Below are 144,179 nucleotides of genomic sequence, written 5' to 3'. Positions count from 1 at the left end.
TTGTGTTTCATGTGTCAACTATCTCAGGTTTAGTAAAGTCTTCAAACTAGTTCACCTCTCTTTCATATGACAACTTTCTACTGTTTAGTAAAGTCTCAGAGATTGTGCAGTTATATCTCATGTGTCAACTTTCTAATGTTTAGTAAAGTCTCCGAACTAGTACTGTGGTATCTCATGTGTCAACTATCTCATGTTTAGTAAAGTCTTCGAACTAGTTCACTTCTCTTTCATATGACAACTTTCTACTGTTTAGTAAAATCTCAGAGATTGTGCAGTTATATTTCATGTGTCAACTTTCTAATGTTTAGTAAAGTCTCCGAACTAGTACTGTGGTATCTCATGTGTCAACTTTCTTATGTTTCGTACAGTCTCCGAACTAGTACACTTCTGTTTCATGTGTCAACTTTCTCATGTTTCGTACTGTCTCCGAACTAGTACACTTCTGTTTCATGTGTCAACTTTCTTATGTTTAGTAAAGTCTCCGAACTAGTACACTTCTGTTCCATATGTCAACTTTCTTATGTTTAGTAAAGTCTCCGAACTAGTACAGTTCTGTTTCATGTGTCAACTTTCTTATGTTTAGTAAAGTCTCCGAACTAGTACAGTTCTGTTTCATGTGCCAACTTTCTTATGTTTCGTACAGTCTCCGAACTAGTACACTTCTGTTCCATGTGCCAACTTTCTTATGTTTAGTAAAGTCTCCGAACTAGTACAGTTCTGTTTCATGTGTCAACTTTCTTATGTTTAGTAAAGTCTCCGAGCTAGTACACTTCTGCTTCATGTGCCAACTTTCTTATGTTTAGTAAAGTCTACGAACCAGTACTCTAGTGTTTCATGTGTCAACTTTCTTACGTTTAGTAAAGTCTCCGAACTAGTACACTTCTGTTTCATGTGTCAACTTTCTTATGTTTAGTAAAGTCTCCGAACTAGTACACTTCTGTTCCATGTGCCAACTTTCTTATGTTTAGTAAAGTCTCCGAACTAGTACACTTCTGTTTCATGTGTCAACTTTCTTATGTTTAGTACAGTCTCCGAGCTAGTACACTCCTGCTTCATGTGCCAACTTTCTTATGTTTAGTAAAGTCTACGAACCAGTACTCTAGTGTTTCATGTGTCAACTTTCTTACGTTTAGTAAAGTCTCCGAACTAGTACACTTCTGTTCCATGTGCCAATTTTCTTATGTTTAGTAAAGTCTCCGAACTGTACTCTAGTGTTTAATGTGTCAACTTTCTCATGTTTCGTACAGTCTCCGAACCAGTACTGTAGTGTTCCATGTGTCAACTTTCTCATGTTTCGTACAGTCTACGAACCAGTAGTGTAGTGTTTCATGTGCCAACTTTCTCATGTTTCGTACAGTCTACGAACCAGTACTGTAGTGTTTCATGTGCCAACTTTTTCATGTTTCGTACAGTCTCCGAACCAGTACTGTAGTGTTCCATGTGTCAACTTTCTCATGTTTTGTACAGTCTCCGAACCAGTACTGTAGTGTTCCATGTGTCAACTTTCTCATGTTTCGTACAGTCTCCGAACCAGTACTGTAGTGTTTCATGTGTCAACTTTCTCATGTTTCGTACATTCTACGAACCAGTACTGTAGTGTTTCATGTGCCAACTTTCTCATGTTTCGTACAGTCCCCTAACAAGTACTGTAGTGTTTCATGTGCCAACTTTCTCATGTTTCGCACAGTCTCCTAAAAAGTACTGTAGTGTTTCATGTGTCAATGTCCCAGCGGCCTGTAGATAACCGAGTACGTAACAGGCAAACTAATGCGTGAGAGCATGAGCAGCGATCTACGTCTGACTGGAATGTCGTTCATGCTGATCCAGGTCACTCATTGTTACCACATGATAATCATTTATTGTCCCACATCAGATAAACATCGAGTAATTTGCCAAGCGCTTCAACAGGGCTCAAGTGGACAGAATGAATCAACATGGAGCGAAACTAGACATTTACACACACGCGCGCGCGATTAGTAGTAGTAGTAGTAGTGGTAGTAGTAGTAGTAGTAGTAGTAGTAGTAGTAGTAGTAGTAGTAGTAGTAGTGGTAGTAGTAGTAGTAGTAGTAGTAGTAGTAGTGGTAGTAGTAGTTGTAGTAGTAGTAGTAGTAGTAGTGAATATCGAGAACATCTCTTGAAAAAATATATATTTGAAAGCAACTTTGACACCTATTCAAGTGAACCCATACGTTTGGACAAAACGTGAATAGGTAAATACACGTAAGATGATTAGCTTGGCCATGGCGTACGTGTTCCGATACGGAAGGTCGATCTTGCCTACGTTGACTTTGCCTTCGCCGACCTTGATACATGTACATTGATATTGTTATACCTTATACTGTTAACATGGACTTGCAGGCCGTATTGATGTGATGCCGTGTTTGCAGTAACATATTGCAAATAGTTGATTTAGAAAATATCTCAAAGATGTTGGCGTTACTCAAATGAACAGACTGAAACATAGCTTAATGTGAATTCAACAATGATGACATCGTCCATTTGAATACCTTTATTGACCGAGGTTTTGATTGGTATTTTTGGATAGTCTGACCCTTGAGGTTTCTGACACCTGCCTCCTTTTCAAAGAAACTCAGTAAAGATTAAGAAAACCTTTAAACATTTCCGCTGTGCTAAAAGTGAAATATGTTCCACTTTAAAGTTGCATAAATATATCCTGTTAATAAATTCTAAATATTTGATTTCTGGTAAATACTTCAAAATGTGTGGTTTCTGTATGATTTGATGTTTAAAAGTGCAGAACAAACCTATCCTGTAAATTCCTCAAAATATGTGTTTTCTGGTCCGTTCCATTTTCCATGAAAGGTAAACAGGTAACTATTGCTTGACTAACCAACCTTGACTAATCCTGGTATGTGAGGTGCGTGAAATATAAGTAAGTTAAAGGGTGCTTTGAAATTGTTTTTTAATTAATTACCCAAATATGTCATCAGTGCGAGTAACAAGGTAATTTCCAGGTAATTGGATTATTCTATCAAATGGTCGTTCCTTATATTACAAAACGTATTTGTGGCAAGGGTAATCCAGGAAACAACATACAATGATTCATGCATCCTGCTGGGTTTTTTCTAATACATACCATGGTGAATCGTATTTCGGTATTAGTGGAGACGAAGAAACACAAGATTATATTCCAAAAGGCCCCCATGTTGATAAGGTTGAAACAAATTAGGACATCAGATGGGATTAGCCCGAGCGTTCGTTTAGTGAAGGTTTTTAAACGGTTTACTATAATATAGACTTCAGTGGTTAACACGCTTTATATATATAATATGAGGCCTTTAGTCCTTTAACTAACATAAGGGTGGAGGGGGTGGGTGGGGTCACGGGTGGTCCAGTCGACTTAGACGCCATTCGCTGTAAAGAGTTACATCACTTAGGCACGCACCAAATCTATGATAGTGGGTTCGAATCCCGGTTCGCCACGATGATGTTTCTTGTTTTGTTAGCACCATCCCCGTGCCCGTGAGTTTCACCAAAGTGGTAAACGTTGGGCTTTCCTCTCAGACAGTGATGGAACTGGTATACAGTTCAAATCGGCGTAAAACCCATCTTACTTAGTCACTTAAGACGTAATGTGTGTAAACATCACACTCGTTTGGTTTCACCAAAGTGGTACCAATCCAAGAACATCACTTCAGGCTTTCTCCCACATGAGGATGCCATGCCCTGCTATACCTGAAATACTTTTCAAAGCGGCGTTAAACCCAACTCACTCACTCACTCACTATGAACTTCACTTCAGGCTTTCTCCCACATGAGGATGCCATGCCCTGCTATACCTGAAATACTTTTCAAAGCGGCGTTAAACCCAACTCACTCACTCACTCACTATGAACTTCACTTCAGGCTTTCTCCCACATGAGGATGCCATGCCCTGCTATACCTGAAATACTTTTCAAAGCGGCGTTAAACCCAACTCACTCACTCACTCACTATGAACTTCACTTCAGGCTTTCTCCCACATGAGGATGCCATGCCCTGCTATACCTGAAATACTTTTCAAAGCGGCGTTAAACCCAACTCACTCACTCACTCACTATGAACTTCACTTCAGGCTTTCTCCCACATGAGGATGCCATGCCCTGCTATACCTGAAATACTTTTCAAAGCGGCGTTAAACCCAACTCACTCACTCACTATGAACTTCACTTCAGGCTTTCTCCCACATGAGGATGCCATGCCCTGCTATACCTGAAATACTTTTCAAAGCGGCGTTAAACCCAACTCACTCACTCACTCACTATGAACTTCACTTCAGGCTTTCCCCCACATGAAGATGACATGCCCTGCTATACCTGAAATACTTTTCAAAGTGGCGTTAAAACAAACTCACTCACTCACACAAGGTGACTGTATAAGATTGAGGCTAGTTTCCTCAGTCCGAATAGGTACCCAGGACGTCATACCCGTCAAGTACAATGGGTGAGTGAATATGGTTTTACGCCGCTTTTAGCAATATTCCAGCAATATCACGGCGGGGGACACCAGAAATGGGCTTCACACAAAGCATATTAAGACACACAGTCACGGTTATCCACCGATAAAAGGTAATAGTTGTGGAAATTATATGAATGGATCACTAAACAAATATAATAGGTTATTCGCTAAGACACGTCTTCAACGATGTTTGCTGCAAAGTGTGTGATGCACTTATTTCAATAGCAACTTCTTTTGTTCTTTATCACGACGTTTCAGAGCTACTTCTTGACGCATTCACCCGAGAGAGGAGCCAGAAGTAGCTCTGAAACGTCGTGACAAAGAACAAAAGAAGTTGCTATCCATACAAGTGTCATGTATTCAAGTTCTAAATCAAAGCCTTGATGCATTTATTTGTTTTCGCATGGGACAACACCAGCAGAGATAGGCGTTCTCTAAACGTGATAGTAATTGGCGACAGCTTACAGGAGATATTTAGGGAATAAATAAAAAATGATTGAAAACAACAAGACATGCGAACATGGTAGGTGAAGATTGATTGAGAAGTTCTGAGACTCACATGCTTAGGAATTGCGTAATAACGAAATCATTTGCGTAGACATTACATGATGTCGAAGAGGTATACCCACAAAACGCTTCAGTCAGTTGGCTCCTAATTGTTTCGCTGTGGCAGTATAATAAGACGCTATGGAAAATGGATAAACTTGAGGGACATGCAGTGGTAAAGTACTTGCAGAAAAAGGGCTTAACACCAAAAGCCATCCATGAAGCTAAGAGTATAACACTAGGGCAGGATGCCCCTTCCTATGCCACTGGTCGGCCGGGTAGCCTAGTGGTTAAAGCGTTCGCTCGTCACGCCGAAGACCCGGGCTCGATTCCCGACATGGGTAAAATGTGTGAGGCCCATTTCTGGTGTCCCCCGCCCCGATTATGTTTTTAGGTTTGTCAGCACCTACCCGTGCTCGTGGGTTTCACCGAAGTGGTAAACGTCTTAGGCCTGCATCACTTCGGGCTTTCCTCCCACATTAAGCTGACACGCCGTGATATAACTGGAATACTGTTAAAAGCGGCGTAAAACCACACTCACTCACTCCTATGCCACTATAAAGAAATGAGCAGCAGCGTTTAGTGAGTGAGTGAGTTGGGTTTAACGCCGCTTTTAACATTATTCCAGTTATATCACGGCGTGTCAGCTTAATGTGGGAGGAAAGCCCGAAGTGATGCAGGTCTCAGACGTGAAACCCACGAGCACAGGTACGGTGCTGACAAACCTAAAAACATAATCGGGGCGAACCGGGATTCGAACCCACAATCATAGGTTTCTGGCGTGCCCAAGGGACGCAACTGTGCACTGCGAATCGCGGCGCCTTAGACGACTGGGCCACCCGTGCCTCCTGCAGCAGCGTTTAAGCATGGTAGGTAGAGTCTTGAAGACGACCCCTGTCCTGGAAGGCCTGTGACGTCAGCAACACCAGGAATGATCCAGGAATGATCCACAGAATCCTGATATGGTGATGACCGGCCAGCGATTGAATGAGCGTTATACTGTTCAGTAGGCATTTCCCTGGAGAGAGCACATTCCATTATCACAGAAACGTGATGAAAGTATCAGCTCGCTGGGTTCCAAAACTTCTGACATCTGATCAAATACTCACCAGGCCCAACATGTCACTGGTTATTTTTAGCTCAGTTAGAAGCTGATCCAGGAATATTTTTGCAACGATTTCTGATTGTCGATGAACCTGGATTCACAACTTCCAGCTTGAGTCCAAACAACAATCAAAATAGTGGAAACATTTGACCTCATCGACACCTTAAAGGGCAAAGACATTTCCGGAAAGGTTGTGGCCTCCGTGTTCTGGGATGTTAAGGGATCATTATGGGGAACTATCTTCCAGTGTTAAGACGGAGCATATTATGCTGCACTTTTGAGCCTATCATGAGATGAAATTGAGACTAAGGGACGTGGAAAGCTGAGAAAAGATGTGCTCTTCCATCAGGACAATGTGCGAGTACAAAATCAGTCATTGCCATGGCTACGGTCCACTCTTTAAATGTCTTTGGCACCAACCTAATTCTCCTGATATGGTTCTGTCAGACACCGTTCCCAGACATGAGTGAGTGAATATGGTTTTACGCCGCTTTTAGCAATATTCCAGCAATATCACTGCGGGGGACACCAGAAATGGGCTTCACACATTGTACCCATGTCGGGAATCGAACCCGGGTCTTCGGCGTGACGAGCGAACGCTTTAACCACTAGGCCACCCGACCGCCCCTCCCAGACATGAAGAACGCTCTCGCCGGAACCCATTTTAAATCGAACGATAACGTCATGGCAGCTTTGGAGAAATCTTGGACAGCCAAGAGGAGGACTTTTTGAAACAGCGTTGGCAAAAGTGTATCAATATGGAAGGGGATTATGTTGAAATGTGAATCCTTTTAAAGGGGAAGTGTACACGCAAAAATCACTTTCTTTCTTTTTCTAAACAAAACGCAATTTTAGAATTAATTAGTTTCTGTGTTTGAAAATATACACTCATTTTTTTCACAGTGAACGTAGGAAGCTCACAATAGTGTGAAAATGATATGCCGTTATGAGGCCTTCGTTTTTCGAGCTAAACAGGCCTGAGTTATCCCCCTTAGATTATGACGTAATTGGTGCCAATTCAACTGGGTCCCTGTCTATTCTTAACGCAAAAGATATCAAGTACCAGTTTGCGGTAAAACAACATGGCCTACGACACACTCCGGCGCAGGGGTGACTCAGCATAACACTATGCTGGCTGGCATCTGAGACGCTAGAATCACACACCTGGACCTACACCACGTGAGGCGGCTCTAACAAAGCATGATGACGTCATAATGTTTATCAATTGGCACCAATGACGTCATATTGCAAGGGGCATAAGCCATGGTGTTTTTGTTGTGGAAATAGAACACTTGGTAAATGTGAAAAATATAAATCGTTTTAATGCGAAAAATATGTTAATTAATTGAGATATTTTTATATTTTTGTCTATGACACTTCTATGTTAACACTTTTAATGTTGAAAAAGTACAAGAAAAATAGGTTCATTTCCGTGTGAACTTGCCCTTTAATGTCTTTCAATCCTTTCGACGTGAGACTCAGAACATACCAATGACCCCTCGTACTCACACATATCGACAGAACACTTTCGAAATGGAGGTTAGTGGCTCAGCATCCTCATCCTCGAGTAACCAGGGTGCCTTATACCTTGGACCCGTTCGCCATCATTGCTTCATTTCGAAACTAAGGTCAGGATCTCTATCTAGCCTATCAGCACAGATTTTCTCTCGCTCATGGACGTTACTTGATTGGACGGAGGTTTTAGCCTTGCATCATTCAAAAGACTTTGGTAGCGAATCGGTCCCGATTATTTATCAGAATAGCCCGGCAACCCACGTCTGTTCAGGAACTGATGCCCAAATGATATGTCAAGAAATATTTCATGCGATCGAAACGTTAAAGGATAGCAATTATTGGCAGAAAATCGGATAATTTTCAATTTCCATATGTTCCAATATCACAAAAGGAAGATAGTTCTAATCAGCAGTTGCCTATTATGGTTGGGGGCTTAAACAAGTTTTATGTCAAATCATATTTAAAGAATATATCCACTCAGAAATATTTTTTGAGTGGTGACTAAGTGCCAGTACAGTTCAGATTTTAGAAATGATACCGTTAATGATTCTCCCAAATTATGTTTCTAGGTTTGTCAGCACCCTACCCATGATTGTGGGTTTCACCAAAGTGGTAAATATCCAAGACCTGCATCACTTTCCTCTTACATCAATCTGAAACGATGTGATAACTTAAATAATGTTCAAAGCGGCGTTATTTTAAACTCACTATTGACAGAGACATCATTTATGCATTGATTTGACAAATGCCATTTATGAGAAAAAAGTAGGTTTTGGAGAAGATGTGGATGAGTAATGGCAAAATATGATTGTCTATAAGGGACCAATCTTATTTTAAATCGGTGCCTCAAGACATAGTTATTTATTACTCTCGCGTGATTCTTATTCGTAAATATCCTATTTTTTGGAATAAAAATTGTTATTGCTAATTTACGATATTTACCATACAGAAGCACACGAGGGTGATAATAACTTTATAATTTAATGTCTTTTTCAGAATAATTGATGTTTACGACGTTATTTCACTCACAGAAGTAGAAATAGAAGCCGCGCATGAATACCATTTTGGAGTGAACCGCGCTATTTATCACATAATGTCAAATGTCTTTCAGCCATGTTTCTCTCTATGTTTGGGCGAGGCATTGTGAAACCCCTACCTCACCAAATTGCATTCTTATTAAAATCAGATTTAAGTTCTTGCTACCGGGAGCAAAAGTTCTGACGAAATCGGCGGGTTAGGAAATGGCGTTCTGGTGTGACCCTCAATAGGATGTCCTCAGATCTTTGTTTCAGTAGTCATAGACGAAACACGCATACTTTGTTATAATATCGAACTATGGATCAAAGGCCTCTCAGTTTGCCATGAACAAACAATTTGAACAATGTAGCAACATTATATCTTTTTGTTTCACGTTTCAGATACCACGATGTCTAACATCACCGACTCGACGGGTCCCTTCCTGTTGGGAACTCCCGCTGCCATCACCATAGCAACGTTCACGAGCATCATGGGTGTCCTGACGACGGCAGAGAACCTGATGGTGTTCCTGGCATTTGCCACTAACAGTTCCTTGAGGAAGTTCTCCGACTACTTCATCCTGAACCTGGCCGTGGCAGACTTTCTGATTGGTTGTGTCTGCATCCCTCCCTATATTCCCTACCTGCTGACAGGAGTATGGGAGCCCGGCAGGGCCTTCTGCAAGATATGGCTTCTATTTGACTATATATGCCCTGCTGCATCCACCATCAACATCTGCATTATCAGCATTGACCGCTACTTGCAGGTAGCTTTCCCTTTCAAGTACAGAGCCAGACAAACCACGACGATGCGGATGGTGATGATGTTGATCCCGTGGATCATCGCAGGGCTGACGTACCTGCCTTCCATCCTGTTCTGGGAGCTGTGGACTGGGCTCGATACCATTCCCCACAAAGTGTGTTTCGTGCCATACTACTACACCTTTGAGTACGCCATATTTGCGTCCATGGTCGAGTTCGTCATGCCATTCACTGTTGTGGGGGCCTTCAACATCCTGATCTTCATCCTCATCCGTAAACGCTCCAGGGGGATATTAGGACAGAGCAAAGTCGAGCCCATGAAGCAGGTTCAGGGAGAAGCGACAAAGAATACACAGACGTCAGGGCCAGCGAAACCGTCCCTAGCGAAGGACAAGAAAGCAGCACGTTCCTTATTTATCCTTGTGTTGGTCTTTGGCATCTGCTGGATGCCCTACGAGGTGTGTGCGCTCATCTCCAGCGTCTGTGCCGACTGCATCAACCCCGTCTTCTTCGAGTTCACTTTCTGGATGCTGTGGGTAAACTCCACCATCAATCCCATCCTCTACCCACTGCTGCACAAGCGCTTCAGGGATGCGTTCTTTAAGCTAATTGGGCTCCAAGCCAGAAATTCAGCCAGGGTCGCAACAGTGGCCACAGTGCAGTAAGTGAACGACATCGTCGACGGTGGCCCAGGACATACCACCTCATGATATTATATAACTATGGTTGTGTTCATCAACAGTGGCCACAGTGCAGGTGTGAACGACAGCGTCGACGGTGGCCCAGGACATACCACAGCATGATATCATATAACTATGATTGTGTTCATCAGCAGTGGCCACAGTGCAGGTGGTGGACGACGGCGTCGACGGTGGCCCAGGACATACCACAGCATGATATTATATAACTATGATTGTGTTCATCAACAGTGGCCACAGTGCAGGTGTGAACGACAGCGTCGACGGTAGCCCAGGACATACTACCATGATATTACTTCGTGCTCAGCAGAAAACCTCTGAAATGTTCGGCCATACTTGACTCACAATCTGTACTTGCTGTTATATATTCGTTCAATTTCACATTCAGTGAGACCAGTGCTTGAAGCTGTGACTCCTTACGCACAGCACCCGGGTTCGATTCCCCGCAGGGGTACAATGTGTGAAGCCCATTCCTTGCATCCACCCGCCATGATACGGCGTTCAGAGCGAGGCAACTTCTTCACATATCGGGGCGGCGGGGTGGCCTTGTGGTTAAAGCGTTCGCGCGTCACGCCGAACTCCCGGGTTCGATTCCCCTCATGGTACAATGTGTGAAGCTCATTTCTGGTGTCCCTCCGCCGTACTATTGCTGGAATGTTGCTAAAAGCGGCGCAAAAATACAACTCACTTTCACATATCAAACTGTGTCTGTGTACATGTGTGCCTGTATTTGCATCTGTTATTAAACCAGTGTCGTCGTACATAAAATAATGGTCATTGATTGGATGGTTGTGGGTTCTTCACTTTATTCAGTACTTCCAGGCCACGGGCCTTTTTGTACAAACGAAATACAATTTAGGTGCAAACAGTATAAAAATACAACACATGTCTTTGCTTTTTTTTAACAAAAGCAGTTTTAACATAAATCCATATTATCAAAGAGTATTTGTGTTTTTACAGCTTTGGCATAAAACAAGTACTTTGCTGTATTCATATTGATAATAGGGTCTTGCGATGACAGTAGTGTATTAAACTTCAGAATTTTTTAAAGATATAAAATTAAGAGTTTATGTAACTTTGCCTCAGATGGCTATAAGTTGGATAAATTAACAAAAAGTGATATTCATTTTCGATATGGTTTAAGTTTGAAACGTGTTTTCTCACACATTACAAGGGGGCGGTCGGGTAGCCTAGTGGTTAAAGCGTTCGCTCGTCAGGCCGAAGATCCGGGTTCGTTTCCCGACATGGGTACAATGTGTGAAGCCCATTTCTGGTGTCCCCCGCCGTGATGTTGCTGGAATATTGCTAAAAGCGGCGTAAAACCATACTCACTCACACATTTCAAGACTTACAAGTAAGTTGATGATCATAGACAGTATACGGATTATTATTTATTTTTAAATGAAAACAAAAACACAAACCACATGTCGATGCAATGTAAGAAGAAAGTATGATCATTTGGTGAGATATAAACTCTGATAAACAACTATTGATCAATATCACAGATCGCACACAGCACTGGGGCTAAACTAGGCGATTTCAAAGATTACACTGAGGACATGCGAGTAAAGATGATCATTACTGTCACTAAATGAATGTCAATTCATACGGTCATGGGTTGTGTTGCACCCCGGGTATATGCACGGGACACCCGGGGTACGTTCATGGGTTGTGTCACACCTCGGGTATATGCACGTGACACCAAGGATAAGTTCACAGGCTGTTGTCGCAACCCGGGTATATGCACGAGACACCAAGGATAAGTTCACAGGCTGTTGTCGCAAGCCGAGTATATGCACGAGACACCAAGGATAAGTTCACAGGCTGTTGTCGCAACCCGGGTATATGCACGTGACACCCAGGATAAGTTCACAGGCTGTTGTCGCAACCCGGGTATATGCACGAGACACCCAGGATAGGTACATGGGTTGTTGTCGCAACCCGGGTATATGCACGTGACACCCAGGATAAGCTCACAGGCTGTTGTCGCACCCCGGGTATATGCACGAGACACCCAGGATAGGTGCATGGGTTGTGTCGCACCCCGGGCATATGCACGTGACACGAGACACCCAGGACATATATGAACCAGATCCGATACCGCATCCAACCGTCACAACTTGACGATGAGTGAAGTATGGAATCCTAGTGGGGGCATTGTCGCGTTGTCGCTTTGCCGCCCTTAAAAAGCAAAATGTGTCAACATTAACCAAAGCGCGACAATGTTACAATGCAACAACGCGACATTTTGCCATTTGTCGCATTGTCGCGCTTTGGTTATGTCCCTTCTATGATACCATAGGGAAGAGAATGAAGCGGTCATAAAATATAGAGGTATCGCAGGAAATAAGCACTTTCACTTGATGTATCCAAACATTTCCCTTTTTGTATATTGTATGGGTATATTTTATTTTCATAAAACCAATGTAAAGTATGCTATGATGTGGTTCATATTTTTTTGTATCTCATATTGCCATCAGTCTTCACATCGGATTTGAATATGATGCAAAACGCTTTAATTTGTTTGTTTTTTGTTTTACACCGATATCAACAAAGTTTCCACATGATGGCGGCCTGTAAATAACCATGGAACGGAATCAAATCGTACAGTGTACGCAGGGCAGGATCCGGGAATTTCAAAAGTCTTAAAATGTACCATGGTTGGTTTGTTTGTTGTTTTACGCCGCACTCAGCAATATTCCAGCTATATGACGGCGGTCTGTAAATAATCGAGTCTGGACCAGACAACCCAGTGATTGATATCATGAGCATCGATCCACGCAATTGTGATCGATGATATGCTTCAACCAAGTCAGTGAGCCTGACCACCCCATCCCGTTAGTCGCCTCTTACGACAAGCATAGTCTCCTTTTACGGCAAGCATGGGTTGCCAAAGAACTATTCTCTGCATCAACCAAAGAACGCCTTTCTTGAACACCACGGCAGCAGGAACACATTGTTTTAGGTTAGACCACAATGAAATTATCTGAATTTCATTAATTTTATTTATAATACGGTTGGCTCAAGGTCATTAATTATATATTTTTTTAAACAAACTTCAAGACATATGTTTAAGAAAACAGTCGATGGGTGCGATTCATATGAAGCTTGAATTTTGGGCAGGACGACGCATTTTGTGTTTGTTTATCAGTGAGTTAGTGAGCTTTAACGCCGCTTTTAACAGTATTCCAGTTATATCACGGCATATCAGCTTAATGTGGGAGGAAAGACCGAAGTGTTGTAGGTCTCAGACGTTTACCACCTCCGTGAAACCCACGAGCACGGGTATGGTGTTGACAAACCTAGAAACATAATCGGGGCGAACCGGGATTTGGACCCACAATCATAGGTTTCGGGCGTGCCCAAGGGACGTAACTCTGCACAGCGAATCGCGGCGCCTTAGACTACTGGGCCACCCGTGCCTGTTTCAATCCTTAGAATACTGTAAACTATGTTTATAACTAACTGATGGGGACGAACTGGGTTTTTTTGTCCCGGCTATTTCCTGACTGTGCTGTGTATGTGCTTATAACGAATTCTGATCATAACGAACTAAAATTAGCAGTCCCTTTGAGTTCGTTATAACCATAGTGTACTGTATTCCAATACAAATCAGTCACACAGGAATTATTGTACGCGAATATGATAATGCATTATGACAAAAACAACACAAATACTGCAAATAGTAAAATCATTTTATTCATCAATAAGCAAATATATAATGTTTTGCCTGCTTAACATATAATCTCATATAAATTAAAGATACATATTTTGTTGGTTTAAATAGCATGACAGAGCTCTGGTAAACGATAAGAAAAAAAGCACATGAGACAGGCATTACAGAGGAGGGAATAGTGACGCAGCACTCCATCAGTGAGACAAGAGACGTCAGTACTTCACTGCTGTGTTCCTCGTCACCGTGAATACAAACAGATGCTCAGAAATGTATTTGACATTTTCAACAAAAAATAAAGACATGGCCTGATTCCAGCAAGAGGGAAACAACTGACTACGCAGACCGATGGACAGCCATACATCTCACAAACAGCAGTATTTCTCCTGCATCTGCCATTGTCTGCATCTATGCTACTCAAGAGAGTGAATAGGTTGGGTTTACACCCCTTTGAACAGTGTCAGCTTGAAGTGGGAGGAAAGCCCAAAGTGGTGCAGGTCAAAGACATGGACCTGTTCCGTGAAACCCACAAGTATGGTGCTGACAAACCTAGAAATATAATCGTGCGACTAAGGATTCGAACCCCATTCACAGGTTTCTGGCATGCCCAAGGGACGCAACTCTGCAAATCGAATTGCGGGACTTCAGACGAGGTGAATTTCATAAACAGCCTTACTTAATTAGTTGCCTAAAAATATACATCACAACTTCTTCTACACCATAAGGCAGCCATATATAGTCATATGTATCCACTGTGATGAGGAACATGGTCATACAAACCTCTGAAATATTGACAAGGGACTCACAACCAGACATGCTCCTTGTTAAAATAACTCACACTACAGCAATAAGTCAACACAAAATAGCAGACCTGATACATATCACCACAAAGCAGGAACAATTGGACTAAATCTAATGATGAACAGACTACACAGGAGATCAAGTGATGAGGACCACCATGACAAACATCCAACAAGACTCCATTCCACAAATGATCTTAGAGCTAGGACTGTTGTCAATGTTGTAGTAAGGAGTCATTAGGCTGGGACGGGTAACTCTGATACTCAGGTCGAGTGGGTAGAGGGTCCTGATGGGTTTTAATGCTTAACGTAAAACACCTTTCAAACAATATCGTAAACGTTAAATTCATCCTTTTTTTTTATCGTAAATGCTTATCGTAAAATACCAAAACATAACTGCTTTACTTAAATAAATAATTTACTGCTTATCGTAAAATGATTAAAATGATCAAAAACAGTCTGTCTTCAAGACCCAAATGCTTCGCCACAAAAAGCAGGCTGCGCAACTGACGCAGGGGACCAGTCTAGAATGTTGAGCGATTTGAGATTTTACCAGGTTTTAAAAATATGAATTGTCAGGATGAAACGAAAGCAGAATTAAAAGTCCCATGTCCCTCCATGGCCGATTTAGGAATTTTTCGCGACGATTTTATTGAAAAAGAAGAAAAATTACAGCTTAATGAAAAAGTACCCTAAATTTTACTGCTTACTGCTTATGGGACCCACCCATCAGGACCCTCTACTAAGAATGACCCAAGTACCCACAGAACTACCTGGACCCGTGGTTGGTCATGTGATATATTGTTTAATGACAAATGATCTAGAACTATATGGTTACACTACAAGTCACTAATGTTCGCATTTCTTTCTGACTATGCATCCATACTTTTATATGTGTGAATAAAGATATAACTTCAGTCAACTTCAGTGTATGCATGACCAGATCGATTTGTACTTGTATCAAAATACATTTTGTCCAGGGCTTGTCGAACTATTCCCAATCTGACATTTTGTACCTATCTCTTGGGACCTACAGTGGGTACCCGGGCAGGGGCAGGTAATAGGTGGGTGGGTACCCGGGTAGTAAATTTGGACTCGTCCCAGCCCTAGAAGTCATGATACTCAGCTTTAAGGATGCTTTGTAGATGGGTGTTTGCTACAGGTGGATGAATAGTGGGGTAGACAGGAGAATGCTGGGTAGACACTAGAATACTTGGTAGACACTGGAATGCTGGGTAGATAGACTCTGCCATCAAGTAAGGAGTCATTAAAATAATGCTACAACCTACCCCAACATGTGGCAGGGAATTATATAGTGGAGCCATTTCTTAGAAGTTCGGAAGCAATACTGGGGTCAACGGAAATAGTTGATAGTAGATAGACTCTGCCATCAAGTAAGGAGTCATTAAAATAATGCTACAACCTACCCCAACATGTGGCAGGGAATTATATAGTGGAGCCATTTCTTAGAAGTTCGGAAGCAATACTGGGGTCAACGGAAATACTGGGGTAGACAGCAGGAAACCTGGGTAGATAGTGGCATACTCGGGTAGACATTTGATTACTGGGGTAGACACTTGAATACAAGGCTAGACAGTAGATTACTGGGGTAGACAGTTCAATACTGGGGTGGTTGCCTGGCAACATGAGACAAAGGGGAAACAAGCATCTGCATCAACAACAAAATAAAGTAAAGCATAAAGTAAGCATGTCTGGGTAACAATAGTAACAAGATACAAGTGATTATATCTGTATGTAGTAGTGTTACAATAGGCTTACATCAAATGAAGGCATCACGAGTCTTGAGGTACAGAAACACAGTTTCAGCCACCTGCACCACAGGGCCACGTTCCACAAAGCGATCTTAGCACTAAGGTGATCGTAACTTTGATCCCATACTTTAACAGAGGCTTACAATCATCGAATCGCTGAGATCGATTTGTGGAACGGGGCCCAGTGCTAAGTTTATTTTTACCATCACACACCCCTCTCAATATAAAATAACATGAGGAGAGGTATTTGATCATAGAAACCCATACAATCATCAGCACAATCAGAATTGGAATCCTGTGGCAGTGCCTGTAAATTAATCATGTAATAATAAGGCATGAAAATAATGCTTCAACCTGGCTTTTGTGTCTGGGAATTATCAGTAGGAGCCATTTCTAATTTCTCAAAAGTTTTATAATGACAAAGATATACAGTTAATTGAATGTTTTATCCATAGTTTACCTACACAAGGCATCAATGTTGCAAAGCCCCATCCACAAGTAAGTATTAGGCATTGGACAATGTTTAATGCTGCAAGCTCCAGATGTCTATACATGGAGGTGATATATACATAAAGATATGTCTTCTTTAAAATAAATTACAAAATATATCCAACAGTAAGTATAAACATGTATCTATGTATCAAACAATAACTGGTAAGACTAACGAATTGGAATGTCTCGAAAACATCTAAAATGTCAAGTCAACATAGTGTCAACACTCCATAAACAAGTTGTCAACATGGTGTCAACACTTCATCTACAAGTTGTCAACATAGTGTCAACACTTCATCAACAAGTTGTCGACATAGTGTCAACACTTCATCAACAAGTTGTCAACATTATCAGCATTCCGTCAGCAAGTTGTCAACACTTCATCAACAAATTGTCAACATGGTGTCAACACTTCATCAACAAGTTGTCGACATAGTGTCAACACTTCATCAACAAGTTGTCAACATTATCAGCATTCCGTCAGCAAGTTGTCAACACTTCATCAACAAGTTGTCAACATGGTGTCAACACTTCATCAATAAGTTGTCAACATTGTCAACACTTCATCAACAAGTTGTCAACATTGTGTCAACACTTCATCGACAAGTTGTCAACATGGTGTCAAAACTTCATCAACAAGTTGTCAACATGGTGTCAACACTTCAACAAGTTGTCAACATGGTGTCAACACTTCATCAACAAGTTGTCAACATGGTGTCAACACTTCATCTACAAGTTGTCAACATAGTGTCAACACTTCATTGACAAGTTGTCAACATGGTGTCAACACTTCATCAACAAGTTGTCAACATAGTGTCAACACTTCATCTACAAGTTGTCAACATGGTGTCAACACTTCATCAACAAGTTGTCAACATTGTGTCCACATATTATCAGCAAGTTGTCAGCAACGTGTCAACTTGCACAACAAAGCTTCTTATATTCCAATGTCACAACTCGGAAACAGAAACTAATTTGAATATCTCACAGTGATTCTTCTGTAACTATTGGAGAGTTCCGGTACGTCGACCTTGCCCAAATCAACATTTGATAGGTTTGTTCTCACTTTGCCATGGGGCTCAGTAAGTGTTCACCTGTTATATCATAAATTGATCATTTATCAGTAATCTATGTATTTCACTTAAAAACAAAGGGACCACAGTATTCAAATTTCATATAAATATTGTATCTTTCCCAGTAAGTGTCAAAAACTGCATTCTGTAAATGTATTGTCCATATTACATAAGATAATACATATAATAACGCTTTAATAAAACTGAAATAATATTTCATTTTGTGAGCAAAATGAAGTAAATAATGAAAAATACTTTATTTATGTTACAGATACAATATGTCCACACAATTACACTCCCTGTGCCTGCAGCAGTCTTCACTAGAGTCTGGAATATGCTACAGTCTTAATCCCCATTGTTCTAGGGATTATCTGGGTCTGGGGATTTTCATATGAGAACAATACTTGCCGGCAAAGTGAGAACACACCAGAGAGACGGGCTGATATAGGCCAACAAAGTAAGCTCAAAATGATCAATTTGAGCAAAGACATAATAAAACACAAAAACCCTGAAACAATGACTTCATAGCATCACAGACAAGGGAATAGTAAACTCACACAATCATAACAATCAGTTTGTAATCATCGACTAGAATCATTTTGATATATTCCCTAAATTTCATAATGAAATGCTCCACACAAAAGTGTGGACAGGTCCATATGGTAGATGAAGGGGAGGTGGGTGGGTATATAGTTCAATGATAACACAATGCCACAACAACAAAAACAACAAAACCTTCAAGCCAAAATCACAACAACAAAACACAAAGTATGTAAATGACAGCAGCGAAAGGGCAAATAATTGTACAGCGCTGTGATAAGTTCGAATAATCTTGGGTAAATGTTATACATCACTGCTGAAAAGATGGACAACACATTTTTCAATAAGTGTATTCAGACACACAAAATTAAAATCAGACCTTTTACTCCATTGTGATAACTTTCTGCTTGAACATCTCACAAACCCTTCATGCCACTCCAAAACAAAAAGGTGTATAAAATATCCCAAACATAATTCAGCTTTATTATTTTCATTCAGAACTGTCCATTTGTGTTATATACCTAAACGCTTTGTTCGATTGGCTGATTAGAAAGCTCACCAAAAGGGATCTCCTACAGTCATGTCAGATCTTCATGCAGAAGGGGATCACATCGGAAGTAAGAGATTCCATGTTTAAGTGGTTTTTCCCCACATATCTTATCCTTGCCGGCCATTTCACCTTCACCTTAAGAAGAGTGTCACCATGCACAAAGAGTGGATGAGGGTGAAATCACCACCCGACCTGAGGGTGTAATGACACATTGAAACTCTAATGCACAGCAATACATGGCCTTCAATACCTTACCAGATACATACGGACATGTATCGCGATATACAACTATACAAATAACGCCTTTTTAACTTTCATAACAAAACATTATAACCTTAATTAATAAGGTTAATGAGCTTTAAAATCAGGTGTTTGGTGTCAATTTGGCTTCCCTATAACTATTTCTGATGGACTTGGAACAGTTCACAAGAATAAATAGTCTATTGCCATTTTCTCACTAATCTGAAACATATTTCATTTTATGGCCTTTGTGTTATCTGGCATATAGAGATACGTATGGTATCGTGGCCTTCCGTATTGCTGCACCCCTGGTTTAAATGCTGCCTCAAACAGTACTTCTGCCAGATCAAGGTGGACAGTTTTTGATTTGATAAAAACCGAAAGTGATCATGACTAAGACTAGATGGTTGTCACTTTGGTGGGCCCACATGCATGGGTAGGACACTGGACTACCACCTAACAGGGCTCTGCATCCAGCTTACTGCACCTCGGCATCTGGAATACCACCTAACAGGGCTCGGCATCCGACATAATGAAAGAAGGTTTGCACCCTCAACAGTGGCAGCTTATCAGTTCTGTGTCGCACATATCCATGATTAATCTCAGATGGCCACAAACGCAATGAAGGAGGAAGTTTGGTATTTTGTATCAAAATATCACAACCGTAATAATAAAACTATCCTTTGAGTTGCATTAAAGGTTTAATAATTATTATCATGATTATCAATGATTACCATTTACATTGCATATTGATTCCTTCCTCAACTACCAGAATGCCACTCAAAGACATGAACCTGCTGTTTTGGCGCCTTGACCACCAGACCATCATGGATGTCTGAAATCTCTAAACCAAAATGTATACTTGAGTTTAACAAATCCCAATAAGTCAAACAACAGTAAGGAAATAGTGGGGCCACAGTGCTTTCATTCTCGGATTTTCATATCCAATCAAATTATATATCATGATATATTGTATCTGTTTCATTTGCAAACAAACAAAATAGTTATAAAAGTAGTATACAAATATATAACATGTATAATGCACAGCTCAAAATGCTGACAACAAAGATAAACCATGCTATATTATTTACAGGCTAGCACAAGCACTTGTGTGTAAGAGTTATCTCCCCTACCATGCACACAAACTGTTCAAACCACATTAACAGAAGGTAGTGACAAGTCTTGGCAAATTATTTCTGAAGTAGGCATACTTCTTATGGGATCAAGCATGCCAGAGTTTCAACAGGGTCAGGATCACAGCTGGTAATTTGTAATTACCTACAACAAGGATGGTTACCATTTACAGAGCTCCAGATAGGCTTTTGGTGTTGTGGGTATTTTACCCATGCATTTTAAAACATTGGGTATCAGTAATTCTATCTGGGTATTCAAATTTCTGTTACCCACTAGTTTTTACACATGTGGGTATTTAAGTTAAATATTTAAAAACACTATTCATCTAGTCCCTGCAAACTGGTGTCGTGTAGGTTCGAGAGCTTTATAGGACTCAAAAATACCACGATACTTCCACAAGAAAGTGTGATGGCAAATGATCATGATGTAACTGTCATCGTGGAATTTGGCAAGGTTGATGGAATGCCCGTTTATAATTTCAAAATAAGTTGCTGATTTGCTAATCGAATACGCAGGGTTACTTCACAATATTTCGATGATATGCACAAGTTTTATTTTTGTAGCGTATCTGTAATGTTCGTTGCGTATTTGATATGCTTGGATTTGATTTTACTGCGTATTTCTGCATTTCAGATGCGTATTTTACGCAGATACGCAGCTTATCTGGAGCTCTGCATTTATCATCATGATCATAATACTACAGCTTCAAGGTGAAATCACCCCAATTTACAAGTTAAAGGAATGTACATGTAAAAATGTCCTTTTGTATAAATAGTATATTTGTAGACATTCTAAACAATGACTGTTGATAAGCCAGATTAATGGGTCTAACTGTACAACCAAGACGAGAATCCTGGTGCACATAAATAACAACCCTGACTGCTGTTTGATTATAGATGTTGTTGGCTTCTCATGCTGAGAAGGGACATACTTCTGACTAACTGTGTATGAGACTAGAGTTGGGACTGACATCAATGAATACAGTCTTGGTGAGGATGTTGTGTATAAACACATATACATGGGTTCTTATCGTGAACATGATATAACAAGGCATACTGTTTGCACCAAGCATTTGATATTTACAGTGTATATGTGTGTACAGTGTGTTTGTGTGTGTAAGTCTGTGTATTAACAGTGTGTGTGTGCATGTATATACAGTGTGTGTGTGTGTGTGTGTGTGTGTGTGTGTGTGTGTTTGTCTCTGTGTTAGTGATTCTTCAGCTGCATTGGGAAGCATGGCAGTAGTCTCACAAGATACCAGGAGTCAGGGAGTCATCCCCTCCTCCCAAAATAAAAGACACACTAGGTCCCTCCAGTCACACTAGGTTCCAGGAGTCACACTAGGTCCCTCCAGTCACACTAGGTTCCAGGAGTCACACTAGGTTCCAGGAGTCACACTAGGTCCCTCCAGTCACACTAGGTTCCAGCAGTCACACTAGGTCCCTCCAGTCACACTAGGTTCCAGGAGTCACACTAGGTCCCAGGAGACACACTAGGTCCCTCCAGTCACACTAGGTTCCAGGAGTCACACTAGGTTCCAGGAGTCACACTAAGTCCCAGGAGTCACACTAGGTTCCAGGAGACACACTAGGTTCCTCGAGTCACACTAGGTTCCAGGAGTCACACTAGGTTCCGGGAGTCACACTAGGTCCCTCCAGTCACACTAGGTTCCAGGAGACACACTAGGTTCCTCGAGTCACACTAGGTTCCAGGAGTCACACTAGGTTCCAGGAGTCACACTAGGTCCCAGGAGTCACACTAGGTTCCAGGAGTCACACTAGGTCCCAGGTGTCACACTAGGTCCCAGGAGTCACACTAGATCCCAGGAGTCACACTAGGTTCCAGGAGTCACACTAGGTCCCAGGAGTCACACTAGGTCCCAGGTGTCACACTAGGTCCCAGGAGTCACACTAGGTCCCAGGAGTCACACTAGGTCCCTCCAGTCACACTAGGTTCCAGGAGTCACACTAGGTCCCAGGTGTCACACTAGGTCCCAGGAGTCACACTAGGTCCCAGGAGTCACACTAGGTTCCAGAAGTCACACTAGGTTCCAGGTGTCACACTAGGTCCCAGGAGTCACACTAGGTTCCAGGAGTCACACTAGGTTCCAGGAGTCACACTAGGTTCCAGGAGTCACACTAGGTCCCAGGAGTCACACTAGGTCCCAGGTGTCACACTAGGTTCCAGGAGTCACACTAGGTTCCAGGAGTCACACTAGGTTCCAGGAGTCACACTAGGTCCCAGGAGTCACACTAGGTCCCAGGTGTCACACTAGGTTCCAGGAGTCACACTAGGTCCCAGGAGTCACACTAGGTTCCAGGAGTCACACTAGGTTCCAGGAGACACACTAGGTCCCTCCAGTCACACTAGGTTCCAGGAGTCACACTAGGTTCCAGGAGTCACACTAGGTTCCAGGAGTCACACTAGGTTCCAGGAGTCACACTAGGTCCCAGGAGTCACACTAGGTTCCAGGAGTCACACTAGGTCCCAGGAGTCACACTAGGTTCCAGGAGTCACACTAGGTTCCAGGTGTCACACTTGGTCCCAGGAGTCACACTAGGTTCCAGGAGTCACACTAGGTTTGAGGAGTCACACTAGGTCCCTCCAGTCACACTAGGTCCCAGGAGTCACACTAGGGTCCAGGAGTCACACTTGGGTCCAGGAGTCACACTAGGTAGCTTTAGTCCCACTTGACTGACCACTGCCATGCTGTGAGTCCTGCTGTAGATGAATACAATTAGTAGAGGATCATGCCATTGTCCAGCTCCTTCTCCCCCGCCCGTTTGTAGCTGCAGGACAACTTCTGGCCGGACACCAACAGGATGACGTTACTGGCAATGAAGGACAAGACTGCTCCGACCACAAAATAGAACGAGTAGTCCAAACTTGTGCGGTCTTTCGAAACCCAGCCAACTTCCACATCATCTTTAGGTAACACATTAGAGGACAAATCTTTGGTGAACAAACCGACGAAGAGAAGTGCCCCTAGTAATGAGAAGGTGCCTGCAACAGAAAGGAACAGTTATTAATATCTACATCAGTATCGCCAACAGAAAGGACCAGCAGAGCTCCAGATAAGCTTGTGGTGTTGTGGGTATTTTACCCATGCATTTTAAAATCATTGGGTATCAGTAATTCTATCTGGGTATTCAAATTTCTGTTACCCACTAGTTTTTACACATGTGGGTATTTAAGTTAAATATTTAAAAACACTATTCATCTAGTCCCTGCAAACTGGTGTCGTGTAGGTTCGAGAGCTTTATAGGACTCAAAAACACCCCGATACTTCCACAAGAAAGTGTGATGGCAAATGATCATGATGTAACTGTCATCGTGGAGTTTGGCAAGGTTGACGGGATGCCTGTTTATAATTTCAAAATATGTTCCTCATTTGCTAATCGAATACGCAGGGTTACTTCACAATATTTTGATGATACGCACAAGTTTTATTTTTGTAGCGTATCTGTAATGTTCGTTGCGTATTTGATACACTTGGATTTTATTTTACTGAGTATTTCTGCATTTCTGATGCGTATTTTACACAGATACGCAGCTTATCTGGAGCTCTGGACCAGTTATTAATATCTACATCAATATCGCCAACAGAAAGGACCAATCATTGATATCTACATCAGTATCACCAACAGAAAGGACCAGTTATTAATATCTACATCAATATCGCCAACAGAAAGGACCAATCATTGATATCTACATCAGTATCACCAACAGAAAGGACCAGTTATTAATATCTACATCAATATCGCCAACAGAAAGGACCAATCATTGATATCTACATCAGTATCACCAACAGAAAGGACCAGTTATTAATATCTACATCAATATCGCCAACAGAAAGGACCAATCATTGATATCTACATCAGTATCACCAACAGAAAGGACCAGTTATTAATATCTACATCAATATCGCCAACAGAAAGGACCAATCATTGATATCTACATCAGTATCACCAACAGAAAGGACCAGTTATTAATATCTACATCAATATCGCCAACAGAAAGGACCAATCATCTACATCAGGTTCTTTAACTGTATGGACCAATCATTATCATCACCATCAGCATCGAATGTGTGGACAAGAGGTGTGTCATATTAGTGGTGTACCACAATATTAAATGCTAATAAACATGATAAATATGTATCGCAATGCGTTTGGAAAATACTGGTATCTTGCAATTTTCAAAATCCTGCATATTTTCATCTTGTTGGCAAAATTTATATAAGTGACAAGTCGAAATGAAATTATGAAATCCACAAGTTAGCCACTTGATTCCTGCGATTGAAAAATGAAACTCTTCACGACCAGCTTCCTGTATATGATAATGTTTACATTGCAAAGAAATATTCATTTGAGAGACCTGAAGCATGTTAGACCCGTGAAGATTCCGGGGTAGAATAGGTCTTCAGCAACCCATGCTTGCCGTAAAAGGTGACTATGCTTGTCGTAAAAGGCGACTAACGGGATCGGGTGGTCAGGCTCGCTGACTTGGTTGATGCATGTCATCGATCCCAATTGCGTGGATCGATGCTCATGATATTAATCACTGGATTTTCTGGTCCAGACTCGATTATTTTACAGACAGCCGTCATATAGCTGGAATATTGCTGAGTGCGGCGTTAAACAACAAACCAACAAACCAAGCATGTTAAGTGGTCCAAAAGCAAATGTCAGACCAAGTCAAACTCTTAAATACTGACAAAAATAGGAACTGGCACTGAATCTCACTACTATCTGAACAAACACAAAATTTTATTCAACTTTGAACAAAAGTGGTTGAGTTGTGTGGCCAGGATTTACCAGACACAAATTCCTATAAAAACTGAAAGCATCCACTGGGTTGCAGAAAATTGGTGTCCATGTTTCGGGATGAATGCTACTATTTCATAATTTGGTACCACTTAAAATTAATTTCCATACAAAGCATTTAAAATACACCCTACATAGTGAAATGTTTGATGATCTTCTATTAGGTCTAGCGCTAGAAGTTATGGATTCACTTCACTGGGGAATTCCATATCTATTGTTAAACAATGCCTCAATGATCTATTAGGTCTGGCGCTAGAAGTTATGGATTCACTTCGGTGGGGAGTTCCATATCTATTGTTAAACAATGCCTCAATGATCTTCTGTTAGGTCTGGCGCTAGAAGTTATGGATTCACTTCGGTGGGGAGTTCCATATCTATTGTTAAACAATGCCTCAATGATCTTCTGTTAGGTCTGGCGCTAGAAGTTATGGATTCACTTCGGTGGGGAGTTCCATATCTATTGTTAAACAATGCCTCAATGATCTTCTGTTAGGTCTGGCGCTAGAAGTTATGGATTCACTTCGGTGGGGAGTTCCATATCTATTGTTAAACAATGCCTCAATGATCTTCTGTTAGGTCTGGCGCTAGAAGTTATGGATTCACTTCGGTGGGGAGTTCCATATCTATTGTTAAACAATGCCTCAATGATCTTCTGTTAGGTCTGGCGCTAGAAGTTATGGATTCACTTCGGTGGGGAGATCCATATCTATTGTTAAACAATGCCTCAATGATCTTCTGTTAGGTCTAGCGCTAGAAGTTATGGATTCACTTCGGTGGGGAGTTCCATATCTATTGTTAAACAATGCCCCAATGATCTTCTGTTAGGTCTGGCGCTAGAAGTTATGGATTCACTTCGGTGGGGAGTTCCATATCTATTGTTAAACAATGCCTCAATGATCTTCTGTTAGGTCTGGCGCTAGAAGTTATGGATTCACTTCGGTGGGGAGTTCCATATCTATTGTTAAACAATGCCTCAATGATCTATTAGGTCTGGCGCTAGAAGTTATGGATTCACTTCGGTGGGGAGTTCCATATCTATTGTTAAACAATGCCTCAATGATCTATTAGGTCTGGCGCTAGAAGTTATGGATTCACTTCGGCGGGGAGTTCCATATCTATTGTTAAACAATGCCTCAATGATCTTCTGTTAGGTCTGGCGCTAGAAGTTATGGATTCACTTCGGTGGGGAGTTCCATATCTATTGTTAAACAATGCCTCAATGATCTATTAGGTCTGGCGCTAGAAGTTATGGATTCACTTCGGTGGGGAGTTCCATATCTATTGTTAAACAATGCCTCAATGATCTTCTGTTAGGTCTGGCGCTAGAAGTTATGGATTCACTTCGGTGGGGAGTTCCATATCTATTGTTAAACAATGCCTCAATGATCTATTAGGTCTAGCGCTAGAAGTTATGGATTCACTTCGGTGGGGAGTTCCATATCTATTGTTAAACAATGCCTCAATGATCTTCTGTTAGGTCTGGCGCTAGAAGTTATGGATTCACTTCGGTGGGGAGTTCCATATCTATTGTTAAACAATGCCTCAATGATCTTCTGTTAGGTCTGGCGCTAGAAGTTATGGATTCACTTCGGTGGGGAGTTCCATATCTATTGTTAAACAATGCCTCAATGATCTTCTGTTAGGTCTGGCGCTAGAAGTTATGGATTCACTTCGGTGGGGAGTTCCATATCTATTGTTAAACAATGCCTCAATGATCTATTAGGTCTGGCGCTAGAAGTTATGGATTCACTTCGGTGGGGAGTTCCATATCTATTGTTAAACAATGCCTCAATGATCTTCTGTTAGGTCTGGCGCTAGAAGTTATGGATTCACTTCGGTGGGGAGTTCCATATCTATTGTTAAACAATGCCTCAATGATCTTCTGTTAGGTCTGGCGCTAGAAGTTATGGATTCACTTCGGTGGGGAGTTCCATATCTATTGTTAAACAATGCCTCAATGATCTATTAGGTCTGGCGCTAGAAGTTATGGATTCACTTCGGTGGGGAGTTCCATATCTATTGTTAAACAATGCCTCAATGATCTTCTGTTAGGTCTGGCGCTAGAAGTTATGGATTCACTTCGGTGGGGAGTTCCATATCTATTGTTAAACAATGCCTCAATGATCTTCTGTTAGGTCTGGCGCTAGAAGTTATGGATTCACTTCGGTGGGGAGTTCCATATCTATTGTTAAACAATGCCTCAATGATCTTCTGTTAGGTCTAGCGCTAGAAGTTATGGATTCACTTCGGTGGGGAGTTCCATATCTATTGTTAAACAATGCCTCTGAACGAAATCTTACATGACAAATTAATGTTTCTGAAAAATATGTACAAACATGACAAAGGAGAAAATTGCTGTGAAAAAAAGGCTAATTTGGACTTCGTTTCATCATTTCTCTCCAAATTTGACCCCATATTTTTTTCTTTCTAACTTTTTTTCAAGTAATTTGTTTACTGGTGTATTTATCAATAACTAACTAAAGTTTTATTATTTTAATAAATAACACAAGTACGCATTATGGGGGACCCATCTAGCATACATCATGTACATGTTACGTCCTCTGCTGGTCACTGGTGGAGTACTGTAGTTAATCTTGGATATCTCTGGCTTCGAGTCCCCTGGGCCTCCCAAAGTAAATAACCCATGTTAATCCCTGGTATAGTGACAAGGCCTGTTGTTACTGGCCCTAAACATGCTAGGCTGATTGGAATTAGCGTGACCTGCCTCCTTAAACATTGATCAAGTGTGAGCCACGCCCTCACTGGCTTCAACAGGACTGCTATCAGTTACTCACATGCCTGAGATAGGGGTTCAGAGAAGGTAATCTCATACGTTCCTTGTTCCTTATGTTGACCACGCCAGACACTAAGCTTGGTGTTACTTCGAGATTGTCCTACTTCCCGGTGGCTACTGACACAGCTTTATCTTGCAACCACCCACTCTACCTCTCTACAGCAGGCTCACCTACGTTACACCTCACTTTCATCTTTACATCACACAGTTTCACCTACATAACATCACAGTTTATATGTACATAAGTTCCACCAATCTAACATCACAATTTCACCTTTATAACATAATTTTCACCCATATAACATCACAGTTTCACCTACAAAACATCATTTTCACCTATACAACATCACAGTTTTGCCTACATAACATTACAGTTTCACCTACATAACATCATTTTCACCTACATAACATCAGTTTCACTTACATAACATCACAGTTTCACTTACATAACATCACAGTTTCACCTCCATAACATCAGTTTCACTTATAAAACATCATAGATTCACCTATATAACATCAGTTTCACCTATATAACATTAGTTTCACCTATATATACATAACATCACAATTTCACCAATATAACATCAGTTTCACCTACCGTTTCATAAGCATATCTGATACAGCATCAGTTTCACCTACTATACGGGGCGGTCATGTACCCTAGTGGTTAAAACGTTAGCTCGTCACGCCGAAGACTCGGGTTCGATTCCTGACATGGGTACAATATGTGAAGTCCATTCTGTTGTCCCCCGCCGTGTTATTGCTGTAATATTGCTAAAAGCAGCGTAAAACCATACTCACTCACCTACTATACAGCATCAGTTTCTTGTGAGGGAGGGAGTGAGTTGGGTTTAACGCCGCTTTTAACAGTATTCCAGTTATATCGTGGCATGTCAGCTTAATGTGGGAGGAAAGCCCAAAGTGATGCAGGTCTCAGACGTTTACCACTTCGGTGAAACCCATGAACACTGGTATTGTGCTGACATACCTAGAAACATAATCAGGGCGAACCGTGATTCGAACCCACAATCATAGGTTTCTGGCGTGCCCAAGGGACATAATTCTGCACAGCGAATCGCGGCGCCTTAGACAACCAGTCTCTAGTAGTCATTATTGTAAGGTTTTCATGAAAATACATCGCCTGCTGCATTTTATTACAAAGAAAATGAAATCGGTAAACCTTCCCATCGCAAGCAAAAAAAAGCACTAACAAGGCGAATAGTGAGCAGGGCTTGACTTCAATTCCAACATATTTAAAAAACATAAAAAAATATATATATATTTTTTCAGAAAATACACACACTAAAATACCACTCTGCACGGCATCTCTCCTATTAGTACAGAAAGTGTCCCTTAGGTTTGAAAATCTGAATCCATGATGTAGACCTCAAGTTATAGGTCACACAAACGTTGCAGTAAAACGAACATTGTAAGCATGGTAAGTTCAAAACATGTAAATTTCATATTTTCTAACACAAAATCCACATATCAAAATCAAACTTTGCACTACACCTCTTCTGTTAGTATGGAAAATGTTCTCTAACTTTGAAAAGAATCCATGTAATAGTTTTTAAGTTACAGGTCACACTAATCTTTAAGTAAATAGATTCTATTGCGAAATAAAAAAATGATAAAAAGCTGTATTTTTTCTGAAAAATTCAAATATTAAAATCAAACTTTGCACTGCACCTCTCCTATTGTTATAAAAAGTGTTCAACAAGTTTGAAAAGAATCTACGCAGTTTTCAAGTGATAGGTCGCACACAAAAAATGTTCTCAGAAGGACAGTTGGTATATATTCCATGGTATAAGTATATATCCCCGGCCTATAATTGCCGTAATCTGACAGTCAGCTTTATCTGACAATAACGATGGGAACCAATTAAATCAGTGCTATTTAGACCCGTTAATCCAGCCAAAATTACTCATTAATCAGTCTCATTTATCCGACACAGTGATCAGCTTATTCCGTGGTCATCTTCTCGCAAGTACACAGCCCCGTTTTGATGCGAGACGAGTAGGCAAGTGGCTGCATATTGCAATGGCTGCAGAGATAAACTTGCTTTACAATAAACACTGTGCTTGCTACCGCTACACAAAGATCTGAGGTCATCCCAAAATAGGTCATGTCAGAATGACCTTTCGCAAACTCTGTTCGACCGATGAAATGACTAACATGACTAACAGGAAGTCGACATTAGCCAATAAGAAAACAGCTTTCTCAAGCTTCATGGCACTATTTTGAAACTGACGACTCCCGACTACGCTTTGAAAAGTATTTTTAATCGTACAACCCCAAAATGTTGTACGGAATATCCTGTGTTAACTTTTTTGAGCTCACATGATTAGAAAACACATTCCGCTAACAATATAATATGAACATTTTCATTCTAATTCCTTTATAACCACATACATATATAGTTGTTAAATATCGTGCAGTTGTGTCATTTTTTATCACAAATGTTTATAATACTAATTTGTTTATCCGACATACTCGTTAATTGACATAATCTTATCCAACCAACCAAGGAAATCAGCAAGCATTTGGAGTGAGTGAGTTTAATCTAATACAGATTTGAACAGTATTTGAGTCATATCGCGGCGTGTCCACTTGATGTGGGAGAAAGCCTGAAGTGATGCAGGTCTCAGACCTTTACCACTTTGATGAAAACCTGAGGATGGGTCTGGCCCTGACAAACTTAGAAACATAATCAGTGACAATGTTTTTTGTTTAACACCGCACTCAGCAATATTCCAGCTATATGACGGCGGTCTGTAAATAATCAATCTGGACCACAATCCAATGATTGACATCATGAGCATTGATCTATGCAATTGAGATATGATGACATGCATCAACCAAGTCAGCGAGCCTGACCACCCGATCCTGTTAGTCGCCTCTTACAACAAGCTTAGTCGCCTTTTACAGCAAGCATGGGTTGCTGAAGACCTATTCTAACATTGTCACACCATGCCCACTAGAGATGAACATCATCATCAATCTTGCGATACGATATGTGTCACGATAAAGACTGATGATACCACTGGTATCGAGATACACCACAACAAATAGTAAGAAATGATGAAATCGCTGAAATCATACTTCATAACCTCTGGCTTCTACATAACTGCTCGACACAATCTGTATACAACCTTCTTCTGAGGAGTTTTCCACCATGTTTACAGGAGGCGATGCTAATGTCGCTGTAAGGGCGGTAACTCCCATCAGTTCCTGTGCTATATATGGCACATCGCGATCTCACAAACTGATGATTCAAGTATTATCTGTACCTAAGTATCGATGGCATCATAGGTATCAGTGAATCATTACAGCCCTGATGCCCACTGTTAACAATGGTAAACATCTGGATACAATCGGCATGAACAAGGCACAGGAAACGGCAGCCGGTACTTAAACAATGTTAAAGACTGGTGACCTTGGACAGTGAGCTAATAATTTACATTTATGATAAAACATAATAAAACTGAAACAAACTAAACATATTTGGCTGCATGATTTGTTTCTGAAGAAATGTTTTATTTTACTTAAATTGTCTGAGTCACTTACATGCCAGTCCATTCCAAAGATACAGTCCTGCTGGGCCGGTGATGGTCTCGATGGGTTTGCCGACAACGTTGAAAGCGGTGAAGCCGAGGGATACCAAACCCCAGACTATGCCCAAGGCAAGCATAACGATGGTGGACACCCACAGACCAAAGTTAAATAAACCATATTCGATGAGATCCTTCACTGAAACCAAGAGAACCAGGTGAGCTACAAACATTGTGGAAGGTGAGCTTCAGATGATCACAATCTTACTGGCATCACAAACATCTTAAACATCTTCAGTCAGTCATTGCTAATTCTCAGAAGCCAAACAACTATTTTGATAAGCAGGGGCTTTTTAGAACCACATTTCTTTGAACATATTAACACAACAGATGCCAATTCAATCTTATACATTATACATATATATAATAATTTATACATACATATGTTAAAAGTTAATGAATCCGAACACAGCTTGTGGTCATTAATTAAGAAATTATGCAAGAGTCTTATGTCATGAATTTGGGGGGGACGGGACTGAATACACATTTGTGTTACAGGGAGAGGGGTGGGGGAGGGGGGGAAGAGATGGAGTGGGGAGGTTCCTCAAGCCCCATCGTAGATTGCTTTGGTATACAAATTTACAGTAGCGTCATCTCCATCAGAGCATAAATGTAAAGTTTTATTTACCACCAGTAATGCTTTCACAATCAATAATCTTGCCAAGTTTACATTCTTTGCTCTTAAAATGAGGAGCAAGCAGTTGTCCATTATATAAACTACTAATTCTACCATCATATGTATATGGTCTCAGATACCCTTGTACTGATTAGTATCGATATTACTACATGCACTTGTGGTGCAACATGTTTGAATGCTTGAATATATATTGTAAAATGGGCCTGTGGCCTGATTGACTGAAATAAACCACTACTACTACTACTAGTAGCGTCAATGACATGTTAATGTTATGTACAAATTATGTAGAAATTTCTATCTATTGCATTCCTGAAATAGAAAGAGGTACTTGGTCAGTTGTAGACAAGCCATGTCCTTGAGAAATAATCCTGCAGCTGCTACAGCAAGTCAAAGAGTCTCTGGTGTGTGCTATGCAGGAAATATGCTGCAGCATAGTCTGATATTGACATGACCTCTCTGTCTGTGGCACGGTCTCCTGATTGTTGACTGTGTATATTTGCTCAGAGGCTTTCATATGGTGATATCTCAAATAATATTTAATCAATCCCTAACATATTAAATCCTGAAACGACATTTTTCCTCACACCATTTAATCCAAACATTAATCGGAAAAGATTTAGATCAAGTCAGGTTCTTATTGTTTAACTGACATCAGAGTTGTGGCAACAATTGAATTTTCCCCTGTATACAGGCTGTTGTCTGTGGTCAGGTGGTATGTCGACTCACCCTGTTGTCTGTGGTCAGGTGGTATGTCGACTCACCCTGTTGTCTGTGGTCAGGTGGTATGTCGACTCACCCTGTTGTCTGTAGTCAGGTGGTATATCGACTCACCCTGTTGTCTGTGGTCAGGTGGTATGTCGACTCACCCTGTTGTCTGTAGTCAGGTGGTATGTCCACTCACCCTGTTGTCTGTGGTCAGGTGGTATGTCGACTCACCATGTTGTCTGTGGTCAGGTGGTATGTCGACTCACCATGTTGTCTGTGGTCAGGTGGTATGTCGACTCACCATGTTGTCTGTGGTCAGGTGGTATGTCGACTCACCATGTTGTCTGTGGTCAGGTGGTATGTCGACTCACCATGTTGTCTGTGGTCAGGTGGTATGTCGACTCACCATGTTGTCTGTGGTCAGGTGGTATGTCGACTCACCATGTTGTCTGTGGTCAGGTGGTATGTCGACTCACCCTGTTGTCTGTGGTCAGGTGGTGTGTCAACTCACCCTGTTGTCTGTGGTCAGGTGGTATATCAACTCACCCTTGTTGACTGTAGTCAGGTGGTATGTCGACTCACCATGTTGTCTGTAGTCAGGTAGTATGTCAACTCACCCTGTTGTCTGTAGTCAGGTGGTATGTCAACTCACCCTGTTGTCTGTAGTCAGGTGGTATGTCAACTCACCCTGTTGTCTGTAGTCAGGTGGTGTGTCAACTCACCATGTTGTCTGTAGTCAGGTGGTATATCGACTCACCATGTTGTCTGTAGTCAGGTGGTATATTGACTCACCCTGCTGACTGTAGTCAGGTGGTATGTCAACTCACCCTGCTGACTGTAGTCAGATGGTCAAGTCAAGTATATTCATTAGAGACAGTTAAATCAGGTACGGCCGTTACAGGTGGGTATGTCAAGTAGGGCTGTCATGAAAAGGTATGTCAGGTAGGGTCATTATATTTATAGGTAGGAATGTCAGGTAGATTCATTATATTAATAGGTATTGTCAGGCAGGGTAATCATATTCATAGGTAGGAATGTCAGGCAGGGTAATCATATTCATAGGTAGGAATGTCAGGCAGGGTAATCATATTCATAGGTAGGAATGTCAGGCAGGGTAATCATATTCATAGGTAGGAATGTCAGGCAGGGTAATCATATTCATAGGTAGGAATGTCAGGCAGGGTAATCATATTCATAGGTAGGAATGTCAGGCAGGGTAATCATATTCATAGGTAGGAATGTCAGGCAGGGTAATTATATTCATAGGTAGGAATGTCAGGCAGGGTAATCATATTCATAGGTAGGAATGTCAGGCAGGGTAATTATATTCATAGGTAGGAATGTCAGGCAGGGTTATCATATTCATAGGTAGGAATGTCAGGCAGGGTAATCATATTCATAGGTAGGAATGTCAGGCAGGGTAATCATATTCATAGGTAGGAATGTCAGGCAGGGTAATCATACTTATAGGTAGGAATGTCAGGCAGGGTCATTATATTAATAGTAGGAATGTCAGGCAGGGTAATCATATTCATAGGTAGGAATGTCAGGTAGATTCATTATATTAATAGGTAGGAATGTCAGGCAGGGTAATCATATTCATAGGTAGGAATGTCAGGCAGGGTAACCATATTCATAGGTAGGAATGTCAGGCAGGGTAATCATATTCATAGGTAGGAATGTCAGGCAGGGTAATCATATTCATAGGTAGGAATGTCAGGCAGGGTAATCATATTCATAGGTAGGAATGTCAGGCAGGGTAATCATATTCATAGGTAGGAATGTCAGGCAGGGTTGTTAAAGTTGATATGTAAGGAGAAGGTGTTGCAGGTAGGTATATTGGGTAGTAGGTATTTGGAGTGGGTTGAGAAAATATTACCAGTGCCATTAGTCTTGTTGATGTTGACAAATTTGACAACACGCTTGATATAATCTGCTCGCTTCGCTGAGTCAGAACTGTTTGACCAGGCGCACACCCCATCTGACCCACTACACACAACTGAGAAAAACAAACAACATGCAGACACAATGCTATCTTCTCCTGTCTCGGGATCAACTGAACATGCCCAACACTGGCATCACTCCCCTCCATCCTACTCTACCTTACCACCACACTCCTACCATATCAGCACCCCTTCCTACTCTACCTTACCACCACACTCCTACCATATCAGCACCCCTTCCTACTCTACCTTACCACCACACTCCTACCATATCAGCACCCCTTCCTACTCTACCTTACCACCACACTCCTACCATATCAGCACCTCTTCCTACTCTACCTTACCACCACACTCCTACCATATCAGCACCCCTTCCTACTCTACCACCATATCTCCCCACCCCCTCCCACCATATCACAACCCCCTCTTACTCTACCATATCACCAGCACTCTTACTCTACCATATGGCCACCCCTCTTACTCTACCACCCTAGGACCCTACAATAGATGTCGATAATTGAAGTAAAACATCTGATTCATTGAAATAGGAGAAAACAGCATTGTGTTGAAAAATCACACAGAAGAGAGTTGATACTGTAGTCAAGAAAAGGCAAAGACTCATGAAGATTTTTGTACAGCTGCATAAGCCACTGTTACACTGAATGTGTTGGATGAACACAGTATCATTGAGGATCGTACTTTGACAGTGAGCATGATCTACCACACTGGATGTGCACCAAACCCATGAAACAGTGTTGACTCAGGATGGAATTGATCTTCAGCAACCCATGCTTGCCGTAAAAGGCAACTGTGCTTATGCTAAAAGGTGACTAATGGGATCGGCTGGTCAGGCTCGCTGACTTGGTTGATGCATGTCATCATATCCCATTTGCATGGATCGATGCTCATGCTGTCAATCACTGGACTACCTGGTCCAGATTTGATTATTTACAGACCGCTGTCATATAGCTGGAATATTGCTGAGTGTGGCGCCAAATGCCAAACAAAAGTGGATGTGTACAAATTGTTGCACTGCTGCAGTATGCTTGTTCTACCACACTGGAATGTACTGTGTTGAACAGTGTCATATACAGTGATGCAGAGTGTCGCATACAGTGATGCACAGTGTTGCATATAGTGTTGAACAGTGTCACGTATAGTGTTGAACAGTGTTGCATACAGTGTTGCACAGTGTCGCGTACAGTGCTGAACAGTGTTGTATACAGTGTTGCACAGTGTCGCGTACAGTGTTGAACAGTGTTGCATACAGTGTTGCACAGTGTCGCGTACAGTGCTGAACAGTGTTGTATACAGTGTTGAACAGTGTCACGTATAGTGTTGAACAGTGTTGCATATGGTGTTGATCAGTGTTGTATACAGTGTTGAAAAGTGTCACATATAGTGTTGAACAGTGTCGCATATAGTGTTGAACAGTGTTGCATATAGAGTTGATCAGTGTTGTATACAGTGTTGAAAAGTGTCACATATAGTGTTGAACAGTGTCGCATACAGTGCTGAACAGTGTTGTATACAGTGTTGAACAGTGTCGCATATAGTGTTGATCAGTGTTGTATACAGTGTTGAAAAGTGTCACATATAGTGTTGAACAGTGTCGCATATAGTGTTGAACAGTGTCACATATAGTGTTGAACAGTATTGTATACAGTGTTGCACAGTGTCGCATACAGTGCTGAACAGTGTTGTATACAGTGTTGAACAGTGTTGTATATAGTGTTGAACAGTGTCGCAAATAGTGTTGAACAGTGTCACATATAGTGTTGAACAGTATTGTATACAGTGTTGAACAGTGTCGCATATAGTGTTGAACAGTGTCGCATATAGAGTTGAACAGTGTCACGTATAGTGTTGAACAGTGTCACGTATAGTGTTGAACAGTGTCGCATATAGTGTTGAACAGTATTGTATACAGTGTTGAACAGTGTCGCATATAGTGTTGAACAGTGTCGCATATAGTGTTAAACAGTGTCACGCATAGTGTTGAACAGTGTCGCATATAGTGTTGAACAGTGTCGTATACAGTGATGCACAGTGTCGTACACAGTGTTGAACAGTATTGTATACAGTGTTGAACAGTGTCGCATATAGTCTTGAACAGTGTCGCATATAGTGTTGAACAGTGTCGCATAGTGTTGAACAGTGTCACGTATAGTGTTGAACAGTGTCGCATATTGTGTTGAACAGTGTCGCATATTGTTGAACAGTGTCGCATATAGTGTTGAACAGTGTCACGTATAGTGTTGAACAGTGTTGCATATAGTGTTGAACAGTGTCACGTATAGTGTTGTACAGTGTCGCATATAGTGTTGAACAGTGTTGTATACAGTGTTGAACAGTTGCGTAAGAGCTGTCAACCTCTTCGTATGTGATTTTTCCAGTATTAAACAAAACAAATATCATAGAGAATGAAATCAATACACACACAAATACTATCAACATAAACAAACAAAATATATAGAAGCAAGTTGAGAGCAAGAATTTACAAGAAAGAAAGTTTAGATCAAATGCACCATATAGACATTATAGTAGTAGCATACACAACATGCAAAGAGCCTAAATACTAAAGATACTATAAACAGACAGTAAGAAATCAAAGATGCTGATTAGTATTATTTAGTGTTATTGACCATGCTTTTGTAGCATGGAGGGGTTAATAACAGAGAAAGCTATCAAGACTAAAATTATATATATATATATATATATATATATATATATATATATATATATGAGGCTTAAGAGGCTTAATTAGACGTCAATTATGGGCTCATTAAGACATCTAGCAAGTCAACCTGTGTCTGTCACAGGCTTAGACATTGAAGGTCATATATATAAGTAGGTGCTTTCATTACCATCGAGGTATGTCACCTCCTATATGTGCCTTTTGTTCACGTTCTAAGAGACGACAGTGTATATAGTTGCCCGCACGTACCTCCTCCCCTTTTCAAACCTCCGATTCCACTAAGACTTAAAATTACCCTTATTCACTACAAGAAACATTCTCTATGGTGCTTTTGACATGTTGAATATCTGCAAGACGAAATCTGGAACTATGATCACACAAAACCAGGTGTTGCCTCGAATGAAATTACCATTTATATCCTGAGGCCTCGGGCCAATTCCGTAATCCAGGACACGGTGTCCACGAAAAAGTCCGAATGTGATATTGCCTGTGTACTTTGTAGCACTTCCATCAGTATCATTTCCAGGAGTTTGAGTGGATCGCTTAAGTACCGGTGACGATGTCACCCAGTTGTCGGTCGCAAATGAAGCGATGAGAAGGGAAACACCCAAAATTCCTAAAACCAAAGTCACAGCCATCGCGTTTTTCTTTTTCGGCTCCATTCTCGTATCAATTCCGCCAACACGTATATTCCAACGACTAGAAATATTTCACAAAAGTATTATCTCGTAATCCTTTCAAGGAAGAAGTTGTTATCTTTGGCGATATTCACCTGGATGAACAGGTGCATGAACTCAGTTTGAACCAATCACGCAAATCGACACAGAAATATGTCCGTTAAAATGGTCATGATTGGCTGTCAGGAAAAGTGTCAACAAACTCAGGTATTGTGCTATTTTCCAACCGACAACTTTCGGAGATTGTGTTTACAGAAAGCAGTCGAGGAATAGTGTATGTAATTATTAAATGTAAATAATGCCACAATGGTGAAATGATGCTAAGCCATGGTATCCACACCTCGGTACAGGCCAAGGAATGATATTATAATACCCTCTTTGGACACCAGAATCTACACAATTTGCAAATTTGTTAGCAATTGTTATGAAAGTTGTCCGCATTGTTTACAAGCATGAAAACTGTGGACATTGTCCATTTCAACATTTGCATTTTATTATTTAAAACATCTAACATTACAAAAGGTATGGTTAAAAAGAAGACTAATAAATTAGTGTACGCAGGATGAATTTGTAGGTTTTCGGGAAGAATTTAATTCCTACTCTTGTAAATCTCCCTCGATCATGTATGTAATTGTTGTTACTGTTAATCCTCCACCTACTATATATATTCTGTGTCATGTTCATCATTCAGTCTTGCTTGACAACGTATAAGGATCTTTACCAAAATGCGACTTTTACGTAATTAAAGAAGTTGTTTTCCTTAAAATGTGTCTACTTTGTCATCCGTCAACCTTTAAGTAATGCCTATCAAACAATTCAACAATTTAATTATTATTTGAATATGAGCAATTTGTGTCCAAAGCTATTTTAATTAGAAGGATATAGAAAAATATATATATCCAATTCATCTTGGGTGACGGACATGTTTGCATTACGACTACGAGTGTGATAGAAGTAGAAGATTATGTATTTGTAACTACGACACTCTGTATCTTAAACATTCACAAAATATCATAGTTAATTAGGCCATTTTAAGAAAATCGTCAAATATTTCTGATATGTTACAAACATTGTTCATATACATCAGAAACATGATACGAATGTGTTTGTTAAGAAGACTGAAGATGAGGCCAGTAGGCCGAGGAGATGACAAATCCAGTTTACGCAGACACTGGGCTAGGATCCTGAGTAAACCTCTCTTGCGTTAACAGATAAATAAACCCACAGATTATGGGTTCACCTAATAATCCGATTAACTCATAATCTGAGACAGGTTTTTTTATTAGCGTTTCACGTCACAAAATAATAAAATGATGTAAAATGTTGTTGATTGTTGTTTAACGCCGCACCCAGCAATATTCAGCTGTATGACGGTGGTCTGCAAATATTCGAGTCTGGACCAGACAATCATGTGATTGACATCATGAGCATCGATCTACGCAATTGGGAAACGATGACATGCATCAATCAAGTCAGCGAGCCTGACCACCCGATCCCGTTAGTCGCCTCTTATGACAATCATAGTATCCTTTTACAGCAAGCATGGTAAGCATTATAACCCGGATCTTCACAGGTCTGTAAAATGTACATACACGCCATCCGTTTACGTGTGGCAAAGTGGTTAACGCCTCCTTCAAGATTATTGCATTTATATAGGGACGTGAATGTACATGTTGGTGTCTCTGTGTGGCTGCTTGTTCTCAATTCAATTCAATTCTTTATTTGCTGTACTTGAGGCCAGTGGCCTATATGATATAATATAATGAGAGACTATAGCTGCTTGTATCGGTCAGGGCCAATTATAGTGACAGCCCATTGAGATACCTTTACCCAGTAAATGTATACTGACTCCGAGCCGGACCCGTGAAGATCCGGGGTAGAATAGTGAGTGAGTTGGGTTTAACGCCGCTTTTAACAGTATTCCATTTATATGCGGCGTGACAGCTTAATGTGGGAGGAAAGCCCGAAGCGATGCAGGTCTCAGACGTTTACCACTTCGGTGAAACCGACGAGCACGGGTATGGTGCTGACAAACCTAGAAACATAATCGAGGCGAACCGGGATTCGAACCCACGCGGCACCTTAGACGAATGGGTCACCCCGCCCAACAACCAAACCCAAACCCCCGAACAATAAGATCACATCAATGGATATTTCTGTAGTGTTTGAGGACACTGTTGGCCCAGTCGTCTAAGGCGCCGCGATTCGCTGTGCAGAGTTGCGTCCCTTGGACACGCCAGAAACCAATGATCGTGGGTTCGAATCCCGGTTCGCCCCGATTATGTTTCTAGGTTTGTCAGCACCATACCCGTGCTCTTGGATTTCACCGAAGTGGTATACCCAAGCGGTGTTAAACCCCACCCACTCACTCACTCACAACACGTCTTCCGTTCTTAACTTTCTCTCTTTAAATGACAAAGATATCAATAGAATAACCTACTCGAAACAGATTAGGGTTGACACTATTCATTCATTCTCGACAGATTATCCGTCATTCCGCGTACATAGTTTGTTAATTCTTTAATCCCACTAAGACATTTCTGTCTGTTTACAATTCGTAATACGTTCTTCAAAGGTTCAAAGAAGAAGTTTATTCACCTGAAATTTGTTATTTTATCAACACATGAGATAATAAGAACGAAAACAATGCTATAGACAACGAATCTAGTCATCATTTAAAGATGCCAATACAACAATATTTATGCACGTGTCTGGTACTTAAACGACAAAACAAACGACAACACAAGTCCCCGGGCCTCAGTGAAGGGGAGGGGAGGAGAGGGGGGGGGGGGGGGGGGGGGGTGCCACTAACCATGCTAACTATAGCATTTCCTAATATACTATCATCTGGAGGTGAGGCGAGGTGAAATGGTTATTGCACTTATGTAGCAACGTGCATGCTTGCATGGTGTGTGTGTGCGTGCGTGCGTGCGTGCGTGCGTGCGTGCGTGTGTGTGTGCGTGGCTGCTTGTACTAGTCCAGATTAATGCCGATCTTTCAGTTCAAGCCACTGAGATCCCATGCCGGAGTTTAACATGAATACCCCACTCAGACACAGTGTACTGACTCCGAGCAGACAAGTTCTTGTCTTAGCCTCATAATGCCGAGCGCCAGGCAGGGTAACAACAAGCATCATCTTTTAACATCTTTTGGTATGACGCAGCGGGGAATCAAACCCCGAGACCTTCCGCTCTCCGGGCACTATCACAAGGCGGTCACTATCATCTCGATACTATATTAAAGCATACATAGTTCATCCACCTGTTCCTGAGTAATTGATGTGTCTAAATATTTTTGCTGAATATATACAAATTAGTGAAGAAAGTTGTTTTACTGATAGTATTTCCCCTCCATATGGCTACGTTTATCTGTTTGAATTTATACATTTATCATATCGGGTCGTTTTTCACCAACCCTTGCGGCCGTCTTCGTAAATCTTAATTTTAGGGCCGTTCTCTGCTATATCTTTGGACTGCTTTCGACATTTCGCGGGACAAACGTGACTAAAACTGAGGCAGTTTTATATCACCATAAGTATGTTTTTACGCCCCTTTAGCAATATTCCAGCAATATCACGTCGGGGAACACCAGAAATGATCTTCACACATTGTCCCCATGTGGAAAATCGAACCCGGGTCTTCATCTTGACGAGCGATCGCTTAACCACTTGGCTACCCCACGCCCCCTGACAAGATGAGCAATAGGGGACAGTACCAGATAGCAGGACAAAAGCCGGGTCTAACAATGCTCCTTTTACAGGTTTAATGGCAAACAAGTTCCGAAATGGAAACAGTGTCTTTTCAATGTTATTCATATACAACAATAATATATGGTCTCTGGTTGACTAATATCGTGATATGTTGGCGTATTGCTAAATCAGAATAATCATTGTTTTGATAAACTGTTTGTTCTTATTTCGTGAGATATATAACCTACAAACTGTTAAATACAACGTGGCTGTGTTTAACCATGTGCCATTCTGATAAACACTTACAGATTCTATTTTAAGACATGTTTCACGCGACATTGATTTTGAAGGAATATGTCATTTTTGAAAACTTTATAAAATAAATATACAATAAAACAAAGTTTGTATGTTTAGGACGTAGTCTTGTTAATAGACTCTTCCCTGATTATCATACAATGATGCCTTTTTAAGTTTGAAATTAAAAATAGATTGTATGGTTTCCCATTTAAATGACTGGACTTAAAAATTGCTTGAATATTTTTCTATTCTGTTAAATATTTTCTTTGCCCTTCATTAAAATGCTACTATGCTCTACATTCTGGAGTCTAACTAAGTACCATTGATGCCTGCATTACTTGACCTGTGTTTACTGAAAAATGGCGGTATATAAAAGAGGGAATATATGGATGTCAGCTTCTTTATTATGAGCAACACAACTTTTCGGAGTATATGCTTACTCCTTCATCATAAGCATATACTCCGAAACGTTGTGTTCCTCATAATAAATTTTCTCTCTTAGGCTATGTGTATCACTTCTAAATGAATCCAAATACTTATAACGGAATGTGTTTCAAATGTGCACCACATTCGCCACACACAAAACAAATGTTTTTCAGAAATTGTAATTTGTAAGATCTCAATAAGCTCAATACATTTGCAAAGAATCTGTGGAATTTAGCCATACTTGTATGCACGAAGATGTCTACATTTCATTTCAATTCATTTGTTTGACTTAGGTCATCAGTCAGCACATTTACTACAATTAGTTGTGTTGAAACTAGTAGCAGTGAGTTCTCAATGGAAAGTAGCGAACATGGCATTGTACGACATGCGGTTGTTTAGAACAAATTCTGTACAAATATTAATTCATAGTATTTCATTATTTGGTAATTGCCGTGGTCTCTCTTCATATATATTTAGTAAATTCTAGAGTGACAATTTCTGCGACGCTACATTTCAGTATTCTGCGCAACTATCGTAAGAAACTCAATGCAGCGCTGTGATAATCTACTGTAACGTTTAAGCGATCCCTACAACAATGAGTAGAAAATGTAACAATGGCGGCAAGCTTGACGTGCTTTTGTAGAGAGCATCATCTATTGCTTTGCTTTGCGTTTTAATTGAAGATTGAAATGTACATGGAAGACTTGCCACGCCCATTTACCTTTTAGGATACCTTCTCAACACATCTGAATGTTGGAACTTTTTGCCTTCTCATACGCTGGGAATCCGCGGAGAATCAACATTTCAGCCATTTGATCGAATTTTGCTGGACACTTTCGAAGTGACAACAAACACAAGGTAAATGTGTGCGCAGGTGGGATGTGTGTGTGTGTGTGTGTGTGTGTGTGTGTGTGTGTGTGTGTGTGTGTTTTGCGTGAATGGTATTCTTGTTGTGGTCCATTGATAATGCGGCTTCAATCGAAAATCAACCTGTCAGCTTACTGTCAGTGCAAACACCGCATTTCAGTTCATTTGAGCTCGGATTTTGTGCCTGGGTTAATATGAAATAGGTGAAGTCTAAACATGCTAAAGAGAGCGCAGTATGCTGTGGCTAAAGAGAGAGCGCAGTATGCTGTGGCTAAAGAGAGAGCGCAGTATGCTGTGGCTAAAGAGAGAGCGCAGTATGCTGTGGCAAATTGGTCATGTCACTTGTGTATCGAACTTGCCTGTTATCATGGTTATGGCCGTCATAACATTGGTCTGAATTTACTTTCAAACAATGAACATATTATCAGCTTTACCCTGGTTGACAACACAAGCATGTGTGTGGATTTTCCAATCCCCGGGATGCTCTATTGATATTAACCATTAATACAAATATGATAAAATCGTACTTTCTTATCCCAAAAGAACTTTGATTGTGTCAGTTTCAGTTTTGATAACAAGTGGTTCTCCGATGCCACTCCCACACACTGTCCCCAGCTTCACTAGCCGGCAATCTGTATTCAGAGGAATATCTTGCTTCTTCTCTGAGGAATATTATTTTGATAGAAATTAGTAACTATATACAACAATGTCATTATGAAAAGACACAACAGAGAGATATAAACAACATCTACATTGGGATACACTAGAGTCATCATTAATAAAACAGTCTACATGATCTATAATATCCTAACACCATAATATTAAGGTTCAAATGACACTTGACAGGCATATTTGGTGGTCATTTCCTTGGGGTGTGAACAGTGCTTGCTTCTGAATATCACCTTGTCTGGCCAAGTGCTTAATCTGTGGAAAATCTTGTCTTATTTTATTTGTCGCTATTGAATAACAGTTACGGTTGGAGTGAAGGGGAACTAATAGGAACTATTTTAAATAATAATTTCTTAAGAGACTTGCAGTGTCCAAAAGACCTGCCCATGGCATGTAGATCTACTTACGTATTCACTTTTATTATCTGATCTGTTGGTGATTTTTAAATATTTATTATGACTGAATGGGGGAAGGTAACTTTGAAGATGGGCAGGCAACACTTATGGGTCACCTGCCTGACAGTTTTGTTGGACAAGGTAGACACAATTTTATGGATAACAACTTCTTTAATACTGTAAAAAGCAACATTTTGGTATAGATCCTTATAGCGTTGTCAAGCAAGACTGAATGAGGGACATAGTTCAGAATATATATAGTAGGTGGAGGATTAACAGTATAGGGTTAACACGATTAACAGTAACAACAATTGCATACATGAGTAGGATGACTGCTACTGTGGACAATCTTACGTAGGGGGGGGGGGGGGGATTTATGAGGTATTATATTACGGTTCATTGTAATCAGCTTGGTAATGTGAAGAGGCGGCACATGGAATTTAGAAAACTTGTTTTAGACTGTCCCACCTGTTGGAAGCTTTAGAGTAACTGTTCCATACGTAAAATATATCCGTGAGCGTGGTTAAATACATTTTGCAAAAGCTGCAACTAATACAACCTGATATTGGAACATCTTTTTTCTGTAGAATAATAGTTTCAGATACAATGTCTTCCTGATCATTGCAATAGAATACTTTTATGTTATATAAGTGGGTGTTTTTTTACTACATTACCAATTACCAGTAGATCTGTGAGAGAATGTATGGCCAGTCAGCTGATTGCTATTTTCGGCTCAGTTTATGAGACAGTCATCTTTACTGCTTAATCTCTGAATATAAAACAATACCTAGCCGAACATCAAATACAAATGGACCGCCTCCGTGGTCTAGTGGTAGAGCGTCCGCCCGGAGAGCGGAAGGTCCGGGGTTCGATCCCGGGCCGCGTCATACAAAAAGACGTTAAAAGATTGTACTTGTTATTACCCTGTCTGGCGCTCGGCATTAAGGGGCTAAAACAAGGACTGGTCGGCTCGGAGTCAGTATACTGTGTCTGAGTGGGGTATTCATGTTAAACTGCGGTATGGTATCTCAGTGAGCTAGCACTATAAATCGGCATCAGTCCGGACTAGTACAAGCAGCCACACACACACATACACGTGCATGCGCGTCGCTATATAAGTGCAATAATCTTGGACGCGAGGTTAAAGGGGCACTGATCTAACGCAATTCCCCGGACTGGTTGTTGCCTTTGTTATTGTTTTTTCCCCCGTGAGTACCCGGATGATACGCAACGCAACTGAGCGTGACCAGAGACTGGGCTACCGTCTGCAAGGACAGCTAAATAAACTTGGAGGCTGGAGGCAATATTTGTTTTACGCATTTTTGCATAAACACTGATTGGTTAACCGTGATCTAAAAAGATTTGGACAAAGGGCGCACGTTAATTAATTTCTTCAGCCTAAACTAACAGACAAAAAGAACGGCGGAGCTCATCGGATGTCGTCATTTGGAAATACCCCAGATGGTTATAGTTAACACTAAAAAAAGTATTCATGCAGTGAAAGCATTTTCGGTTTTCGGATTCCGTCGATAATACGATAACTACTTCCTTGTTGTCATCCAGGTTTTCTCGCATAACCCTACACTTGTGTATTTGTCGTCATTCACTTGATGCTCAGTTAATGAATTTATTACAGGTACAATTAGTGGTAGCACCACATAGATTACCTGACAAAGGTTCCCATTTGGCATTTATTGTGTCTGGGGTAATTATTCAATCTAAATCCAGGGTTGAAGTGAGGTGAAATGTGTGTTATGTAATATGCACGTGGCAGACCAGCAAGAGGTGAATGATCAGTTGATTTACTTTTTTTTGTAAATCAACAGATCGTTCCTGGTCATCAAAGGATTAACAGAAAATACGTTGATTGATTAATCACTGTTATCTTGCACAGTGGATATGTCAAAAGTGAGTGTTTACATGTCTAGGTTTACTAAAACAAAGGGAATACACACATATCCTTGCGTGAAGTGCCGATGTAAAAACAACATACTTTGTTCAAAGGGTTAACTGATAATACGTTGATTGATTGATCATTGTTATCTATCACTCAATGGATTTTTTAGGAACCGTGGACGTTATGAAAATAGTTGTCACGTGGGCTTTCTCAGCTGACCCTTGAGACTTGACACCTATGTAAAACACCTGAAACAATCCAAGTGATCAGTTGAGAAACGAACACGGGTTATAATATCCCGAAACGATATATATCTTTTAAAATATGTGATTGTTACCATGGTTACAGAGACACGTGACATCGAATAGGTTTCTTTGTACAGCTGCAGACGAGTGGGATATTGTTCCTTTGTGTGGATATTCACAGATACATTCCTCGAAAAAGGAAGCTGCCTAAAATTTATACACATAAATTTGGTAGGTTGTAATTATGGTATTTGCATTTTGTTTTCCTTCATTTGCTGTAGCATTTAACCGATTCGTCCTTGTTTCTCTACGTCTTGGTTGGGAAATTCTTCAATGCGCGATAGACATTGTTTTCACAGGCCTTTTCCCTTGTAAGCGTGTATATAAAATGTAATTCCCTCAGGCAATTTATAAAATGTGTAAATATTTCAGTCATTTTGACTAAAAAATCTGTCCAGATTGATTAAGGCTATCAAAAGGGCCTACAAACAGCTAAACAGATTATTATGTAGGATTAGAAGCCAAACAACATAGAAATGTACTTTTCAACGTAACATTTTCAGTCTCTTGGTGATGACATTAAACATCAAAATGTTTGGAATTCGTTATCATAATAATACAGATGGAAATGTTTTTCAGTCACTTTGTTAAATAACTGAATATTTAGGCGTTGAATATATTTGAAAATGTTACACATTTTGACAGTAAAAAATATACACACTATCAAAAAGCAATGCTCAGGTGAAATATTTACTTTGTGTTGCAAGTCAAAATAGTGTAAACGAGAATCACAAAATTACCAAGCAAGTGACTTATCAAAACTTCGTCACCATTACCGATGCTAACCACAAAGATACCTACATTTCCTTTTTATCTCCAAAACTGTATTTCATTTTGTTGATCAATGTGACCATACGCCCTCTATATTACTACCCATACAAGTGACTAATGCGCTTACGAATGGCGCAGCAGAGGTCGCGAACTAGTCTAGATTTTCTGCTATACATCCGGGTACTCACTTGGAAAAAACAATAACAAAGGCAACAACCAGTCCCGGGGAATTGCGTTAGATCAGTGCCCCTTTAAACCCAATTTCACCTCACCTCAAATACAAATGAAACAAGATGTTTCAATTGGTGATGAATTAAGCGTGACAAAGACTCCAAATAAATTGGGCATAGGCAGGGATTTTCGAGAAAGTCGGTCGGAGATGATGTAATAAAATCTGGTATTAATTTATTCTAAATGGAGAATTATTTACATCTGACTTTGACTTCATAATCATATTTGCATACATACTCACAAATATAAATATATGAAGAGGTCACAAGCATAATACAGTGATAAACCTTGGATTTTTTAACATGATTAGAACCTTTTGTTGTCTAGAGATGAAGCTGCACCAGGGACCGGTGGACACGTGGTCGACGAGGGAGAAGCTGGCTCTGGCCTGCTCTGTCATGAAGAGTGGGGACCAGAACTGGTAAGAGCTTGGATCCCTCTTCACTTCTCTCTATTGTCTGTGTATTGTAACAGTTGTCTGGAAACCATGACATTTTTTCACCTGTCTCCCGGTAATGATTATGCTCCCGTATTCCTGATGCCTACAATGTGTGTAATGTATGTAGTAAGCAGTGCTCCCGTTTACCTGTAATTACCATTTTTTACCGGTACAATTAGACTTGGACTGGTAATTCATGTGACTGCCAGTCCCTGTGGACCGACAAATAATGTAAATGTTAAATCTTTGTTGTTGAACAAAACATCTACAATGTTCATATACATGATATAAGTATATTTGCCAACAAATCAGCTTGTCTGTTACCATCAGGGTTTCCCCTTGTCTATTTTTAGTGCAAGGAAAAAAGATATTGCTTTGCTTCAAGGTTAAATATATGTTTGTTGGGAACTAGTCTCGAAATATTTAAAAAGCCCAGAGACAATTGTGACTGAACTTTGTGTGAATGACATGTAGATCTAGCTACGTTACTTCAGAGATGACGTCATTGCATTGAACATGATGTTTAAAGAATTAAAACCAGGTTATTTTCATATGTTTTTATATTTGTTGAAAGTTGGGACTGACAAGAATTAGGTGAACTGGTCATTTTTAGAGTTGCCAGTCCACAAGAACTGGCAGTTTCAAAATCCAGTCGGAACACTGTAGTTAGACTATCCACTTTATTCTGCAGGGTGTCATTAAGCAGGGATATCGAGCCGTATGTGGAAAGCCAGTCGGAACACTGTAGTTAGACTATCCACTTTATTCTGCAGGGTGTCATTAAGCAGGGCTATCAAGCCGTATGTTGAAAGCCAGTCGGAACACTGTAGTTAGACTATCCACTTAATTCTGCAGGGTGTCAGTAAGCAGGGCTATCAAGCCATATGTGGAAACCCAGCGACCAGCAAACTGGTTCTCCCAGAAGGTAAGGAAATATCACTCCTTTAAAAAGTTCACGGCATCGTCAAAGTGAGCCCATGTCATGGACCTTTGTCTTTCAATCCATCAGTCCATCTTCGATTCTGTTTTCATAAATGCCATAAAGCTAAGAATAGCTGACCAATCAAATAACTTAAATGAGCTCTAATATCTCCAATGATAGACACTAACGTGATTAAGATATTGACGTCACTTCCGCTATGTAGAAAGTGACCAGGGTACTTATCAGGATAGAAATAAGACATACAGGTGCATGTTGACATGAAAACTTAGTTGCCCCAGACAAAACCAGGTGGGACCCCAATCTCATTAAAATCAGGTCTTAGTTCTCGCTATCGCTAAACAAAGATCTGAGGACATCCCATTACGGGTCACGTCAGAACGACCTTTCATCCGACCAATCAAAGCGTCACTTACCAGATCATGAAAGTGACAGTCGGAATGTGTTTTCTAATCATGCAACCTCGAAAACGTTAACACGTGGTATTCCGAACGACAGTTACGGCCTGTACGACTGATTCCGTCAAAATTATCGTCTATGACTTGCTTCTGTGGGATAAACATTTGAAAGGAGGAGGTGTTGAACAGTATGTGGGAAGAGCTGCCATACAATCTCAACCATATATTAGACATTCCGGAATGTTCGTTTGTTCGGTTTTCAAAATTTTAATCGAGAACTGTGTCAACATATTTTTCAAGCTTAGTCTGAAATGGAATTCGCCAGGTTGAAACGTGTGCCGTAAAGCTCGGGAAAGCTGCTTTCTAAGTAGCTGATGTCGACTTCTTGTTGGTAATTTCAGTGGTCGGTCAAAGTTCGCGAAAGGTCGTTCTGACGTGACCTGTAATGGGATGTCCTCAGATCTTTGTTTAGCGGCAGCGAGAACTTAGATCTTATTTTAATGAGATTGGGTGGGACCCTGGTCCCAAAATTTTATTAAAGTTAAAACATAGATGCAAAAACTAGTCTAAAAATATGTACAATCTCAGAACTCGGATGATTGTGCCATGTGTCATGAATTACATATAACATTTTTTTTTTTTTTTTTCTTGTTTAACGCCGCACTCAGCAATATTCGAGCTATATGACAGCGGTCTGTAAATAATCGAGGCTGGACTAGAAAATCCTGTGATTGACATTATGAGCATTGATCCACGCAATTGGATTGCATCAACCAAGTCAGCGAGCCTGACCACCCAATCCCGTTTGTCGCCTCTTACCACAAGCATAGTCACCTCTTACCACAAGCATAGTCTCTTTTTACAGCAAACACATGCTGAAGACTTCATAGAACAAAGGGATTAGTGATATAGTAGGTACATAAAGGTTACAGGTACTGAGTGTGTTAGAACATCGGACAAGTTAGGGTTGGTCAGACAAAAATGTGAATTTTTTCCATGCAATTGGTGCTTAGAAGATAAATTTAAATAATTCGAGTTATTGAGGTCCGACACAACAGAAAATGATGAATAAAGAAGGAATATGCAATTGTTTTCGCAATGAGGGGAGGGTGCAAATACGTGGGTATCTTTGCTCAACCAGCCAAAATATGAGTACCTGAATATAAGCATGTGACTGTTGCCCTACAGTAACTGTATCCTCTGTCTTCAGAACTGTGCCTTGCAGTACTCCGATCTCCTGGAGAAGGTGGAGACACCCAAGTGAGTCAGTTACATTTGTAGACACATGTGATGGTGCCTGGGATAATATTTTGCGACTTCTAGCCCGACCTCTGCCTGGATATCATTTTCAGTACATCTTATTTTTAGTGTTAATGTATGGATTTTTATTTGCATAGCTTACTAGACGGACCAAATTTTTACTAAACTTGGATTTGACTAGTGGCTGAAGTCACGGACTGTGTTTGTAGTTGACAGAGAAACTTGCATCACATTACCAGGAATTTGTCTAGGATTTCAAACTATGTTAAGTGCCTTTGGCAGGCAAATTTGGATTTTTTTTGGATTTTATTCAAAATTGGAATCGTTTTTGAACTTTCAGCATTACATTCAATGTAATAATGTAAAACTGAACATTGGAGACTTGTTTTTATTAGTAGACCTGTTTTCAATTTTATCATGAATTGGAACAATTATATTTCCAATTTAGGAAATTTTCTTGAAATTTTCTGAAAATCATGGGAAAAATCTGTTTGTTTTCAAATTAGGATAAATGATTAAGATGGAGGTACAATAAATGTTTTGTAGGCTTATCCAATGAGGAATACTGCTTGATGTACCTTCTCATCGGGGTACACAGGGTACACAGAGGGTACATCAAACCATATTCTCCTCATGAGAATGGCATTATCATGTGTTTGATTCCCTCAGACGGAAGCGGGGCGATGGAGGAGAGACTGACACACCTGCAGACCAAATCTTCCGTAAGCTGATGACAGAGAGAATTGAGGAACTTCGTAAGATCGCCTTGGGGGAACAGCAGAGATACAAGTAGGTTGGGCTAGCTGCAGTGCATGAAACTGCTTGTTGTGATGCTGCCTAAATTTCTGTTTACTACCTGAATTTTCTGATCACAAGAAACAAATATGGTATCCTTTTGTGATTTGTCCAATCTGAAAATTAGAATGGAGGAGCTTAAAGTATATCATCATCATCATCATCATCATCCACAGCAGCAGCAGCATCTGACATTTCTTGGATTATTTTGCTCAAATTACTGGTTTTTATCTAATTGTAAAACTCATGCCCATTTAAAATAAAGAATTGTATTCTATTAAACATAGTTTGCATGGAAATGAAAATACTACTGGAAAAGTCAATGGTAGCCAAGTTGTTAGCCTTTGAACATGTTTGTATAAGTGAATTTCTGTGAGTTGTGTAGTTGAGAAAAGTGTGTGCATAAAGTGTAAATGTTCATGCACATTAATAACATGCTATGGAAATATGTCAGTTTATGCAGGAATTTATGCATGTTCTGTTTATTTCAGAAAATTGAAGAAAGATGTGGAGTGTATCAAGTCCGGACAATATGATGACCGCCTGACGGAGATGTGGGAACAGATGCAGGTGTACGTACTTGTAGCTGGGATCAGGACTGTATGTGTGATGTGTGCTGAGTGCCTTATGGAGGTGTGATGTGTAGGATGTTGTCTTGTGTGTGATTGGGAAGCAATGTTGTCAGCTGGTAGATGTTCATGATGTCAGAGAGCCGCCTCCGTGGTCTTGTGGTAGAGCGTCCACCCGGAGAGCGGAAGGTCCGGGGTTCGATCCCCGGCCGCGTCATACCAAAAGACGTTAAAAGATGGTACTTGTTGTTATCCTGTCTGGCACTCGGCATTAAGGGGCTTAAACAAGGACTGGTTGGCTCGGAGTCAGTATACTGTGTCTGAGTGGGATATTCATGTTAAACTGCGACATGGTATCTCAGTGAGCTAGCACTATAAATTGGCATCAGTCCTGACTAGTACAAGCAGCCACACACACACACACATGCACGCATGTGGCTATATAAGTGCAATAATCTTGGACGCGACGTTAAACCTAATTTCACCTCACTTCATGATGTTGTCAGGTGTGTGACTGGGAAGTGATGTTATTGTCAGCTGGTTGACGTTCATGATGTCTTGTGTGTGACTGGGAAGCGATGTTGTTGTCAGCTGGTTGACGTTCATGATGTCTTGTGTGTGATTGGGAAGCGATGTTGTTGTCAGCTGGTTGACGTTCATGATGTCAGGTGTGTGATTGGGAAGCGATGTTGTTGTCAGCTGGTTGATGTTCATGATGTCTTGTGTGTGATTGGGAAGTGATGTTGTTGTCAGCTGGTTGATGTTCATGATGTCTTGTGTGTGATTGGGAAGCGATGTTGTTATCAGCTGATTGATGTTCATGATGTCTTGTGTGTGATTGGGAAGCGATGTTGTTGTCAGCTGGTTGACGTTCATGATGTTGTCAGGTGTGTGACTGGGAAGTGATGTTGTTGTCAGCTGGTTGATGTTCATGATGTCTTGTGTGTGATTGGGAAGTGATGTTGTTGTCAGCTGGTTGATGTTCATGATGTCTTGTGTGTGATTGGGAAGCGATGTTGTTGTCAGCTGGTTGATGTTCATGATGTCTTGTGTGTGATTGGGAAGCGATGTTGTTGTCAGCTGGTTGACGTTCATGATGTTGTCAGGTGTGTGACTGGGAAGTGATGTTGTTGTCAGCTAGTTGATGTTCATGATGTTGTCTCGCCAAGGACTGGGAAGCGAAGTTATCAGGTTTTTAACTTTTGGAAGTGATGTAGCGATGTTGTTGTCAGCTGGTTGATGTTGATGGTGTTGCAGAGAGAAGGCCGCAGAGGATGCCACAAAGGAGGCAGAGAAGAAAGCAATGGAGGATGCCCGGGCTCAGGCCCAAGGTAAGGGGGACAGAATGTGTTGTTACCAACGAGGACTAAATATGTTTTTACTACTAACCGTGACAGAATATGTTGTTACTACCCAGGACAGGATATGTTGTTACTACCCAGGACAGAATATGTTACCAACCAGGACAGAATATGTTTTTACTACCCAGGACTGAATGTGTTGTTATCAACCAGGACAGAATATGTTGTTACTACCCAGGACAGAATATGTTATTCCCAACCAGGACAGAATGTGTTGTTACTACCCAGGACAGAATATGTTGTTACTACCCAGGACAGAATATGTTGTTACTACCCAGGACAGAATATGTTACTACCCAGGACATAATATGTTACCAACCAGGACAGAATATGTTTTTACTACCCAGGACTGAATGTGTTGTTATCAACCAGGACAGAATATGTTGTTACTACCCAGGACAGAATATGTTATTCCCAACCAGGACAGAATATGTTGTTACTACCCAGGACAGAATATGTTATTCCCAACCAGGACAGAATATGTTGTTACTACCCAGGACAGAATATGTTATTCCCAACCAGGACAGAATGTGTTGTTACTACCCAGGACAGAATATGTTATTCCCAACAAGGACAGAATATGTTGTTACTACCCAGGACAGAATATGTTATTCCCAACCAAGGACAGAATGTGTTGTTACTACCCAGGACAGAAGATGTTGTTACTACCCAGGACAGAATATGTTGTTACTACCCAGGACAGAATATGTTACTACCCAGGACATAATATGTTACCAACCAGGACAGAATATGTTTTAACTACCCAGGACTGAATGTGTTGTTATCAACCAGGACAGAATATGTTGTTACTACCCAGGACAGAATATGTTATTCCCAACCAGGACAGAATATGTTGTTACTACCCAGGACAGAATATGTTATTCCCAACCAGGACAGAATATGTTGTTACTACCCAGGACAGAATATGTTATTCCCAACCAGGACAGAATGTGTTGTTACTACCCAGGACAGAATATGTTATTCCCAACAAGGACAGAATATGTTGTTACTACCCAGGACAGAATATGTTATTCCCAACCAAGGACAGAATGTGTTGTTACTACCCAGGACAGAAGATGTTGTTACTACCCAGGACAGAATATGTTGTTACTACCCAGGACAGAATATGTTACTACCCAGGACAGAATATTTTACCAACCAGGACAGAATATGTTGTTACTACCCAGGACAGAATATGTTATTCCCAACCAGGACAGAATGTGTTGTTACTACCCAGGACAGAATATGTTGTTACTACCCAGGACAGAATGTGTTGTTACTAACCAGGACAGAATATGTTGTTACCACCAAGGACAGAATATGTTGTTACTACCAAGGACAGAATATGTTGTTACTACCCAGGACAGAATATGTTATAGCCAACCAGGACAGAATGTGTTGTTACTACCCAGGACAGAATATGTTGTTACCACCAAGGACAGAATATGTTGTTACTACCAAGGACAGAATATGTTGTTACTACCCAGGACAGAATATGTTGTTACTACCCAGGACAGAATGTGTTGTTACCAACCAGGACAGAATGTGTTGTTACCAACCAGGACAGAATCTGTTGTTACTACCCAGGACAGAATATGTTGTTACCAACCAGGACAGAATATGTTGTTACCACCCAGGACAGAATATGTTGTTACTACCCAGGACAGAATGTGTTGTTATCAACCAGGACAGAATATGTTGTTAGACCCCAGGACAGAAGATGTTTTTTTCCTTTTCTCATGTTGACTAGATTTGGAAATTGATCATAAAGTCATGATTGAAGATTGGATCATCGAAATTACTGTTTACTGTTTTAGTGGTCAGTCAAACTAGATCACGTTTAACCACAAAAATCAGAAATTCTTTTGAAGTTTAGTTTTGTTATCAGAAGGCACTGGCATACTTTTTCTAAAAGTGCCAAGTAGTAAGAAGTGAATTAACCTTTTCAGGAAAAAATACCGTCTTGGTTCTGTTTGAAATTAAACTAAAAATATATAACCTTTCCTCTGGCACTTTGACCCATAACAAGACAGGGGTGACATTGTTTGTGTTCGATTATGGAAATGGCCTTGCTTGCCTGGTCATGTAGTTATGTATATACATCTTTGTCAGTCTATATCATACCCGTGAAGATCCAGGGTAGAATAGGTCTTCAGCAACTGATGCTTGCCGTAAAAGGCGACTTTGCATGTCGTAAAAGGCGACTAACGGGATCGGTTGGTCAGGCTCACTGACTTGGTTGATGCATGTCATTGTATCCCAATTGCGTGGATCGATGCGCATGACGTCAATCACTGGATTGTCTGGTCCAGACTCAATTATATACAGACCACCGTCACATAGCTGGAATATTGCTGAGTGCGGCGTTAAACAACAAATCAACCAAAACCAACCATCAGTCTATATCAAGGTGCATGAGCTGATGTTCATGTCTGTGTTGTTCACAGCCCAGCAGTGCAAGCGTGTGTTGGGCCCCAAGCGTCCATCTGTCACGTCACAGAGCAGTATGTCAGAACAGGAAGACACGCAGGAGTCTTACCCAGAATTCCCTCTGCTTGAGGTTCCAAAGGTAAGAGGTCACGGATGTGTTTCAACTGGATTATTTTAAAAGTGATGATTTTTTTAATATTATTTGGAATGTAACCATGGTAAAATTATTGTCGGTATGTTGATTCCAAGTTTGATGGTGTGTTTCAGATGAGTGATGACGACCCACCTCTACATCTGTCCACAACACCGTTGGGGGTGTCAGCACAACAGCCTGAACCTCGTACTAAGGCTGTTCCTCCAACCTCCCCACTTCTGTCATCTCTATTACAGAGTAAACTGAAGTCTGCCAACAGCCTGCAACAGCTGAAGAATGTGAGATGTCACATTTGTTTCTTTAACACATTCTTTCATCACACATGTTAATCTGTAGCATGGTATCATAGAGTGCTAGTACTACAGGTCCGGTAATAGAACTTTCAGCCACACATACACATGCATTCACCTCGTTGAGCTTCCGGCCAATCGAAATGCTTTCTTTCTTGTGATAATATGCTATAAACATGGCTGTCTAAGAAAGTTCTTTTCTTCATTTTATCCAAGGCATTTCAAAATGTTTTGAAATTCCAGTCTGCCTTTCTAAGTGAGTGAGTGAGTAAGGTTTTACGCCACTTTTAGCAATATTCCAGCAATATCATGGCAGGGGACATCTGAAATGGGCTTCACACATTGTACCCATGTCGGGAATCGAACCCGGGTCTTCGGCGTGATGAGCGAACGCTTTAACCACTAGGCTACCCGACCGCCCCCTTTCGAAATAAGAAAATGTCTTTCCGACCAACCACGGAAACCATATACCCCTGTAAATCAGTGGCAAGATTGTTGAGAGTGTTTGGAGGGGGAGAGGGTTCTGTCAGCCCTTCATATTTCTTAAGGGGCGGTCAGGTAGCCTAGTGGTTAAAGCATTCGCTCGTCACGCCGAAGACCCGGGTTCGATTCCCGACATGGGTACAATGTGTGAAGCCAATTTCTGGTGTCCCCCGCCGTGATATTGATGGAATATTGCTAAAAGCGGCGTAAAACCACACTCACTCACTCACTAACTAATATTTCTTAAATATAACAAACAAACCGATACTCAGTTTGTTCGGCACTGACTTGGTCCAGTTGGGGAATTGGCCACTTTCCTCCTTACTCACCTTCTCAATACCAGGCATTGCACTTTTCACTATGTTTCTGTGTCCTGTCAGTCAGTGCTGTTAGAAACAATGGTGCACACACTCATTCACTCACTCTCTGCTTGTCGTAAGAGGTGACTAATGGGATCGGGTGGTCAGGCTTGCTGACTTGGTTAATACATGTCATTGTATCCCAGTTGCGTGGATTGATGCTCATGATGTCAATCACTGGATTGTCTGGTATCATATAGCTGGAATATTGCTGATTGTGGCGTTAACCAACAAGCAAACACTCAAACTGTTTCAGGAGGCTGAGCAGGCCGAGGCTCTCACACAGGCCCAGCAGGTCCAGCAGCTGGCACTACAGCTGCAGCAGTCGGCTGAATCAGCTGTGAGCCAGGCGAGGGAGGCAGCTGTCAATCAAGCCAGGGAAGCACAGCAGCAACTCCAGCAACAACAGCAACTCCAGCAACAACTGAAAATCGCAGCTAGTGTTGTGCAGAATATCCCCCTCACAGAATCCCTGCCAACGTCCCCATCATGTGGTCAGTGGTCAAGCAACTCCCTCACCTGTAAATTCATGCTTAAGGTTGAAGAAATTTCTAAAATGGTGGAAATGTGTGCTGCAATTTTATAGGCTTAAGCTCAGGGTTCTAAATAATATTTCACTTCCACCGATCTGAAAACATGTAATCTTTGTCTCAGTATTGTGAAATACATTACACTGCAGACATATAGCTGTGTGGTACACACTCCCCTTCATTCATTCTTCAGCTGCCCCGACACTGTCCAAGCTGTTGTTCACAAGGGCACAGCCAAAGCTAGTGTCTGACACCACCCTGTCGTCCCACACCGTCCCCAGCGCCCCCCTCATCACCGTGACCGAAGTACCATCGCCCCTTGATATCCTAGAGTCTGGTGAACCCAAGTCCACGGAACCCCTGGATCAAGGTGGGTAGCATCAAATGGCACCTTATTTCCCCTAACAGGAACCTTGTCTCTATCTAGACACATACTCTATAAAGTGAGTGAGTGAGTGAGTTGGGTTTAACGCCGCTTTTAACAGTATTCCAGTTATATCACGGCGTGCCAGCTTAATGTGGGAGGAAAGCCCAAAGTGATGCAGGTCTCAGACGTTTACCACTTCGGTGAAACCCACGAGCACGGGTATGGTGCTGACAAACCTAGAAACATAATCGGGGCGAACCGGGATTCGAACCCACAATCATAGGTTTCAGGCGTGTCCAAGGGACGCAACTCTGCACAGCGAATCGCAGCGCCTTAGACGACTGGGCCACCCGTGCCCCCTACTCTATAAAGGGCTAGGTTTCAGAGTAAGATTTTCAAAGCATTTGAATACCATAATAAGGCTGCAGATTGACCCCAAAATTGTATTGCAATATATTGGGTACAGAGATCCGTATTGCAATACATATTGCCACATATTGGAACCTGAGGGGTTTGACAGTGATTGACACTGATTGTACATGCAGATCCTATTTACAACATGCTATTGGGGGCACAGGTGGCCCAGTCATCTAAGGCCCTGCGATTCGCTGTGCAGAGTTGCGTCCCTTGGGCACGCCAGAAACCTATGATTGTGGGTTCGAATCCCGGTTCGCCCCGATTATGTTTCTAGGTTTGTCAGCACCATACCTGTGCTCGTGGGTTTCACCGAAGTGGTAAACGTCAGAGACCTGCATCCCTTCGGGCTTTCCTCCCACATTATGCTGACATGCCGTGATATAACTGGAATACTGTTAAAAGCGGCGTTAAACCCAACTCACTCACTCACTCACTCACTACAACATGCTATTAAAAGTAAATATTAAGATGACAAAGTCAGCATGGTCAGTTGCCGCCATTTTGTTGTCATGGATACAGGAGATAACACTGTGAGAGAAAAATCAATTCCATGTTTCCGCTTTATGGCAATTAATTTTGTAGGGCAATCATTTGTAAATTAATTTGGTGTAGATTTCAGGTTTTAAAGTGCAAATACTATCAAAACTTTATTTTTTTACCCATTATACAAGGGGACATGGATGGCCCAGTAGTCTAATGTGCCGCAATTCGCTGTGCAGAGTTGCGTCCTATGGGCACGCCTGAAACCTATGATCATGGGTTCGAATCCCGGGTTCACCCCGATTATGTTTCTAGGTTTGTCAGCACCATACCCGTGCTCGTGGGTTTCACTGAAGTGGTAAATGTCAGAGACCTGAATCACTTCGGGCTTTCCTCCCACATTAAGCTGACACGCCGTGATATAACTGGAATACCGTTAAAAGTGGCGTTAAACCCAACTCACTCACTCACTCACCCATTATACAAGGACGAGGAAAAACATATTTCAATACATAACGTTCAAAAAGCATATTGAGGTATACCAGTATCCCATTAATACTGTGCAGTTCTAACCATAAAGTCGTCTAAGCCAACCCTTCACAGATACAACAGCAATAATGGCTGCACTTATGACAAATGCCGGCCTCTTATATGGGTCAGGTAAGTACACTGAAATTAATAATGGCTTAGTCTTGGGCTATTATCTAGGAAATACGGAATACCGTATTTTCTTGAGTATAGTGCGCACTTTTTTTCGAAAAAACACAGCTGTGTAGAAGGGGATGCGCATTATACACGAATTATGAGTTTGGATGTTTTTTCCCCCATGGAAAGACATTACCGTGAGCACGAAACACCGGAAATACCATGTCAACAAATCCATACTGAAGTACGCAAAATAATCATGTAATTACACTGTCTGGCTATAAAAAGTGTTCTTTGTATATCTGGACTTATATTTGTAACTTATTTCGTTGATTTTATTCAAAATTCCTTATAATATTGTTTTTATTAATTTCGGCGAAATCGTGTGTGAAGCGATCGGAAGATCGCACAACTCACCGTTATTAACAGCAACCACGGTCAGAATACCGCTATTGACGCCTTTGAACAAACTTTAGTTGACAGAGAATTGATACATATATCATAAATGACATACTTTGACTCGTTAAAAGTCATATTTGTTTTTGTTTGACGATTCTATGTCAACATGAAATTCTCGCGATCACGTGATCACGTGCGCGTGAGCCTTGACGGTGACTGGTCAGACATGTTCCATGTAAAAAATAATACCCGGGAATAGCGGTCAGCTGCTTCGCTTAGGGTTATTATTATTTTAAATATGTTTAGTAAAGGTTGCATATAATTAAGAAAATAATGGAATATATTATTCCTGATAAATAAAATAGTTTCAGATACAATTGTTGCCGATCCTTGCATTAAAAATCTTATAAAGTTATATCATTGGGTGTGTCTTGACCGAATCACCGGTCGATTCCAAGAAAACGTGTGTACAGCTGATTGCTGTTTCCAACTTAGTTTACAAGAAAATACGCAAGGTAATCTTAATCCCTAAATATAAACCAATGCCTAGCAGAACAATAAATACTATTTAAACGGTAAATAAACATGTCTGGTGATTTTTTATCTCAAATTTCGAATTTGTACTGACGAAGTTTCTCAGCACCCGTTCGTTTGCCGGACTTCGCTGAAAGGGTACGGTGTAAAAAAATTCTGCGCATAATATTCAAATTTCTTTTTTTCCAAAATATTGAACCCGCTAGAGGGGGGTGCGCATTATACATGGGTGCGCACTATACTCAAGAAAATACGGTATATGTATAGTGTGTAGACTGGCACAAAATTGCTGGACACCTTTGATCAGTAAAGTAAAGTGAGAGGATGAAATATAGGGATTGTTGATGTTTTTTCTTTAGACTCGGCTGATGAGAGTGTCAATGTGGATGTGACGGCAGTCGAGGTCAGCTCCAATGATGGTGATCCACAAGAAGGGTCAGCTGACCAGTCATGTGACCCCTCATGTGACGGTGGAGATGGGAAGGATGATGTGGCAGAGGATGATGGGACGGCTGATGAGATGGCCCAGGCGGACTATACTCCACAACACCGACCTGAGCATAAGGGTGGTGGCAAGCAGGTGACCGCAAGTCAGGTGTGTGTGACACAGGGATGAGATGACTGCTGGTCAGGTGTGTGTGAAACCGGGGTGAGGACCGCTGGTCAGGTGTGTGTGACACAGGGATGAGATGACTGCTGGTCAGGTGTGTGTGAAACCGGGGTGAGATGGCCGCTGGTCAGGTGTGTGTGATCCCGTGGTGAGATGGCCGCTGGTCAGGTGTGTGTGACACAGGGGTGAGATGACCGCTGGTCAGGTGTGTGTGACACAGGGATGAGATGGCTGCTGGTCAGGTGTGTGTGATCCCGGGGTGAGATGACCGCTGGTCAGGTGTGTGTGATCCCGGGGTAAGATGACCGCTGGTCAGGTGTGCGTGACAACGGGATGAGATGACTGCTGGTCAGGTGTTTGTGACACAGGGATGAGATGGCCGCTGGTCAGGTGTGTGTGACACAGGGATGAGATGACTGCTTGTCAGGTGTGTGTGACACAGGGATGAGATGGCCGCTGGTCAGGTGTGTGTGACACAGGGATGAGATGGCCGCTGGTCAGGTGTGTGTGACACAGGGATGAGATGACTGCTGGTCAGGTGTGTGTGACACAGGGATGAGATGACTGCTGGTCAGGTGTGTGTGACACAGGGATGAGATGACCGCTGGTCAGGTGTGTGTGATCCGGGGGTAAGATGACCGCTGGTCAGGTGTGTGTGATCCCGGGGTAAGATGACCGCTGGTCAGGTGTGCGTGACAACGGGATGAGATGACTGCTGGTCAGGTGTGTGTGACACAGGGATGAGATTGCCACTGGTCAGGTTTGACACAGGGAGTAGGGATGAGATGACTGCTGGTCAGGTGCGTGTCACAAGATCTTCATGTGTTTTGATAGGCATGTGTTTGTAGCTTATTTCATGTCTAGCTTTTGACATGTTATAGTTGCAAGAAGACGATGACTCCAGCGAGATTGCAAGCAGCAGTTTTGTGTGTGTGGATGAGGAGGTTTCAATCAAGGAAGACCCAGCATCACCAGCCAGCTCTGTGTCCTCCAAGGTCAGCGAGAGTGGCGGCAAGTCATTCAAACCCCGCAGGAGGAAAGGTGAGATGTGGTCCACCTGTATTCTTCTCCCTCATTTAACCCATCATATATTTTCTCCTGTTTCTCAGGCAATGACCTTTAAAAATATAGTGTTTTCTTTTTTTTGCTTGTTCAAACTAGTATGCAGCCAAATAAACAGTTAGGGAAAGGGCTTCCCTACATAAACAAGCATACAAACTCTTGTTGCCTCTATGACCATAAGACGAGATGCAACGTAAAGCAGTGCGCATGTAAAGAGAAATAACTGTGCTATATTGGATCACTTCTTTTTATTTAGTGTTTTTGGAAAATGGAAATAAAAAATGTAACGTGAGACATACTTTACGATGATGCGGGCTGTGCCTGAGAACCAAGACTATTAATTTTTTTAGCCTTAGATTATTATCACTTGATACCTGAGCAAGCTGAAGTACAGCACAGAATACCACATCACCACAATTTTGCTGGCCAAAGCATAAGATTTGCCGACTCTAACACCATGGATAGAAGTTCTGTAGAGATCCAGGGGATACGGGTGTCCCAGTCATCTAAGACCGCCTCTGTGGTGTAGTGGATGGAGCGTCTGCCCGAAGAGCGGAAGGTCGTGGGTTTGATCCCCAGCCGCGACAGGTCATGATATCTGTCACTGGATTGTCTGGTCCAGACTCGATTATTTACAGACTGCCATCATATAGCTGGAATATTGCTGATTGCTGCGTTAAACGACGAACAAACAAACCTACCAATAGATGCTAAAAGATGGTACTTGTTCCTACCCTGCCTGACACTCGGCTTTCATGGGTTAAACAAGGAATGGTCGGCTTGAAGTTGGTATACAGTTTGCCTTGATTATGTTTCTAGGATTTTCAGCAGCATAGATGTGCTTGTTATTTTTTGCCAAAGTGGTCAGGTTTTCCTCCCACGTCTAGCTGAGATACTGTATACCACTGAAATACTTTTCATAGCAACGTTAACCCGAACTCACAAAGTCAGGAGTGGTCTGCCATCTAACCTATCAAATATCTGACCTTCTAATATCTGTATCTGTGATTTTGGCAGGTCGCGGAAGTCGAGGGGGTCATCGAGGGAGGCCTTCACGACGATCTGTGCAGGTTTGTCATCATCTTGCAGCTGTAACTTGATAATGTTAACATATCATTCTTTGATCTAGAACTTGATAACATTAATATCACATCTAGAACTTGATAACATAAATATCTCACATCGAGAACTTGATAACATAAATATCTCACATCGAGAACTTGATAACATAAATATCTCATATTGAGAACTTGATAACATAAATGTGATCACGTATAAATCTCACATCTAGAACGTGATTGTGTATACATCTCACACCTCAAATGTGATCAGGTATACATCTCACATCTAGAACATAATCACGTATACATCTCACATCTAGAACGTGATTGTGTATACATCCCACACCTGGAATGTGATCACGTATACATCTCACATCTAGAACCTGACGGTGCCAATATGTCATAGTTTGGTCAAGCTTGATGATCTGGTGATCACTGTGTGGAGACTGATGACGTGATGTGTATTCTGTAGGAAGACGACAGGAAGGATGACACCAGCTCCAAGCACAGTGATGTTGATCTGTCTGATGACGAGATGCGAGAGAGTGACGACCCTGTGCCTACCAGCGGCTCCATCTTCTCCGAATCCATTCCAAATAGTCCTGCCTCCTTGTCCATGTGGTATGTATATAGAATATTCATGATACATGTTGGTGTTCTTTTAGATATAAATGATATATGGTTCATATTTTGGATATTCATGGTATTTGTAGGAGTAATATGGATCTACACAATATATGGTGGTCATATTGGAGAGTCATGACACATGTAGGTGTTACATTGGATATTCATGAATAATGTAGGTGTTATATTAATATTTATAAAAATAAAAGTTGTCAGATTGATTGTGCACATTATGTGAAGTTGTTGTGTAGGATATGCATGAAATGTGTACACGGTTGATCATTATGCCTTCCCTATGTTTCCAGCAGTGACACAGAGGACGAGAAGGCCTTCAAGACATGGAAGAAATCCATTATGTTGGTGTGGCGATCGGCGGCCAACCACAAGTAAGTCAGCTGTTGTTTGACAGAAAAATCAAGTCAAATGTTGTTTGAGAGAACCACAAGTAAGTCAGCTGTTGTTTGGGAAAACAAGTAAGTCAGCTGTTGTTTGGGAGAACAAGTAAGTCAGCTGTTGTTTGAGAGAACAAGTAAGTCAGCTGTTGTTTGGGAGAACAAGTAAGTCAGCTGTTGTTTGGGAGAACAAGTAAGTCAGCTGTTGTTTGAGAGAACAAGTAAGTCAGCTGTTGTTTGGGAGAACTAGTAAGTCAGCTGTTGTTTGGGAGAACAAGTAAGTCAGCTGTTGTTTGGGAGAACAAGTAAGTCAGCTGTTGTTTGAGAGAACAAGTAAGTCAGCTGTTGTTTGAGAGAACAAGTAAGTCAGCTGTTGTTTGAGAGAACCACCAGTAAGTCAGCTGTTGTTTGGGAGAACCACACGTAAGTCAGCTTTTGTTTGACACAACTACAAGTAAGTCAGCTGTTGCTTGAGATATCAAGCACTATGTCAACTCTTGTTGTCATAAGGTGAAACTTTGCAGGCTTCAACAATATTTGTAGGAGTTGATCCATTGAGGTTGAGTTACTAGTCGGTTGGTAAAGTGTTGTGTCCATGTGTGTAATGTTTGGAAATGGTCTGTTTCAGATATGCCAATGTATTCCTTCACCCTGTCACCAATGAAATAGCCCCAGGCTACAAGGGAATAGTGCACAGGTGAGTAACGTCATGTCGAAAGTGAGACAAACAGCACACTAGTGCATGTGAACATTGACATAGCTGATGGCACGGATGGCCTTCACAGATACTGCACTTGAGAATTGATAAATAATATGATCAGATTGGGTGTTGTTCCTTGCCTTGGTTGTATAACATCATGTTGTTCCTGGCCTTGATAGTAGAATGTCCTGTTGTTCCTGGCCTTGGTTGTATAATGTCCTGTTGTTCCTGACCTTGGTTGTAGAATGTCCTGTTGTACCTGGCCTTGGTTGTAGAATGTCCTGTTGTTCCCGGCCTTGGTTATAGAATGTCCTGTTGTTCCTGTCCTTGGTTGTAGAATGTCCTGTTGTTCCTGGCCTTGATAGTAGAATGTCCTGCTTTTCCTGGCCTTGATAGTAGAATGTCCTGTTGTATCTGGCCTTGGTTGTAGAATGTCCTGTTGTTCCTGGCCTTGGTTGTAGAATGTCCTGTTGTTCCTGGCCTTGATAGTAGAATGTCCTGCTGTTCCTGGCATTGATAGTAGAATGTCCTGTTGTATCTGGCCTTGGTTGTAGAATGTCCTGCTGTTCCTGGCCTTGATAGTAGAATGTCCTGTTGTATCTGGCCTTGGTTGTAGAATGTCCTGTTGTTCCTGGCCTTGGTCGTAGAATGTCCTGTTGTTCCTGGCCTTGGTTGTAGAATGTCCTGTTGTTCCTGGCCTTGATAGTAGAATGTCCTGCTGTTCCTGGCCTTGATAGTAAAATGTCCTGTTGTTCCTGGCCTTGATAGTAGAATGTCCTGTTGTTCCTGGCCTTGGTTGTATAACATCCTGTTGTTCCTGGCCTTGATAGTAGAATGTTCTGCTTTTCCTGGCCTTGATAGGAGAATGTCCTGTTGTTCCTGTCAATGGTTGTAGAATGTCCTGTTGTTCCTGTCCTTGGTTGTATAATGTCCTGTTGTTCCTGGCCTTCATTGTATAACATCCTGTTGTTCCTGGTTTGGGTTGTATAACATCCTGTTGTTCCTGGTTTGGGTTGTATAACATCCTGCTGTTCCTTTCCGTGGTTGTAGAATGTCCTGTAGGTCCTGTCCATGGTTGTAGAATGTCCTGCTGTTCCTGGCCTTGGTTGTAGAACGTCCTGCTGTTCCAGTGATGTTTCTGTGTGAAACTTGTTAATGTACCCTGGATTATGTTTAGGCCAATGGACCTTGGAACCATCAAGAAGAATATTGAAACAGGAGTGCTGAGGACCACACCAGAGTTCCAGCGAGATATGATGTTGATGTTTACAAACGCCATCATGTACAACAGCACGGACCAGCCTGTTTTCAAGATGGCCACGGAGATGTACAATGATGTCATGCAACACATTGAGGTAACCATGACAACATCTTTTAGCCTGCGAGGGTCTTGTCTTGTGAGGGTCTTAGATATGCATTATGACTTGGGAATCAAGCTTGGCTTAAACATCAGTCATTAGTTATTGGTTTTCTTTTGTTTTTTCAAATCAACCAAGAAACAATTTATACACAAATGCTGCCAAGTCAGCCATGTTGAAAATTTAGCCATTTCTTGACTTCCACTTACAAGTTGTATTAGTGGGAATGTAAAAGAATATGACATTTTTTCTGTTTTGTTTTCATTTTTCATCTTGTTTTTTAATTGAATTTAATTAAATAACAGATATTTCTTCTCGGAACTCACAAGGCCTATGAAGCTGAATCTTAAGTCTTTGCAATCCCATCAAATGTCTTTATACTAAAATTTGCTCAAAGAATCCTGATACAATTTCCAGTATGGCCACACAGCCATATTTAAGATCCTATTTCAGACCCTAACTCTACATGCATCTGTGTTAGATCAGCATTAGAAATTGGCACTAGTCCTGTAGTCCTTAACTAACTGCCCAATGATAAAGGTATCCTAAGGACTAGTAGAAATTGGCCAATTTTAAGGGTTTTGCTATATGTTATCATTATAAGGACTAGTGGACAAAAACTGTTAGTTTCTAACCCTGTAGATGTGATGAGCTTACAGTGATTTTGTGTTGTCTTCCAGCAATATGTCAGTACCCAGTTGATGGTACAGAGCAATGAGACGAAGATGCTGCGCCAGTCTCGCCGGGGAGAACTCCAGGAGAAGGTATGTGTGTGCAGGGGTATGGTTGCCAGGGGCTACACTGGTCAAAGTAAGGCAAGATTCTTCTTAAAACTTGGTTTATGAATCTGCCGACTCCAAAAATTGAAATGTGGAAAAACAGAAATGAAAAGCAGCGTTGTTTTATTCCACTGATCAAATGTAAGTAAAATGTAATAAACCCGACTCATTTACTGTCGCTGTTAGTTTAAATTAATTACTTAAAATACTACAATCATGATGAAATAAGTAAAACTTACCACAAATTATCTTAAAATCTTCAAAACACAACAAATCATGACGACTCCCTTTTCCTCCCACCCCAACTTTTCTTTTTCCAACCTAATTAACATTTAGACGAATTTAAACATTTATATTTGAGATTGCAATTTAAAAGAAATGAAATTGGCAAAGGTGTTATTAGACAATGTGTTTATTGAGTAAGACGTAAATGATCAAGGTATATCAGTGTAAAGTGTACATTAGTCAAAGTGTGTTTTGGCTGAGGTGAAGACAGCTTTTGGACCCGTGAACATCCGAGTTAGAATTGGTCTTCAGCAACCCATGCTTGCCGTATTATGGCGACTATGCTTGTCGTAAGAGGCAATTAACGGGATCGGGTGGTCAGGCTCGCTGACTTGGTTGATGCATGTCATCGTATCCCAATTGCATGGATCAATGCTCATGATATCAATCACTGGATTGTCTGGTCCAGACTCGATTATTTACAGACCAACATCATATAGCTGGAATATTGCTGAGTGCAGTGTTAAACAAACAATGAAACAGTGAAGACAACTTTTTATCTCAAAGTGTATGCTATTGTAATTTATTTTCATTGTCAAAGAATCAAAACATCTTGAGTTGTCAAACTCAAATTTGTCCCTATCAAAGATGATTTCGAGAACACTCCAAATCCCCAATGTTTATAGCAGTTAATGGTTATGTTGTTTTTTACAGGAGGAGGAGGGAAAGAAAAGGAGAACATCCTCCGAGCAGCCTCCAGAGGGTGGCAAGACAAAGAAGCGCAAAACTCGGGCAGACGACACCTGACTATAAGGACACAACTTTGTACTTGATCTGTTGTACATGTTGCTGGTTAGCACGGAGTTATCTCCCTTCAACACAGATTCAAACTAGCCTTCACATTGTCTATGCTGCTTATGTTGGAACAATCAGCCATTTCCACTTCTGTCAGTGAGGTGTGTAAGAAGTCGTCTTATACACTACAGTATGCTGCCTAAGCATTCACCAGATACATGGGTGGAGCATCATGTGCTGCCTGTATTGGAACGTTTGTGTCCCTCTGACCACCTGGCAGTGTTGCAAACATGGTGTTGGTATGTACATGTATGAATGTAGATGTCCTGTTGTCAGTATCAAGCTTCTTGTAGAATAAATGTCCATCAAATGTATTGACTTCTGTGATTGCCTACCATAACAAAATAACCAGTGAGTGAGTAAGGTTTTACGCCGCTTTTAGCAATATTCTAGCAATATCACGGGAGGGGAGACCAGAAATGGGCTTCACACATTGTACCCATGTCGGGAATCGAACCCAGGTCTTCGGCTTGACGAGCGAGGCTTTAACCACTAGGCTAGCGGACTGCCCCAAATAACCACTGAGGAACTGCCTCGGTGGTGTAGTGGATAGAGTGTCTGCCAAGAGGTTTGTTTGTTTGTTGTTTAAATCGGCATTCAGCAATATTCCAGCTATATGACGGCGGTCTGTAAATAATCGAGTCTGGACCAGATAATCCAGTGACTGACGTCATGAGCATCGATCCATGCAATTGGGATACGATGACATGCATCAACTGAGTCAGTGAGCCCAATCCCGTAAGTCGCCTCTTACGACAAGCATAGTCCATCTTCCCAAGGCAAGAGTGTTAACTGACTTTACAAGTCAAGTTTCCACCCTTGCCGAACTAGGCTTCAATTCCTGGGCTCGATCGTAGTGCCATCGTAGGCTATTACGAGTCATGTACATTCCATGCCTCTCCCATATGGACCAATCCGATTCCACCTCTCGTATCAAATGCATTTGCTTCAAACAAAATGGTGGCGCTCAGTCAAGACGATCTGATTGACCATCAAGATCTATTTTGTGATAAAACGGTTCTTACATCGCAAAGTACATCAAATCATGTGAGCACCTTGATTAAAAACATGAAAAGATTTGAAAATATCTGTTGACAACGAGTTGGCGGTGCACATGCTTTGCAAATCCTGCAATTGACAGAACTCTGCATGACAGTTTACAAACTGGATTTCGATTTCGGTGCGCGATTTTGATTGGGCTATGCATAGACTCGTTACTCCAGCCAAAATGTAACTCCATAATCCCAGCCTAGTTCGGCAAGGGTGGAAACTGGACTTTTCTAGTCAGTTAACTCACTTGCCTCGGGAAGATGAGCATAGTCACCTTTTAGTCTTTTACGGCACTGCATCATATCCAAAGACATTAAAAGATGGTATTTGTTGTTACCCTGCCTGGCACTAGGCATTTTGTGGAGAGAACGGATACTAACGGGCTTGGGAGTCAGTATACTGTGTCTAGGTGGGATATCCTTGTTAAACTGTGCCATGGTGTCTCAGTGAGCTACCATTATAAAACCAGCGTAAGACCGGACTGTTACAAGCAGACACACACACAAGTGCATGCATGTCACCACTGTTGCCCCTGCCTCACAGACAACACATGCAGCAGACGTCAAGGTGGGTGACCAGTTACCCCTGCCTAACATGGTGTTTAAATCCCACACAACACTGTCAAGACATGGTCTATATATTACTTCATCTGAGATGATGATGTGCATAAATTCAGTCAAAGCCAATGAAATGTACATGTTTATTAGTGTTCAATGTTTTCAGTAATGCAACAACCATATCCAGTAGGAATACCAATCTTCACAGCTTGTCAATCTCATTAAAATCAGATCTTAGTTTTCGCTACCGCTAAACAAAGATCTGAGGACATCCCATTACTCGTCACGTCAGAACGACCTTTCGCGAATTTTGACCGACCAATGAAATGACTGACAAGAAATCGACATTAGCCAATCAGAAGGCAGCTTTCTCGGGCTTTACGACACAAGTTTCAAACTGGTGACTACGTTTCGAAACATATTTTGACATATTCTCGATTTAAAAAAAATTAAAACTGATAAAAAGAATATTCTGGAATGGCTTATAGATGGCCTAGATTGTATGGATATAATCATAAAACCCGTAACTGTCGTTCGGAATACTCCGTGTTAAATATTTCGCAGTTGCATGATTAGAAAACACATTCCGACTGTCACTTTCATGATCTGGTAAGCGACGCTCTGATTGGTCGGATGAAAGGTCGTTCTGACATGACCCTTAATGGGATGTCCTCAGATCTTTGTTTAGCGATAGCAAGAACTAAGGTCTGATTTTAATGAGATTGCACAGCTTGTATACATTCCTGCATAGAACAATATTCTCAGTTGACAAAGGTTTTCATATTGAAGCATTTCCTTCAGACAACTGACCTTTTCTCGAATGATCCTACATCTTCTTTGAAGACACTTCAAGCACTAAGATCAGTCAAAAGGTTTTCATGACTTTTAACATTGTTCTGGTGGCTTCACCAATGAACGGTAACCGTGGGAATTCCAGGGTGGAATTGGTTCCAGGCAACACCTGGATTGCTGTCCATAATTACACTTGACAGACAGACAGACAGACACACGCGCACACGCCCACACACTCACCTTCCTTCATAAACATTTACATTAGACGCTAAGATTAAACATCCGGTCACCTTCCTGAGGCAAGGGAGTTAGCTGACTGTAAAAGTCCAGTTGCCATTGCTGGAATTTCTGGGCTTGATTCTGGGAGGTACACATGCTTTGCAAATCCTGCAATCGACCAAAACCTGCATGGCTGTTTACGAATTGGATGTCGACTTCATTATACGATTTTGATTGAACTATGCATAGACTCGTTAGTCTAGCCTCCATAATTCCAGCCTAGTTCGGCAAGGATGGAAACTGGACTGTTATAGTCAGTTAACTCCCTTGCCTCAGGAAGATGACATCTGGTTAGACTAAGAGACAAAGGTTGGACATATTTACATTATAATAATAATAATAATTGATTTGTAAAGCGCCTAATATCCATCGACAGTTGCTCACTGGCGCTGTGACAAGGTTAAAAAGTAATATCTATGTACATATGCCAACAATAAGGAGATCTATTGAAAAGCTGGGGGTGAAGAAGTGGGTTTTGAGGAGAGACTTAAATGTTTCCTTAGAAGCAGAGTTTCTCAGATTCAAAGGCAAAGCGTTCCATAACTGTGGACTGCAAAAGGAGAAGGCACGGTCAGACATAGCAGAAGTAGACAGAGGCTGATACAGTAGAGTTCTACCAGAGGATCGGAGAGCACGCTCTGGAGTGTACAGAGATATAAGATCTTTGAGATAGACTGGATAGGCGCTATTGTTGAGGCAGTCGTGAGTGATGATACATATCTTATAGTGTATACGAAAGGAGACTGGAAGCCAGTGTAGTGCTTTGAGGACAGGACTGATGTGATTGGATCTTGGAACTTTAGAACCGCAGAGTTCTGAATGCATTGTAGCTTTGATATGGCTTTCATGGGAAGATTAGCATACAATGCATTGCAGTAATCCAGTTTGGAGGTCACAAGACATTGCATCAACAATTTAACTGTTGCAGTATCAAGTAGTTGACACACATGAACATCGGGTCACAGTTACATTTATGTACAACAGGGGTTGGGTGGCGAGTCAGTCCTGGTTTGTGTTCAATGATGAATTGTCCACATGGATGTATATCTACACTGAGGTATATTGGGAAGCAGTGACCAGACCTCCTGGTCAGAACTTGACGAGTCCTTCACACGCTGCCAGGCTGAACAGGAAGTTCTCAGTAGCTGGTGGCATCTTTCGTTGTTTCAGGTTGTCCAAAGTCAGTGTCAGTCGCCCGTCTCCCTCGTCAGAGGCTAGAGACCGGAGGTTGCTCAACAACTCCTTGGTTTTCCCAGCCAACTCCTGCAAATCATTTTGATTGCTGCTAATCTGCGTCATATTTGTTTCAGCATTTGAGGAGGTATTTCTCACTGGGTAAATTGTCAACAGAGGAATGAGTGAGTGAGTGAGTGAGTGAGTGAGAGTGGTTTAACGCCGCTTTTAACAGTATTTCAGTCATATCACGGCGTGTCAGCTTAATGTAGGAGGAAAGCCCGAATTGATGCTGGTCTCCGACGTTTACCACTTTGGCGAAACCCACGAGCACGGGTATGGTGCTGACAAACCTATAAACATAATCGGGGTGAACCGGGATTCAAACCCACAATCATAGGTTTCTGTCGTGCCCAAGAGAGGCAACTCTGCACAGCAAATCGCGGCGCCTTAGACGACTGGGCCACCCGTGCCCCCAAACAGAGGAATGAATACACTTCTGCTATACATAAACAAAAGTATCACAGGCATACTCTTGTTTCTGGTGCCTCACCTTTATCCCCCCATGAATATCCAGGTAAGATAGGTCTTCAGCAACCCACGCTTGCCTGAAGAGGCAACTGTGCTTGTCGTAAGAAGCGACTAACAGGATTGGGTGGTCAGGCTCACTGACTTGATTGATGCATGATCGTATCCCAACCGCGTGGATCGATGCTTATGACATCAATCACTGGATTGTCTGGTCCAGACTCGATAATTTATAGACTGCCGTTATATGGCTGGAATATTGCTGAGTGCGGCAATACACAAACAAACAAACAAACAAACAAACAAACAAACCTTTATCATGTCCTCATCCGTGGTGTCAGCTGATTCGGCTTTTTGAACCATCAGTAGTGCTATGTCCTTGTGGAGTTTCCCCATCGCCAGAGCATCTGTTAAGCCACAACAAACTGATCAGCAACGTCCTGGGGATTCTAACAGCTGGGGGCAGCCGGTAGCCTAGTGGTTAAAGCGTTCGCTCATCACGCCGAAGACCCGGGTTCGATTCCCGACATGGGTACAGTGTGTGAAGCCCATTTCTGGTGTCCCCCGCCATGATATTGCTGGAATATTGCTAAAAGTGGCGTAAAACCATACTCACTCACTTACTCACTCTAACAGCGGGAGGTGTTGCTTCTTGACTTTGCTTCAACTATGTCAATGCAGTGTGAGCAAGTGCTTCATAAAACTATCGTGTTCACGTACATCCTGTTCGTCAAGTTCCCCAAGGCAACAAGGTTTTATTTGGGATGCTCATTTCCTAATAATATTCACCTGTCACATGCAAGACCACTTGTAGCCTGAGTTGGAACGGTCGGGAAGCCTAGTGGTAGCCTAGTGGTCAAAGCATTTGCTTGTCACTGAGGACCCGGGTTCGAATCCCGACATAGGTACAATGTGTGAAGCCCATTTCTGGTGTCCCCCGCCGTGATATTGCTGGAATATTGCTAAAAGCAGCGTATAACCAAACTCAGTCACACACTCTAGCCTTAGTTATGTAATGTGTTAGAAATATGAAGTCTCAATACCATATGGCCAATACTTTCAGAGTTAAACTATGTGACTGAATGACCTTCAGTAAACTTAAAGTGATCTTGACCTTTGACACATCCATGACAAATGACTTGTTGATTTAATAGTTTGTCTTCACTGACTAATAAATTATTTTTTTCAGATTTGAACTTCGGTTTGATCCAGAGGTCACTGTAAATGCAACTGCGACCTCTATCTAGTGATCATGGATATTATTATTCCATCAATTCAAATCATGAACATTCAAGATATAATGTACTCAAACCATTTGGACTACCAGTTCACACTTAATACCTTGAACTTCAATGTCAACGAATACTGTCAGAAAAAGTCCCAATATGAATATTTTCAAACTTAATGAGCTGGGCCCACTTGCACAAAGCAATCTTAGCCCTACGATGATCGTAACTCCCATACTCTAACATAGATTTAAGATAGTCATTGCGCTGAGATTGCTATGTGCAGGTGGGCCCAGCCTAGGTCAGAATTAACAGTTAGGATGAATGAAGTCTTGAAGCATTTGACAGCAGAACTGGTACATATATCTGTAATATGTGGAGTCACAGCATACAGTCCTATATATGCTGAGAGAGATAACATTCTTACCTTTAGCATGAGACGCTACAGTTATCTGTCCAGAAGGGCCGTTCACAAACACATCATATAGATCTGGTCTGAAAGGAGATGTGTTCAGGTTAGTAGGGAAACCATGGTTACACAGAAGCGTCTTTTGTCTGCGTCTACAACTGTCTCCATCTGTCCATGGACCGCCTCCGTGGTTTAGTGGTTAAGTGTCCGCAGGAGAGGGAAAGATCCGGGGTTCGATTCCCGACGCGTCATACCAAAAGACGTTAAAAGATGGTAGTTGTTGTTACCCTGGCTGGCGCTCTGCAATAAGGGGTTAAAACAAGGACTGGTCGGCTCGGAGTCCGTATACTGTGTCTGAGTGGGGTATTCATGTTAAACTGCGTCATGATATCTCAGTTGGATAGCACTATAAAATCGGCATCAGTCCGGACACGCACGCACGCACGCACAGATGCACGTTGCTTTATAAGTGCAATAATCTTGGACGCAATAATCTTGGACCTCATTTCACCTCACCCATCAGTCCATGTGTATCACACCAACCTACCTCCCCTCTACGTCAGCCTCAGTGAACTCTGCCACAACTGTCTCCATCAGTCCATGTGTATCACACCAACCTACCTCCCCTCTACTTCAGCCTCAGTGAACTCTGCCACAACTGTCTCCATCAGTCCATGTGTATCACACCAACCTACCTCCCCTCTACTTCAGCCTCAGTGAACTCTGCCACAACTGTCTCCATCAGTCCATGTGTATCACACCAACCTACCTCCCCTCTACTTCAGCCTCAGTGAACTCTGCCACAACTGTCTCCATCAGTCCATGTGTATCACACCAACCTACCTCCCCTCTACTTCAGCCTCAGTGAACTCTGCCACAACTGTCTCCATCAGTCCATATGTATCACACCAACCTACCTCCCCTCTACTTCAGCCTCAGTGAATCCTGCCACAACTGTCTCCATCAGTCTACACATCTCACACCAACCTACCTCCCCTCTACTTCCGCCTCAGTGAACTCTGCCACAACTGTCTCTATCAGTCTACACATCTCACACCAGCCTACCTCCCCTCTACTTCCGCCTCAGTGAACTCTGCCACAACTGTCTCCATCAGTCCATATGTATCACACCAACCTACCTCCCCTCTACTTCAGCCTCAGTGAACTCTGCCACAACTGTCTCCATCAGTCTACACATCTCACACCAACCTACCTCCCCTCTACTTCAGCCTCAGTGAATCCTGCCACAACTGTCTCTATCAGTCTACACATCTCACACCAACTTACCTCCCCTCTACTTCAGCCTCAGCGAATCCTGCCACAACTGTCTCTATCAGTCTACACATCTCACACCAACCTACCTCCCCTCTACTTCAGCCTCAGTGAATCCTGCCACAACTGTCTCTATCAGTCTACACATCTCACACCAACCTACCTCCCCTCTACTTCAGCCTCAGTGAATCCTGCCACAACTGTCTCCATCAGTCTACACATCTCACACCAACCTACCTCCCCTCTACTTCAGCCTCAGTGAACTCTGCCACAACTGTCTCCATCAGTCTACACATCTCACACCAACCTACCTCCCCTCTACGTCAGCCTCAGTGAACTCTGCCACAACTGTCTCCATCAGTCCATGTGTATCACACCAACCTACCTCCCCTCTACATCAGCCTCAGTGAATCCTGCCACAACTGTCTCCATCTGTCTACACATCTCACACCAACCTACCTCCCCTCTATTTCAGCGTCAGTGAATCCTGCCACAACTGTCTCCATCAGTCTACACATCTCACACCAACCTACCTCCCCTCTACTTCAGCCTCAGTGAACTGTGCCAGAACTGTATCCATCAGTCCATGTGTATCACACCAACCTACCTCCCCTCTACTTCAGCCTCAGTGAACTCTGCCACAACTGTCTCCATCAGTCTACACATCTCACACCAGCCTACCTCCCCTCTACTTCAGCCTCAGTGAACTGTGCCACAACTGTATCCATCAGTCCATGTGTATCACACCAACCTACCTCCCCTCTACTTCAGCCTCAGTGAACTCTGCCACAACTGTCTCTATCAGTCTACACATCTCACACCAACCTACCTCCCCTCTACTTCAGCGTCAGTGAACTGTGCCACAACTGTATCCATCAGTCTACACATCTCACACCAACCTACCTCCCCTCTACTTCAGCCTCAGTGAATCCTGCCACATAATGGCTGACAGATTTCAGCCCCTCCAGCTCGCTGCTGGTGAGTGAGACGTAGGGATATACGATGCTCCAGTTCTGTCGATGCCAAACCAAGGCAGGCAGGGATCTGCAACAACAAGGACATACACCACTTGTGTACAGTGACAGCCCTGCAGTTATATCAACATGTCAATCTCATTCAAATCATATCTTGGTTCTCGCTACCGCTAAACAAATGTCTGAGGACATCCCATTATTGGTCACGTCAGAACTACCTATCATCCAACCAATCAGAGTGTCGCCTATCAGATCATGAAAGTGACGGTCGGAATGTGACCTCGAAAACTTTAACTTGGGGTATTCCGAACGATAGTTACGGGCTTAACGACTGAATCCATACAATCTGGACCATTTAATAGCCATTCTAGAATGTTCGGGCGAGCGAGTGAGTAAGTGAGTGAGTTATTAGTTGGAATAAATACAGAGCACGATGGTTAGTATTTTTACAGTAACACATAGAGTTGTTTATATGTCTACTTCTGAGATGGTTTTGCTCTACATAGATATATGTGAGAAGGAGGTACCTTGTGAACACCGGTAGGTCTGCCAGAATATGTGGATGTATGTGAGAAGGAGGTACATTGTGAACACCGGTAGGTCTGCCAGAATATGAGGGTGTATGTGAGAAGGAGGTACCTTGTGAACACCGGTAGGTCTGCCAGAATATGAGGGTGTATGTGAGAAGGAGGTACATTGTGAACACCAGTAGGTCTGCCAGAATATGTGGGTGGATGTGAGAAGGAGGTACCTTGTGAACACCTGTAGGTCTGCCAGAATATGTTGGTGGATGTGAGAAGGAGGTACCTTGTGAACACCTGTAGGTCTGCCAGAATATGTGGGTGTATGTGAGAAGGAGGTACATTGTGAACACCAGTAGGTCTGCCAGAATATGTGGGTGTATGTGAGAAGGAGGTACATTGTGAACACCAGTAGGTCTGCCAGAATATGAGGGTGTATGTGAGAAGGAGGTACATTGTGAACACCAGTAGGTCTGCCAGAATATGTGGGTGGATGTGAGAAGGAGGTACCTTGTGAACACCAGTAGGTCTGCCAGAATATGTTGGTGGATGTGAGAAGGAGGTACCTTGTGAACACCAGTAGGTCTGCCTGAATATGTGGGTGTATGTGAGAAGGAGGTACATTGTGAACACCAGTAGGTCTGCCAGAATATGTGGGTGTATGTGAGAAGGCGGTACCTTGTGAACACCAGTAGGTCTGCCAGAATATGTTGGTGGATGTGAGAAGGCGGTACCTTGTGAACACCAGTAGGTCTGCCAGAATATGTGGGTGGGTGTATGTGAGAAGGAGGTACCTTGTGAACACCTGTAGGTCGGCCAGAATATGAGGGTGTATGTGAGAAGGAGGTACATTGTGAACACCAGTAGGTCTGCCAGAATATGTGGGTGGATGTGAGAAGGAGGTACCTTGTGAACACCAGTAGGTCTGCCTGAATATGTTGGTGGATGTGAGAAGGAGGTACCTTGTGAACACCAGTAGGTCTGCCAGAATATGTGGGTGTATGTGAGAAGGAGGTACCTTGTGAACACCAGTAGGTCTGCCAGAATATGTTGGTGGATGTGAGAAGGCGGTACATTGTGAACACCAGTAGGTCTGCCAGAATATGTGGGTGGGTGTATGTGAGAAGGAGGTACATTGTGAACACCAGTAGGTCTGCCAGAATATGTGGGTGGATGTGAGAAGGAGGTACCTTGTGAACACCAGTAGGTCTGCCAGAATATGTGGGTGGATGTGAGAAGGAGGTACCTTGTGAACACCAGTAGGTCGGCCAGAATATGTGGGTGGATGTGAGAAGGAGGTACCTTGTGAACACCAGTAGGTCTGCCAGAATATGTTGGTGGATGTGAGAAGGAGGTACCTTGTGAACACCAGTAGGTCTGCCAGAATATGTGGGTGTATGTGAGAAGGAGGTACCTTGTGAACACCAGTAGGTCTGCCAGAATATGTTGGTGGATGTAAGGAGGTACCTTGTGAACACCTGTAGGTCTGCCAGAATATGTGGGTGGGTGGATGTGAGAAGGAGGTACATTGTGAACACCAGTAGGTCTGCCAGAATATGTTGGTGGATGTGAGAAGGAGGTACCTTGTGAACACCAGTAGGTTGGCCAGAATATGTGGGTGGATGTGAGAAGGAGGTACCTTGTGAACACCAGTAGGTCTGCCAGAATATGTTGGTGGATGTGAGAAGGAGGTACCTTGTGAACACCAGTAGGTCTGCCAGAATATGTGGGTGTATGTGAGAAGGAGGTACATTGTGAACACCAGTAGGTCTGCCAGAATATGTTGGTGGATGTAAGGAGGTACCTTGTGAACACCAGTAGGTCTGCCTGAATATGTGGGTGGATGTGAGAAGGAGGTATACCTTGTGAATACCAGTAGGTCTGGTAGAATATGTGGGTGGATGTGAGAAGGAGGTATACCTTGTGAACACCAGTAGGTCTGCCAGAATATGTGGGTGTATGTGAGAAGGAGGTACCTTGTGAACACCAGTAGGTCTGCCTGAATATGTGGGTGTATGTGAGACGGAGGTACCTTGTGAACACTAGTAGGTCTGCCAGAATATGTGGGTGTATGTGAGAAGGAGGTACCTTGTGAACACCTGTAGGTCTGCCAGAATATGTGGGTGGATGTGAGAAGGAGGTATACCTTGTGAACACCAGTAGGTCTGCCAGAATATGTTGGTGTATGTGAGAAGGAGGTACCTTGTGAACACCTGTAGGTCTGCCTGAATATGTGGGTGTATGTGAGACGGAGGTACCTTGTGAACACTAGTAGGTCTGCCAGAATATGTGGGTGTATGTGAGAAGGAGGTAGCTTGTAAACACCAGTAGGTCTGCCTGAATATGTTGGTGGATGTGAGAAGAAGGTACCTTGTGAACACCAGTAGGTCTGCCTGAATATGTGGGTGTATGTGAGAAGGAGGTACATTGTGAACACCTGTAGGTCTGCCAGAATATGTGGGTGGGTGTATGTGAGAAGGAGGTACCTTGTGAACACCTGTAGGTCTGCCAGAATATGTGGGTGTATGTGAGAAGGAGGTACCTTGTGAACACCAGTAGGTCTGCCAGAATATGTGGGTGTATGTGAGAAGGAGGTACCTTGTGAACACCTGTAGGTCGGCCAGAATATGTGGGTGGGTGTATGTGAGAAGGAGGTACCTTGTGAACACCTGTAGGTCTGCCAGAATATGTGGGTGGGTGTATGTGAGAAGGAGGTACCTTGTGAACACCTGTAGGTCTGCCAGAATATGTGGGTGTATGTGAGAAGGAGGTACCTTGTGAACACCAGTAGGTCGGCCAGAATATGTTGGTGGATGTGAGAAGGAGGTACCTTGTGAACACCTGTAGGTCTGCCAGAATATGTGGGTGTATGTGAGAAGGAGGTACCTTGTGAACACCAGTAGGTCGGCCAGAATATGTGGGTGTATGTGAGAAGGAGGTACCTTGTGAACACCAGTAGGTCGGCCTGAATATGTGGGTGTATGTGAGAAGGAGGTACCTTGTGAACACCTGTAGATCAGCCAGGGAATGTGGAGGAAAGTAGATGGCTATTCGTTTCTTTAACATGAGAGCTGTGTACAACAGTATCGTCTCCAGGCCCAACGTCTGGACAACATCTGCAATACACAATGACAGAACAATGATAAATATGTCCGACACATATACGGCCAAACAAATCTGCAACTTAAATTATAAACATGATCATTAATCAACTACCATCCTCTTTTTCAGATATGTGCTGCACTACATAATATTAGTTATGGTGTTTTTAGTTGCAGTATATGCCGTCATATTAGGTGAGCAGAAAAATATTGGGAGAGGCGTGAGCTGAGGCCGATATTTTTCTGCTAACCTAATATGACACCGTATACGGCAACTAAAGACACCATAACAAATTTATTATGCCGAATAGTTTACACTTTCTGGTATCCATATCGCATGTCATGTCAAAATGAAAACTTGACACTTACAACCGTACATTGACGTTAAGGGTCAAAGGGAGACTACTAGTCAAACCTAGGAGGCCAAACCTTGTTGAAAATTTTAACTGTAATCTTTATCAATAAAGTCACGAACGTGATCTAAAAAACAGATTAATGACCTTTGACATCACAATTAATGATAGTAAAACACAAAACAGTGTCAAATATCGAATTTCAGTACCAGAATTCCCATGTGAAATATGTGAGGTGGGTGTTGGAAAGTCCAAAATGGCTGTTACTGACAGTATACAGCCTCATATTAGGTCAGTATCAACCATCTTGGATTTTTACTGACGGTATACGGCCTCATGTGGCAGAGTAGTTCTGCTCTCTGATTGGTCAATCTCACTTTGAGGCATAATAATGACTGGTATGATACATTGTTGAAAACAGGACGCAAGAGAAATAAACTGACAAACAACACCTGGCACTACCATCACACAAATAAAGAAGCCGGCATTTGAAATCAGTAGCGACTTTATGGCGTTGTGCAAAGAGGTATCCTCACTCAGCCCCCACCACAAATTGGACTGAGTGAGTGAGTGAGTGAGTGAGTGAGTGAGTGAGTGAGTGAGTGAGTGAGTGAGTGAGTGAGTGAGTGAGTGAGTGAGTGAGTGAGTGAGTGAGTGAGTTGGGTTTAACGCCCTTTTTACAGTATACCAGTTATATCAGGGTGTTTCAGCTTAATGTGGGAGGAAAGCCCGAAGTGATGCAGGTCTCAGACGTTTACCACTTTGGTCAAACCCACGAGCACAGGTATGATGCTGACAAACCTAGAAACATAATCGGGGAGAACCAGGATTCGAACCCACAATCATAGGTTTCTGACATGCCTATGATTCGCAACTCTGCACAGCAAATCGCGGCGTCTTAGATGACTGGGCCACCCTTGCTCCCTGAATCAGTATCTGAGCATCCACCTCTCTCACAGATGACATTCGCAAGGCGTCGCCTCATGCTGCTGATCAGACATTGGAACTGGAAGGTCTCACTTGGCAGCCGACCCGTGAAGTTCCGGGGTAGAATAGGTCTTCAGCAACCCATACTTGCCGTAAAAGGTGACTATGCTTGTCCTAAAAGGTGACATACAGGATCGGGGGGCCAGGCTCGCTGACTTGCTTGATGCATGTCATCGTATCCCAATTGCAAGGATCGATGCTCATGACACCAATCACTGGATTGTCTGGTCCAGACTCGATTATTTACAGACCGCCGTCATATAGCTGGAATATTGCTGAGTGCGGCGTTAAAAGACAAACCAACCAGCCAACCACTTGGCAGCAATTTCCAAAGGTGTTCAGTTGGGTTTAGATCCCAGTTTGTCATTATTTTTCAGATTTTGAATCAGGTTGCTTATATGTAAATGTTTGAAAACTGCAACTAAAGTATGTTTGACACTAGGGCTGGGATGGGTAATTCGGGTACTTGGGTCGGGTGGGTACTGTTTAGGATCAGGGTACCTACAGGACTACCAATACCCGTGGTTCGTCACGTGATATATTGTTTAGTGAGAATAATTCATGTTTACCTCCCAGTTGCTAATGTTCGCATATCTTTCAAACAATATGCGCATTCTTTCTGACTGTTTTATGTTTGAGTAAAGCTACAGTTTCAGTCAACATCAATGTAAGCATGTGCAGATTGTTTTAAACATGTTGTATTAGCAAAACCCTAAGTGGGCCCCATCCTTAAATGGGCCTCAGCCAAAGACAGGAGGGGAGATAACTCTCAAGAGTATGCTGCTGGCTGCAAGCACATGGCTTCAGCCACACTCTTGTACACAGCTACACTTACAGTGATTAAACACAGTTAACAAACGAAGACATCTTTGTCATATCGCCACACATGTATCTACATATTTTATAAACAATTCCAAATCGGACATTTTGTGCCAAACTCTCTGGGTAGGGTTGGGTAATAGGGGGTCGGGTTCCCGGGTAGTAAATTTTAGACTCATCCCAGCCCTATTTGACACATAATGTTGACATGCTTGCGACACACAAAACTGATACAAAAGCAGGAACTCACTTTTGACATTGCTTTTGGCATAGGCTTTTCTGTTACCAAAGTCTTTGACTGAGAACTTCCCATTATCATCGGTGGCACAGACTCCTCTCGTCACCACGCCCATGTACGCCTCCAGCATGGTGGACGGACTGCCCTTCTCACGGTACAGCTTGCTCAGGATCTCGCACAAACGCTCATACTTCTCAGGGTTGAAGTCCCTCGTCACCAACACCAGTGAAACATTGGTCACCTTTAAGAAACCAGACATACAGGTAGAGATGTATCATTGGCATTTGGCAGCAGTGTTTGAAATAATTCTAAAACCCAACAAGTCAGTTGGGCAGGTGACCCATCAGTGTTGCCTGCCTATCTTCAAAGTTACCTGCCCACATTCCAATCTCATTTAAATCTGATCTTAGTTTTCGCTACCGCTAAACAAAGATCTAAGGACATCCCATTACGGATCACGTCAGAACGACCTTTCGTTAATTTTGACCGACCAATGAAATGACTGACAAGAAATCGACATTAGCCAATCAGAAGGCAGCTTTCTTGAGCTTTACGACACTGGTTTCAAACTGGCGACTACTTTCGAAAGATATTTCGATGTATTCTCAATTAAAAATGTTAAAACTGATAAGAAGAACATTCTGGAATGGCTTATAGATGGCATAGATTGTATGGATATAATCATAAAACCCCTAACTGTCAATCGGAATACCCCGTGTTAAATATTTCGTGGTTGCATGATCAGAAAACACATTCTGACTGTCACTTTCATGATCTGGTAAGAGACGCTCTGATTGGTTGGATGAAAGGTCGTTCTGACGTGACCCGTAATGGGATGTCCTCAGAAATTTGTTTAGCGATAGCAAGAACTAAGGTCTGACTTTAATGAGATTGCCCGAATTCAGACATAATAAACATTGAAAAATCACAAAATCGCATCTTGATTCAGTTGAAATAATACAAACAACTACGTGCTCAAACAAAAGTCATCAGAAGATGACAAATCCCTGGTCCCCCAATACCAAAGGCACCACTTCACCCCTGGTTAATACACGTACCAAGTTTAATGAAAAATCTTTCACGGTTTTCAAATACGGATGGATGGACAGACAGACCAGATGATGACCATAATAAATCTGAATAACTCTGAATACGTAAGTAGTCTTAAGATTATCTGCTAGACAGTTGGCCACTGGTGGTGCCATAATCGAGCTACGAAATTCCAGCCTTGTTCGGCAAGGGTGGAAACTGGACTTTAATAGTCAGTTAGCTCCCTTGCCCTGGTAAGATGAACAAGTAAGACTTTGTATTTTTGCACTTTTTTATCAGATTTATCACAACAATGTAAATAATCTTAAGAAATAAAATAATATTAGCTCTGATGACATCAAAAGGAGGTAATACTGTGAAGAATTTGTCTTACTTTAGGCAAGGCAGGTTCCTCACTGATGTCGGTGTGCAGCAGGTAATACCACCGCTGTTGCCACTGGTAGAAGATGAAGCGCAGAGGTTGCAGCAGCCCTGCGCTGAGTCCGCACTTGTGGAGGAGCATCTCCCTCTGGTCTGGGGATGCAGACGGGTAGGACCAGGTCCACAACACGTCCCCATTCCTGTCCTTCTCTGCAAAAACATGTTCAGGCCTCAAAGTTTCAATTTTTACCAAGTAGCCATATGGCTACAAGTATTTTTTTCAGGTAGCCAGTGATAAAATCAAGAAGTCAAGCCAATATTGAAGGTAGCCAAAAGCATTTGAAATGATCTTTTATCAAGTAACTATTATAATATGTACAAGTCATAGCACCAGTCTTGAAATTGTATATTAGTGGAAACTGTGCTTGATTTTTGTTACTTGTGGCTCGAACAAAGATGCAATTTAGGTTACTAGATTATGTATGTATATCCTTGTTTATCAAATAAGCATTGTCTACTGAAATAAAATACTACTGACATTAATATTTATGTATTTCTGTGCATTGTCGACGTTAGGAGGTATCATATGCAAGTACAATTATTAGTAGATATGTTTTCCACAATCAACTGTTATATATATTTGTGTCTTCAAATGTGAAGCAATAGAATTTAGTTGCCACAAGACATTTTGCAAGGAAGTCATTTGGCTACCTCTGAATTTTAGGACATACCACATGGCAGTCTGTAGTGTCAAAGGAGAATACAGGATTAGACAGCATGGCTACAGACAGTGATATATGACATCACAACATTGTATAGGTGAAAACAACATGGGGATCTTTTCGATTTGCTTTATGTTTTTAACTGTTTGTTCATGTGAAAAAAAAATTCATGTGATCAGGTTGGTTGGTTGGTTGGTTGGTTGGTTCGTTGTTTAACGCCGCACTCAGTAATATTCCAGCTATATGACGGCGGTCTGTAAATAATTGAGTCTGGACCAGACAATCCAGTGATTGACATCATGAGCATTGATCCACGCATCAACCAAGTCAGCGAGCCTGACCACCAGATCCTGTTAGTCGCCTTTTACGACAAGCATAGTCGCCTTTTACGGCAAGCATGGGTTGCTGAATCTTCACGGGTCTCATGTGATCAGGGCGATTTTAGTGCTAAGATTATCATACCTCTCAGGCTTTAAAAAAGACTTATGACAGTCGTAGCACTAAGATCGATTTGTTGAACAAGGACCATTACAGCTCTGGTTTTACTGCTATAAGGGACTCTATCTAAACGGCCAGTACGTCGACTGTTCCTGGTGTTTTTGAATCCTGAAACCCACAACCCAAGCACTGCGCAGAGTAACTGAGTTACTAAATACTAAATGCCAGCTTGATTGGATTAGAAGCTGGTGATTCTCAAAGCCTAGATTACAATAAAATGCTTCAGCTGTATGAAGATAATCCCTTTCCTACCCAGCGTAGAACCTCTGTCACATCATCACATCTTACACAGTCCACTCAAGATATTGCATCTGTTGATGTTTCCTTTTTGACGAGTCTACACATTTAGAAAAACATATTTTATGAAATGTGTAACTTCCATTGACAACATATCCTAAAACTTGAAAAACTATTTCCATTTGCGTATTGATTCTCCACATGCTGTCACCTGAGCCCTGAAGGTGAGGTAGTGATAGTCACTTTGATGTCTACAGGTATATCGTCATACACCTCGCTGTCATAGTTGCGGTAATATATCAATATAATGATGCAAAACAATACGTAAAGCACACAGAAAGGCTTGCATCAGGCCCATCTGTTCTTATTTCAATTGGTTGGTTGGTTGGTTTGTTGTTTAACGCCGCACTCAGCAATATTCCAGCTATATGACAGCGGTCTGTAAATAATGGAGTCTGGGCCAGACAATCCATTGACTGATATCATGAGCATCAATCCACGCATTTGGGATCGATGACACGCATCAACCAAGTCAGCGAGCCTGACCACCCAATCCCGTTAGTCGCCTTTTACGACAAGCATAGTCACCTTTTACGGCAAGCATGGGTTGCCGAAGACCTATTCTATCCCCGGAATCTTCACAGGTCTCTTATTTCAGAATAAGTGTACCATATTTCAGAATAAGTGTACCATATTTCAGAATAAGTGTACCATATTTGTTAACAAACAAGAGAAAAGTCTGGTCACGTGATAAGCCTACACCCACAATGTGTTCACAGTAGCAGAAACTTCTCTCGCAGAATAAGGTAAGCAGAGCAGAGTAAGCTTGGATGGGGGATCTGTTATTGTTTACAAACAATGCTTCAGAACAGTCGACGTACTGGCCCTTTAGTTGGTGTTTGTTAAAAAAGTTCAATGGGCACAAGTTTATTTCCATCTCCAACCATTTTAATTAATTAGATGATATAACATGGCTGCCTGTCCATATATGCGCTGGAGTTTTTGCTCTGTCATAATGAATTACACCTACTTCATGACCAACACCAAGATCACAAGACTGCTCAATTAAATTTATGTTACATAAGAGGTTACTGCTGTTATTACTATAGAACAACTATGTCAGCTTTTGTTGTTCTTCCTGACTGGTGAACATACTTCTTATATAATTATGTCAAAGATTTCCATATTTCCATAAAATATCTAGCTTGGCACCAAAAGGGGGCGTGTCATACAATTCAGTGCCGGTTGTGTGTACACGACCAGAGTAAAATAGAATGACATCATTGCAAGTACGAATAAAAAAAACAGAGCGTCACGTATGATGAAGGAAAACCACTAACTCATAATTTTGTCATGTCTACATATCAGTTTGAAAATGTCCTCTAAAACTCACCAATAATCCCCGCAGATATGAGATCACAGAGCGCCGCCATATTGGACGACTGGGGTCAGACTAAAACAGCATGATATCAAAATGGCAGTAAGGAACGTGACCAAAACGGCAGCATGTATCACACATTCACACATATGAGCGTGTTGTTTGTTTTATGTTTACGACGCATTCTATATGACAGCGGCCTATAAATAATAGAAACTGGACAAGACAAACCAGTGATTGATATTGTGAGCAACGTACGACCAAGGCCTTCGGGATACGATGTACCGCAATGAACCAGGGGCCTGTTCCACAAAGCGATCGTAGCACTAAGACAATCGTAACTCCCATACTTTAACATAGACTTACGACAATCGTAGCGCTACAATCGCTTTGTGGAACGGGACCCTAGGTCACCAAATTAATCCATTACATATCCTGACCAGAGGGAATTCCCAGTAAGAATATTGAACGCCATCAAGAGGCGACGAAATGGATCCGGTGGTCAAGCTCGACGACTTGGTTTATGTATGTAATCCTAACCCAATTGCGTGGATCAATGCTCATGGTGTCAACCATTGATGGAGTGGATGGTTGTGCATTTAAACACGATATGGTCATATCAATAATGTTACCACGATTCGCATTTTCATGTTCTAGTTTTACTGTTTTAATGAAGAGCAAGGTCAGAATTGGTCTCCCGCAACTTATGCTTGTCGTAAGAGGTGACTAAGGAAATCGGGTGGTCAGGCTCGCTGACTTGGTTGGCACATGTCATCGTATACCATGGGCTTCACACATTGTACCCATGTCGGGAATCGAAACCCGGGTCTTCGGCGTGACGAGCTAACGCTTTAACCACTAGGCTACCTGGCCGCCCCGTGTGGGTTAGATGAGAAGTCAGTCACAGGATTGTTTGTTTGTTGGTTGTTTAACGCCGCACTCAGTAATATTCCGTTTTGATCATCAAAATTAATTAAATGATAACGCCTACCGGTGTTCCTCGTGTATATATTGTTTAATTGGTATCTAGACACTGTTCCGATACACTCAGCTGTTCCGAACCCGTGAAGATCCGGAATAGAATTGGTCTTCAGCAACCCATGCTTGTCGTAAAAGGCGACTGACGGGATCGGTGATCGCTGGCTTGGTTGATGCATGTCATCGTATCCCAATCGCGTGGATCGATGCTCATGATGTCAATCACTGGACTGTCTGGTCCAGGCTCGATTATTTACACACCGCCGTCATATAGCTGGAATATTGCTAAACAACAAAACAAACAAACAAAAACAGTTGTTCCGACACTGATTGATTGGTTAGTTGGTTGATTGCTGGAGAGTAACCATTCTGGCAGTGCTTAGAGTCGTGGGTTAGATGAGTGAGTGAGTGAGGTTTTACGCGGCTTTTAGCAATATTCCAACAATATCACGGCGGGGGACACCAGAAATGGGAATCGAACCCGGGTCTTCGGCGTGACGAGCTAACACTTTAACCACTAGGCTACCTGGCCGCCCCGTGTGGGTTAGATGAGAAGTAGAGAGCAGCGGTCAGGAAGACAGTGATCGTAGAAGTAGTTGGGCAAAGTTAATGATATTGCTGTAATATTGCTAAAAGCGGCGTAAAACCATACTCACTCACTCGTCGCGGGACCGTTTTATTGTAATTGTTTCGATGTAGTGCCGTTTTAGCTATACACCTTCTGACTTGGCTACTGTCTACTGACACATACAATTGCGCTTTACAAATAATGTACCAGTTATCTCACATATACAGAATACGTGGTTTGTTCTCAGTGTAGGTCGATCGAACTACTATTAAAATTGCGTGTTTCTTATTCATAACTTACTGATACGAGTGTTTTTTTCTCTCCCAATACGCACTCAATATTACGTAATGACAGCTGGAATACTGCTTCCCTAAAACTACCAACATCTACGAATGTTGAACTTCAGCCGAATGGTTCCTTTTTCGCGAAAACCAAGCTGGCATCATCACTATTTGATAGTGATTCATAAATACATGCTCATGATATAGTCGGAATTGTACAATCGACTCTACTTTTGAAAGAGATTTCTTGTATATATGGAAAGGGTTTTTGTCTCGTTTTATTTGGCGTGTGCTCTAACAGTGAGGTATATAATGCATATGCAGATTCAGGGAGAAGGTGGGGTAGGGGAGACATCCTGGGGTGCGTATCCCCCATCTTTTTAAACAATTAACTGACTCACTTTTAGCTATTAAACATAATAAATCTCGAGTTGCTTGCGTTAATTAAAAAAAAATAATTGAAGTGCACGTTCCTTTCCAAAAAGCCACGCCGTAATGTGTGGCTTGTCCCGGAAGGAGATTAGTTGGACACGAATGGGCGTGGGCAGTGATGGCCGTTCACAGGACCAAAAGTCGGATTTTAAACATTTCAAACCAACGCAGATACAGCGGGAAATGCACGCAATGGTCGGATTTGCATATGATTCAAGACAACTTTGGGCGTTGATTTCTTATAAGGCTACACCTTTGAAACATATGATCATCGTGTATTGCCGTTCCACAAGCATCACTGTCATGAGTACTACGAGCTGATTTGGGTAATTTCCTAGCATAAATTCCGAAGTTGATACCTTTTCATTGTGTGTTTCAAATGCATTTAATTTGATTGCTCGAGATTGTAAACTTTCTGACTATTATAAAATAAATTTGCAAGGGTTTGAACTATGAGCATTTCCTTGGGCGGGGAAACATTTGCAAATTTGTTAATTTGATTTGTTCATGATTTCTGTATTTCGAAATCGAACTAAAACGACAAGTTCCGAAAGAAGAAAAAAAGGCCGCGACATTATATTGTTGTGGAAATATAAATTAAATACATTCCGTTTCTGAGGGTCATGGCCTCTAAAGCAAAATCAGTGTATACCATTGAACGTGTATGTACTTTCTATGTGAGTTTTCATTTGTACAAATCGAAATTTCCAAATCAAGGCGGTATAAAACAAAGAAGCCGTACCAATTTAGAAAGCTATCTGTTGGTTGGCTCGAGAACACAGGTAACACTCATTAATTTGATTTTTGAATATTAAAAAATGGTTTGTATCGTAAATTGTGAATATGTGTTGGAACTTGCTGTTTGCAGTTCACGTGATTGACTCGTATCAGGGGTATATATGACCCATATATGGTCTCTTCTTTGATTTTCTCTAAGGTTTGGGGAAAAACGATTCTAATATAATCGGCAACGAATGTATTTTCATTTCATAGCTACGAATTGTTTCGCTTTCGTTAATTTATATTTTCAACCAAACAATTCTTAATTGTCATTTTTCATGATTAAATTTTGTTGCGGCTCAACACTCTATCACTATGTATTAATAATCATACGTGTGGAAAATATTATGTCGTGGAAGCTCACAACATTGTCGAAACACGGGCAGATAGATTTAGGCTTGTATAGCGATGCCTATGCGCTGCTCAGAGTTCTAAAAAGTACATGTGCGTGATTGCCGCCATTGTGGACGAGGATAATCGCAACGTATTTAGGCAAAAACGCTAAAGTTAGCGTTGAGAAATTCTAAAACAACGGCGTCCTTGATCCTAATGTCGTAAACATGCCGACTTACTTTCAAAGGCCAGAAAATGCCCTTAAACGGGCTAATGGTAAGCAATTGATTCCACGTTTATAAGACGATTGCTCCATATGTCTGCAATGACATGCGTTCAGCTGTAGTGTATAAAGTACATCTTTTTGGAATGTAATTGGAGATATTATATGCAACAATATGCAGTCTTTAGCCATCCAATCTGGCCAGTGACGGTTTGGGTAAATTTGGTTCTCAGACCTGTTTGGATATGACAACATATGTTTCATACCTTCAGTCCGTGTCCGGGGTTAAATTAGTCGGAAATCAGTCTGTAATTGCAGATTACTGCTATGACATTATGACAAGCAACTGTACTTTCTCATTGACTAATTTGAACAGTTTAGCCTATGCAGCTTGGCAAGGACAAATCGTGGATAATCACATATTGGGATATTGGTTCGATTGTAGTATCTGTCTGCCACTCAATAATAGATCATAAAAACTAGATAGACTCTCGGCCGATATCTAAAGAAAAAGTATCCGAAAATGCATGTTTACACATGATTCTTGGATCATAAGGGTTAGTTGTGTTCTGGTGAGGATAGGCTAATTACGAGCTGTTTGACCCTGATAAGAAAATAGAGACGAACATTTTCTATAGCGGCTCCAGGATATTAGGCCATATGTCAGTTGTGATACCTCTACAGTAGGTAGGCATGGTAGGTCTATTGATACCTGATAGATTTAGTCCAATATTGTATGTTTGCATGCTTCGTGAGATTTCATGTCTTCAGAGTCTCTTACCAGTAAAAAACGTAAACTTTTGAGTCAATAATATTGTTGCTTTATTTCCATTCTGGGGAAATATTGAGAAAATGGATGGAGTAACCTTGTCATGGATTTATCTAGATCTGCTCTGAGCCTGATATTCAGTGCCAAGTCTACATCAAGTAAAAGAAAAATTCTCAAAATGGCATAAAATTTCCCAGATCATATTAACCTGTTAATATGGCGTTAGCAAATTTTATGGCACTGTAAGCAATGGTAAACATGGTAATGGTGACTTGTTTTACTGATAACAGGACAAATAAACATGAAAAAGAGTCTTGAATGCTTAAAATGCTTTAATTTAAACCATTGCATCGAATGCAATGTTAAAATAAAGTGATAATTACACTTCTGAAATTAAGAAAATATTTTTATTTTTGTTCAAGATCTCAATAGTGAACAGAAGAGCAATGTTACTCTGATGTGCATGCCAAGGGCACTAAATTTGGAATCCTGAAGAGTTCCCTGTTTGTTTAACTTGGCAGCACTATTTCCAGCTATATCTATGGTCTGACAGTAACCTAGGCAGTCAAACAAGCGGTTCATGGCATGAGCAAATAATCAAAGTACTTGACAAATGCATCTCACGTTTGTTCCTGATTACTTAGCTTGTGTTTTCTCTTTTGCAGAGTTCATTGATGTGGGCAAGAAGCAGAGGGCATTGGATGCTCTGTACGATGTCATCAAGAGCAAGAAACATCGGACATGGCAGAAGATCCATGAGCCCATCATGGAGAAGTATCTGGAGCTGTGCGTGGAGCTCCGGAAGAGCCATGTGGCCAAGGAAGGCTTGTACCAGTACAAGAACATCTGCCAACAGGTGCTTATCCCCACAGCTTGTTGTGTTGAGACCATGTAGATAGACGCTCACTCAGTGATGTATACAGACCTGTTCAGAGGCCGATATTCAACCCAAGGTTGCAGCAAATTTCATTACAAATTACCAAATTGGAATTATTAATGAAGTAGCATAACTCATTTTATGGCTTTGTAGAGGTAACCTGTATTTCACTGATAACAGAACCAATAAAGAAGAAGTTTTAATTCATTGAACGCAATCTCAAAATATGATGTTCAAATACCTCTGAATGTAAGACAATAGACTTTAGAGAAGTCCGAAATAATGATGTTTTTCCCAAATGGCCTTTCAGGGGCGCTTAGTTTAACATCCTATATAAATACCTATACAGTAGTCTTGACAGGTGTATGCGTTCTATGTCAGGATTCTTGTATTCTCTAGAGGTTGCCATGCTTCCACGTGAACGTTTTGCATTCTTATCCAGCTCTTGGTTTTCAACCATGCTGACCGTGTAATCAATATAGGGTACATCATTTTGGATATAATCATTGTGTGATCCTTGTAATGAATTATGTTGCAACACCTGAAAGAAAGCCTTTTAGATATCCATCTTGAAAGAAACAGATTATTTTATCCAAAAATCATCAACGTGCAAGATGCAACCAATATGCTGTATTCCTGATATCATTTCTGTTTTCACGATCTGTGTATTGTTTATGATGCAAGGAGGAATCCTGTGTCAGAGTCTATTGACCATGGTTTCTAATCTGAGATTCTTCCTGATCATAACCACCTCCGTAGTCTAGTGGTAGAGCGTCCGCCCGGAGAGCGGAAGGTCTGGGGTTCGATCCCCGGCCGCATCATACCAAAAGATGTTAAAAGATGGTACTCGTTGTTACCCAGTCTGGCTAAAACAAGGAGTGGTCGGCTCGGAGTCCGTATACTGTGTCTGAGTGGGGTATTCATGTTAAACCGCGACATGGTATCTCAGTGAGCTAGGGGGGCGGTCGGGTAGCCTAGTGGTTAAAGTGTTCGCTCGTCAAGCCTAAGACCCGGGTTCGATTCCCGACATGGGTACAATGTGTGAAGCCCATTTCTGGTGTCCCCCGCCGTGATATTGCTGTGATATTGCTAAAAGCGGCGTAAAACCATACTCACTCACTCACTCAGTGAGCTAGCACTATAAATCGGCATCAGTCCGGACTAGTACAATCAGCCACACAAACACACATGTACATGCACGTCGCTATATAAGCATGATAAGTGCAACAATCTTGGACTTGACGTTAAACCCCATTTCACCTCACCTCTTCCTGGTCATTATCCCTGGTCTTGTGAGAACCATACATGATCATGTGGGTTGCACCTAAGTAGTAATCATGTGTGACCTTGTGTGACCTTGATCACTTTAGGCTTCTCCATTTAAGTTAAATCCCTTGAAGATTCCAGGTTAGGATTGGTCTTCAGCAACCCATGCTTGTTGTAAGAGGCAACTTACATGATCGGGTGGTAATGCAATTGCGTAGATCGGTGCTCATGATGTCAGTCACCGGATTGTCTGGTCCAGACTCGATTGTTTTAGACTGCCGTCATATAGCTGAAATATTGCTGAGTGCGACGTTAATCAACAAACATACATTAACAAAACTGACTTCTCTAAAACCTTAAACAATCTTCTTCTTTGCAGGTGAACATCCAGTCTCTTGTTGATGTGGTGAGGAAGTATATATCCCTGGCAGAGGAACAGACGGAGTTGGCTCGCAAGGAGTCCCACCAGACTGTACTTGACATTGACGACCTTGACCTCCCAGACTCCCCAGAAAGGTGAACCTTATCACTTTGTTGTAGAGTAATGCATCCAAATGTGCGACAATAGATGGTAAACAAAAGGCAGAACTGTGACAAATTGTAAATGCCATGTGACGTGTCGGATGCAGACATTGTTGTGATTTTATCAAAGTGGACTATTTACCCTGTTTACCTATCACCATTGCTCATAATATCCATCGTTGGATTGTCTGGTCCAGAGACTGTGCAGGGTTGCATACCTAGAAACTAACATTGGCAGATTTCACTTAATAATGGTGCAAATTAGCTGTCACGATTCGTATTGTATGGGGATACAGTGGTAGAAACTAACCTTTTTAGTCCACTGGTCCTTATAATGATAACATATAGGAAAACCCTTAAAAACAGTTAATTTATACTAGTCCATATGATACCTTAACTATCGGGCAGTTGCAGGACTAGTGCCGATTTCTAACGCTGGGGATATGTATTGTTACTCATATATCCTGATATGTATCGTGACTCAAGTTTATTGATATGTATCTATTTATAGTGCTATCGTCTCATTACACTTGTAGAGTAATAGGTTTCTGGGGGAATGTTATGCATCGTGTGGGTAGCTAGATTGGTTTCCTGCGAGTCTCTTTCGTTCTTCTTGCTGTTACGCCAGATCCCCAGCCGCCTCATACCCTGCCTGCCGTATTTGGGAGCAGTTGGCCGTGTCAGAATGGGTTATGTGTAGCAGATAGTTGTAGAACATGGCTGAACAGCTAGTGATCAGGTTTATCAGGTAGAGTTGGTTAGATGTAGCAGGTAGTGAAGGACTGTACCTAATGTATGGGGTAGTTTGCAAAATTCTAGCGTTGTGGTCAGGTGTGTTTGTAACTAATATGTGCTAAAAGCATGGTTTGAGAAATCCAATATTCATTCCCAGCAGTTAATAGACCCCCACGGTCATTGTTGATGAAAGTCAACTTGTATGAGGATCGAACTGTAATGTTGTGTTAACTGGCTGAATGTGAGGAAGCTAAGAATTGTAACAGTATTAGTGTCTGTCAATCATAGGCGTTGTCATGGTGACCCATGTTTCCATGATGTCAAGAGTGGACCAACATCTTTGACGTGAAACTATAGGTTTTCCAGGACAGATAGACTTCCTCATCTGCTGCTTTTCCTAATGATGGCCACCGTGGTCCAGAAGATAAACCTCTGCCTGAGAGGGGAAGGTCATGGTTTAATCGGCGCCCAGTCGTCCAAGGCACCGCGATTCGCTGTGCAGAGTTGCCTCCATTGGGCACGCCAGAAACCTATGATTGTGGGTTCGAATCCCGGTTCACCCCGATTATGTTTCTAGGTTTGTCAGCACCATACCTGTGCTCGTGGGTTTCACCTAAGTGGTTAACGTCTGAGACCTGCATCACTTCGGGCTTTCCTCCCACATTAAGCTGACACGCCGTGATATAACTGGAATAATGTTAAAAGCGGCGTTAAACCCAACTCACTCACTCACTCACTCATGGTTTAATCTCCGACCGTGTCGTAGCAAAAGACCTAAACAAACTGTACTTGTTGTTACCCTGTCTGGCGCTCCTCGGCATTAAGGGGCTGAAACATGGATCTTGATACTGTGTTTAGAGCGGGGTATTCATGTTAAACTCTAGCATGTTATCTCAGTGGACTAGCACCATAAAATGGACATTAGTACGGACCAGAGCATGCATGCATGCACGCACGCCCACACACGTCGCTATGTAATTACAATAATACGAACACAATGTTAAACCCTATTTCACCTACAATAGTATTGTTAATGTGGTTGCTGGACGAATGTTACACCTTGTGTAAGCAGTTAGGTTACGTTTCCTACGAGACGCTTTCTTCTGTTCCTCTTGCTGTTACGTTACGCCTTATGATGTGTTCACAGCTTGCTGTTGAAAGCAGTCAGTGGGGAAGATACACAGGACCGAACCGACCGTGCCATACTGACACCATGGGTGAAGTTTCTATGGGAGTCCTACAGACAATGCCTGGACCTGCTCAGGAACAACTGTCGAGTAGAGCGACTGTACCAGGACATTGCACAGCAGGGTACGTGATGCAGCAGGTTGTCGGGGGCACAACAGTTACGATTTTGAGCCTATGAGTACGCTTTGACATGTGTACCCCCTCATGTTATTGGCATATGTTAACAGTGTGTAACGACCTGCTCACTCTCATATTAGATTCTAGAAGCACGGGTTGCCCAGTCGTCTGAGGCACCGCGATTCACTGATCAGAGTTGCCTCCCTTGGGCACACCTGAAACCTATTTAGTGTGGGTTCGAATCCCGGTGGTGCGGTCATGATTCCCAACATGGGTACAATGTTTGAAGCCCATTTCTGGTGTCCCCCGCCGTGATATTGCTGGAATATTGCTAAAAGCGGCGTAAAACCATACTCACTCACTCGAATCGCGGTTCGCCCCGATCATGTTTCTAGGTTTGTCAGCACCATACCCATGCTCGTGTGTTTCACCGAAGTGGTAAACGCCTGAGACCTGCATCCCCTGGGCTTTCCTCCCACATTAAGCTGACATGCCGTGATATAACTGGAATACTTGTAAAAGCGGCGTTTAACCCAACTCACTCACTTATTAGGTATCTGTCTTATTTTCAGCTTTCAAGTTCTGTTTGAAGTATGCCCGGAAGACCGAGTTCAGAAAACTATGTGACAATGTGAGTAGAAATAATTACCCACCTTGTCATCTTGGAATCATTTGATTTTGTAAGATATTTATTAATTTACTCTGTACGATAATGCAAGAATCAACTTTCAAAATTAGCAGGGGTAATTTGAATGTGTGAACATCTCGTATGAAAGGTAATAGGTTTTCTTGTTGCCACCTACAGCTGCGTACCCATCTCGGCCACATCCACAAGCACCAGCACCAGCAGACGGCAATCAACCTCAACAACCCTGACTCCCAGGCCATGCACCTGGAAACCAGGCTGGAACAGCTCAACAGTGCCATCAACATGGAGCTGTGGCAGGTATGGAAACGCGAGTGTCATGTCTCCCCGGCATCAGTCTCCGTCTATGTAATACCAATAATAATAGGCCTGTTGTGTTGTGCATATTTCCCAACCACACAGGGTCATGCTGAAAGCGTTATTGATAACCGGCTCACTGGATCAGTTTGCACTCAACAATCATTCTCAGCTCCCTGGGGCGGTCGGGTAGCCCAGTGGTTAAAGCGTTCGCTCGTCACGCCGAAACCCGGGTTCGATTCCCGACATGGGTACAATGTGTGAAGCCCATTTCTGGTGTCCCCCGCCGTGATATTGCTGTAATATTGCTAATAGCGGCGTAAAACCATACTCACTCACTCAGCTCCCTAGGGAGTATCCAATTGTGCATAGGACCACGTGCCAACACCACTACATATTGGTCTAAGTGTACACCTGACTGCCGTTCTATGGCTTGAATATTGCTGAGTGTTGCATAAAACAACGAAGTGTACACGTTTTATTCACCATGTTTGCGTTCAAACATATTCCTCTTCTTGGTCTAAATGTACACCTGACCCGTGAAGATCCAGGGTAGATTAGGTCTTCAGCAACCCATGCTTGCCATAAAAGGTGACTATGCTTGTAAAAAGCGACTAATGGGATCGGGTGGTCAGACTCGATGACTTGGTTGATGCATGTCATTGTATCCCAATTGAGTGGATTAATCACTGGATTGTCTTGTCCAGACTCGATTATTTTTCAGACCGCCGTCATATAGCTGGAATATTGCTGAGTGTGGCGTTTAACAACAAACAATCAAACAAAATGTACACCTTGTCTCAGTTTCAGTGTAAACCAAGTCTTAGGCAAGTTTAGTGTATGTCAGCTCCAAGTGTGCACCATGTTTTAAGTCAAGGTTGTCATGCCTCCATCTATGTGTACACCACATCTTTATGTGTCAATCTAAGTGAATACAACTTCTTATGCTAATTGTACACCACATCGCAGTCTTATCTGACACCAAGTCTAAGCATATGCCATGTCTCGATCTAAGCATATGCCATGTCTCGTTCTAAGCATATGCCATGTCTCGTTCTAAGCATATGCCGTGTCTCGATCTAAGCATATGCCGTGTCTCGATCTAAGCATATGCCATGTCTCGTTCTAAGCATATGCCATTTCTCGTTCTACACATATGCCATGTCTCGATCTAAGCACATGCCATGTCTCGATCTAAGCACATGCGATAGCTCAATCTACAGTCGTCCAAGTGTCCAAGAGTAAACCATGTTGTTGCAGGAAGCGTTCAAGGCTGTGGAGGACATCCATGGACTCATCATTCTGTCCAAGAAGTCACCCAAACCTTCCCTGATGGCAAATTACCTGCAGAAGTTTGGCCTGGTGTTCTGGAAGTCTGGCAATCACCTGTTCCACGCCTGCACCCTGCACCGCATCTTCCACCTGTCTCGGGAGCAGAGGAAGAACCTCACCACAGAAGAGCTACAGAAGTAGGTAGAGAGCTATAAGGCTAATAAAAATAATAGTCTTGGTTCTCTGGCACCACCTGCATCATCATAAAGTCTGCTGCATGTTTGTTTGTTTTTTCCATTTTCCATTTTTTTTACCAAAACAATCGGAAATCGAAACAAAAACGAAATAGGCAAATAACTTTTTGATGATGTGGGCAGTGTCTGAGAACCAAGACTATTATTTGTTTCAGCCTAATGTGGGCAAGTGTAAAGATGTCTTCTGTCGGAGCTCTGTGAGTCTTCATCAATACCTCACAGATTTGTATATACCGTGAACTATGGTTCTATGAACTCAAAGGGATCATGAATTTAAGTTAGTTATAACCGTAGTCCATTCTAAGCAAATTTGCAGCATATATACAGCAAATGGTCAAAAAGCATGTTTGCTATAAACATAGTTTACTGTACTTTCATCTTTCAAGAAAATATATAGTCCAGGGTTTCATATCAGTGCATTTTTCCAGGACTATGACTGATAATTATCCAAAATGTCAAGAGGATATTGTTCATGTTTGGTGATGGCATATAACAATATCCTATCAGAATTTGCTAAAGTCCTGAAAATGTCCTGATATTTGTCTCGAGCAAAGTCACTTGCAATCCCATGATCCCTCATTCTAACCAGAAAATCAAACTGGCAGCTTGTTCCAACAAGACCAAACTCCGTGAGTGCACAGCAGACTGATGAGTTCTCCGCTTTAGTCACACTCAGAGCAAAGTTCCTTGTGCAACGTATGTACATGCAGTCTGTGTCCTAGCCTTGTGTGCAGCCTGTTCTACACATTGACTTAATGTCAAGCAGTAAATGTGAGGCACAAACTTCATGTAGGGCTCTTTTGACTTTCACGGGTAATTAGTCACACTTTAAGAAGTTTTACAACGCATGTACCTACAGGAGTAAGGCTGTTGCTAGGGGAAGAGTTGAGGGGGGCACGAGCAGCCCAGTTGTCTAAGGCGCCGCGATTTGCTGTGAAGAGTTGCATCCCTTGGGCACGCCAGAAACCTACGAGTGTGGGTTCGAAGCCCGGTTCTCCCCGATTATGTTTCTAGGTTTGTCAGCACCATACCCATGCTCGTGGGTTCCACTGAAGTGGTAAACGTCTGAGACCTGCTTCACTTCAAGTTTTGTCCTACATAAACATGACTAAACTGACACGCCGTGATATAACTGGAATACTGTTAAAAGTGGCGTTAAACCCAACTCACTCACTATACACACTGTTCGTCCACTGACCCAAGTTTATGGACCAGTAAAATGAAGGAAGAGAGTTATGAAGAGAGTTATTATGAAGAACACAACATGTTCAGAGTATATGCTTTTTCCTTCATCAGGTGAAACATTCAGGAAGGAGTAAGCTATCCTCACAAATGTTCCAAATAAGAACTTGACATCCAGAGGCTCTCTTCCTTATGTGTTTCATTTATGGATTGACTGTTTATTTTGTTCGGTTCATTGAGCATGTTGAGGTATGAGTCGAAAAACCAATGTGAAAACTGTATGAATCCGCATAGCAGATGCTTGCAAAAGTTTGCGCATCGGTTTTTCGATTCATACCTCAATGAACCGGACAAAATATGCAGTTAATCCATATAATTATACCCCCGTTTACGAAGTAAATCGGGGGGTACATAGCGTTCCGTTCGTCCGTCCTTCTGTCCGTCCGTCCGTCCGAGCTTTTGTACGGCCAATAACTTTTTAACCATGCACCCTAGCTTCACCAAACTTGCTACACAAATTTACCACAATGAGTACTTGTGCCTTTTGCTAGTTTGAAGATTCTGAACTTTTTAATTTTTGCTGTTTCCATGGAAACATTAAGAAACTTAAACTTTTAGGGTGGGTATTTTGTACGGCCCATAACTTTTTAACTATGCACCTTAGCTTCACCAAACTTTCTACACACATTAACCACAATGAGTACTTGTGCCTTTTGCTAGTTTGAAGATTTTGAATTTTTTTATTTTTGCCGTTTCCATGGAATCATGGTGAAACATGAATTTTGGATAGAGTTTTTGTAAGATCCATGTTTACAATATTATGTATCCTAGCTTCAGCAAACTTGCTACATTAACGGCTATGATTGTTTTTTATCTTTTATAAGATTCTGAAAGTTTTGTCTTTTGCTGTTTTTATGGAAACATGATGGAATTTAGAAATTTTGATGACTGGTTTTGTATAGCTAATATATTTTCAAAAATTGTTTCCACACATGTAGATCATCATAAGTATCTGTGCTTTGTGATAGTTTGAATTTATGAATTCTTTACCATATCTGTTAAGGCTAGATAGAAATTTTTAATTTTTTTATTTTCTTATATGACATTGTTCCATTTTTTATGTGTTTTTATATCAACAATTTTTGGTCCTTTTGATAATTCTTCTCATGTAACTCCTCAATCAAATTTTTATTCAAAGGTGTTCATGGTGATCTACTTCCTCGTAGTGAACACCGGTAACATGGGAAATTTGGTGTGTGGGGGGGTGTCAATTGTCACTGGAACTCAATCTTAGTTTTTAAAACATTGAAGTTAAAATCAGTTAGAAATATGTAATATTTCATTAATTAACAAACTATAAATTTACTATTTGTTGTTGACCAGCGGGGATAACGGGGGTATGTGAGCTTTGCTCACTTCTTTCTTGTTAAATTTGACTACGAAAACATGTGTTATGTACAAAAGTTCAATCAAAATAGGTGATATAAATCAAAGAAGACAAAAATGTTGAGATTGATAAACAATCCAGGCGTAGGAATACATACCGTGGCGTGACATGACTTATATAATTTATGCACAAAACTTGACACGCCCACAAATCAGTAGCCAATCAACGGAGAGAAGGATCAAAACTAACTTCATAGGACCTGTCAATCAAGGCAAGAGGCGAGAAGCACTGCAACAGTCAGACTGTATCGAAAACCGGAACAAATTTTTATTTTCAAATGACATGGTCAGTTACCGCCAGATCCAAGCATTAGTTCCCTGAGAATGGGAAGACAAAGTTGGAAATGTGCGGGTAAGAAATGAAAACCGGAGACATGAAATTTGTGGAACCCAAGCGAGCAGTTAAAACAGTTTCATTCCTTCTCGGCCTCTTGGTTTCAAAGGGTAGTGGGGGGCACGGGTGGCCCAGTCGTCTAAGGCGCCGCGATTCGCTGTGCAGAGTTGCGTCCATTGGGCACGCCAGAAACCTATGATTGTGGGTTTGAATCCCAGTTCGCCCCGATTATGTTTCTAGGTTTGTCAGCACCATACCTGTGCTCGTGGGTTTCACCGAAGTGGTAAACGTCTGAGACCTGCATCACTTCGGGCTTTCCTCCCACATTAAGCTGACACGCCGTGATATAACTGGAATACTGTTAAAAGCGGCGTTAAACCCAACTCACTCACTCACTCAAAGGGTCATTTGGGTTAATGAACATGCAAGAATTTTGCTTAATGTCCTGTGCATGACGATACACGTGAGCAGAAATGGAATTCACTCGTCTGTCATATTGGGAGTCCTGACATTCCGTTGCAATAAAAGTAGTCCGCTTCTGTGGGCGTGGCTTAATTTTTTACATTCATTGGGAAATGAATGCAATAACACGTGACCATTTCGGCTAATCAGAATGCAGGAATTACAATGAACACAACAAATATTTATTTATTTCTAAATGGCTTTCAAAGACTCAGTAAACTTAAACTAATGGTGGTCCAGTGGAAATTAACAAATTGATGATCTAACAGGAACGGTAGATATGTTTAAGTGGTGGTCCTTTGGACCATTGATAAATACCATTGAAGACTGACAATTAAAATATGAAATAAATTTTAGGATTGATAGTTTTGGATTTTATGTAAATTTATTGACGACCTTTTCCAGAATGGCTTCTCGTGTTGTGTGTGCAACATTGGCAATCCCTATCGCTACGTCACGCAACACCATGGGACAACTGCTTGAGATGGATGATTCTGTGATGGAGAAACAGCGACGACTTGCAACACTGCTCATGTTGCCTGCCCCGCCCACCCGTCAGGCCCTCATCAAGGATCTGGTAGGTAGTAGTCACATTTTTTAACTTATCCTGCATTACTCCGTATTGCATTTACTGCTATGTTTGACAGAGAGACGAACTGTGTGAGATCCAGCTGCTGAAGAAAGTTGTCCCAACCAGCCCAGGAGGCAGCGCCCTCTCACAGTCGGCACGTGACCCGGAAGTCATGACGTCACACAAAAAGACATAACTGCTTTGTCACCTCCACGGATGGACGTACTTTGTATCCCTTGTGGAAATTAAAGCTTATTATTTGTTTTTTATATTTTGCGTGTTTCTACATTCATTATATGCTGCTACATTGTTACCTGTTATGGGCCGTGACCTTAGGGTCTTCCCATTCGTAAATTGTAACGTTCATCGCTCGTCTGTGGCTCACGTCACAGTAATTTACGGGCGCAATGTTGTTCCCGCCATTTTGTTTTCTTTCCCGCCATTTTGGCCATTCACCACGTGGCCACGTAATGTCGTGATCTGCGTTTTGAATTCTCTCTTTGGCTTGGGTAATACATTACATTTATGTATGTTGTTTTGGTGTGCTTAAAGCCTTGCCTTTTCGCTACCTCTAAGCGTAATTGTTTCTTCTCATAAACTTCAATATAATACGAAGTTTATGAGTTACATTATGTCTCCCGTACTCTGTGGTTTTGCCACATGGTTACGTGTTTGGTTAAGGCATTGCCTTTTCGCTCCCTTTTAGCGTACTTGTTTATCTCATAAACTTTAATAAAATATACTGTTTTTGAGTTACTTTATGCTTCCCATACTTTGTGATTGGCCACACATTATGCTTCCCGCACTTTGTGGCTTTGCCACATAGTTATGTTTTGCTTAAATTCCAGATTTTCTGCCTCGCTGCACTTGTTGCCGCGGGAACAAATCTGGCCGGGGCCGCCCCTTTCTGCCGTGATTGTACGACGCCCTGTACTTTCACAAGGCAGTGCCGATGTTGCAGTCATTCGTCGCTGTGATCCTTCAGCTCATGCGAGTATCCAGGACACACCTCGCTCAACGTGCTCGTCGACCCCCACCTACGTTGACGGCAGCAGCGCTCAGCGGAGCTTCACGGCGGCTCCCAACGTAGAGTCTGCCTCCCATGGCACGACATACGACCGTTCACGGTCTCCTACTCCACTGGCGGCTCCAGCGCTCCCAACGTAGAGTCTGCCTCCCATGGCACGACATACGACCGTTCACGGTCTCCTACTCCACCGGCGGCTCCAGCGCTCCCAACGTAGAGTCTGCCTCCCCTGGCACGACATACGACCGTTCACGGTCTCCAACACCGTCAACGCTGATGTCTCCGGCGCCCCCGGCGCCTCCGATGTCTCGGCGCTCCCGGCGCCTCCGGCGCCTCTGATGACACGGCGCCTCCGGCGCCTCTGATGACACGGCGCTCCCGGCGCCTCCGGCGCTTCTGTGACGCGGCGCCTCTGATGACGCGGCGCCTCCGATGTCTCGGCGCCTCTGATGACACGGTGCCTCCGATGTCTCGGCGCCTCTGATGACTCGGCGCCTCTGATGACACGGCGCCTCCGGCGCCTCCGATGACTCGGCGCTCCCGGCGCCTCCGATGACTCGGCGCCTCTGATGACTCGGTGCCTCCGGCGCTTCCGATGACTCGGCGCCGCTGATGTCTCGGCGCTCAACAAGCTTCATGACTTGTTCATGACAAGCTGATGACTCGGCGCTCCCGGCGCCTCCGATGACTCGGTGCCACCGGCGCCTCTGATGTCTCCGCGCTCCGGCCCCTCCGCATCCTCTGATGTCTTCGGCGCTCAACAAGCTTCAGATCAACAAGCTTTATCAAGCTCAGATCAACGAGCCGACCATCCGATCTTCTACTGCGGCTTAAGGGGCACCATCGGCAATCGCCTCCCCGGCGCCACTGCCCTCTTCTCTTGCTGCCGTCTCATAACTCGTCACACGGAGAAGCATGGTGAAACAACTGTCGCCGCTCCTGTCGCTACTCTCCCGTCGGTCTTCGGGATCGTGACTATCGTACTACTTCCTGGGTGGAATCATTTCAACCAATAGACAGTTGGTCTGATTCAACTTGCCCACTGAGACGTTATCCATACTCCCGTCGTTTAAAGCGCTATGATTCCGGAGAGATGACCTGCGGGTTTCCATCGAAACAGAGCGTCATGTGAACAGCGTCTGTATCAGATTCGATGACGACATCCACTTACAAAGAGTTTACTTCGTCGACATCGCAGACATCAACGCTGTTCTACCCTACCCTAGCGCCAGCGTTCCTGAGAGAGACTCTTCCTCGGCGCTCCCCGGGTTTTACACGACGCCCATGGGGTTCCGTGTTTTATCGCAAAACTCGGGTACACCACTTGATCGTCTCTCACACAGTTCATTGAGGATTGTCTGTGTGTGGAGTTTGCACCTCAGTTCCGACTCCAAGGCGGTTTTCTCGGCCACTGCGCAGAGTGATTTACATGTCACTTGTCAAGTACTCGGACTGTCAACAACTCCGACCGGATTTAGGTCAACTTACCATAGCAAGGGGTGCCATGTATTTCTACAGATTGGTTTCCATGTCTACCTGTACGCTTGGTGATACCACTCAACCAGGCGCCTGTCGCAGTCCATCCATGCACGAATGTTGGAAACAATAGACCTCCTCTACCAACACGGCTGTCACGAGGAACCTTGTTTCATCAACCCTTCGCTATAAGAACGATAGCGCCTATAGGCGTTCAAGGGATGGAAAAGATCGCCTTCCTTCGTCCGGTTTGATCTTTTCGACTACGACACCTTCCTATCTTCCGCCTTGACTACCGGACACAGTGTCGATTTGATACTTAAAGTCCCTCGGCCGTCCCACTGACCCCTGTTGCATACCTGCCTCGTATCGTGTTGTCGTCCTCCATCGTCACCTCGATATAAGAACAGGAGTACTTATACGCCGCTTCAGGGATGAAAACGATCTCATTACTTCGTGCAATGGCCATATTGCCTCGACTTCCTACTACCCGGTTACGTCGATGCCCCGGCGGTCGATTGTGAAGCTAGTTTACTTCGTCTACTTGAGGTTGGCTCGCAGGCGATCACACCTTTTTCCGAATCGTACCGACGGTACGCAATCGCAGACCCCTGTTGCTGACTACCTCCCCTGCCACCTTGTCAGTGGCTAGTGGCCCACGCCAGCCCACATTGTGACCACCTGTGATCCAGAGATCAACACCATAGGCACAGCAACAGCCTCGAGATAAATGCTTATCCAGGACGGCACTTGCTGACAGTGCATTCTCGGTCACGCCCTGTTGATCGTGTCCACTGACGACGTCACCGTAGTGTGGTGTTTGCGGACCCAGAGTTCTCGCCCCTCTCCCGGCGCTACAAACTCGACCGGCGCCCCCGAGAATCACCATCTTAGGCGTTCCAGGCGCCTCAAGCTCTCCGACGCCTCACGCTCTCCGGCGCCTCGGGCCAGACTATGTGAAACAGTCGACACCCCAACCCTAGATCTGTTTGCCTCATATCTGAATGTGGCCAGCAGTCGTCTTCCATTCCACCTGTGCCGGATACGACCGCTGTGGCAGTCGAAGCCTTCCATCGTTCCTGAGAAGGATTACGCGCGTACGCTTTTCCGACTCCGGTTCTCCCTCCCACGGTTCTTCAGAGATCCAGGCCACTCGACCCCTGCCATTGACTTTGGTCTCGCCTTATTGGTCAGCCAGAAGTTGGGTTATCGACCTCCGAAACATAGCCAGAGACAACCCCTGGAACTTCCTGTGTGGTCCAACCACACGGTCTGTTGCCACACCCTCATACCCGCATGTTATCGTCTGCACGCCTGACACACATGCAGAAAGCCAAGGGCTATTTGGCTAGAGCGACCAAGGCTATTGCTTCAGCCCACCGTCCATCTACAGGGGGACTGTATGCTGATAAATGATGCTTGTTCCAGGCATTTTGTTCTGACAAACACCAGGATCCGATGACAGCGTCACCGCAGATTCTGGATCAGTTCCTTCTGTACTTGTGTAGCACCCGTCGGTTGAAGGGCTTACCACCCCCACATACCTGGTCGCCATCTACTCCGTTCTGGCCATCCCGGACGATCGGAGAAAGACGAAAATTCCCGACCTACGGGCCTGGCTGCGCTCGTTCAGTCTTGAAGACCTGAATACCAAGTTCGGACCGCCTGCGTTGGATCTGAATGCGGTCTTCAACGCCTTTCGAACCATTCCCCTCGTCTTCCTTCTACGACCTTAAGTAGAAGACGGGTGTTTCTACTGGTTTTGACTACTGCCGCTCGAGTCCATGTACAGCACGCCCTCGACGTCTCCCATGCCCGGTTCGAATGCGGTACCCAGGGCGCCGTTCATCATGGACCGTACTGGGACGTCAGCGTAAAGACTCAACTCCCAGGACAGCCTGATAGATCATTCCTTGTCCCCTCCCCCCTCGTCCAGTGTGGGTGCCGAGGATGAGGATGAGCGTCATTATGCCCAGTAAGGGCACTGAAGGTTATTCTACGATCTAAAGACTGCCGCAAGTCTAGGAAACACCTTTTTCTGCCGGTCTCCCTTTCATCGCTGTCGTTGGTCAGCCAGAATACTTTTCCCTGTGGCTCCGGGCGGTCATCCTTAAAGCGTATGAGCCGCCGGATTGGACCCTCCCCCCAAAGGCTATTACCTGAAATAAAATGAGATCAGGGCGATCGTATTTACACTGGTTCTTCACGGTATACTGTTCCATCCCGTCGTTCAGGGAAGCCTGTTCGTGGCGATCGGACACCGCCTTCACCAACCACTACTTCAGTGATGTAGCCTTGAAAGTTGTCGCCAGCGTTCACAGTTTTGGTCCCTGGTTGTAGCCCAACAGGTCATCTATCTCCGACGCCACTGATTCTCTGATACCCTGAGCGGGGCCCGTCGACCTCTCTGGTGTTTATCACCCCAGACGAGACGGCTCTCTTGCGTTCCGCATTCGCTCTTAGGTCAGTTTTAGTTTTGGGTTACCCGACTCATTCTATTGCTGTCACCTATCCGGGTTTTACTTTTTGCATCAACTCTCGTTTCCTGACGACAGGAATGGTAGTAGATGTGGACACCGGCGCCGACGCCAACGCCGCTGCTTCTCTGGTACCTGAGCGGTGCCCGTCGACCTCACCGGTGTTCCTTGCCTCCAGCCTAGAGGGCTCTCCTGCGTTTCGCATTCGCTCTTGGGATTGGTCGTAGATTTTGCCGCCGACGCTGCTGATTCTTCGATTCCCCGAGCGGGGCCCGTCGAACTCTCTGGTGTTTATCACCTCAGATTAGAGGGTTCTACTGCGTTTCGCTTTCGCTCTTCGGTAAGTTATATATTTTGGCTACACGCCTCATTGTATGTCGGTTACCTATTCGGGCGTTTCGTTTTTGCATCGACTCTTGTTTCCTGAAGACAGGAATGGTCGTAGATGTTCCGGTCATCACTTGTATGCGGTGCGGATTCATCGGACCTTGACGAGGGTTTAATATGGTTCACATCTGCAGGTATGCCCACCAGCCAAGCCGTCTGATAAAGATGCAATACGGAGTAATGCAGGATAAGTTAAAAAATTTAGTAAAATCTAAATATTTTTTACATTTGAATACTTATCCTGCATTACGAAGTCTAAGTGCCCTCCCTTTCGCTACGCTACCTCCCCACGAAGTTTCAGATGTTATGTTTAAAGCAGTTATGTCTTTTTGTGTGACGTCATGACTTCCGGGTCACGTGCCGACTGTGAGAGGGCGCTGCCTCCTGGGCTGGTTGGGACAACTTTCTTCAGCAGCTGGATCTCACACAGTTCGTCTCTCTGTCAAACATAGCAGTAAATGCAATACGGAGTAATGCAGGATAAGTATACAAATGTAAAAAATATTTAGATTTTACTAAACTGCTCAGGTTGCCCGTCCCACCCACTCATCAGGCCCTCCTCATCAAGGATCTGGTAGGTAGAAGTTACACTGTTCATGTTGCCTGCCCTGCCCTGCCCTGCCCTGCCCTGCCCTGCCCTGCCCTGCCCTGCCCACCCCACCCCACCCCCCACTCATCAGGCCAAGAGGATCTGGTTGGTAGAAGTCACACTGTTCATGTTGCCTGCCCTGCCCTGCCCTGCCCTGCCCTGCCCACCCCAGCCCTGCCCACCCCACCCCACCCCCCACTCATCAGGCCAAGAGGATCTGGTAGGTAGTAGTCACACTGCTCATGTTGCCTTTTCCCGCCTACCCGTCAGACCCTCAAGGATCTGGTAGGTAGTAGTCACACTGCTCATGCTGCCTGTCCCGCCCACCCGTCAGGCCCTCATCAAGGATCTGGTAGGTAGTAGTCACTGTGTCACAAGTGTCTGACTAAGCTCACATTGAGGGGACATTGACTCGTAATGATTATGTTTTGTCTTGCAGCTGAAGTACAATGTGACACAGTATGTGCACCCCGAGCTCCAGAACCTGTACCGCCACCTGGAGATAGACTTCCATCCACTGAGCCTGGTGCAGAGGGTCACACCAAGCCTGGAGTTCATCGGGAAAACAGAGGAGCTGAGCTGTTATAACCCAGCCCTTGAAGACATCGTCATCACTCGAGTACTCAAACAGGTATGTCGCCACCAGCAGAGATGCCACCGTTAGCTTTTTAACCTCAGATTACGCTTTTACTCTTGTCCTACCCAAATAACAATTTTTGAATTTTTTTCACAAAATATTTGCATGTATAACATTTATGGAACCAAAATTCTTTATGCACTGATCACATGAAACAGGAAACTTGTTCCGCTCAATCCATTGTAATCTTTCGAAAAGCCATAATCATCACATCTCTGATTTTGCCATCACATTTTGACCAAGGTTAAAATATAATTTCTTCGCAGGTGTCACAAGTGTACCAAACAGTCGAATTTTCTCGATTTGCTTCACTGGTCCCGTTCGCTACCAAGTTCCGTTTGGAGAGAATAATTGTGAATGCTGCCAAGAACCTAGAACTGCAGGTATGTGTGTCTTTCTGTCATGTATGTGTGACTTTCTGTCACATATGTGTCTCTGCCATGAACATGTCCCCACCATGAACTCATATCCTCCTGAACGTGTGTGTTGTGGATGGTGGTAACTATTACAGTTTTATCCAATTTTGTTCACATCAAGGGAAAAAAAAGGGCCATGAAATATGTTTTTCTTTTCTCGTTCATGATCTCGGTCGACTTTTTTCAGGTCTTAAGCAACCCATGCTTGCCGTAAAAGGCGACTATGCTTGTCGTAAGAGGTGGGATCGATGCTCATGATGTCAATCACTGGATTGTCTGGTCAAGACTCGATTATTTACAGAGCGCTGTCATATCACTGGATTAGTCAGCATTAAACAACAAACAAACAATTCTGTCCCTGTCCTGCAGGACACAATGTGTGAAGCCCATTTCTGGTGTCCCCCGCCGTGATATTGCTGGAATATTGCTAAAAGCGGCGTAAAACCATACTCACTCACTCACTCCTGCAGGACATGTTTATTATGACCTGGGATGTTTGTTGCAGGTGCGGATTTGTCACAGCACCCGATCGCTGAGTTTTGGAACCAACCTTGGTGTGTCACAGAAGGAAGATGTGCCTGAAGGTCCATTCATACAGAGCATGCCCAGTGAAAACATCCGCAACCAGCTGACATCACTGGCCGCTGCCCTGCAGAAAGCTATGAACAAGATCAAACCCGAGAATATTGATGTAAGCATCTTTGATAAACGTAAAGCCTTGACTGTAAAATTTCTAGGCTCTCATGGTCTGCTTACAGAAACAAGTCCATTATTTTACTATGATTTTATAAAATTGTTACACCTGGGTGTTAAACATTCCAAGACTAAAATACTGTTGCCCGAGAAGCAAGTGTTTTGAGTTTTTAGCCTAATACAAAGCCTGTGTCTTTAACCAGAGTCTGTAGCCTGCGTCTTTAACCAGACTCTGTAGCCTGTGTCTGTAGCCAGAGTCTCTAGCCTGTGTCTTTAACCAGAGTCTGTAGCCTGTGTCTTTAACCAGAGTCTGTAGCCTGTGTCTTTAGCCTGTGTCTGTAGCCTGTGTCTTTAACCAGAGTCCGTAGCCTGTGTCTTTAGCCTGTGTCTTTAGCCTGTGTCTGTAGCCTGTGTCTGTAGCCTGTGCTGTGTTGTGTTGCAGGAGACAAATGAGCTGCGGGCCCAGATAATCAACAACTACCGGATGACAGGACGCAAGGAGCACATGCGACTGCTGCAGCGACGCCAGATCATTGAGGACAGGAAGGAACAGCTGGAACACATGAATGATCAGAGGGTAACTTAAATACTGCTGTGGCTTCTGCATTAGTGTAGACTGCCACACCCAACCTCACAGAACAACCTCAACAACAAAACCCACACTCAACCACGCACTAGCAAACCCATCTGCCTCACCAACCACCTCCAACAACCACACCCAACCTCACAGAACAACCTCAACAACCACACCCATCAACATCACCCAACAACCTCACCTATTCACAAACAGCAACCAACAACCACACCACCGAACCACATGCATGCACATCCACATCCTCATCCAAACGCTTACAATAGCACCCTCGCCCACCATAAGACTTCCCCAACTGATATTCTCTTGCCTCCAAAAGTCTCAAATCAACAACACCAACATCCACACCCGTCATCACTCTTGTCCTTACCAAGTGAAGTTTCCGAAGAAGTGTTGGAGATAATTTGAAATGACGTTGGCAATGCACGAGGGTTTGGGTAGATGATCTGTGTAACATGGGCTTAAAATGACGGCAGTGATGCACCTGGGTTAGGGAAGATGATCTGTGTAACCTGAGTCTGAAACGATGGCAGTGATACTGCAGAATTAGGGTAGATGATCTGTGTAACGGGGGTCTGAAATGACTGGTGATGCACCTGGGTTAGGGTAGATGATCTGTGTAACGGGGTCTGAAATGACCGGTGATGCACCTGGGTTAGGGTAGATGATCTGTGTAACGGGGGTCTGAAATGACCGGTGATGCACCTGGGTTAGGGTAGATGATCTGTGTAACGGGGGTCTGAAATGACCGGTGATGCACCTGGGTTAGGGTAGATGATATGTGTAACGGGGGTCTGAAATGACCGGTGATGCACCTGGGTTAGGGTAGATGATATGTGTAACGGGGGTCTGAAATGACCGGTGATGCACCTGGGTTAGGGTAGATGATATGTGTAACGGGGGTCTGAAATAAGGTCGGTGATGTTGCAGGAGAAGGAGGAGATGGAGCAGGTGGAGTCCCAGCGCCGCAAGGCATATGAGGCGGAGATGGCTCGTCTGGAGCGTGAAGCAGAGGAGAGGAAGAAGCAGCGACAGCTGATGGAGCACCAGGAGATCAAACGTAAACACGTCAAGGAGAGGATTGAACAGCTGAGAAAGACGGATCTTGGGGCCAGGATCTTCAAGGATATAGACGAGGAGGTAGGTGCAGCACTAACTGGCACTTGGCTAATGTCTACATCTCACAACTTGATTCGTATTTGTTTATTGTGACCTAAAAAGTTTAGAAATGTTTTGATTAAATGCACATATGCTTCTATGGTTGTTCTCCTGTATTTGACAAATGGTGTGCGAGATGTGTTTTAATATTAAAGTTGCATGCCAGAACTTTGGGCTAACTACAGTATAAACATGCACAGTGGTCAGGCTCACTGACTTGGTTGATGCATGTCATCATATCCCAATTGCGTGGATCGATACTCATGATGTCAGTCACTGGATTGTCTAGTCCAGACTTGATTATTTACAGACCGCTGTCATATAGCTGGAATATTGCTAAACGCACAAACAGAAACAAAATAAAAAGATATGCACAGACAAGATAAAATAGTGCTTAAGATGGGTCACTCAACATGTAGAATTGTTTATCCACAAAAAGAGAATGTCACACAGTTGGGAATCCCACATAGAATTGGTCCAAAATATCCTTTGTTGCTGTGAAAAGGGACTTCGTGGTTTGGTGGTCAGTCTTGGGGAATAGGTTGACTCCATCTTATTGAACGCTGATCGTGTTGGTCGTTGCTTATGATATCAACCACTGGTTTGTCTGGTCCAAACTAGTATGTGATGTGATGTAGCAGGAGTATTGACCGACCTCGTGATTGCAGGAGTTTGCAGAGCTGGATGTGGACGAGATCATGGCCAAGCAGGTGGAGCAGCTGGAGAAGGAGAAGAAAGAGCTGCAGGAGCGCCTCAAGACTCAGGAGAAGAAGGTGAGGAGGGGCAGGAGGGAGGCTGAGGGCAGGAGGGAGGCTGAGGGCAGGAGACCATGGGGACATCTTACTTGGATTTACCTTGGTTACTTATTTTGGGGGTCCAAGGGACTCACAGCCTTTCATTATAGGGATCCCAGGTTAATACATGGAGGTACAAGGTTAATAAATAGGGGTCCAAGGTTAATAAATAGGGGTCCAGGGTTAATACATGGGGGTCCTAGGTTAACAAATAGGGGTCCAAGGTCAATAAATAGGTGTCCCAGGTTAATAAATAGGGGTGCAGGGTGAATACATGGGGGTCCCAGGTTAATAAATAGGGGTCCAGGGTTAATACATGAGGGTCCAAGGTTAATACATGAGGGTCCCAGGTTAATAAATAGGGGTCCAAGGTTATTAAATAGGGGTCCAGGGTTAATACATGGGGGTCCCAGGTTAATAAATAGTGGTCCAAGGTCAATAAATAGGGATTCCAGGGTTAATAAATAGGGGTCCAGGGTTAATACATGAGGGTCCAAGGTTAATACATGAGGGTCCAAGGTTAATAAATAGGGGTCCCAGGTTAATAAATAGGGGTCCTAGGTTAACAAATAGGGGTCCAAGGTCAATAAATAGGGGTCCAGGGTTAATACATGGGGGTCCCAGGTTAATAAATAGGGGTCCTAGGTTAACAAGTAGGGGTCCAAGGTTAATAAAGAGGGGTCCCAGGTTAATATATAGGGGTCCAGGGTTCATACATGAGGGTCCCAGGTTAATAAATAGGGGTCCTAGGTTAACAGATAGGGGTCCAAGGTTAATACATGAGGGTCCCGGGTTAATAAATAGGGGTCCTAGGTTAACAAATAGGGGTACAAGGTTAATACATGAGGGTCCCGGGTTAATAAATAGGGGTCCAAGGTTAATAAATAGGGGTCCAAGGTTAATAAATAGGGGTCCAAGGTTAATACATGAGGGTCCAAGGTTAATAAATAGGGGTCCCAGGTTAATACATGAGGGTCCCAGGTTAATAAATAGGGGTCCAGGGTTAATACATGGGGGTCAGAACTCCAATATTTGGATATATTTTCAGAAAAAATGCTGCTACTTACAGCTGTGTACATGTGTACTGTGTTTTGTAGGTCGACTTCCACCAGAGGGCCATGCGTCTGATTGAAATCCCACTCCTGCAGCAGCAGTACAACAATGAAAGCATCCAGGCCAAGGAGTTCTGGGAGAACCAGGAGCTGGAGCGGGTGAGTCAACACTGGCTTTTGTTGAAGAATTGACTCTTCACAGCCAAGACCTGGGTTTGATTCCCAACATTGGTACAGTATTGGTCATTTTGTTTCTCCAGCTCATGATGAGGCTGGAATAGTGTTAAGCGTGTGAAATCCTACTCGCTCTATCCGACTTATATCTGACTTCTTGGAAGAAGGGTGGCCGAGTCAAGACTTGATGTTTTCATGGAGGGAGGGTGTGTCAAGACTTGATACTGGACTTCTTTGAGGGAGGGTGTGTCAAGACTTGATACTGGACATCTTTGAGGGAGGGTGTGTCAAGACTTGATGTTTTCATGGAGGGAGGGTGTGTCAAGACTTGATACTGGACTTCTTTGAGGGAGGGTGTGTCAAGACTTGATGTTTTCATGGAGGGAGGGTGTGTCAAGACTTGATACTGGACTTCTTTGAGGGAGGGTGTGTCAAGACTTGATACTGGACTTCTTTGAGGGAGGGTGTGTCAAGACTTGATACTGGACTTCTTTGAGGGAGGGTGTGTCAAGACTTGATACTGGACTTCTTTGAGGGAGGGTGTGTCAAGACTTGATACTGGACTTCTTTGAGGGAGGGTGTGTCAAGACTTCATACTGGACTTCTTTGAGGGAGGGTGTGTCAAGACTTGATACTGGACATCTTTGAGGGAGGGTGTGTCAAGACTTGATACTGAACTTCTTTGAGGGAGGGTGTGTCAAGACTTGATACTGGACATCTTTGAGGGAGGGTGTGTCAAGACTTGTTACTGGACTTCTTTGAGGGAGGGTGTGTCAAGACTTGATACTGGACTTCTTTGAGGGAGGGTGTGTCAAGACTTGATACTGAACTTCTTTGAGGGAGGGTGTGTCAAGACTTGTTACTGGACTTCTTTGAGGGAGGGTGTGTCAAGACTTGATACTGGACTTCTTTGAGGGAGGGTGTGTCAAGACTTGATACTGGACTTCTTTGAGGGAGGGTGTGTCAAGACTTGATACTGAACTTCTTTGAGGGAGGGTGTGTCAAGACTTGTTACTGGACTTCTTTGAGGGAGGGTGTGTCAAGACTTGATACTGGACTTCTTTGAGGGAGGGTGTGTCAAGACTTGATACTGGACTTCTTTGAGGGAGGGTGTGTCAAGACTGGATACTGGACTTCTTTGAGGGAGGGTGTGTCAAGACTTGTTACTGGACTTCTTTGACTTGGTAATTACTTTGATTTGTACTGCCCTAAACAAGCCATGGGCTTTATGGACAAAAGCCTCTTTCATGTTTTGAGAGTTAAACTCTTTTTGCCCATCATAGGCGTTGTCATAGTGACTCATGTTTCTGTGATGTCAAGGTGTGGCATATATTAATTTGTTCATCATAGGCGTTGTCATGGAGACCGATGTTTCCATGATGTCAAGAATGGACAAACACCTTTCATGTAAATATGATATCCTGGTTATACTTTAGAGAGTTGATTTGCATAACAAAATGTGCTTGCCTCAGGTCTTCTCGTGTTTGAATTAGGTTCTGAAGTTTGTTTTAATTCAACTGGTGTGTCAAGACTTCATACTGGACTTCTTTGAGGGAGGGTGTGTCAAGACTTGATACTGGACTTCTTTGAGGGAGGGTGTGTCAAGACTTGATACTGGACTTCTTTGAGGGAGGGTGTGTCAAGACAATATGTTTCCTTTGAGGGAGGGTGTGTCAAGACTTGTTGTTTTCATGGAGGGAGGGTGTGTCAAGACTTGATACTGGACATCTTTGAGGGAGGGTGTGTCAAGACTTGATACTGGACTTCTTTGAGGGAGGGTGTGTCAAGACTATGTTTCCTTTGAGGGAGGGTGTGTCAAGACTATGTTTCCTTTGAGGGAGGGTGTGTCAAGACTTGATACTGGACTTCTTTGAGGGAGGGTGTGTCAAGACTTGATACTGGACTTCTTTGAGGGAGGGTGTGTCAAGACTTGATACTGGACTTCTTTGAGGGAGGGTGTGTCAAGACTATATGTTTCCTTTGAGGGAGGGTGTGTCAAGACTATGTTTCCTTTGAGGGAGGGTGTGTCAAGACTTCATACTGGACTTCTTTGAGGGAGGGTGTGTCAAGACTTGATACTGAACTTCTTTGAGGGAGGGTGTGTCAAGACTTGATACTGAACTTCTTTGAGGGAGGGTGTGTCAAGACTTGATGTTTTCTTTGAGACTAGATCTTTTCTATGAGGGAGGTAGTCAAAACTAGACGCTAGCCTTCCAGGTGGTAGGGGCTGGGGCAACTCTTGACTAAATTAAAATATGGAGGGAAGGTAGTGGTTGTGCAGACATCTACAAATCACAAATCTGAAACTACAAATCCTTATTGATTTTAGAATTTTAATTGATATTGATATTTGGTCCTTGTTCAGATTGAAGCTTTGAAGAATGAAAGACAACATGCCCTGGAGACGCAGAAGAGACTGAGCCGGGTTATTGAAGACAAGAATGAATTCATAGGACGTCTGCGGGAGGCCAGGAGATCCGACTATGAGGTAATTACTTTGATTTGTACTGCCCTAACCAAGCCATGGGCTTTATGGACAAAAGCCTGTTTCATGTTTTGAGAGTTGAACTCTTTTTGCCCATCATAGGCGTTGTCATAGTGACTCATGTTTCTGTGATGTCAAGGTGTGGCATATATCAATTTGTTCATCATAGGCGTTGTCATGGAGACCGATGTTTCCATGATGTCAAGAATGGACAAACACCTTTCATGTAAATATGATATCCTGGTTATACTTTAGAGAGTTGATTTGCATAAAAAAATGTGTGTGCCTCAGGTCTCCTCGTGTTTGAATTAGGTTCTGAAGTTTGTTGTAATTCAACTGGTGTTCATCTTAACAGATAGGGTCATAATAAGAATATGCTATATAACAGTTTTCAAAGTGTTTGAGTATAGTTGTAGCCACACAGCTGAAAAATGAGTGATCATGTGTGTCGAGTAGAGTTGTTTGTGTCAGAAGGGGCTAGGTGTAGCAGAACACAGCTGAATAGGTAGTGATCATGTGTGTCAGGTAGAGTTGTTTCTGTCAGAAGGAGTTAGGTGTAGCAGATAGTTGCAGAACACAGCTGAATAGGTAGTGATCAGGTGTGTCGGGTAGAGTTGTTTGTGTCAGAAGGAGTTAGGTGTAGCAGATAGTTGCAGAACACAGCTGAATAGGTAGTGATCAGGTGTGTCGGGTAGACATGGTAGAGTTGTTTGTGTCAGAAGGGGTTAGGTGTAGCAGATAGTTGCAGAACACAGCTGAATAGGTAGTGATCAGGTGTGTCGGGTAGACATGGTAGAGTTGTTTGTGTCAGAAGGGGTTAGGTGTAGCAGATAGTTGCAGAACACAGCTGAATAGGTAGTGATCGGGTGTGTTGGGTAGACTTGTTTCTGTCAGAAGGGTTTAGGTGTAGCAGATAGTTGCAGAACACAGCTGAATAGGTAGTGATCAGGTGTGTCGGGTAGACATGGTAGAGTTGTTTGTGTCAGAAGGGGTTAGGTGTAGCAGATAGTTGCAGAACACAGCTGAATAGGTAGTGATCGGGTGTGTTGGGTAGACTTGTTTCTGTCAGAAGGGGTTAGGTGTAGCAGATAGTTGCAGAACACAGCTGAATAGGTAGTGATCAGGTGTGTCGGGTAGACATGGTAGAGTTGTTTGTGTCAGAAGGAGTTAGGTGTAGCAGATAGTTGCAGAACACAGCTGAATAGGTAGTGATCGGGTGTGTTGGGTAGACTTGTTTCTGTCAGAAGGGGTTAGGTGTAGCAGATAGTTGTAGAACACAGCTGAATAGGTAGTGATCAGGTGTGTCGGATAGTATTCTTAAAGGGGCAATGGGGTAGCCTAGTGGTTAAAGCATTCGCTTGTCGCACTGTAGACTCGGGTTTGATTCCTATCATTGGTTGAATGTGAGAAGCCCTTTTCAGGGGTCCCCCACTGTGTTGCTGAAAGTAGTGCTAATTTGGTGCTCTGGTACTAAGCATGCTAAGAGTGTGAGGTATAAATTTTGGAGGTAAAATATGAGTGCCCTCTATGCAGCAGAGGTTTGAGATTACTGATGACATGGTTAGGTATCTTCATGTTATTCTGAACAACAGACAGTACTGCCCTAGCCAAGTCATTGTGTGTATGAACAAAGCTTGTTCCATGTTTTAAGAGTTGAAGTCTTTTTGCCCATCATAGGCGTTGTCATAGTGACTCATGTTTCTGTGATGTCAAGGTGTGGCATATAGTAAACTGTTCATCATAGGCGTTGTCATGGTAACTGATGTTTCCATGATGTCAAGAGTGGACAAACACCTTTCTAATACAGTAAACAATGTTTATAACGAACATGCTTATAACAAACTGACGGATATAATGAACTTATTTTTTAGTCCCGTCCATTTGTGTCCCGTCCATATGCTGTTTATATGCTTATAACGAACTACGGTTATTACAAACTAAAATTACTGGTCCCTTTGAGCTTGTTATAGAACGCAGCTGAATAGGTGGTGATCAGGTGTGTTCGGGTAGAGTTGTTAGTGTCAGAAGGGGTTAGGTGTAGCAGATAGTTGCAGAACACAGCTGAATAGGTAGTAATCAGGTGTGTCGAATAGTATTTATAAGAGGCAATGGGGTAGCCTAGTGGTTAAAGCGTTGCTCGTCGCACCATAGTTTGATTCCTATCATGGGTTGAATGTGAGAAGCCCTTTTCAGGGGTCCCCCACTGTGTTGCTGAAAGTAGTGCTAATTTGGTGCTCTGGTACTAAGAGTGTGAGGTATAAATATTGGAGGTAAAATATGAGTGCCCTCTATGCAGCAGAGGTTTGAGATTACTGATGACATTGTTAGGTATCTTCATGTTATTCTGAACAACAGACAGTACTGCCCTAGCCAAGTCATTGTGTGTATGAACAAAGCTTGTTCCATGTTTTAAGAGTTGAAGTCTTTTTGCCCATCATAGGCGTTGTCATAGTGACTCATGTTTCTGTGATGTCAAGGTGTGGCATATAGTAGACTGTTCTTCATAGGCGTTGTCATGGTAACTGATGTTTCCATGATGTCAAGAGTGGACAAACACCTTTCTATTACAGTAAACTATGTTTATAACGAACATGCTTATAACAAACTGACGGATATAACAAACTTATTTTTTAGTCCCGTCCATTTGATGTATATATGCTGATAACGAACTATGGTTATTACAAACTATAATTACTGGTCCCTTTGAGCTCGTTATAGAACGCAGCTGAATAGGTGGTGATCAGGTGTGTTGGGGAGCAGTTGTTTGTGTCAGGAGTTAGGTGTAGCAGATAGTTGCAGCAGATAGTTGCAGAAGACAGCTGAATAGGTAGTGATCACGTGTGTCGGGTAGAGTTGTTTGTGTCAGGAGTTAGGTGTAGCAGATAGTTGTAGAACACAGCTGAATAGGTAGTGATCGGGTGTGTCGGGTAGAGTTGTTTCTGTCAGAAGGAGTTAGGTGTAGCAGATAGTTGCAGAACACAGCTGAATAGGTAGTGTTCGGGTAGAGTTGTTTGTGTCAGAAAGAGTTAGGTGTAGCAGATAGTTGCAGAACACAGCTGAATAGGTAGTGATCGGGTGTGTCGGGTAGACTTGTTTCTGTCAGAAGGAGTTAGGTGTAGCAGATAGTTGCAGAACACAGCTGAATAGGTAGTGATCAGGTGTGTCGGGTAGACATGGTAGAGTTGTTTGTGTCAGAAGGAGTTAGGTGTAGCAGATAGTTGCAGAACACAGCTGAATAGGTAGTGATCAGGTGTGTCGGGTAGAGTTGTTTGTGTCAGAAGGGGTTAGGTGTAGCATATAGGTGCAGAACACAGCTGAATAGGTAGTGATCAGGTGTGTCGGATAGTATTCTTAAAGGGGCAATGGGGTAGCCTAGTGGTTAAAGCATTCACTTGTCGCACTGTAGACCCGGGTTTGATTCCTATCATGGGTTGAATTTGAGAAGCCCTTTTCAGGGGTCCCCCACTGTGTTGCTGAAAGTAGTGCTAATTTGGTGCTCTGGTACTAAGAGTGTGAGGTATAAATTTTGGAGGTAAAATATGAGTGCCCTCTATACAGCAGAGGTTTGAGATTACTGATGACATTGTTAGGTATCTTCATGTTATTCTGAACAACAGACAGTACTGCCCTAGCCAAGTCATTGTGTGTATGAACAAAGCTTGTTCCATGTTTTAAGAGTTGAAGTCTTTTTGCCCATCATAGGCGTTGTCATAGTGACTCATGTTTCTGTGATGTCAAGGTGTGGCATATAGTAGACTGTTCATCATAGGCGTTGTCATGGTAACTGATGTTTCCATGATGTCAAGAGTGGACAAACACCTTTCTAATACAGTAAACTATGTTTATAACGAACATGCTTATAACAAACTGACGGATATAACAAACTTATTTTTTAGTCCCGTCCATTTGATGTATATATGCTGTTTATATGCTTAAAACGATCTATGGTTATTACAAACTATAATTACTGGTCCCTTTGAGCTCGTTATAGAATGCAGCTGAATAGGTGGTGATCAGGCGTGTTCGGGTAGAGTTGTTAGTGTCAGAAGGGGTTAGGTGTAGCAGATAGTTGCAGAACAAAGCTGAATAGGTGGTGATCAGGTGTGTCGGGTAGAGTTGTTTGTGTCAGGAGTTAGGTGTAGCAGATAGTTGCAGCAGATAGTTGCAGCAGATAGTTGCAGAAGACAGCTTAATAGGTAGTGATCAGGTGTGTCGGGTAGAGTTGTTTGTGTCAGGAGTTAGGTGTAGCAGATAGTTGTAGCCACACAGCTGAATAATTAGTGCTCATGTGTGTCGGGTAGAGTTGTTTGTGTCAGAAGGGGTTAGGTGTAGCAGATAGTTGCAGAACACAGCTGAATAGGTAGTGATCAGGTGAGTCAGGTAGAGTTGTTTCTGTCAGAAGGAAGTAGGTGTAGCAGATAGTTGCAGCACACAGCTGAATAGGTAGTGATCAGGTGAGTCGGGTAGAGTTGTTTGTGTCAGAAGGGGTTAGGTGTAGCAGATAGTTGCAGAACACAGCTGAATAGGTAGTGATCAGGTGTGTCGAATAGTATTTATAAGAGGCAATGGGGTTGCCTAGTGGTTAAAGCGTTGCTCGTCGCACCGTAGACCTGGGTTTGTTTCCTATCATGGGTTGAATGTGAGATGCCCTTTTCAGGGGTCCCCCACTGTGTTGCTGAAAGTAGTGCTAATTTGGTGCTCTGGTACTAAGAGAGTGAGGTATAAATTTTGGAGGTAAAATATGAGTGCCCTCTATGCAGCAGAGGTTTGAGATTACTGATGACATGGTTAGGTATCTTCATGTTATTCTGAACAACAGACAGTACTGCCCTAGCCAAGTCATTGTGTGTATGAACAAAGCTTGTTCCATGTTTTAAGAGTTGAAGTCTTTTTGCCCATCATAGGCGTTGTCATAGTGACTCATGTTTCTGTGATGTCAAGGTGTGGCATATAGTAAACTGTTCATCATAGGCGTTGTCATGGTAACTGATGTTTCCATGATGTCAAGAGTGGACAAACACCTTTCTAATACAGTAAACTATGTTTATAACGAACATGCTTATAACAAACTGACGGATATAATGAACTTATTTTTTAGTCCCGTCCATTTGTGTCCCGTCCATATGCTGTTTATATGCTTATAACGAACTACGGTTATTACAAACTAAAATTACTGGTCCCTTTGAGTTACGTTATAACCGTAGTTTACTGTAATTATAATAATAATAATAATGATAATCATGATAATAATAATTTGCAATATGCAACGTGACAGGAATTCAGATTGGTACTTTTTCTCGGACATTGACCAATTGTCTTTCAAAATATCATGAATTTGCTTTTTTTCTTAATTTGGTAGTGACAGATTTTCCTTTCAAGAAGTGGTAATTTCCTGAAAAAGTTCTAATGCCATTTGCCCGTTCACTGTACATAATGACCTGAAAATTGGGCCAGCACCTTTGACACATGCAAGTTCAACTTGTGTTTGATTTTTGTTCAGCATTCAGATTGGGGTTCAGCGGGACTCTGTATTTGGATCATATTACTGTGTTAGTGCCCATCCCAGTATGGACGGTTGTCCTGTTGGAGGGAATGATCGTGTAAACTGTAATATGATGAACCAAGAATATTTATTCTTCAAATCTTGCAGGATTCATAAGGGCTTGAAAAGGCTTTGAATTTAAATGTCCCTCTTGAAAAGCCTTGAATATATTTTTTAGTGTCCACCTTGAAAAGCCTTGAAAATGGCTAAAATAGGTTAAAAAGCCTTGAAAATGGCTAAAATAGCTTGAAAAGCCTTGAAAATGACTAAAATAGCTTGAAAAGCTTTGAATTTGTACAAAATGACATATAAATGTACTTGTTAATAACCATTTAAGTGTCATTTATCACAGCAATAGAAGTGTGTGCCTAAGACCATACAGACTTCATGACAAGGCTGAATGTGTTATTTATTGGTTGTGAGAACAGATATTGTTGGGAAATGTCTGATGTTCATTCTACTGATACATGACCATTCTACTGATACATGACCATTCTACTGATACATGGCCATTCTACTCATACATGGCCATTCTACTGATACATGACCATTCTACTCATACATGGCCATTCTACTGATACATGGCCATTCTACTCATACATGGCCATTCTACTCATACATGGCCATTCTACTCATACATGGTATGGTGGATTTAAAAAATGTTGACAGACTAAGGCTAATAACCCAAGTAATAAGGTCTTATAAAAGCCTTGAATGTTAGTGTTTCATATCTGTATGAACCTTGTCTTGCAACAGGCAAACTTGAAGGAATTTGAGCAGAAATTGGGAGAGGAACGAAAGCGGCGACTGATAGAACGCAAAGAACGCCGCAAGGAAGAGAAAAGGCGGAAGTGGATTGAAGAGAAAGAAGAGGCAACACAGCGGGCCAAAGATGAAGCCCTTAAGAGAGGTAAACATCTTCACACAGTTGGCCCTTAAGGGTTTGACCATTTTACCTTCTGTGAGTTAGGGTTGGGGTTTAAAGTATGTTGGGATAATTGGCTGTAATCAGGTTCCTGGCTGAGGTTGCGGACTGGGTAATCGTCCTAAACCGTTAAAACAGATACATGCAGTGAGGCCTAAGAAGGGTAAATTCTTTAGAATGTTGTGATAAATCACTAAAGTGGATGAATTTAAACTTGCTATAATTGACAAGTACCTTAATGCAGAAAAGAAAACTATTATGGCTTTGGTATAGTAGCTCAGACTTTTGAGAGTCAGCCTCCGTGGTCTAGTGGTAGAGAGTCCGCCTGGAGAGCACAGGGTTTGGTTGCAGGCCGTGTTATACAAAAAGACGTTAAAAGATGGTACTTGTTGTTACCCTGTCTGGCGCTCGGCATTTAGAGGCTGAAACAAAGACTTGTTGTCTCGGAGTCAGGATACTGTGTCTGAGTGGAGTATCCAGGGCTAGATTGTTTAGTTCACATATTGTAGAAAGTGTAAGAGGAGACAGATCAGATGATTTGCCATCAGTCCTGAACTAATAAGAAAAATGTCTCTAAATTAAGACATGTACACGTCAAGTACATTCATACAACTAACTGCTACATAGGACAAAGTGCAAACCCTAGGGGGGTCCTGGTAACAGAGCTCCAGATAAGCTTTTGGTGTTGTGGGTATTTTACCCATGCATTTTAAAATCATTGGGTATTAGTAATTCTACCTGCGTATTCAAATTTCTGTTACCCACTAGTTTTTACACATGTGGGTATTTAAGTTAAATATTTAAAAACACTATTCATCTAGTCCCTGCAAACTGGTGTCGTGTGGGTTCGAGAGCTTTATAGGACTCAAAAATACCACGATACTCCCACAAGAAAGTGTGATGGCAAATGATCATGATGTAACTGTCATCGTGGAGTTTGGCAAGGTTGACGGAATGCCCGTTTATAATTTCAAAATAAGTTGCTGATTTGCTAATTGAATACGCAGGGTTACTTAACACTATTTTGATGATACGCACAAGTTTTATTTTTGTAGCGTATCTGTAATGTTCGTTGCGTATTTGATACGCTTGGATTTTATTTTACTGCATATTTCTGCATTTTTTATGCCTATTTCACGCAGATACGCAGCTTATCTGGAGCACTGTGGTAAGAAGAGGTCCAAAGAACCTTTGTTTGTCGTTAGCGAGGACTTAATGGTGGTCTGACTCCAGACATGATTATTGACAGGCTGCTGTCAGAAGGCTGGAGTATTGCTGTGTTAGTGGTCAGCCAAAACACCGACAGGGCAGTAATTGAACTTTGATGTATGAATGATGGGTTTCAGAACGTGAGGAGAAGGAGAACGTGGAGAGGATGAAGCGGGAGGAGGAGGAGCGGGAATATAACGAAAAGCTGGCGAAGCTGGAAGAGCAAGCAGAGAAACAGAGACAGCGCGAGAGGGAAATAGAGGAGAGGGAGGCCAAGCGGCGCCAGGAAGAGAGCGGCAAGGGGTGAGTTGCAGATATACTCACCCACAATGCAAAAGCACCATGTTTTCAAGCATCTCAAGTCAATCTCAAAACACAAAACAAAATTGAATGTTTTTTCAAAGTCTTTCAGTGTAGTTGTAGCCACACAGCTGAATAGGTAGTGATCAGGTGTATCGGGGAACAGTTGGTTGTGTCAGAAAAGTGTTAGGCTGAATAAATTGTTATCAGGCAGAGAGAGGCTGTATTGGATAGTTGACAAATTTCTAAGGTAGTGGTCAGGTGTTTGTAACCAACTAATATGTGCTAAAGCATGAGAAATCCTGTATACATTCCCAGCAGTTAATAGACCCCCACGGTCATTGTTGATGAAAGTCAACTTGTATGAGGATCGAACTGTAATGTTGTGTTAACTGGCTGAATGTGAGGAAGCTAAGAATTGTAACAGTATTAGTGTCTGTCAATCAATGTAGTTGTCATGGTGACTGATGTTTCTGTGATGTTAAGATGTGGCGTGTATAAAGCTGGGCATCATAGGCGTTGTCATGGTGACCTATGTTTCCATGATGTCAAGAGTGGACAAACGTCTTGGACATGAAACTGTGGGACTTCCTCATCTGGTGCTTTTCAGGAGATAGAAGGTCTGCCTGAGAGTGGAGGTCATGGTTCAGTCCCCGTCTGTGTCATAGCGAAAGACCGAAACAAACTGTATTTGTCACCCTGCATGGCACTCCCCATTAAGGGCTAAAACAAGGACTTGTCAGCTTGGAGTCTGTATACGGTGTCTGAGAAGGGTATTTATCATCCAAAACTGGCTCCCACAGGAGATATCGCTTGGATTAGATCAAGCGATATCTACACTGTAGATATCGCTGCGATGAAATGACATCACAATGCTTTGCAGACCATTATGACGTCACTGGTTACCATGACGTCACAATCAAATGACATCACTAATGGCTCTGCTACTGAAGCTGATAGCAGTACTTTTTACACTGAAGACCCTTCTAATTACTGTCTACAAATTGAAAAAGTTGGAAGAATGATGTTGGATGATAAATAAAATCTCTCCCGAGTGTCTTTTGATATCAAATATATCAACACGAGTTGATAAAAGTGGAAAAATTCCGAGGCTTGCCGAAAGTATGGCATGGTGTTGGACATGCACCTATGCACCCTAAAACACACACAAAGGATATTTTCTTGTCCACTCTTTCCTGAGCAGGGTGGTGGAAAAAGCATAAGCTGGTCACACAAAGGCCAGAGTTGTATTCACCATGGTATTCTGAACAACAGACAGTACTGCCCCAACCAATTTATTGTGTGTATGAACAAAGCCTGTTTCATGTTTTGAGAGTTGAACTCTTTTTGCCCATCATAGGCGTTGTCATAGTGACTCATGTTTCTGTGATGTCAAGGTGTGGCATATATTAAATTGTTCATCATAGGCGTTGTCATGGAGACCGATGTTTCCATGATGTCAAGAATGGACAAACACCTTTCATGTAAATATAATTTAACACTAGGGAGTTGATTTGCATAACAAAATGTGTGTGCCTAAGTCCTTTGGTATTTGAATTTGGTTCTGAAGTTTGTTTTGTTTCAACTGGTGTTCATCTTTTCAGATTTGGGTCATCATGGTCATAATGATGATATGCAATGTGACAGTGTTTCAGATCGGTTTGAACATTTCTTTGGACATTGACTTGTTGTCTATTAAAACACCCTCAAAATGTTTTTCAAATATGGTATTGACAGAAATATTTCCGATCAAAAAGTGATGAAGCATGTCATTTTTACCTTGCATGATGACATTTGTCCCAAGTGTATCAGCATTGGTCAACTAGTATAAGCACAGACTGTCACCATGGTCTAGTGGTAGATCGCCTGCCAAGAAAGCAGGAGGTTGGGGGTTCAATCCACTGCATAATACCAAAACTTCACTGCACTGCACTGCACTGGAAAAATGCTGATGGTGGTGTACAGCAGTATCAAGTCTCTCTCAAGAGATGTTTGGTTTTTCTGTGGTCGAGATGGTCACACATGTATATAGTAAAGCTGCAACTAACATGATATTGGAATAAATTATTCCTGATAAAATATTAGTTACAGATAATTCTTCCGCTCATTGTATCAAAATTCTTTAAAATTATATTATTGGGTAATTTTTGACTGAATCACCGGTAGATTCTGAGAAACGTGTGTACAGCTGATTGCTACTTTCAGCTTAGTTTATGAGACAAGATACACGGTAATCTCAATCTCTGCATTTAAAACAATGCCAATCAGAACAGGAAATAAATTTAATCGGTAAATCATCATGTCTAGTGATGTTTTATCTCAAATTTCAAATTTGTATTGGCCAAGTTTAATTGTTATAAACTGTTCATTTTTCCTGAATTCCCTTAAGGGATACGATGTTATCTTTTTCTGTGGAAGACAAACACGTTTATATTGCAAATGTAGGGACTTCGTATGCACTGGTGATGTGCTTCATTCCGATTCGCTTTACAGACGGGGCATATAAATTAGCATTTCCCACTTATTTTACGAGATAAATACACATGTAATTGTAAATCTTAACCACTGCGCATGAAAGATTGTCCCGCATACAGCACACAAATACCATTGAATTTGTAAATCATGTCTGGTGATGTTTTATCGCAAATTTAATATTTTCGTTGACCAAATTTGCAAACAGCAAAACAAGCACACTAACTCCTATTGCCGCCATGACTATAACCATGATAACACACAAGATGCGCAGTAAAGCAGTGCACATGAAAAGGGAAGTAACTGCATGTTATATTGGATCGCATTGTTTTCAAGTATTGTAACAATTCACTTTTGGTGTCGTATGTTCGAGACGCAGACTATTTAAGGATATTTTTTTTTTTTTTAAATGGAACTAAAAACGAAACATGCGGCAGCCTGTGATGATGCGGCGGTGCCTGAGAACCAAGAAATATTTTTTAGCCTAAGACTTATTTTTCACTTTTTTGGTGTGGAGGGGGTACATAAATCTGGGAATCAGAATCACTTGATAGTAATGGTGTATTGATATTTGCTAGCATCAGTGAAAGGGAGCCAAGTGGACCATCGGAATGGAGGAGGGGAGGAGAACCTGAGGAGGAGAGGAAGGCGTGGCGCCCCAACCCAAGCAAAGTTGGATGGAGAGAACGGGAGAAGGAGCGGGAGCAGAGCTGGAACAGCCCAGGCATGGAGGACCGGTAAGACACAGTGGACAAGTTACAAGTATAGCAGGAGAGGAGTTAGGGCTTTGTTAAACTAGCTTCTGGGTTTTACTAGTGAATAGTATTTAGGACAGTGGTATACTTTTCTATTTCTCTGTTGTGTGTTTTCTGGGAGGGAATTTTTAAAGTAAAAGTCATTTTGTCACTATTTTAAGCATTGTTATTAATTGTAAGTATTTGACAGTAATTTGTAAGTAATTAAGAGAAGTTAAGTATTAGTTACTTTCTTCTGAACCCCAGGTGACTTGCATAGTGCAGGGTTTCAGCAGATGAATTCAATTGTATAGACACTGAACCATCCTGACTGATTGTCATAAAAAATATCCTGAAGATTATTTTGTTAATTTGGTAATATGGAATCATGTCTTATAAAATATTAGTAATAGTTCTGAATTTTACCTCAGGTTAGTTTGTTGTCAGGGACTTTAAATTAATTCACTGGTAATATAATGAAAATGATTTAACATGTTTAAGAAAAGACAGACAGTAAACTATTATAACGAAGACGCTTATATCGAACTGGCTGATATAACATACTTTTTTTATACCGTCCATTTGCTGTATTATATACGCTGTATATATGATTATAATGAACTATGGTTATGACAAACTAAAATTGATGGTCCCTTTGTGTTCGTTATAACTGTAGTTATCTCGTCCTCTCTAGTAGTTCAATCTGCTTCAGTCGAGACGAAGGGCCATCATGGCGTGAACGAGGAGCAGCACCGAGGGAAGACTTCCGTGACTCTAGAGGACCACAGGCCGAAGATAGAGACTTTGGTGATCGAGGACCACCTCGAGATGAAAGAAATTTCCGTGACCGAGGGCCACCTCGAGATGATAAGGACTTTGGTGATAGAGGAGCACCGAGAGACAGGTTCAGTGACAGAGGTCCCCCGAGAGATGACCGATTTGGGGACCGCGATGGACCTAGAGAAGAGAGAAGTTGGCGAAGCAGTAGAGACACTCGAGACGACAGAGGTGGTTGGGGTCGCGATGGTGGCCAAAGTGATAGAGGTCCAGTGCGAGATGGCTGGAGGGATCGAGGAGGTAATGAAGGGGGGATGAGAGAACGACCAAGGGAAGACACTTGGAGCAGAGGAGGGGCTCGAGACGAGCCTGGCTCAGACCGAGGTGGGGACAGAGGGGGCTGGGGCAGAGATCGCGAGGACAGTTGGCGATCCAAAGCTCCATCTAGAGATGAAGGGAGAGGACCGAGTGATGGCGGAGGGGCATGGAGAAGGGAAGATCGAGGTGGAGACTTCCGTCGTGGCGGGGACGATCGTGACTTCCGTCGTGGCGGGGACGATCGTGACTTCCGTCGTGGCGGGGACGATCGTGACTTCCGACGTGGTGGGGATGATCGTGACTTCCGACGTGGTGGGGAGGATCGTGACTTCCGACGTGGGGGAGAAGAGCGTGACTTCCGACGTGGGGGAGAAGATCGTGGCTTCGGTCGAGGGGGCGACGATCATGACTTCCGTCGTAGGGGAGATGATAGAGACGTGGAAAGAACCCAACGTCGTGATGATCAACCACCTGCAGATAGAGAGGAAACATGGAAGAGAGGAGGTGAGAATTTAATCAATACATGGAAAAGATTGAAGGTCAAGGTCATTAAACATGGAAGTGCTTATGGCTGAGTTATTTACATCGCTAAAGAAGTTGTTGTTTCAAAGTGGTACTGCATTGGGCGCCTGAGGTCATTTGTGGCCCTATGTGGTGAAGTTACAATGGTTGATGTTTCTGATGCGTTCTGGACCTTCAGGATAAGGCTGTTTATGCATAAGAACCAAACACCTTTCAAGTTCAGAGTGCATTACAGTAGGCTCTGTGATGAAGGCCTGACTACTTGCTTATGTTATTATAGTTTTGTTTGTTGTTTAATGCCGCACTCAGCAATATTCCAGCTATATGACGGCGGTCTGTAAATAACCGAGTGTGGACCAGACAATCCAGTGATTGATATAAGCATCAATCCATGCAATTGGGATACAATTACATGCATTAACAAAGTCAACGAGCCTGACCACCCAATCCGTTTGGTGGCTCTTACGACATGTATAGTCGCCTCTTATGACTACCATGGGTTGCTGAAGACCTATTCAACAATACATATGCTTACATTTTAATATGTTGGAAGGTATGAGTTCTGCGGTCAAGTCTTTCTATGCGAGGCACAGAACTCAACAGGAAACTCTGTAAATGTTTTCAGCCGGGAAAGGCAAACACTTTGAATTATGGTAGCTGTAGGCAACAAGAGGCATAAGCCTCGGACTTTGTGGCGAATATGTCCTGCATGTGGCATGTGCCTTCCTGAGCTGCAAATGATGTCATTAAACCATAAGTTCTAATGAAGAATAATGAAGGAATATGCAGCTTATACTTTGAGACCGCCATAAGCTTGACAAAACACTGACTGTAGCATGTGCAGATGTTTGACAGGTCACTGATTTGGTGAAACTTGAAAGTTGCAGTGGTGTTATGATGTCATTATCAACTGGTGTCATTACTATCCCGATTGCTTAGATCCATGCTCATGATGTCAATCACTGGATTGCCTGGTCCAGACTTGATTACCCCTGAAGATCCAGGGTAGTATAGGTCTTCAGCAACCCGTGCTTACCCTAAGACGCGACTAACGGGATCGGGTGATCAGGTCCAGCTGACTTGGTTGATGCATGTCAACTTATCCCAAATGTGTGAATCATTACTCATGATGTGAATCACTGGATTGTCTGGTCCTGACTTGATTCTTTACAGCCCGACGTCATATAGCTGGAATATTGCTGAGTGCAGCTTCAAACAAACAAACATTAGTAGCACCTTCGTTTTTCATTGACAGTCTAATGTTTAGTCAAAAGTGTGCTCCTTATCAAATGTTGATTAGTAGAGTTAAGTGGGAAAATTTGGGGCGTTTAGGAAATGTGGGGATGGGTCTGTTTCATTTTCAGTGTGTTATGCAAACACCTGTCTGTTTTATCTCCCTTCATGATGATATGTTTCCTTTATCCCCCAGGTGAGCCGCGTCCGCCGCCAGCCAAGGAGAGTGGAGGTAGGTTGTCCTGGGTGTCGATGGAGCAGATACTGAGTTGTTTCCATTGTTCATGTTCCTTTAGAAGTTGGAGATATCCTTGAAACAGATGTATATCTGCTTCAGCATTATTATCATCAGGTTCCTCACTGAAATAATGATTGCGTTCTGAAACAACACTCACTCACTCACTCACTCACTCACTCACTCAAATAATGATTGCGTTCTGAAACAACACTCACTCACTCACTCACTCACTCACTCACTCACTCACTCCAGTAATATACAGTCAAATCTCGTTAATCTGACATTCATTAATCTGACAATCGGCTTTATCCGACACTAATGGCGGGAACGGATTAAGTCAGTGCTATTTAGACCCGTTAATCCGACACACTCCGACTCTGACACACCTAATTTGCAACGAATTACCAAAATCACTCCTTAATCAGTCTCGTTAATATTGTAACATAACAATATAAATATTTTTTATTTCGTGTTTGTATCGTTATTTATCGTGTAGTTGTCTGATTTTCGATCACGAATGTTGATATCACTTAATTGCGTTTAGCCGACATAAACATTAATCTGACATAATCTTATACAACTTATCATGTTGGATTCACTGGACTTGACTGTATACTCATCGCCAAAAGTAACGCGAATACCATACATGTTGGTTAATATTTGAAGACTTACTCATATTCAAGAGATATTAGATTGGTTCAATGCACATACGAACATACTGGTATACTGTGTGAACCGATGCTCATGAACGCATTACATGTGACGTCATAGATCCATGACTCGAGATGCACCATTTGTCTCGTGCAGGATTAGAATAAAGAATAAAGACACTCTGTGGTAACACTTGACTGGTTGTTGGTTTTGTCAATAATTGGTAACCATTGAAAACATCTCTTCTTAACATACATACTTCTTTATATGTTTCTTTGGTTCGTGTTTCTTTTGGTGATGAGTATATATTGCTACTTGTTAGGTTCAAGTTATGAGTATTGTAGCACCCATATTTGCCCTAAAAGGTGACTATGCTTGTCGTAAAAGGCGACTAACGGGATCGGGTGGTCAGACTCACTGACTTGGTCGATACATTTCATCGATCCCAATTGCGTGGATCGATGCTCATGATGTCAATCACTGGATTGTCTAGTCCAGACTTGATTATTTTACAGACCACCGTCATGTAGCTGTAATATTGCTGAGTGCGGCGTTAAACAACAAACAAACAAACAAAATTAGTGTTGTAACAGGTATAATTTAAATAGTTATTTGGTCGGCTTCTTGGGTTCAGGATCTTCGTGTTTCCATGGGTATTGTTGTAACATTTATGTCTTTTTCCGGGGGGCCCAGTCGTCTAAAGTGCCGTGATTCGCTGTGCAGAGTTGCGTCCCTTGGGCACGCCAGAAACCTATGATTGTGGGTTCGAACCCCGGTTCGCCCCGATTATGTTTCTAGGTTTGTCAGCACCATACCCGTGCTTGTGGGTTTCACAGAAGTGGTAAACGTCTGAGAACTGCATCACTTCGGGCTTTCCTCCCACATTAAGCTGACACGCCGCGATATAACTGGAATACTGTTAAAAGTATTTAGTTATTAGTATTGTAACACCCATGCTTGTTGTAAAAGGTGACTAACAGGATCGGGTGGTCATGCTCACTGACTTGGTTGATGCATGTCATCGATCCCAATTGCGTGGATTGATGCTCATAATGTCGATCACTGGATTGTCTGGTCCAGACTCGATTATTTTACAGACCACCATCATATAGCTGTAATATTGCTGAGTGCGGCGTTAAACAACAAACAAACAAAATTAGTGTTGTAACAGGTATAATTTAAATAGTTATTTGGTCGGCTTCTTGGGTTCAGGATCTTCGTGTTTCCATGGGTATTGTAACGTTTATGTCTGTTTCCAGGTGGCCAGAAGGAGCCCGAGGATGATGGCTGGACCACAGTCCGTTACTGAAGAAGCGGAGACAAATGGCATCCTTTGGAATGTGAACAGAGGACTGCAAATCCTTGTAGAAATGTGTTAATCACTGATGCAATTGGATGTTTTCCTTAACATTGTGTGGAGGAATTGGCTTTCTATTGTGGTGGTGTTTATATGACAGTCAAACAAATTCTTTCACAATTGACAAAATATTTAACTCTGCATCTCAAATGTTTCTGATTGTATAAATGACCAGTCAAGTAACTTTACCTTCATCAAAATGTATCCTTGCATAAATATACGATGTATTGTATTCAGTGCTAAGTTCTATTGCTGAGTTTCTCCTCTGTACTGATTCTGACTTTATGAATTAGGATTGTATGTTGTCCATACTGGATTTAAAAACAAGTCATGAGCAGTTATATAAAAATTGGAAAGTATGAATAAAACTAAATAGTTGAACCTTGTTTTGTCCTAAAAGCAACAGTTTGTCCATTTGTCCAAGGACTGCCTCTGTGGAGAAGTGGATGAGCATCTGAGGAAGGTTGGTGGGTTGATCCCCGGACACATCCTACTCAAAGACGTTAAATGATAGTTGTTATTGCCCTGCCTGGCACTCAAAGGGATGACACGAGGACTTGTCGGCTTGGAGGCCGCATGCTGTGTCTGAATCGGTGATCCATATTAAACTGGTGCATGGTCAGTGGGCTAGCACTATCAAACCGGCATTACTGTGGACTAGTTGAAGAAAACATGCATGCACGTAGCTATATAAGTGCAGTTATCTTAAATCCAACGTGGAACCCCATTTTTACCTCACGTCAGCGTTTGTCCATCTGTCACATGGATTCAGGGCAACGTGTGGCCAACTCTAAAGAATGGAGAGTGTCAAAGGTGGTTGTTTATAACCTGTCAGATATTGTGTAGAGGTGACATGGTTATTGTTTGTTGTACGCCGCACTCAGCAAGATTCCAGCTATATGACGGTGGTGTGTAAATAATTGAGTCTGGACCAGACAATCCAGGGATTGACATCATGAGCATCGATCCATGCACACTGGTATGCGATGACATGCATCAACCAAGTCAGTGAGCCTGACCACCCGTTGCGTTACAACTGCAAGGCGACTACGCTTGTCATAAGAGGTGACTAACAGGACAGGAGGCTGTATACTGTGTCTGAGTGGGGTAGCCATGTAAAACTGGTGCATGGTATATCAGTAGGCTTGCACTATAAAACCGGCATTACTGTGGTCTAGTTGAAGAAAACATGCATGCGCATTGCTGTATAAGTGCAATTTTCCTGAATCCAACACAGAATCTTATTTCACCTCACGTCAGTGTTCGTCCATCTGTCACATGGATTCAGGGCAACATGTGGCCAACGCTAAAGAACGGAGAGTGTCAAAGGTGGCTTATAACCTGTCGGATATTGCGTAGAGGTGACATGGTTATTACAAAATAGCTTCAGCATTTGAGAGAAGTGAAGGGTGACAAAAACAAAAGTAAGGACACACATATGATTTGTTAAAGTTTTTGGATTATATACATTTCAGGATGTTTGTTTGTTTATTTTTAATGCCACACTCAGCAATATTGCAGCTATATGACGGCGGTCTCCGAATAATTGAGTCTGGACCAGACAATCCAGTGATTGACATCCTGAGCATTGATCCACGCAATTGGGATACAATGACATGCATCAACCAAGTAAGCGAGTGTGACCACCGATCCCATTAGTCGCCTCTTACGACAAGCAAAGTCGCATTTTACGGCAAGCATGGGTTGCTGAAGACCTATTCTACCCCGGATCTTCACTGGTCTACATTGCAGGATGAGATTAATTTCAGAGCCCTTCAAACTGAATGTTTCATCAGTCCCATGTGAAACTACTCATTATGGAAACGATGCACACATACTATGTTAAAGGGAAATACACCAATGTCTGGCAACGAAAGTAATTGATATTTGTGGCAAGATCATTTTCAAGGAAATTAAGCAACCCAAGGGTAATAACTCCAGCCAAGGCCAGATTAGTCAGAAGGATGACATCAAGAAATCATTTACAAACCACCACTCCGAGAAAAGACTGGTTGCAACAGGTTACTGGTGTAAGATTACATACCCAGACCTAGCAAATCACATGCACAGATGGGACCCGTGAAGATCCCGGTGTAGAATAGGTCTTCAGCAACCCATGCTTGTCGTAAAAGTCGACCAACGGGATCGGGTGGTCAGGCTCGCTGACTTGGTTGATGCATGTCATCGATCCCAATTGCATGGATCGATGCTCATGATATTAATCACTGGATTGCCTGTCCAGACTCGATTATTTAAAAACCGCCGTCATATACTAGGAATATTGCTGAGTGCAGCGTTAAACAACCAACCAACCAACCAACATGCACAGATGGCATTTGCTGCATGACGCCCACGTGTCCTTCCACAACATACTGCAGTGAGGTGTGGTGGTGCTGTGAACGCCAGCACTGCCACAATTAACGTTAGTTGGGCTCATGTCATGTTTCCTGACGAATCGAGGTTCACTCTGTACTTCCATGACCGAAGGAATCGAGTTTGGATAAGTCCAACTGAGATTTTTATGGGCATCAACATCATACAGCATGATCGTTCTGGGGTGGGTCGTAATGGTATGGGGTCGTTTCACAATGACTGGCACTCCTGAAGATCCGGGGTAGAACAGGTCTTCAGCAGCCCATGCTTGTCATAAGAGACAACTAAATGGATCTGGTGGTCAGGCTCGCTGACTTGGTTGATGCATGTCATCGTATCCCAATTGCATGGATGATGTCAATCACTGGATTGTCTGGTTCAAACTTGATTATTTACAGACCGCTGTCATATAGCTGGAATATTGCTGAATGCTGCGTTTAACAACAAACAAACCAACCAAAAGTATTCTTTTCTGGAGTGTTATTAAGAATCAGTTTATCTGTTCTTTATTAAGTATCCGAGGTAGAACTCTCCTGCACAGAAATTCATATTTTTTCTCTTCAACCATTTCTCTAAGCCTAAGCGGATACATGAAGCTGTAGCCCTGATGAAAGAGTCCAATGGTACTGGGGGCATCCAAGTGTCTGCCCTTCAGAAGCACACGATCTGCTTCATTGATTGTCCAGTATATGACTGACGAGAACACTGAACCATCAAACAGTGTGGACTGCTCAAATTGTACCAGCAAATCCAACACATTATTCTTCAGAACGTATGGGATGTAGACTATGTTCGTCTGATGCTGATCGGCACCATTTGTCTCAGAGATGACCTGGCTACCTGTAGACCTGAATTCAGAGGTGTGTGGGCCATGGTCAGGTGGAGCTGGCGACAAGGGTCCATGCCACACCTTGTCCACTGGCAGGGAACCCACGGACCACACATTGAGTAACGTGTCGTCCTGCACGTACAGGTAGCCATCGACTGTGTACCCCATCTCCATCGCCCTGGCCATACAGTGTCGCCTACAACACTCCCCAGTCTCCACCTCAATAAACGTCACAGGGAATCCGAGTTGACTAGGGAGGGATTCAAATGCGAGCATGTCCTGTCCGCAGTACACAGTGTTGGGAAAGTGCCAGCCATACAGTAAGTCCAACACCTGTACATGGTGGAGGGTGGTGTTGCTGATGCTTATGATGAGAAGAATGTTCGAGTACACTTTGCTGTTATGAATAGTGTGAAAAGAAACATTAAATTTCACATTGGGGCAGAATTTCATCATCCGGTTCAAATAGCTGTATTCAAATGCTCGACCCGTATTAGTTGATAATTTTAAGGGCGGTGTCTGTTCATGGGGACAGAAATGAACCTTTGTCTTCTTGAGCCTGATTGAGGTAGTCGTTGCTCTAGATGGTTCTTTGTATCCTATCTGTTTCAAGTCGTAGATCCATCTCTTGATCAAGTCGGCATCAGAGACTTTCCAAAACCCCTCCTCAGCCATTGAAACCGAGAGGTCATTGACGCACTGAAAGAAGGATAGATGCCTTCCACATTTCCACTGTTTAAGGAATGATATTAATGCATCAGTCTTATAATAGAGATCCTTCTCATCAACAGCATCTTCAAAGTCGGAGTGGGAGTTTCGTTTCTGGACCGCGTTTGGGGGGAAGAAAGCTAGGGACCCTCCTGTTTCCCACAGAAGTCTCTGAGCCCAGTACCCCCTCCAGATGTCGCACACGCGGAACCTTGTACTTGTTGGGATGAAGAGTGCCCAGAAAGCATCATAAAGAAATAACGTGTTTTGGGAGTTAAATGGCGAAAATACTCCTTCGGGAACAACGCCAGGCGGCGCCCTTCCATCAAAGGTCACATTCAATATGGGTACAGTTTTCTTCCGCATCAGTCTAGATATGGCGTCAAGGTCGGGGTCTCCGTCCACAGTGCCTTGTTGGATAGAGGGAGTCTTCCATTCGCCCAGCAAGTAGAGAATACTTTCATTTTTGCCAACAAAACTCAACGGATAGCCCCGAGGCCAGAGGGACGGCTGGCCAAAGTGTCTGTAGGGATTGAACACCTCGTCGCCATTATACATGAGTCCCTTTATCACAGGGTTGAGGATGAAGCTCTTGAGTGAGTCCGTGAGTCTGTTGTCATCGTCAGTTTCATAGATAACCTTTGCTCCATTAGCAATGGCATACAAATAGCCAGCGTTCTTTCTGGCGTAGCTACTCTCTGGGAGGAAGTGCACAGTGGTCAGATGGAGACTTTGCTGGTCTTCTAAGCTTAAGTACACACACTTGGGGTAACTGTAATAAAAACAAAGATATTCACGAAAACATTCAGGTTAGCCCAAAATACAGTAAACTACGGTTATAACGAACTCAAAGGGACCACTAATTTTAGTTCGCAATAACCGTAGTTAGTTATAAGCATATAAACGGCAAATAGACATCAAATGGCTGGGACTAAAGAATAAGTTCGTTTAAGCATGTTCGTTATAAACGTAGTTTACTGAATATGTTCTTTTATATCTCTGATTGTTCAAATCCTGCCTTTGTTGATATATTTTGTTACGTACGATGCAGTCGCAACTCGGATTCTTGTTGCTTTTGTTGTGATTCAGACGTTTTGTGTAGCGTTCGGTTATTGCGTTCGGTTATTAGAATTTGAGTGACCTGAGTCAAGACATAGTTGACTAGTGTTAATCAAGGACAACTTAGGACAGTACCCGAAATAAGACGCAGAAAGTGACGTAGATCTGTACCACCTGTTTGTGAAACCCACGAACACGGGTAGGGTGCTGACAAACCTAGAAACAAGCTGGGAGAACCGGACACTGAAGATCAACGCACGTTACTGAAGATCAACAATATATATATGATGCGCCAGAAAGTAACTAGTCTCGATTTTGCACGAGAGTCAAGGCAAAATAGGGGTAAAAATAATATGAATGAATCACTGAAAATCAGTGTCACCAGGTGTTCGTGAATAAGGTAAGCATGTCCTGCTCTACCAGTATCATCGCCTTTCTCCCAATGTACGTACTCTCTTTACTAAAGCATTCGTGACCAACTCTTGTTATTCCGGGACAAGCCGAAAAGCGACTCGTGCCCCTCTCATGGCCATTTTTGCGACCGGGTTCCGTCTTAGCGCAAACGGGCATACCTAAAACAATTGTCAACTCGTTGCGTAATGGTTCATGTATATTTCCCCATATATTATATATATTTTAAATGCAATTTAAAGCACATCGGGACATGCGGAATTAAACAGTATGATTGAACACATTTAACTGTGTCTTGGGTTTATTTTTAGATGTAAGACATATGTAAAATCAAAATGTATTTCGGAGGGATTCTTTGCCGCAGAACTTGAAATCATACGCGCATTCTGATTGGTTTGTCGTATTTTCGCGCATAACATTCATCGATAGAGGGACGAGTCTTCTTGCAGGTTATGGAAAGGGGCGAGCGGTGACGAATGTTACTAAAGATGACAACTAGCTCAAGCTAAATACTCACTACCAGTCACGCGGTGTTTTCCTGTCGCCGACAACGACGACCGTCCACCCAGGCAGCGTGGACAGGTACTTGATATCCTCCGTGGGAGGAAAGATAGTTGTGACGATGATCCATCTGTCCTGGCTTCTTTGGTTCAGAGGGACCCCCGATCCACGCTCCCCCCTCGCAGCACCCTTAACTGTGTTTCCCGGCTTCCGTTCCTCCCACAAGGAAGACCCGGATGTTGTGGTGCTGCTTAATTCTCTGCCAGGATGTTCGGAACGCTCCATGTATTTCCGGAAGTGGTCAACTGGGCTTTGTCTGTTGGTTAACCAACGATGGTTGTAGGATATGGTTATGTCAAAAGTAAGTTTGTAAAATTGTAATTAAAATCGCCAAAACCTTTTGCGTATTCATAAGAAATCACTGCAAAAGCAGGGGATGATGTACGGGTGGCCCAGTCGTCTAAAGCGCCGCGTTTCGCTGTTCAGAGTTGCGTCCCTTGGGCACGCCAGAAACCTATGATTTTGGATTCGAATCCCGGTTCGCCCCGATTATGTTTCTAGTTTTGTCAGCACCATACCCGTGCTCGTGTGTTTCGCCGAAGTGGTAAACGTCTGAGACATGCATCACTTCGGGCCTTCCTCCCACGTTTAGCTGGCACGCCGTGCTATAACTGGAATACTGTTAAAAGCGGCGTTAAACCCCACTCACTCACTCACTCACCTGAACAAACACGAAAACATTTGGTACAAGTCAAAATGGGGAATTGCAATGGACATAATTTTGGTCCCTGATGAATAACATATGAAAATGGCCGCCACATTTCCACTACGACACCGCCTCCCTGGTCTAGTGGTAGAGCGGAGAGCGATAGGTCCGGGGCTCGATTCCCGGCCGCGTAATACCAAAAGAAGTTAAAATATAGCACTTGTTGTTACCCTGCCTGACGCAGTAAGGGGATAAAACAAGGACTGGTCGGCTCTTTGTACACTTCAGATAACATTGCTTTCAATTTGGACAGATTGTCTTTCATCTTGGAGTGAGTGAGTGAGTATGGTTTTTACGCCGCTTTTAGCAATATTCCAGCAATATCACGGCGGGGGACACCAGAAATGCGCTTCACCCATTGTACCCATGTGGGGAATCGAACCCGGGTCTTCTGCGTGACGAGCGAACGCTTTAACCACTAGGCTACCCGACCGCCCCTTTCATCTTGGAAGACAGAGATGTAAGTGTATTATCCGGGTCATTACGTGTGACAGATGCTTCCTGGATCAAGGAATATGCGTCGTGTTGGATAGTGGCGTGGACAAATCAAAATGTTTTGCAATAATTAATACGTTACGGAGATTACACAAATGCAAGTAAATCTTATGAGTTTTTGAGAATAAGCATGGTATTAATTACACGTGCCTCCGAAACCTCTGTAATATACAGAAAGTCCCTCCTTGACTGTTTAGAGGAATATGGTGAATCTCATTTGGTGGAACATTTGGTTGACCAGGAATATCTCTCTCGGCACGGATTTTATGGAACTTTGGAATCCTGGACAGAAGAGGCATTGACAAGTGTTCAGGTTTTCGAGTCAAGCCATGGTTTATATTACTGATACGTGGTTTTGGAAGATTTCTTCCTCCCAAAACATAATGTCTTTTTTATGGCATTTTTACACCAAGTCCTTTGATCAAACAATGTATGCAATGATGCTGACATGTACTGGTCAGAGGTATGCTATTCGACACAGACCGCCTCCGTGGTCTAGTGGTAGAGCGTCCGCCCGGGGAGCGGAAGGTCCGGGGTTCGATCCCCGGCCGCGTCATACCAAAAGATGTTAAAAGATGATACTTGTTGTTACCCTGTCTGGCGCTCGGCATTTAGGGGCTAAAACAAGGACTGGTCGGCTCGGAGTCAGTATACTGTGTCTGAGTGGGGTATTCATGTTGAACTGAGGCATGGTATCTCAGTGAGCTAGCACTATTAAATCGGCTTCAATCCGGACTTGTACAAGCAGCCACACAAACATACACACGTACATGCACGTCGCTATATAAGTGCAATAATCTTGGAGGCATCGTTAAACCCCATTTCACCTCACCTCACCTCAACTATTCGACACAAACTTTCCTTGGAGGGAAGCCCGACTTTGGATGACAGATAGTTGTGACAGAATGAGGTTATTCCATTTTCCTGTTGTTAAGTGTAGATGGCACCAATCCAGGCCAAGTCTTGACGGCAATTTATACTTATCAAAGTCTTGTGTGAATTGTAAATAACATCACTCAAGTCCCAGTTTTACAGGCAAGTTATACGTATCCAAGTCTTGTGTAAATTGTACATTTCACCAATCGTTTACTAGTCCTGCGCCATGACTGTGGAATATATATACATACTAAAAGCCTAGGCAAGTCTAGATCCAACTAAACCAAGTCTAGTTTCCTTGATTCCACACACAGCAGCGCAGGAAAGGCTCTTTTGAAAAAAGACAATTATTTTAAAGAAATGTTTCAGTCTAATCTTTTACCCGGGATAACTTTAATTTACCCCAATCTGAACAATGTTTTAACAGTTGATAACGTTAATCTATACCTGATGTTAAATCAGGCTGCACAAATCTGCCCCTAGTGTAAGCAGTGTCATATGCCACTCTATGCCTGATGTCAGCTGTAGACAAGAATAATTTAAATGTAGACTGTTAGATCCGGTGTAGGCTATACAAGGCTATTCCTGGTGTTAACTGTAGATAACGAAACTTTATGCCTAGATTTTATTGTAGATCCGGTGTTAACTGTAGGCTATACAAGGCTATTCCTGGTGTTAACTGTAGATAACGAAACTTTATGCCTAGATTTTATTGTAGATCCGGTGTTAACTGTAGGCTATACAAGGCTATTCCTGGTGTTAACTGTAGATAACGAAACTTTATGCCTAGATTTTATTGTAGATCCGGTGTTAACTGTAGGCTATACAAGGCTATTCCTGGTGTTAACTGTAGATAATGCCTAGATTTTATTGTAGATCCGGTGTTAACTGTAGGCTATACAAGGCTATTCCTGGTGTTAACTGTAGATAACGAAACTTTATGCCTAGATTTTATTGTAGATCCGGTGTTAACTGTAGGCTATACAAGGCTGTCCCTGGTGTTAACTGTAGATAACGAAACTTTATGCCTAGATTTTATTGTAGATCCGGTGTTAACTGTAGGCTATACAAGGCTATTCCTGGTGTTAACTGTAGATAACGTTATATGCCTGGTGCATAATGTAGGCTACACACATGTGTGCCTTGTGTTAGTCTGTAGGCTATGCCAGCCTATTCCTGATATTAACCGTAGATAACTCTACTCTATGTCTGGCGTTAACTTAGAACGGCGGGTATCTGTAGGCTATACCGCAATGCGCCTTGTGTTAACTGTAGGCTACACCAGTCTACGCTGACTATCCATAATCTCACCTGGGAGGGTCTGTTGCTGATGCATTCTGGGATACCAGCCAGTTCACGTATAGGACATAAACACTAGTTGCCATGACAACTGCGATGAAGATCCGTTTGCCGTTCATGATTCCATACGATGTGGCGATCCCATATCCCTCGAGCGTTCCTCGCGTATCGGAATTACATGTAGGACGTCGCCAGTGTCAACCCGCCTCGCCTTCAATAGTGTGAAGTGACAAGCTTTCAGTGCTACTATTGTGTTGGTCCAATAGCTTTGAGTTCTCGGGTAATGTCATCAGCTGAACACACAGGACAGTGAGCCCCTTTTGTGCAGCTATTCACTGCATGTCATATACTTCAGGGCTGACATGTTGAGTGTGTGTATGTTGGTGTGTTTGTTGTTAATACAATATATTTAAGCTGTCTGGTGTGTGTGTGTGTGTGAGTAAGGTGGGGGGGGGGGGGGGGGGGGGGGGGCGGCTAGTGAAGGTACGGGTGGCCCACTCGTCTAAAGCGCCACGATTCGCTGTGCAGAGTTGCGTCCCTTGGGCACGCAAGAAACCTATATTTTGGATTCGAATCCCGGTTCGCCCCGATTATGTTTCTAGGTTTGTCAGCACCGTGCTCGTGGGTTTCACCGAAGTGGTAAACGTCTGAGACCTGTATCACTTAGGGCTTTCCTCCCACGTTAAACTCACACGTCGTGATATAACTGGAATACTGTTAAAAGCGGCGTTCAACCCAGCCCACTCACTTACTCCAGCTGTGTGGCGACATGTAAATAATCGAGTCTGAACAAGACAGGCCAGGGATAGATATGATATGTTAAAATTGAGGTGAGGTGAAATGGGGTTTAACGTCGCGTCCAAGATTACTGCACTTAAATAGCGACGTGCATGCACGTGTGTGTGTGTGTGTGTGTGTGGCTGCTTGTACCAGACTGATGCTGATTTATAGTGCTAGCAAACTGAGATACCATGCCGCAGTTTAACACAAATACCCCACTCAGACACAGTATACTGACTCCGAGCCTACCAGTCCTTGTTTAAGCGCCTTAATGCTGAGCGCCAGACAGGGTAACAACAAGTACCATATTTTAACGTCTTTTGGAATGACGCGGCCGAAGATCGAACCGTTCTTTTCGTTCTCCGGGCGGACGCTCTACTGCTAGATCACGGAGGAGGTGTGATTTGTTAGGAGAAACATGCAAAGTTTTGATATAGATACATCTTGTGCACATCACCTGTTGTGAGATACACATTGATATGATGTATGTAATATCGACAAGAACTTTTCTAATTTTGGCATACCCCACTTTCATGTTTTGTTCAAAATATCAATACGGGATTTGCTGAACATGTAATTCACCCAACCTGACCCCGGCTTGCTTCTGATATAAAGGGACCCAGAAATGTACACGCAGACACTCAAGTGACAATACTCTCCCTGATACATAAGTGACAATACTCTCCCTGATACATAAGTGACAATACTCTCACTGATACACAAGTGACAATACTCTCCCTGATACACAAGTGACAATACTCTCCCTGATACATAAATGACAATACTCTCCCTGATACACAAGTGACAATACTCTCCCTGATACATAAGTGACAATACTCTCCCTGATACACAGATGACAATACTCTCCCTGATACACAAGTGATAATACTCTCCCTGATACATAAGTGACAATACTCTCCCTGATACACAAGTGACAATACTCTCCCTGATACACAGATGACAACACTCTCCCTGATACACAAGTGACAATACTCTCCCTGATCCACAAGTGACAATACTCTCCCTGATACACAGATGACAATACTCTCCCTGATACACAGATGACAATACTCTCCCTGATACACAGATGACAATACTCTCCCTGATGCACAAGTGACAATACTCTCCCTGATACTCAAGTGACAATACTCTCCCTGTCGTGCAGATACACAAGTGACAACACTCTCCCTGATACACAGATGACGATACTCTCCCTGATACACAAGTGACAATACTCTGCCTGATACACAGATGGAAACACTCTCCCTGATACACATATGACAATACTCTCCCTCATACACAAGTGACAATACTCTCCCTGCTACACAGATGAAAATACTCTCACTGATACACAGATGACAATACTCTCCCTCATACACAAGTGGCAATACTCTCCCTGATACACAAGTGACAATACACTCCCTGATACACAGATGACAATACTCTCCCTGATACACAGATGA

General features: G+C 42.6%; 6 protein-coding genes, 1 long non-coding RNA gene and 4 other non-coding genes across 14 annotated transcripts in view; 8 read left to right on the top strand and 3 right to left on the bottom strand.

Annotated features, from left to right (window-relative positions):
- LOC124117326 (histamine H3 receptor-like) overlaps positions 1 to 10,679 on the top strand; it is an 11,444-nt gene extending 765 nt beyond the window's left edge. Inside the window, exon 2 of the mRNA XM_046479144.2 lies at positions 9,043 to 10,679. Within this exon, the coding sequence (XP_046335100.2) occupies positions 9,051 to 10,067 (1,017 nt within the window). The 5' untranslated portion in view covers positions 9,043 to 9,050 and the 3' untranslated portion in view covers positions 10,068 to 10,679. The remainder of the gene's footprint in view (positions 1 to 9,042) is intronic.
- Positions 10,680 to 21,615: 10,936 nt separating this feature from the next.
- Positions 21,616 to 22,038, top strand: LOC124117324. Its single transcript, XR_007220178.1, has 3 exons — positions 21,616 to 21,680; positions 21,719 to 21,851; positions 22,023 to 22,038. It is a non-coding gene; the product is annotated as an uncharacterized LOC124117324 (long non-coding RNA).
- Positions 21,674 to 38,387, bottom strand: LOC124117323 (clarin-3-like). Of its 2 annotated transcripts, XM_046479141.2 has the most exons (4): positions 37,998 to 38,387; positions 34,827 to 34,946; positions 31,562 to 31,744; positions 21,674 to 23,377 (listed from the first exon to the last, which is right to left on the bottom strand). In XM_046479141.2, exons 1-4 carry the CDS (start codon positions 38,248 to 38,250, stop codon positions 23,112 to 23,114), a joined length of 822 nt encoding a protein of 273 aa, XP_046335097.1. In that variant the 5' UTR covers positions 38,251 to 38,387; the 3' UTR covers positions 21,674 to 23,111. The 2 variants fall into 2 exon arrangements, with proteins under 2 accessions (XP_046335097.1, XP_046335098.1); XM_046479142.2 differs by lacking the exon at positions 34,827 to 34,946.
- Positions 38,388 to 43,217: 4,830 nt separating this feature from the next.
- LOC124117314 (bromodomain-containing protein 8-like) lies at positions 43,218 to 68,639 on the top strand. 2 transcript variants are annotated; one of them, XM_048393717.1, is made up of 20 exons: positions 43,218 to 43,534; positions 48,139 to 48,232; positions 49,106 to 49,175; positions 50,799 to 50,848; positions 51,518 to 51,637; positions 52,135 to 52,215; positions 53,470 to 53,543; positions 56,021 to 56,142; positions 56,271 to 56,435; positions 57,546 to 57,783; positions 58,013 to 58,189; positions 61,021 to 61,241; positions 62,153 to 62,312; positions 63,351 to 63,403; positions 63,867 to 64,015; positions 64,324 to 64,404; positions 65,039 to 65,107; positions 66,288 to 66,465; positions 67,149 to 67,232; positions 68,187 to 68,639. In XM_048393717.1, the coding sequence occupies exons 2-20, from the start codon at positions 48,141 to 48,143 to the stop codon at positions 68,277 to 68,279; spliced, it is 2,277 nt and encodes a 758-aa protein (XP_048249674.1). In that variant the 5' UTR covers positions 43,218 to 43,534; positions 48,139 to 48,140; the 3' UTR covers positions 68,280 to 68,639. The 2 variants fall into 2 exon arrangements, with proteins under 2 accessions (XP_048249674.1, XP_048249673.1); XM_048393716.1 differs by having other exon boundaries at positions 43,221 to 43,534; positions 61,021 to 61,256.
- Positions 68,640 to 70,536: 1,897 nt separating this feature from the next.
- On the bottom strand, positions 70,537 to 86,920 carry LOC124117321 (DENN domain-containing protein 10-like). Of its 2 annotated transcripts, none has more exons than XM_048393713.1 (8): positions 86,867 to 86,920; positions 84,030 to 84,226; positions 82,619 to 82,847; positions 80,107 to 80,224; positions 76,517 to 76,657; positions 74,360 to 74,427; positions 73,019 to 73,113; positions 70,537 to 72,268 (listed from the first exon to the last, which is right to left on the bottom strand). In XM_048393713.1, exons 1-8 carry the CDS (start codon positions 86,904 to 86,906, stop codon positions 72,095 to 72,097), a joined length of 1,062 nt encoding a protein of 353 aa, XP_048249670.1. In that variant the 5' UTR covers positions 86,907 to 86,920; the 3' UTR covers positions 70,537 to 72,094. The 2 variants fall into 2 exon arrangements, with proteins under 2 accessions (XP_048249670.1, XP_048249672.1); XM_048393715.1 differs by lacking the exon at positions 86,867 to 86,920 and adding an exon at positions 85,489 to 85,562.
- A 3,390-nt stretch (positions 86,921 to 90,310) lies between these two features.
- Positions 90,311 to 133,000, top strand: LOC124117320 (eukaryotic translation initiation factor 3 subunit A-like). Its single transcript, XM_048393712.1, has 22 exons — positions 90,311 to 90,499; positions 91,881 to 92,071; positions 93,738 to 93,874; positions 95,763 to 95,926; positions 96,493 to 96,551; positions 96,726 to 96,866; positions 98,124 to 98,332; positions 102,219 to 102,390; positions 108,780 to 108,971; positions 109,244 to 109,360; positions 109,899 to 110,084; positions 110,529 to 110,663; positions 111,609 to 111,818; positions 112,505 to 112,609; positions 113,728 to 113,841; positions 116,222 to 116,344; positions 122,640 to 122,793; positions 124,155 to 124,320; positions 127,368 to 127,526; positions 128,236 to 129,122; positions 130,570 to 130,605; positions 132,522 to 133,000. Exons 1-22 carry the CDS (start codon positions 90,451 to 90,453, stop codon positions 132,569 to 132,571), a joined length of 3,756 nt encoding a protein of 1,251 aa, XP_048249669.1. The 5' UTR covers positions 90,311 to 90,450; the 3' UTR covers positions 132,572 to 133,000.
- LOC125378411 lies at positions 118,005 to 118,136 on the top strand. Its single transcript, XR_007220243.1, has one exon. It is a non-coding gene; the product is annotated as a small nucleolar RNA SNORA17 (small nucleolar RNA).
- Positions 118,768 to 118,899, top strand: LOC125378410. The gene has a single exon (XR_007220242.1). It is a non-coding gene; the product is annotated as a small nucleolar RNA SNORA17 (small nucleolar RNA).
- LOC125378412 lies at positions 120,030 to 120,161 on the top strand. Its single transcript, XR_007220244.1, has one exon. It is a non-coding gene; the product is annotated as a small nucleolar RNA SNORA17 (small nucleolar RNA).
- On the top strand, positions 121,232 to 121,363 carry LOC124117336. Its single transcript, XR_006858254.1, has one exon. It is a non-coding gene; the product is annotated as a small nucleolar RNA SNORA17 (small nucleolar RNA).
- A 2,448-nt stretch (positions 133,001 to 135,448) lies between the features above and the next one.
- Positions 135,449 to 142,098, bottom strand: LOC124117319 (probable glycosyltransferase STELLO1). Its single transcript, XM_046479137.2, has 3 exons — positions 141,949 to 142,098; positions 138,517 to 138,816; positions 135,449 to 137,301 (listed from the first exon to the last, which is right to left on the bottom strand). Exons 1-3 carry the CDS (start codon positions 142,053 to 142,055, stop codon positions 135,483 to 135,485), a joined length of 2,226 nt encoding a protein of 741 aa, XP_046335093.2. The 5' UTR covers positions 142,056 to 142,098; the 3' UTR covers positions 135,449 to 135,482.
- Between the last annotated feature and the right edge of the window lie 2,081 nt (positions 142,099 to 144,179).

This window comes from Haliotis rufescens, unplaced genomic scaffold (genome assembly GCF_023055435.1).
Source record: "Haliotis rufescens isolate VD_foot unplaced genomic scaffold, xgHalRufe1.0.p SCAF_12, whole genome shotgun sequence".
Lineage (NCBI taxonomy): Eukaryota > Metazoa > Mollusca > Gastropoda > Lepetellida > Haliotidae > Haliotis > Haliotis rufescens.
The sequence above is the reverse complement of the archived record's forward strand: the minus strand, read 5'-3'. Positions and strand labels throughout refer to the sequence as shown.

Excerpts from the sequence above, each read along its gene's own strand:
- LOC124117319 (XM_046479137.2), bottom strand. The coding sequence starts at position 142,055 with ATGAACGGCAAACGGATCTTCATCGCAGTTGTCATGGCAACTAGTGTT. Across the intron at positions 138,817-141,948 it reads TCAGCAACAGACCCTCCCAG|ACAAAGCCCAGTTGACCACT; the intron begins GTGAGATTATGG and ends GTTAACCAACAG. Across the intron at positions 137,302-138,516 it reads AAAACACCGCGTGACTGGTA|TTACCCCAAGTGTGTGTACT; the intron begins GTGAGTATTTAG and ends TTTTTATTACAG.
- LOC124117321 (XM_048393713.1), bottom strand. The coding sequence starts at position 86,906 with ATGGCGGCGCTCTGTGATCTCATATCTGCGGGGATTATTG. Across the intron at positions 80,225-82,618 it reads TGCCAAAAGCAATGTCAAAA|ATGTTGTCCAGACGTTGGGC; the intron begins GTGAGTTCCTGC and ends TGTGTATTGCAG. Across the intron at positions 72,269-73,018 it reads CGGATGAGGACATGATAAAG|GAGTTGGCTGGGAAAACCAA; the intron begins GTTTGTTTGTTT and ends AATGATTTGCAG.
- LOC124117314 (XM_048393716.1), top strand. The coding sequence starts at position 48,141 with ATGAAGCTGCACCAGGGACCGGTGGACACGTGGTCGACGAGGGAGAAG. Across the intron at positions 53,544-56,020 it reads TGCCCGGGCTCAGGCCCAAG|CCCAGCAGTGCAAGCGTGTG; the intron begins GTAAGGGGGACA and ends TGTTGTTCACAG. Across the intron at positions 65,108-66,287 it reads TACAAGGGAATAGTGCACAG|GCCAATGGACCTTGGAACCA; the intron begins GTGAGTAACGTC and ends GATTATGTTTAG.
- LOC124117320 (XM_048393712.1), top strand. The coding sequence starts at position 90,451 with ATGCCGACTTACTTTCAAAGGCCAGAAAATGCCCTTAAACGGGCTAAT. Across the intron at positions 92,072-93,737 it reads ACAAGAACATCTGCCAACAG|GTGAACATCCAGTCTCTTGT; the intron begins GTGCTTATCCCC and ends TCTTCTTTGCAG. Across the intron at positions 113,842-116,221 it reads AGAACCAGGAGCTGGAGCGG|ATTGAAGCTTTGAAGAATGA; the intron begins GTGAGTCAACAC and ends GTCCTTGTTCAG.
- LOC124117323 (XM_046479141.2), bottom strand. The coding sequence starts at position 38,250 with ATGGAGCCGAAAAAGAAAAACGCGATGGCTGTGACTTTGGTTTTAGGA. Across the intron at positions 34,947-37,997 it reads GAGGCCTCAGGATATAAATG|TTGTGTGTAGTGGGTCAGAT; the intron begins GTAATTTCATTC and ends TGTTTTTCTCAG. Across the intron at positions 23,378-31,561 it reads TCTTTGGAATGGACTGGCAT|GCACCTTCTCATTACTAGGG; the intron begins GTAAGTGACTCA and ends TTTCTGTTGCAG.